At 40.7% G+C, this 104,673-nt stretch overlaps 4 protein-coding genes and 3 non-coding genes across 11 annotated transcripts; 5 read left to right on the top strand and 2 right to left on the bottom strand.

Moving 5' to 3' along the window:
• Nucleotides 1-5,555: 5,555 nt before the first annotated feature.
• ca4a (carbonic anhydrase IV a) lies at nucleotides 5,556-12,857 on the top strand. The gene is made up of 8 exons (XM_075486399.1): nucleotides 5,556-5,842; nucleotides 8,559-8,603; nucleotides 9,355-9,519; nucleotides 9,610-9,755; nucleotides 10,444-10,536; nucleotides 10,620-10,686; nucleotides 10,768-10,931; nucleotides 11,160-12,857. Exons 1-8 carry the CDS (start codon nucleotides 5,707-5,709, stop codon nucleotides 11,337-11,339), a joined length of 996 nt encoding a protein of 331 aa, XP_075342514.1. The 5' UTR covers nucleotides 5,556-5,706; the 3' UTR covers nucleotides 11,340-12,857.
• A 27,396-nt stretch (nucleotides 12,858-40,253) lies between these two features.
• On the top strand, nucleotides 40,254-64,874 carry gusb (glucuronidase, beta). 3 transcript variants are annotated; one of them, XM_075486396.1, is made up of 13 exons: nucleotides 40,254-40,506; nucleotides 41,810-41,995; nucleotides 42,102-42,283; nucleotides 43,666-43,808; nucleotides 44,186-44,373; nucleotides 45,018-45,170; nucleotides 45,319-45,497; nucleotides 47,052-47,198; nucleotides 47,711-47,795; nucleotides 50,403-50,579; nucleotides 50,693-50,828; nucleotides 51,804-51,998; nucleotides 61,118-64,874. In XM_075486396.1, the coding sequence occupies exons 1-12, from the start codon at nucleotides 40,291-40,293 to the stop codon at nucleotides 51,953-51,955; spliced, it is 1,944 nt and encodes a 647-aa protein (XP_075342511.1). In that variant the 5' UTR covers nucleotides 40,254-40,290; the 3' UTR covers nucleotides 51,956-51,998; nucleotides 61,118-64,874. The 3 variants fall into 3 exon arrangements, with proteins under 3 accessions (XP_075342511.1, XP_075342512.1, XP_075342510.1); XM_075486397.1 differs by lacking the exon at nucleotides 61,118-64,874 and adding an exon at nucleotides 59,356-59,623; XM_075486395.1 differs by lacking the exon at nucleotides 61,118-64,874 and having other exon boundaries at nucleotides 51,804-52,992.
• Nucleotides 54,557-64,464, bottom strand: vkorc1l1 (vitamin K epoxide reductase complex, subunit 1-like 1). 3 transcript variants are annotated; one of them, XR_012773078.1, is made up of 4 exons: nucleotides 64,194-64,443; nucleotides 61,512-61,621; nucleotides 58,002-58,683; nucleotides 54,557-57,648 (listed from the first exon to the last, which is right to left on the bottom strand). XR_012773078.1 is itself a non-coding variant. In XM_075486398.1 (3 exons), the coding sequence occupies exons 1-3, from the start codon at nucleotides 64,382-64,384 to the stop codon at nucleotides 58,457-58,459; spliced, it is 528 nt and encodes a 175-aa protein (XP_075342513.1). In that variant the 5' UTR covers nucleotides 64,385-64,464; the 3' UTR covers nucleotides 54,557-58,456. The 3 variants fall into 3 exon arrangements, 1 of the variants encoding a protein (XP_075342513.1); XR_012773079.1 differs by having other exon boundaries at nucleotides 58,250-58,683; XM_075486398.1 differs by having other exon boundaries at nucleotides 54,557-58,683; nucleotides 64,194-64,464.
• A 4,545-nt stretch (nucleotides 64,875-69,419) lies between the features above and the next one.
• On the bottom strand, nucleotides 69,420-82,050 carry LOC142401940 (carbonic anhydrase 4-like). The gene is made up of 6 exons (XM_075487390.1): nucleotides 82,039-82,050; nucleotides 81,803-81,943; nucleotides 71,649-71,741; nucleotides 71,499-71,565; nucleotides 71,254-71,417; nucleotides 69,420-71,030 (listed from the first exon to the last, which is right to left on the bottom strand). Exons 1-6 carry the CDS (start codon nucleotides 82,048-82,050, stop codon nucleotides 70,785-70,787), a joined length of 723 nt encoding a protein of 240 aa, XP_075343505.1. The 3' UTR covers nucleotides 69,420-70,784.
• A 6,157-nt stretch (nucleotides 82,051-88,207) lies between these two features.
• On the top strand, nucleotides 88,208-88,280 carry trnaf-gaa (transfer RNA phenylalanine (anticodon GAA)). The gene has a single exon. It is a non-coding gene; the product is annotated as a tRNA-Phe (tRNA).
• Nucleotides 88,281-93,826: 5,546 nt separating this feature from the next.
• On the top strand, nucleotides 93,827-93,899 carry trnaf-gaa (transfer RNA phenylalanine (anticodon GAA)). Its single transcript has one exon. It is a non-coding gene; the product is annotated as a tRNA-Phe (tRNA).
• A 6,902-nt stretch (nucleotides 93,900-100,801) lies between these two features.
• Nucleotides 100,802-100,874, top strand: trnaf-gaa (transfer RNA phenylalanine (anticodon GAA)). The gene has a single exon. It is a non-coding gene; the product is annotated as a tRNA-Phe (tRNA).
• Nucleotides 100,875-104,673: the final 3,799 nt, after the last annotated feature.

The following is a 104,673-nucleotide window of genomic DNA, read 5'->3' as shown; positions in this document are numbered from 1 at the left end:
CCGACGTGCTATTTGGGCCGGCAAATCCGACATGTATATTAATAATATGTATTATTATTTTTATTATTATATATCGCAGGGGCGGAGCTATAGGCGGGGCGGGCGGGGCAACTGCCCCTGGGCCCAGGGCCCTTACCCACTCAACCAAAAAAAAAACAAAACACGTGTATATAGTTCCCAGTTTGTTTGCATCGCAATGTTCTATGTTTAAACATTCCGAAATGTTTTGTTGCAGTCTTTGCAAATAATGTATATAGTTTAGCCTAACCCAGCCACTTGGATGCAGTCAGCTCAAACAGGTGCCAGTCCCAAGCCCGGATTAATGGGGAGGGTGCCAAAAAATAGCCTTCTTTTCTCGTCACTCGATGGATGAGATGGACATGCTTTATGAGCGCGCCCACCGGAACGAGGGGGCCCGGTCGGGATGTTTTGCCCCTGGGCCCTGTCCGCAATTGTTCCGCCACTGATACATCGTCATCGTCATATCTGCATAATGCATGAAGAAAAATAAAATCACCAGCGCAAGAGTCTGTTCCGATCCGGCCCTTACGACAAGCAACTGCAGCCCATTGGTTATCATCACTGACAGTCTAAAAAGGGCTAGGCCAATCATGAAATACACAGAAAAACACCTTCACTCTCCGTGTGGAACTTTGTGCAGCGGTGTTCACTTAGTGATGGCTAGGAAACGCAAGGGAGGCGCAGAGAAACTGCGCGACAAAAAGAAACGCGAACTTCAAGCGGAAGCTGCGAAATGTGTCAAACTCACTGACCTGTTCGCAACAGCAGGCTCTTCGTCTGCTCCGGTGACTGATGTCAAATATGGTGGTGGTTGTAGTGGAGGCGACGGCGAATCGAGCAGTGAACAATGCAGCTGCTGTAGTATTAGAACCTGCGGTAAGCTGGACAGTTTTCAGAGCCCCAAACTATGTAATGATAGGATAAACCAACCTACCCCTTAATGAATATGATAAAATAACATAACCCCAATAAAATTATGTTGGCTAATGTTCCATGAGCAAGTTAGTTTGTATAGTAAACACAGGTGCTGCTACCCATAAACTTCATGCTACCACTAGCGGCTAATGATGAATTTTCTAGCCTACACTGAGTGCATGGGAAAATAAGCCTAGTTTTGGCTAATACGTCTATGTCTTCCACCCTGAACTGAACACTTTTCAATGCGAGAACCTTAAAACCACTGACAACATAACAGAATGTATGCATGCAAATATCATCATTAGACTATCATTGTTTGTGGGTAGAGGCTAGACCAAGGCTAAATGAGGTTTTGCCAAGAGGCAGGTGGCAGTTTCTATTAAGAAGATAAGGTCAATGAAAGAAAGTCACCATAGTGTTAATAAATTAAGGTTTTGGAAGTATTTTCAGTGTCCACTCTCACTAATTTCCATTAACCCGTTCCATGCCTCAAGGTATTTATTTTTTCAAAATTTGCACAGTTGGTATACACATTCAGTACACCAAAAAAAAAAAAAACTGACAATGTTTGTGTTGTGCAATGTGGTGGGCCAGTCTAGTCCAAAATGCCAGGGCCGATTTTTTTATTTTTTTTTATTTTATTTATTTTTTTTTTTTGTCCCAGTCCACCCCTGATCACAGGTTCAACTTGTTCTTCCATTTGTTCAGTCATTCACTGCATCAGCTACAATAATCTCACATTTTGGAGGTAGTCACCAGACAAATTCAAACGTGTGCCAACCGCATGAAAAGAAACGCCATGTTTCTGGATGATTTGTTCTAGAAGAACCATGTAAGAACCATGTGGTCCCAAACTGACACTATAAGTTATAGGAGAGAAACTAGACCTGTAGTAGTTGACTGAGACAAAAAAATGTTCTTTTTGATAGGTAAGATAAGAACCATTGCTATGTGAAACCTGATATGTGTAAGAGGATGCTGTGATCAGCTGAGTCTAGTCGAGTTTATGGTCGGTGACGCAAGACGCAACGCAAGCCCTTGCGCGGTTGCGTGTGTCACCTCACGCTAGTCGTCCATTGTTCAGTCAACGCAAGCCGTATCCAACGCATTCAGTTCATTTTCAATGAAATCCGGCCGATCGTTGTCGCCGTGCTCGCAAAGCATGCTGGGATTCCGGCACGGCGAGCGGGGGACCTGTGGCACGTCAAAATGTTGGGCTCGCCCGAAGTTTATGCAAATTTGCCACGGCAGCCGTAGTGCATTACCCAATGACGGAGCCATTCTACCGTATGTTCTATCTACAACTTCGTATACACGCCCCTCTGTACACGCCCACTGTAGTAGCAACACGGCGACACTAGGCATCCAATCCGGCGAGTTAAGTTGACGTGACGAAACAATGGATCTCTACCGTTAATTTTCTAAACTTCACGCAAGACGCGAGCGCAACCCACTATCTACAATTAATCACATTAAAAAAAAAACGCTGCTCCACCTACTGTCCTGGCGGTGATTCGCCACGCAGCACACGCAACCGCCGACAAAGCAAAATGAAGCATAAAGCCTGATTCTTACTCGGCGCAACCGCGCAACTGTTCTGGCTCGAGAACCATTAATGACGTCATCGAAAGCGCCAGCCCCTTCACAGTTCCTTCAGCTCATAAGCGCAGTTTGCGCCAAGTATGCGTCACATTTGCAGTTCTCTCCAGACCAGCGGGCGTCACTGTTGAGGAAACAAGCTGAAGAACCGGATGAAGAAAAGCATACGAAGAAAGCATACACAATGCCACCTGTGGTGTCACGTCAGCAGAGGCTGGCACATCTGATGCGGATGCGGAATGAATTTACTCTGGGTACTCTGGACTCTGGGAAGAGCTGTCTGCTGCTGGAGGTTGGGCGGTGGCAAGGGGTTGCAGCCTCCTCGCTGTCTTCCTGGGACAGCGTAATCTACGACAATAAGCAAAATAAATAAATAAATAACCTGTTCCGTTGTCATCACACAAACCAGACTCTGATTTCAATGAGATAGGTGATCGCCTATGAACCAAATAGTTTATGCTTACCACAGGGTAATTCGTGGAAGTTTCGCGATGTTTAACAAAATCGTTCAGCCATGCCAATTCGGAGAGGATTGCAGGAGGCCTGCTGTATCCGTCGCCACTTCTGTGCGCAACCTTCTTCTTCGCCTTCACGAATCGGTCACGGATGCATTTCCATGTTTTCTTCACCTCCACCACCGACTGCCCCAGATGCCTGCCGATTTCCCCCCAGGAATTCGACACTGCCGTGTTGTCCCAGTGTAACTTCATAGACGTGTCGTACAGATGTTTGTAGAGGCGCACCCTCTCGGTCACCGCGGTCTCTGCAGTGTTCATGTTTCCTTTCTCTTGGTCAGCTGTTTCCGGTTGAGCTCGCGCGAAGTCAGAAAAAAAGTTGTGTGCACGACCTTGCGACGCGCGAGGATTTTTTTAGCTTGCGACGGGGGGCGTGGCGGAATTTTGGGTCACGTGACCGTTTGCGCCATTTGGGACCAGCTAGTAAGAATGGGTCAAAGCGAGGTTGCGCCGAGTAAGAATCAGGCTTAAAAGTCTCGAGCCATTAACGCAAGCGCAAGGGCAGTTAAAAGAGGTATAAATCAGCCATTAAAAGGTCATTAGTTACCTCGGAGGGGGGATTGTGATGTTTACTGAAACCAACTATAATGGATTGTATGGCCACATTTTGAGCCAAAATAAATCATTCAATCAGATTAAAAGGCTGCAAACGAGCTGCTAAACAAAAATGGGAGAAAATAAAGAACAATCCAACTGTGCCACAGATCAAAACAAACAAACTCAGCCTTCACCTTTTTAAAGTCATTCGAAAAAAGGGAATAAGGGTCACTGTAGAGGGGAGGATGATATACCACTGCTACATTCATTTATAAAGCTATGACTCATACTTTTTATTAGTGTTTTGTGTTTCTAAGCATGTCTGCTTCAGAGGTACTTCAAAGACACATTTACTACTTGTTTTCGGATAAAATTAGATCATTTAAAAAAAAAAAGCTTGAATAAATGTTAATTTCACTGAACAAATACTGTTGTTCACGAACGAGGAAACTTAGGTTTGTTTTGTGTAGGCTTTTGTTTTTCCCTGTTGAACATTGGAGCTCTGAGGGTGCATCAGTGATCAGATTAAAACAAATAAAAAGGAGATACTGAAGAGTATTAATGCATTAAACTGAAAACTAAACAATACCAACTTAAATCAGCTTTCTTTGGAGCAGACAAACAGGGAGCAAAACGTATTTTTGAGCCAAAGGAACCAGCTGATCTAAAATTATTTCTCCGACGGAGGAACCGCGTGCGCGTTCTTATGTTTGTCCACCAGGTGGCGTTTTTTCATCAAGAGAAACTTCAACAAGGCTGGCTTTCAGCCAATCAAACGGTGAGATATTACAGAATATTTGAGGCTTCCTACACAGTTTTCACTCAGTTTTCATTTCTGCTTCAGGCATTTCATTTGTACACGTATGGGAAGTCAGAAATACCAAAAAATACATAACAAAATAGAAAAGTGAAAAGCATCGTCTTGATGATCTTTGAATACCTTCAAACCTCCTATATTCAGTGTGTTTGTGAGGGAACAACTTTCACACACCATCACACCCAGTTCCAGAAGTTCAGAAAGTTTTTGAGAAGAACAAAACAAGCTAAGTTGTTTTTTTTTATGAGGAAACTTCTGCTGATGTCCCTCAATGTATCAGCATGGTCAATAATTCAGCTACTCTTGGTGTCCACGAGGTGAATGAAAATGACAGCACTAATTTCTTTCATTTTTGCAAAGCTTTGCACTGACTGGGCAGTTTTTTTTTTAAATATTGAACTCGGCCTGAAAATAACCCCTTTTTTCCCTCTTTTTATGAAAGTGAAAGTGTGTGTGCTGATCTCATTTGGTCCAATGATGTATCCAGATGTGTCAGAATGATCTTTGAAAATGAAGTTCTTTTTACTCAGTTGCATCAGTTTAACAACAACGGTCACTTTTCAAGCTAAAACGTATAAATCTATAAGTTATGGGGCTTTTTGTCAATTAAACTGCCCACATTTGCTGTAAAAAGTAGTTGTGATATCAAATTCAACTTTATTTGTCGAACACTTTTCACACCAGTTGGTATAAAGTGATCACTGATAACCTGATAGTGCCACAAGATTTGATCACGAATACATAGAGGAGGAGTTTTAAATGCAAATATTACTTTGAGTTGTGGAGTTTGTTTGTGTTCTTTTTTGCATTTCTATTTAAATCAGCCATTTAAGAATGAACGCTGACTGAATGATCCAGAATATCTCCATCCAGGAGCTGACTGACAGTTTAAACATCATGAAGCTGTAGTTAAAGGCTGGTTTGACATGAGGTTTTGAGGAGAATTAGAATTAGAATAAATGCATTGTGATAAGAATATGTGTCTTTCTTTCTCCACAATTAACCTTCTGAGGGCCACCTTAAGCTGCCTGAGGAGCAGCAAGGAGCGCACACTGATGATTAAAGCCCACTTTATCCCCCCCCCCCCCCCCCCCCCCCCCCCCCACATTGCAACAGCTAATCAGGGAGCGCTTGACTCAATCAGCATGACAGTGCGTCAGGAGCCCCATTGACAGGCCCTTCACACCGGAGCTCTCATCAGTCCGTAGCTTCAATGGAGGCGATGCCCAAAGAGGGAGGGGCCACGCTTTCTTTCCCGTCGGTGTATGGTGATGGATAAGTATAAGACCCCTCGCAAGAATGCGATTACATTGGAAAAAACACAAGCCATTGTGTACCTTCTCCCGATCGACTCAGAGACGCTCCAACATGCAGCAGCTGCTGATTCTGCCCGCCCTCCTGGCATCTTTCTGGACTGTCAGCACAGGAGCTGGAGGTGAGTCTGTCCCAAACGACTATTTATATCTGACTTTCTATATTTAATTCAATCAGACTTAAAAATGAAAGAAGAAATAGAGAAGAAAATGTGGCAAAATGCGGACAATTGGCTGAGTGTTGGGGCATTTATCATCTGACATTTGCTGGACATATTTGTCTCCCTAAATTCCAGCTTGTCTTTCAAAATTTAAATTATATAATCACTTAATTTATCTAAGGATTTAATATTAACATCTAAATTAACAGACAGAGTTCTCGCTGAAACCTAGAAAGGTGAAGTTGCCTTTTCTTCATATTCTTCACCAATTTTCTTATCTCGTTCACTTCATTCAATTGTGAAGTTGATTTGTTGCGTAATTCCACGGAGATGAAAGGGCAGATGGATTTATTTTAAAAGACAGACTTCTGCGGCAACATCAGATTACATTCAGGAGCACACACACACACACATATATACAGCAGAAAAAGAAAAAGAAACGCTTGCACGACGCGCTCCACCTGCCGTGTTCATCACACGGACGTGGCTCCGCGCATTCCTCCGCGTGTCCAACGCGCTCTCTGGCACCGAGCAAAAAAGAGGGACCAGCTGACTGGTGGCAGGAGCGAGCAGGTCTGATTGAGCTGTGATTCCCACAGAGCCCCTGAGCTCCGGACACCCTCTCCTCCCCTCCTGTGGTGCACCTGCTCGGAGCCACGCGGAACCAATGACTGACGCTCGCCTCCCTGCTGCAGCATGGAGACGCGTCAGGCGCAGCGATAATTCGTCCAGATACTCAGCGGTGGATTGTGATGCGTTGTTTTCACAGAAAAGCTCCAAGATCTGGCAGCACGAATCCACTGCTGTAAAAAAGCCGCGAAACGTGACCACCGAGATGAAGGTTAAAGCCTCTGCGCTCCTCTGTCCCTCAGTAAATCTGATCTTATGTGTTTGGAAGCTCAACGTTTGGCTTCTCAGTTGATAGTTTGAGATTCTTATAATGAACAGAGCAAAGGGGCATTCATGGATTAATCGGCCTGATGGCGGCTCATATGTTTATACTCATCAGAAGTAACTGTAACGTGATGCACACTTTAAATCTCACAGATCCAGTGTGAAATATATGTCAAAGTGCGCGACCATACGCGTCACACAGATGGCCTGACTCTCCGCGCCGCTTAAAACACAATGGCATGAAAAAAGCCGTTTCCGCGAGCCTGTGTCCGCGTTAGGTTATCCCACCTGACAGACACGTTTTCCTTTAAGCTGGCTTTTGTTTCCTCAGCTCGCTCACTTCGCAGACCTCACAGATCTTTTGAAACGTATTCGTATTGTTCATTATGTCTGCACCACACAGAAAGATCAAAGGCCAGCGTGGATTGGTCAAGAATTGTGCGGACAGAAATCTGATTGGCTGCGATGAGCACAATAGCCTGCGGGTCGGTTTCTCAAGTAACTGTTTAACACCGCATTATAATAAGTAGATTTCCTGTGTGGTATTTAAAATCGGGAAGAATTGTTAGATAAATGTAATTCCTCAAATGAGTCTAACTTTTATTTAAATCAAATTATTCCCGATCTGTTTCATTCTTGTAGTTATAGCCGTTGGATAACTGATGGACTAAATGCGTAGAAATGAAGTGGCATTAAATTTTTAAATTGCAATGATTTCAAAAGTATAAGTAAAAAGAAAACACAGTTCTACTTCCTGTTTATGAGTATTTTAACATTATTTGTCTGATATCAGACCTCTTATGGGAGCAGTTTTCTTGGGCTGCTACTAAAAGGCTCTATAAAAAGTACTCAACACTCAGGTCAAGACTGGCGAGCTTCATTATCCTCACTATGTGTTGCAATTGATACGTCTTGTCTTTGTGGCTCAGGCAGTTATTGTCAGGCAATTACTGACAGCAGAGCTGTCAGACCTTGTGGGAAATGCATGAGTTGAGGTTAATCCTAATCCCCAAATGCACCCAGACCCCATCCAGACTGTTGTGACAGAGTAATTAGAAATTTCTGAATTGTTAGATTTTCTTTCTCTTCTGCAGCACCCACTTAATCTGAAATTTAGATCAGGGCCATGAGCATCTTCTTCTGCTCTGGAGGCAGTGCAGTGAGCGATGGCTCCAGTGAATACCATCTGATCAAATCTTACCTCCCGGCTTTGTTAACTTTCATTACCCATTATCATGCCGGAGCAGCAGGAAAACCTCACCAACATGGCAAAGTAACCAAGCGTTGACTTCCTTGACAAACACAGGGAGAAATCAACAAACTGAGCATGAGACCCTCCCCGTAATCCTTCAATGGCATGTGTGTTTTTCATAAATATTTGATTTCTGTTTATTCTGAATGGAAAGATAAGGCACAAATGACAACTTTTCGTGAATAGGATCACATTTCCTGTGTATTATGAGGGTTTTTTTGTGGCCATAAACAACAGCTCACTTATACCCGCAGGAGAACAATGCACTGTTTGCAGTGAGGAAAGAGATATAAACTACTGATACGAGATGAGAGCAGGTTTGTAAATGTGTATAAAATCTGGCTGGACTCTCGCCAGAATATATGGGAACAGAAAATATCCCATTCTGCTCTGACAAGAAAATTTAAGGCTTCCTGGTGTCACTCAGAGGTTAACAATGACAAACTGTGTGATTGACCCTGAATCTCAAAATAAATAGATGCAAATACTTTTTCAGTAAATACTCTAAATATTTCATTGTTTCTGTTTCAGATTGGTGCTATCAGTCCCAGTTTACATGCAGTCACCAGTGCAATGGTAAGCAATGGCAAAATGTCACTGTTGAATTTAAAGATCTCTGTTGTCTAAAGGTTGAACCTCAACTATAGAATTAACTTTGGACACTGACAGAGGATCAGAAAGATAAAGTCAGAACCTAATCATATCTGATATATGCTCTGCTTATGTCTTAAAACAAACCTATGAAGATGTGTAGATATGTTCAGATTTGGGTAATATTAAATGTTCTTTTGGACCTTGTGAGGTATCTGCCTGCATGCTGAACCAGTTTTCACTGGATTCTGACTGCAGCAGAATCAGAAACAATATGAAGATTAATTGGTTTCCAGATGAAAAAGAGCGTGTTTTGGAAATGTTCTGAAAAAGCAGATGCAGTCTTGTTGAGTTTCCTTAGTGATTGATATTTAAGCTTACAGTCAAGTGTTAGTCTTAATCTATAAGTGAGTGAAAGTTCAGAAAGAAATGTGGGAAACTTTGACTGACTGGATCTCAAGCCATGACAATTATTTCTGATTTTCTTAATCAGTTCTTAATCTCTGACCTGCAGTTTGCCCACTTGTAATGAAGTAGGTCTAATAGTTATATTTATGGCTTTGAAATATTTGACCTAAAGTCAATCATAGATGGGAAATATTACAGGACCATTCACTTATCCCTGTGGTGTTCCATCAGTATAGTTCGAGAAATTAACTGATGCTTGATCACAGTAAGCTTCAACAATAAGACCGTTAATCCGACTTAATTAGCGCTGGTAATTTTGTTGTTTTAGCACCAGAAAAGTGGGACCATGCCAACCAGGAGTGTGCAGGAACGAAACAGTCGCCCATCAACATCGTCACCAGAAAGACAATTAAAAATGAAAATCTAACTCCTCTACAGTTCAGCAACTACCAGCAGACCTTCATAAGCTCCATCAAAAACAACGGCCACTCTGGTGAGCTTACTGTCTGTCGCACAGAAAATTGCCTCAAAAGCTTTGAAACTGTTTTGTGAGCTCTTTACGGTCGGTTGTTGTTCATTCCAGTTCAGGTTGAAATTCCTCATCTCAGCACCATCTCAGGCGGAGACCTGCCAGCTACCTACAAGGCTGTGCAGTTCCACCTGCACTGGGGCAACAAAGGAGGGCCCGGTTCTGAACACACTATCGACGGGGAGCAGTATCCCATGGAGGTAACTCGCATTTCCCAGCTGGTTTATCCATCCATCCATTTTCAATACCTGTTTAAACCAGCTTGGGGGCGGAGGGGGGTTGGAGCCTTTCCAAGCTACATCTGGTTTGTGACACGGTTAAATAGAGTCAGGCTTAACTTTAGAGTCATACCACACTTACTGTGCTTTGATTGAACCCTCTTTTTGCACATTTACTACATAATTGGATGGTGCTTTAAAAAAGTTATGATTGTTTACACATTACATCAACAAATTAGGAGTAAAACAGGCCGGTCGTTTGAATAAAGTTGTTAAAAATGTTGATTTTGATTTATAAAACAAAAACAAAGGTACAAATTAAATGCCTTAAGCTCAATTTTAAAAGGTTTCTCATGCCATCAAAAGAACAAAATCAGCATGTGTTTGTCTATCTCAGTGACTTCTCCATCTGTTGTTTTTAAATAAATAAATTTGGCTGTTTTTTTAAATAAATAAATTTGATCAACACTGTCATTATCAGTTAAGTCCTTTAAGATATGTTTTTTGACAATAAGAGCAAAGCTAAGTACCGCTGGATCATAAAACATCTACAAATATCACAGTTCCTTTAAGCTGTTGTCATATTCTTGTTTGTCCTGTTCAGGTTCTTCGTGGAGTGCATAAAGTGTGACTTTGTTAAAAAGCATTAAACTTAACATTTTCTCCCCAGCTGCACATCGTTCACATGAAGACCCAATACATTTCTCTCACAACAGCACTGAGAGATAAAGAGGGGGTCGCAGTTCTTGGATTTTTCTTTGAGGTAACCCTTTAAACCCTTTATCAAAGTACCAGCAGTCTAAGCGTGAAATGAACCAGTTCTCACGTGTGTGTTTCTATTTTTAGAGGTCCAACAGTGCAAACCGAAAGTACGACGCCATCACCACTTCAATGCAAAGCATAAAAGCACCAAGTAGGTATTTTAGCTCAACATAACCACTTCAAACATGGCTGCAGGTCTTTGGTGCTAACTTTGAGGCTTTTCTGCTTTCAGACGGTAACATGACTCTGCCCTCCATCTCACTGGCACAGTTGATCCCATCTGAGCAGAATATGACCTCCTACTACCGTTACAAGGGTTCTCTCACCACCCCAGGGTGCACTGAGGCTGTGATTTGGACTGTGTTTGAGAACCCCATCCCTCTGAGCTTGGACCAGGTTAGAACAACAAACCGGATGATTTAGTTTCTGCCTTTTTAAATGATTTTCTGACAGAAGTACAGCCATAACAAAAAAAATGTCCCCAGATATTTCTGGAAGAATTATTGAGATACACTTTGGTAAGAAAAAATGATGCAATAGTTTATTCCTGCACAAGTTTACACATTATTAACGTCTGTCCAGAACCTGGAGCCTAACGTTTGTGTTGATCTTCTGCTGTTCCAGCTCAAAGCATTCTCTGAGCTCCAGTTCCACGATGGCAAGCCGATGGTGGATAACTTCAGGCCCGTCCAGCCCCTCAACGGCCGGAATGTGTACCGCTCAAGCGGTGCCGTGATCCTGGTCAGCTCCATGCTCCTCGTGGCTGCCATCGCCATGGCGTTGGGACTGTCCCAACCCAACTAGAGTGAGGCATCCCGTGCTGCACTGCGACATCCACGAACACACTAAAAAAGTTCTGTGTCAGTCCTCAGCTGAGTCCTGGTTATCGCATGGTTGTTAAGATGATGGACCACGTCGTAGTGCAGGGATCACACACCCGGTGTTCCTCCCTTATGACACCAATGACAAAGGCGTTTCAAGGAAGGCCTTATGAAAGGTGCTGTAAGGGTTCGATCAGCATTCATGCATGCCTAGTGAAGCACTAAGTCTTATTTCAGCGTTATGAATGTGCCATAAAGCAGGTTTCTAGGCTCTCCAAGTGATTCATCCAACCTCTACACCAAGATCCCTTTGTTATCTTGTAATTTTTTATGCCTTCAATCTAAACACCAACACACATATCACACTTCCACCTTGACCAATGTCAGATAAACTTAGTCTCTGTTAATGCCAGAGTGAGTTGCCAATTGTTTACACTCTGAGTACGGGTGTCAGCCCCATAACCTGGCATGTGATGTGTTGTTCTTAACGGAGCATGTGAACGGCACGGAGATATAAATAGCACAACTGAGTCATAAAACAAGCTCCATTTCAAAGCCAGCGGTCAAAGAGTGAGCAGTTTGGATTTTCTTTCAGTGCACGGCGAGACTGTCAGGTGAACTCCTCACAGCCACTCGGTCAATTTGGGAAAGTGCAGTGATGTCTTGGCAGTGTCGAGCAAGTCTATGTAGAACAACTGCGTAATGTTCTGAGAGCAAAGCAGCAGGCTCTGTCCTCCCAGAGTGACCCGAGGCAAAGATGCAGCCGCAGCTGCCGCTAACAGTGGGCCACAAAGACAGCGACTGCAGCACTGGCATACAGCCAACATATCTTTTCAAACTGGCATCATTACTCTCATGCATCTCAAAGATGAATCGCATCAATCTGCATGTCTTGATGTTCTAAATGTTTAGTATAAGCTACACGGCTGTTGGAGGGAAGCTGCACACAAAAGCAGAGATCACCAAAGTTCCACACACACCTCAATCACTCTGTCACCCCCCCACCCCCCTTCAAACTGAATTGAGCTCATTGTGAGAACATACGACTGTTCTTCATGACTTGTGTTACAGGTTTTCAGATGCACTAAATGTTATCGACTGTGAATTACACCAAGCTGAGTTCTCAATTATTTATTCAGGAGGACTTGTTAAGTATTCTAGTGAGAGATTTGTGCAATTTTCCAGCAAGATTAGTAGTGATGATCAAGCAAGGAATCTGTGTATTTTCAATTGTTATATAAGGCATCAAGTTATATTTCTATGCTGTGTCTTTGTACACATATATTTATGTACTAAATGTGTATATTGATATGTGATGCACAGTTATTGTTATTTATGTATCGAATGCAAACCCATATATCAAGCATCAAATTGTTCATGACCAATCGTGTTTACTTATGATGTTCAAGTGTATGAGACTGTAAGTTTGAAATGCTTGAAACTGTCATAAATAATGTAGAGAATATGTTCTAACTGAACAATAAACTACATGACTTTTTAATGATGATGTCTTAGTGTTTTCTGCTTGCGTGGGTAGAGTTGAGCTGCTTGAACCGGTGTTTAAAAGTCCGTATGTTGACATGCACCGTTAGGTTAAGATATAGTTAGATTTCCAATTTGAATGGACCGCCCTCCATAATCGTGTTGTTGACTGAAGTATGACTGATGTCACAGAACTGTGGATGTTGAAGACAATCTCACTTTCTCTGTGGGAGATCATCGTACATGCAGTACGAAAAATTCACTGCCCAGACGTTGTCTTTAACTTACCTGAAGGGTGATTTTTGTCAGGTGAAGATGCGGTTATAAAACCAGGATTTTTTTAGAGCAATCTGGACACGCTTCAAGGGGCCACGAGTTGATACAAAGTCTTTCCGAGTTGCTTTTTAATCACAATTTCTGACCTGTTTAGCCATCAGCTATTGGAAATCTGGACAGGAACTGCAATACAGCATGCACAGAGCGTCTAGGCCAGTTTGAGTTGTTAAGCGTATACATGCAGGAGTGATTCATCTCCCAACTATATTATCTGAATGTGTTATGCTTGGTTGTTGGTCGCAATTCCCAACCTCGCAAACGGTGGCACGTGTCACAGTAGCGGATGCACCAAAAGCTTGGAGATTATTTTGACCAGTCGTGTATCTCTTGATTTTTGTAACCTGGTACTCACCGTGCAGTGATAAGTTTGACAAGAGCTGCAGAGAGAGGTGTGTGAGATGGTTGTTCTGTAAAAAAGATTCTAAAGTTAAGCAGAGAGGTTGAAACGGTGTAGTTACATTTGTGTATTCACTTTATCATTACGATGCCATTTTCTCTGTAACGTTAAGACAGAAAACTGCAGCACGGCACTGGTATAAATGGTTATGCGGCTAACATTTTCAAATTTCGCTTTTGGTCGGACGAAAACAATAAATAGTTCTTTCTCATGCCATGTTAACATGCTAAGTGTGTAGCCTGAGTGTCAGTCAGGTCTCTGCATCACTGCCCTGTATAAACTGATAAAAAAACACACTGTGCTGTTTGTCTGCTGGCTCACACACAGACAAGCTTCTCAGTTTGTGGGCAGAGTCCCCCTCGGTCTGCTTGGAGAGTCTGAGAACGCCCTTAATCCATTCTTAATTGACCCTCTTCCTGATGTTATAGAAGCTTTTTTTGGACAGAATTCAAGTAATTGAATTACTTGATTAACAGGCGATTGTTGTAATGTTCTCAGCTCACTATCACAGCTACCAGAGGTACACAGTTTCCAGGTGCATCTTTTAGTTATCTTACATCACCTTGCCCCTCCTCGCTTGTTTTTTCCTCTCTGTCATTAAGGAATCAAAAGGCTTATTGTGACGGACAAGATTAGGAAGACAGCAGCCTCCCACAGAGGCATGCATGGAGGCTGAGAAAGAGTATGCACAAAAGCTTGAATGAAAGCCTCCTTCATTCCCCAGCTCAAGATTCGATTGCTACTTTAGTTAAGTATCTGCAGGGACTGAAGATCAAGGCAAGGATGCTTAATAACTGGCAATGGCATCTTGTGATCTTCTGGACAACAGGACAGCAGCCACACAGCCACACTAACTCCTAAATCTCCCCTCACATTCCCCACATCTCTGGGGTATCTGCAACAAAGGGTGTCTTTTACCTGAGAGAAACCAGAGGCATCCTCATTGTGGATGTGATCCACCCAGAAACACATGCAGCTGCCCATCAGATAGCAGCTGCCTTTAAAGGTCACTGGGTTGATCTTTGTCCATGTGGTCTGAAATAAACAAACAGTGTCACCTTTACTGTCATTCTTCTATCCTTTGGACGCACTGATCGATGCAGCAATGTATGCATGCTTCACCGAGGGACATTTAGGCCCAAATCAACTTGATTCGGATCTAATTAACACACATGCTGACCTCATTATTGTGCTGTTGGTGATATAACTCACAGAGGTGTCTTCCAACTATGACGATCATGATGTAACATTAGCCAGGGGTAAAAAATAACCTGTCCCCACCTCTTGCCAGGTACTGTACCAGCAATGAGTCAACAGCCCTCCCTGCTCTTGTTATTATGGGGATAAGTAGTTTGAGGAACTAAATGAAAAGAGGCAAACATTCATTTTCTTGATCGAATTTAAAAGAGAATGATACTTTCTACTTGAAAGTTTAGCACACAGTGGCTTTCATTCTGGAAAAATGTGGCAGTTACAGAAAGCAGCCATTAACTGCTTTTATCTCTTTTAGCAGCCATCTAATCAACACTTTTACAGACATTAGCATACAGTTCCCATCAGTGGGATTCATATCCTTTCATTTACACATACACACAGCTTTTGATATAGAAGCAGGGCAATCTCTGGCTTTAAGTTGCCAATACAACATAAAGGCCTGACTCTGAATCTGAAAGTGAACAGGTCAAATACCGTCTTTGGAAAAGTGGTTTATTGGCCAAATGTGGACAGGATGCAAGAGAAAGGTGGGCATTATAACATAGATGATAAAGCATTCCCAGTCAGGTGGATATAAAGCAATAACTGTCATCCAGATACATTACTAAAAAGGAAAAGTTCAGATTTTCCAAGTTTGTCTTACTGTAAAAAAAAAAACATGAATGTTTCTGTTTGTAAACTTAACGATCTACCAGTCACATAAAGCTTTTATTTTCTTAATACTCCCCCTGAAGAGAATCCCTCCTGCATGACTAATCTAAGAGCTGCAAAGCCCATCCCAGCTGTCATTGGGTGAGAGGTGGGGTCTCTTAGAACAGGTCGCCAGTCCATCACACGGCCACACAGAGATCGGCGAGACAAACAACCATGAATTCTCAAACTCACTCCTGGTGTCGTTAAGAGTAAAAAATAAACCTAACATGCATGTGTTTGGACGGTGGGAGGAAGCTGGAGTACCCGGAGGGATTCTCAGTGATAATGGATTTGAACCAAACTGGGATGACGTAATCGACACGCGCCGCTGCAGCTTATTCACTCCGTGCTCTGTGACGGTCGGCTAACTTCACATGGAGTTTGCTACTGCTAGTTTTGTGCAACACGACAGGACATTTATCAGATTTTGACGGTGTGGACGACAACTTTGAGTACAATGGACGTCCTTACCAGAGTGAATGAGCTGTGCTGCAGCGGCGCGCGTCGATGGCATCATCCCACCAGACGCATGTGTAGAAAGCCCCCCAATAGCCCCCGATAACAATAACACGCTCAGCTCTGAACTAACAGTGCAATAGTACATGTTCATTCATTCATTCGTCTTAAAGTATTGATGAAATAAAAACAGATAATGCCTTATTTAGAGGCTGTATTGTCTATGCCCCATTCTCTCCCGTTATATGGATATACGCGGATCTCGAGTAATCTAAATATATGATTTTCATCAAACTGTTATCGGTGAGTAGATGAACGTATTTTCTGCCAGAAATAAGGTCCAGGTTTAAAAAAAAAAACGAACTTCCCCTTTAAGACATGTTGTTTATCTGTTGAAAACATATGAAAGAACTCTGGGTAAGGTGTACCAAATCAAATGCATCCAATCATAAACAATGAGCAACTTTCTTAGGAGTGGCTACAGGTTTCAAGATGAACCGACAGCCTCTGTTGGGTGACATACAGCTCCTGGAAGCATGTGATGGGTAAAGGAGAACGGTTTCCATCCCGTCTCATGTTAGGAAGTGGCTTCTTCACAGCAAGAAGGAACAAGGATGACAATTAGAGGCAACCAAAATTCTTTTCATGCAGAGAGTGATCCGGAACATTATGACCAACCCTTAAAAAAAAATACTTGGTGAAGAATTTCTGAGATGCTGAGTTTTAAAATCTCCACGACCTCTGACATTTGCAGCAGATCCTTTTAGTCCTGCTGTGAGTTTGAGCCAAACCAGATCAAAGTTTTTTCGACACATCCATCCAACACATTGTTCCTGGTTAACGTTGCCATGAAGTTCATGAAATGGTTTCCACAGAACTGCTGTACAGGAAATAAATAAGGTAGCCGGAATTTCTTGTGAAGAAACTCAAATCAGCTTACTCAATTGACCACAGACACATTTCCTCTATAACAAACTTCATATCTATCAGTAATGATAGTAACATGGCATTCTGTTCCCTTTCAGTCTCTGCTTCTGTTTAAATATTGATAAGACAATTTTACGCAACATGAATAAAATGTAGTTCATTCCGGGTGTCTAAAAGTTAGAGAGTGTGCAGCACTGAAAGGCAGAAAAGTTTTAGTTTCTTGTTCCTGGCAACAGAGAAGGTTACAGACTGCCCACAGACCTATGACATAAGAGCTGGTATTGTTTGGGAACCAAGGAGGAGTTATAGTAAATTTACCTCAAGTAAACCCTTTAAAAGTAAATATGCTCACAGGCCCAGAAAACAACGAAGGTAAACTTTTCAATATCTGCCCTGCAGATAGAAATGTAAAGCTTGCACAAAGTGGTCCACAAGCTGATATCTTGGCACTTCAGTTGTGAAAGACATTCTGTGGTGACCTGAATGCAGACTTGGACTGATGTGGCGTCAATCAACAGGAAGTGGATCAGGCTGGCGTGAAAGACAGTCCACTTCTACCAGGAACAAAGGCCCCATAGTTACCAGCACTCACAAAGAGCGGGGACAAACACAGAAAACTGGTTCTATTTTGGACAACAATGACGATTAGCTGCATTGTTCTCAGGGTACGGGTCAGTGCATGTAGTGGTCTTCTTAAAAGGTAAAAAATGATGGGAAGCTGTTTTTCCTGGTGATCCTGGTGATTGACAGATTTTCCTGTAGGACCGTTGAGAAATCAGAATTGGGCTAGTGGACTGATATTCAGTATTTGAATTGAGAATTTTGTGGATACATATTGTTTATAGAATTGCCCTCTGTACATAACTTGGGTAGTTCTATAAGTGGAAAAAGGAAAGGATTCCTGAAATTGCGTCAAAGTGCTGCAGAATTCCTCGGAGAGGTCTTAGCTCACATCCTGTCCAGAAACTTAGTAATTGCTCCTAATTAAACACATGAGGACATGATAGCATGCTCTATTATGTACCTGGCAGTCAAACACAATCCAACCTCCCAAATTCTACCAGTGCCACAATTTCTGTTCTGGGTGGCGGCACATCCTGTTCACCGTGTTGAATAACCGGAGATATTTGATTTTCCAAATTAAATTTCATGAGTCATTCTGACTGGCGACAATGACAACGAAAGGCACATAAGCACTCAGTCACATAACTCGCGTATCCTCCCTGCCCCCCCACCACCACCACAGAGCTCTGAATGCAAATAAAGCCACTCTGAGGGAAAAAAATGGGCTAAATAGAGTCAGGTTTTGGCCCAACATTAAACAAATTTTGGGTACAGAAGAAGAAAAAAACAGTTTGTTCCTTTCAAATTGTAATATTTATATTTTTGAAGGAAGGATACACAGCCAGCCTCACATGCAGACATCTGCAGGACAAGAGACAAGAGGCAGGAAAGCCCTTGGGCTTTTACTCTGTTCAGCCGATACACAGAATGTTACAAAGACACAGCCTTTTTCATCAAGAACTTCTTGTGTTCATGTGCGATTATCAAGTTATAACAATAAACTCACAGCTAAAGTTTTTCAACAGCTTGGCATGCAGTAATTTTGACAAATTTGTTCACTTTTCCTCATCACACATTCTCTATTAGAGAGAACCTGCAGCAATTTATGGCAGACATTTTAAAGCCTCTTCAGCTGCATGTAGGGATGCCGCTCTTTCTGCTTGGAACAAACTGCAAAATCACCTGAATCTTAAGACGGTGATTTCACTAAACGATAATGAAAGCAAATTTTAAACGTATTAGAAGAAGACATGTCTATTTGTAAACGCTGTGACTGATTAATCCGCCCCGATCTGGCCTGTGATGACAGTGGTGATTACATTTTCTGAGGTTTTGGTGTCTTTTATTGTTTTAATTCAGGATGTTTTATTGTTACGTGTAATGATATTGACATATATATATATAATATATTATGTTCAGTTTATGTGAATTGTTGTGTTTATTGCCGCTGACCTGAGCTGCTCTCTATCTTCGTCAGGACACTCGTGGAAAAGAGATTTTGAATCTTTAAGAGATTTTTATTTCCCTGTTAGATAAAGGTTGAATAAAATAAAATAAATGCAGCTTTAATTTGTGGCCTAGTTCTAATTTCATTTGACTTTCATAGAACACATGACACATAGCATTTAGTTAACCTTTCAGGGAGAGCAATGATTTAGTTATCTATTGTACAGCACTCCCACCCAACATTGTACAGTCAGCTACTACATGAGTGAAAAGCCGGTGAATATTACAAGTGATAAGACATTTCTATGTTAAGATGATAAATAAATAGTGATAAATGTTAAATGTACTGGTATGCCTAACCTAATTTTCCACAATTATTTCTTACGTCTGTGTGTGCACTTTTCTAACCTCAAGGTCAGAGCCAGTCAACGGCAGAGAGGGGACAGGTCTTCCTCTTCTGATTGGCTCTGTCCAGAGGTTTTTCTACAGAGATGCATGTGCTTCTGTAACAACAAGCAGCAGGCTCCTCACTTTGAGTAACACATGCTAGAAACTGCTAAATTATAAACAAATGCTAGCTACTGGTTAAATGAAAAGACATGTGAGCCACAGTCAAGATGAAGAGAAGTACAGTGGGGCAAAAAAGTATTTAGTCAACCATCAATTGTGCAAGTTCTCCCACTTAAAAAGATGAGAGAGGCCTGTAATTTTCATCATAGGTACACTTGAACAGAATGGGGGGAAGAATCCAGGAAATCACATTGTGGGATTTTTAATGAATTAATTGGTCAATTCCTCTGTAAAATGAGTATTTGGTCACCTACAAACAAGCAAGATTTCTGGCTCACAGACCTGTAACAACTTCTTTAAGAGGATCCTCTGTCCTCCACTCGTTACCTGTATTAATGGAACCTGTTTGAACTCGTTATCAGTATAAAAGACACCAGTCCACAACCTCAAACAGTCACACTCCAAACGCCACTATGGCCAAGACCAAAGAGCTGTCAAAGGACACCAAGCTCAAAATGATCACAAGAATGGTGAGCAAAAATCCAAGAACCACATAGGGGGACCTAGTGAATGACCTGCAGAGAGCTGGGACCAAAATAACAAAGGCTACCATCAGTAACACACTACGCCGCCAGGGACTCAAATCCTGCAGTGCCATGACATGATGGAATGGATACTAGATTTTACCTTATATTCTTTAGACCAAAGTCATCCAACCCATGTTTTATTTTCCACATGATTACAAAATCAAACATCTGCTTTAGCACAAATAACATATTTTGCTTTCTTTCATTTGATGACCCACTGGTGGTTAGAAATAAAAAAGAAAAATGCAATACTTTTCAAATGTATGCTTTCACTTATCTAATATGCCAATATTTAATTCTAAAGCCTTTAAAATGACTATATATTTGTTTGTTCAAATAAATAATTGATTCCAAGAATTGTATGTCTCAAGACATGATTGAAAACCTGGACCCTGTGCGGTAATGTTTTTGTAAATTCTGACAGAATAGGTTAAACTGACAGTGCTTGAATAATGAAGAACTTTGTAAATCTCTTCTTCTGTGGTTGTGGCAAAATGCAGGGTTATTTTTTTTGGGGGGGGGTTCAGATCATTTCCCGGTCATCAAACCAACTCCTGGTTTTACAGAAGCTATTTTAAAGAAGACTGACTGGCAGAGAATATATTGTGTATTGCAGTTTCTAGAAAATGTCTGGAGTGTCATCACTGAATTTACAGTTAATTGTTGCCTCACTTATTTTTAGTTTTAGTCACTGTGTTGCAACATTACTTACTTAACCAGTTTTCTATGTAACTACAGGCTTTTTGACTGAGTTCAAACGCAGAATAAAACGGAGTTGGATGTTCCACTGGTAATGCCACATGTTGCGATGCCACCTAAAACAGCTGGTTGACTTTGTATGACCAAACAATTTCAATACAAGTTTCACTGCTCATTATTTTCAAGTAGACTGCATGTTTTCTTTTGGCTTTGACACATACTAACTGCAAAGCAAAAAATACTCAACAAAACTAGGAGTTTACAGCCATGCTACAAGATCCAAAGGCTTTACTTTCACAGCTAGTTACAAGGCTTTAGATGAAAACAAAGCAGATTAAAGTTGTTTCATGCTCTAAATACTGTGTGTGCAGCTTCAAAAAACATTCTCCTCCCTGCATACTTTTAAGCAGTGAAGCCTCTGTAATAAAAAGCCTGCTGTAGGTCACTGGGACAGATGTCACCTCATGCCGCTATGGCCAAAGTGCTCCAACCTTTCCAATAGTTTATGAAGTATCTTATATTGTTAGACCACCTCATCCGCCTTTCCTCAAATGGTTCAATAGCTGCCAATGCTGCTCAATGGTCAGACTGATGGAAGGAAGGAAGGAAGGAAGGAAGGAAGGAAGGAAGGAAGGAAGGAAGGAAGGAAGGAAGGAAGGAAGGAAGGAAGGAAGGAAGGAAGGAAGAAAAATCAGTGACTTTCATTTTTTCTTTTTGACTTTCAGGGGGTCACCTTGGTGCCAGGGTGAACCTTTAAAACATGGGATTGTTTCAAATGAGGCTCAGGAGAGTGTGCCAGCTGCGGCCCTGAGGTGCAGATCGGATTTAACGTCTTCAGTTTTTTGCTGAATTAGACAAACGCTCCAGTTTCAAAAATAATGCTTGCACAGGATTCAGAGGGCAGCAATAGTGTTTTATTGGCCAAGTCAATCATTCACCCAAACACACAGGCACAAATACAAGGACACAGCCTGTATACTAGAAACCACTGATGGCCTCAACACCGTCTGTGTAGATCAAAGGACGTAAAAGGATGCAGTTAACATTCAAGGAACAAGAAATGCAATATGATGTGGACAACTTTGACAAGTTGGTAACAATTATAATCTTTGAATGATTTTTCCCTGCATATAAATCACCCCACCCCCACCCCCCGCCCTCTCATCTGTCCAGCAGGTTCTTGGCAGCTGACTGTGCCGTGCACGCTGGGACACTGTGAGCCTCTCAGATGTCTGCTTTAGGTTCATTCAGCCTTTTTCCTGCTGTCCTGATGGGGAAAGGGGACTTCTCTTTATGTCACCTCTGCTGACTTGGTGCTGATTTGGAAAGAAGTTTTCAAAGCAGTCTGCAGGCCTCCCACATGGCATACCACTTCCCCTTTTTCTATTTTATCTGCTCCCACCCCTCCTCCACATATACCCCCAGCTGCATTTGTTTGTTAGCCTGACTGATCAGCTGCAAGTGGGTGTCCTCATTCTGCCCTGAATGATGTTGCTCAGATGGCAACTTTTGTCAGCATCATATAGTTGATCAGGGAATTACATCAATCTAAAACGACGCAGAAGCTTCAGGCACAAGTTGGTGGAATAAAAAAGTTGTGCACATATACTCTGCAGAACTTAATGTGCTTCATCATTATGTGACTTGATTAGCTTACAGTTTCTTTAATCTCACATCAGTACACAGAAACAACATGGATACAAGGAATATAAATATTTGTGTATTTTATGGTGAATTATTCAGATGACAATCAGATTCCCTGCCCCTTCTCTCCAGAACTGAAGCTTCTTTGCACTCACTGCCAAACTATACAATTTGAATTATGTTTTTAAAGCGTATCTAATAGAAATATTAGAGCTTATGGGAATTTTTCTGTCATATCACACGATCTTCCTCAGGCGGTTATCCAGTTGTCATAGAAATGAACAGCATTTTTATTTATTTTTTTATTCGGACTACTTTAATTCTTGGTGTTCTGAATCATTTCATTTAATAAATGTTGCCTTGAGCCCCAGTTCTATTAATCTGTACTTAAAAAGTTTTAAAATGCTTTTAATGTATTAAAGCTCAACTAAAGGACATATGGGAAAAAAAACTTTTAGTATTCGTAGTTAAGCGATTGACATTTATCAGTCATGAAAAGTACCAAAAAATGAAAATCATTTGAATATTTTATTTGAAAGATTCATTAATATCAACATCACATTACGTTAAATACACTTGTAAAGAAGCACAACAACTAAATTTTCTTGATCAGAAATGACTTATTTTACATTTAATTTAGCACAGTTATTCTGTGTTATTGGCTTAATTTATCATTTTTATTGTACTTTACACCACAGCCAGTATAACACAATGAGTTGCTTACACACACAAAATCACATTTTTTACCAATTTACAAGAGAAAGAAAATTTGCAAACTTAATATTTACATCATCGAGATTTTTTTAATTTACAATTTAATTCAATTATCAGTATTGGGAAATTTCTCATCAAAGTACCAGGTAACATGTAAGCACAAATATGATTTCCTTATCATGGGATGTATGACTATTTGTCCTATTTCTCTTAATTACAGATTTTGATTCTTTAAAGTTCAACTCTTGTGGTCAGATTAAGTTGCGGGTGTTCACCCATACAGAATTTTTATTTCTTCCTGAATCTGTAACATCTAGTGTGTTCCCACAGTCAAGTTGGCCTCTGCTGAAGCCTGTTTGGGTTTTTCTGGTCCTGAATTTTCTCCCAGATGAGCGGCTCTCAAAACACTGGCCCCCTGGATTATTAATATTTATCATTCACACATCCTGCCGTGAATTATTCTCCAGAATGGGATGAGATTTTGTCACTAGTTGAAAAAATGAGATGTTGTTTGTTTATAAAAACAAGGGCGCCTCTGTGGGGGACGTTATTTGTGCCTCACATGCCCTCGGCATGACCTTTCAGATGCTGATGTCATGAATAATATAGTAAGCAAACATGCTTTGTGTCGTTTGTTGGGGCTGCGAGTTGTGCAAGTGATGAAGTGTTGCAATGGCTTTGCTGAGAATGATGTAAAACAGGTCAGGTAGACAGACCCGAGGCATCCTGAGCAGCTCATTACATTTCATTTTCACCATAAACAGAATTCTTTATTAGATGAGCTTAATTTCCTGTGAGAGGAGAAACATTTGTCTTTATCTACTTCTCCTGGTAGCCTATATTCATTGTCACAGCAGGAATACCTGCACAGAAGCTCTTGATTCCCCACTTAATTTCCTTGCAAAACCGATTATGGCAGCATATTGGCAACCAATCATAATCAAATTTTTCTAATTAGAATACTTCGTTGTGAGATACACCGCCACTGAGAACTGTTGACATTCGCTGCATGTGACAAATGCTGGGAGCAGTTGTCTATGGTCAGACACCATCTTGTACTGTCTGTACTACTTTCTGATATCTTACTTTACTAATACTTCATACATTCAAGGCATTCGTAAAGTGTGACTGATGGGTTTTATGATGGTGTTTAGCGAAATCCGTCAGTTACACTGCGTCATATTTAACAATACTTTACAGAACTAGAATAAGCAGCTTTAAGCGATACCAGCAACAATGTCTCATGGGTGGCAGTGTTGTTGGTCAGTCAACCACTATATTGTGACAAAAATATTTCTCAACATTAGTTCCCAATATATCTTAATAGTTATGACATATTGCAAAGACACTCAGAGAATTTTAGCAATTGTTTTTAGTTTTCGGTGAAACATTGACAGCTGATCGGCAGATTCATGTTCCCATCCAAATCTGTTGTAAACTTTTCACAAAATGCCGTCATCAGGTGTAAAGTTCAAACTATTCTTTTTGGTGTATGAGCAATGGCAACCTATAAAACTGAAAACATAAATTTTCCTTTCAATCATAGACTGTATATAAAAGATGGACATAGTTACCAAGTATCAAAAGCAAAACCAATGTGGACACACCTTAGAGTGCAGCAAAAAGCATGTAATTTACTCTACAAGCCATGTTGAGCTAATTTCCTCTCTGATCAGTCATGTTCCTTCTGAATTCCAATTTTAAAGGGATTGTTTGGTTTAAGTGGGTTGTGTGTGATACATATGAGAAGTCGGTGTCTTAACTGCGGTAGACAACAATCGGAGCACTCTCAGTTTGGAGATTCAGCGTTCCTGTTGGGTTAAAGCTATGTAGAACAGGGCCACCAGAAGGGTGGGAGCTATAGCGTGGATTTTTACACTGCGTCCATTTTGCTTCGGACCGTTGTTTGACAGTTCTTTTCCATTGCAGTTTCTTCAACACAAACCATCTGTGTAGTAACCTAGTTTGCAGTCTGTTCCAAAGTGGTCCAGGTTGCAACACTGTGTCATAACATGGTCTGTGTTGCACAGTCAGATTGAGCATCTGAGGCAAAGTGATGTGGTTAAAAAAAATCCATAATATAATTATTGCTCGTACTGTTTTAGATGGTCAAAAGAAAAGACTGACTGGCAGAGGAAAAACGTGATGCTTAACATCAGTATGTTAGCATTATCACTGTGCATTTACCATTTAGCTCAAATGCTAAATGCTAAATTTTGTAGGTCTTTGGTTAATTATTTGGTGATGCATGTGGTATCCTGGCAAGTTATGTTAATCAAAGACCTTTTGTGACAGCCTGTCATATATATGGCAAAATTGCCTTTTATAAATGACTTTCTAAAAAGCCATCAAGTCTGCCTTTATGAATGTCAGCGAGACTTATGGGTATCTGAAGTAAGCCATCAAAGAAGCAGCCATAAATGTAAGTGTTAATGAATGGACATTGGGTCACATAGCCTGCAATCTGCAAGCATTGAAAAGATCCACTGAAGGTGTGCTCTTGATTAATTAAGAGCACACCATTAATTACATTAATCACAATGTGAAGTAAATAAATAAATACAATTAAACCTTATGTTTCATTATCCCAAAACATAGTGACTGATAACATCAAAAGCATTAATAAATGTATAACCGCTTTACCTTCGGCTTATTGAATCATCTCTATATTGTAATTTGTGTTAGATAGTATTCCCAGCTTTATTTAACACTCTTGTAATCATAATAAACTGAAACAATCTTTATTTATTATAATTTCTCAAACATAGAAAAAGATAGGCTCGTCATGCTACAGGCTTCAATACCAAAATTAGATATTTCACGCGCAAACATTGTCTTATTCACGGTATGTTTGTTTGGTTGCAGGCGTGCGGCACCGGGCTGAACCGTTAACCTGACCCACAGGTCTCAGACACATTGTACAAGAATGACCTCAGCTGACACAGGATAACGTAGGTGACAAATCCCTATATTGGTGCAGGACGAGGGAAGGTGACATAACCCACAACCAATTCAGAAGGAGGATGTACGATAGATACTCAGTCTTGTTTGTTTTCAGACTGAAGGAAGTGGATGACTTAGAGAACTGGAGATAAGGAAAACAATACATCATCCACTGATTTCATATTCCTCAGTTAGGTCATTCCATAAATGAGAAAGTGACACCTGACAGACAGTGAGGTGTAATTAAAATCATGGTTTGTATTTTTTAAGGCATTTTCTAACAGGGTAAATCTGATTAGGTCCTTAATAGTGCTGTTGTACTTGTAGCCTAAAACCTTGCTGAGCTTACATGCAATTCCAGATGTTTTACTCTATATTGTTTGTTGTGGGTGGTCTTTGTACAAGGCCACAACTTTCTCATGATGACCCTCTTCTTCCCACCACTACCAGTGCATATTCAGCCTTAACCTCGCCAGACTTCTAACCTTGAAGCTCAGTATGCCTTGACAACATGAAACAACCATATGTGAGTCAACATGGACTATATAAGGTGGGTGAACCAACTAAAAGACCTCTAGAAATGTGTCTTACGAATGTCCTCACATGACCAAGTTGGTTGCTAATATAATGCAAGCACTTTCTTCTGTGTCTCAAATAGGGAAGATAAGTGGTGATCAGCTTGCTAGAAAAATCCTTATTTGGATAGAGGAAAAGTTTCTCAAATACATACAGCTTTACTTTTTTTTTTTTTTCTATTTTCCTTTACTATATAACCTACAGTGCTGCATAACTGTGATATTCTAACTGCAATGTGGTCATGTGAAAAAGAAAGCATGTAATTATTAAATTCAAAGGTTACTTTTGAATTGAGATAAAATGCAGAAGCAGTTTGTGAAAAGCTAAGAACTCATTCAGTTCCCTGTAGAACCACCTTTCGGAGCAACAACTTAGTAGTCTTAGAAGTACTTAGAAGTCATAGTTTTCTGTATGACTTTATCAGTCATTCACGTCATTGTGGAGGAATTTTGCTGCGCTCTTCTTCACAACGTTGCTTCAGCTCATTGGGGTTTGCAGCATTGGTTTATGCACAGCTCTCTGAAGGTCCCACCACAGCATTTCAGTCAGGCTGAGGTCTGGACTTTGACTGGACCATTGCAACACATTGATTTTTTTTTTTTTTTCTTCTTCAGACATTCTGATGTAGATCTGCTGCTGTGTTTGGGATCATTGTCCTGTTGATGATCCAGTTTCAGCCGAGCTTTAGCTGTCCTCACATTTGACTCTAGAACACTTTGGTATCCAGAGGAGTTCATGGTGGACTCAATGACTGCAAGGTGTCCAGGTCCTGTGGCTGCAGAACAAGCCCAAATCATCAGCCCTCCACCACTGTGCTTGACAGTTTGTATGAGGTCTTTGAGCTGATGTGCTGTGTTTGGTTTTCTCCACACGTGCTGCTGTGCACTATGAGCAAACATCTCCACTTTGGTCTGGTCTGCCCAAAGGGCATTGTTGCAGAAGTCTTGTGGTTTGTTCAGCTTTAACTTTACAAACCTGAGCTGTGCTGCCATGTTCTCTTTAGAGAGAAGAGGCTTTCTCCTGCAACCCTTCCAAATACAGCACACTTGTTCAGTCATTTTCTGATTGTACTTTAACATTTAACATGTTAACTGAGGCCTGTAGAGTATATGTAGCTCTTGGATTTTTTGCAGTTTCTCTGAGCATTGCATGATCTGACCTTGGGGTGAACTTGCTGGCACGTCCACTCCTGGAAAGATTGACAGCTGTCTTTAATATTTTCTGCTTGTGAATAATCCTTCTCTCTGTAGAAATTGCTTTATGACCATATAATTACATATACATAGGAATGTTGTCTTTCCTCCTTGGCATTGTGTTAACACACACCTGAATGTTCCAGACCAGCAAACTGACAAAACTCCTGATTTTATAGAGATGATCCCACTTACTGATGATTATTTATTGAGTGTATTTGATTGTCAACATCTGGCTGCTACTTCTCCTTTAAATTCCAGTGGAAGCAGTGGGGATGTACTTAGTGTTTCACACACTACTTCTGTATTTTGGCTTGGTTTTTGCTGAATTATTAATCACACAGTGTAATATGCATTTCAAATATCTTTATCTGTTTAATTTCAGATGGAGAAAAAAATGTTTATCCAAGCAGAAATTTCTCCGTCAATTTGGACTGAATTGTTTAAAACATGTTATGGGTCATCTGACTCTGAAATTAAGCTCTTGAAACTTTGCCCAAACTTTTTAATGGAGCAGACTTATTTTGAGATGCTGACTTTGCATAGAGGCTTTTTTCTGAAAACATTACTTCAGCTTCTCATTTGATTTCCATTAAGATGTGTCAAAGAGTTGCAAACCTGGGCAGAATGCTTCACCACACATGCCCCTGGTGGAAACCTATGCATAATGAGAAACTTTGTTGTAGGTGAAAAACATTGTGAATCCATGACTACAGACTCTTTTTTTTCCATTTTCGGACCTGGACTGAGACCTTTTTAAGAAGTACAGGAAAATCCAAAGGTGTAGTCTGTGTGATACAGCTTGTGGAAAATCTCCAGAGGAAAAAGGTAGAGACATCTTGTCCACCGTGGGACAATAAGAAACAAAACTGTGTCGCGTCATAGCACATAGCATTCTTATTACAACAGGATACAGGAGGGAGAACAGGGCTGCTGAGTCAAGCCAGATAGGTGGTCATTGAATTAGTCTGTGGTATGAGGGTCTAAACGACTTTTACCTGGTGGATACCACAACCGACTGGAATCCCTACTGTGTGCTGGCACCATCATCTGAGGAACAACCCAGTGTTGACGTGATCTCAAACAAAGATGGAGTCTTTTGTTTCAGGCATAAGAAAAGATCTCTGGCATAGTTTTTGTTGCATTGATGCCAGGAACAACAAAATGCGTGGGCTGTGATACAGGAAGATCACGTCTGTGGAGGTGTATGATTAGACATTACGGTGACACATATGGCACAAGATGAAGTTTTTATTTATTAAATAAAACTGTGGAAGATCCAAAGACTGATATTTTTATCTTAAAGGAATAGTCCACTATGTGCAGTTAAAAAATCCACCTACTAACTCACCTTAACCTAACTAACTCTTGTCTAAATTACTCAAAACTCCAAGTTTTGTTTCTAGGTGGTGTACATCCTAAAATTGTTACCTATTTACTAAAGAATCTAAAACAGTATTCACGGACTTTCTTTGCATGTGTCAGTAATTGAGGGATTATTTTCTGTTTAGTAATGAAACTTCACCTCTGACCACAATTTATCAAACATTTACATAATTTTTCAATCATTTTCCAGAAGAATAAACATGTGGTATCTCAATGAAGCTCACCTCAAAGGAGAAGAGGTATTAAAGATAGCCATCAGGTGGACATTCTTAGCATGAAAGTGCTGATAGATGAGTTGTCTCATCTAAGAGAAGAGCTAGTTCACCTGCTGTCCCGTCATCTTGTTAATACTGAAACACGAGGTCTTTGACAAGCTTTTTTTCTTCTCAAGGCGCAGGAATGTGGCGTGCATGGTTTAACAAATGTCGCCCCAGACAGCGTCTGTGACCAGTCTTCTGCTCTCTCATTCAGTCTCCTGGGAGGCAGGAAGAGGAAGCTGAGTGTTCGATTGTGTGTAAGAACCCAACCCTGATCAGAACCCGCTGGATTACCGCTCCTCAAATAATAAATTACGTCACAAGCTTTGAAATATTTGCTAAATGACACTTTAAAAGTTGTATCATTTCTTAAAGACATGTTGAAGGATGTGATTGTTGATCTGTGATCTTGGGCTTTGATGATTCAAGACACGCAGAGGGAGATCATTGATTTATTTTTTCAGCTGAAGATCCCAGGGCGCTGGTCCACTCTGGGGAACAATGACCCAGAACACAAGCATGAACTTCTGCTCTGTTTTCAGTTCAAAACAGACTGGACTCACAATGGAAAACAACCCAGACTGTAGGTCTTAGACATCACTTGAGAGCTGCTAAAACAATATTGTTGTGTGAGTAATTTATCAGATGATTATTGTAATATGAAAAGTTCAATTAAGTCAACAAAACATCCATACATTCATTTTTACGCCCGTCTAATCCAACTCAGGGTCCTTGTTCAGGACATCACAAAAGGAATTGTTTTATGCGTGAATGTAAAGCAAGAAAAAGTGCCTCCTGCTGTATGCAGGAGAACTTCCACTTTGACAAAACCTTTTCTTAATTACAGGAATGTACTGTGTGCTGTTCCCTGATGTGAGAAGAAATGTGGCTCAGTTGTTTAACAATGGGAAGATACCAATTTCCTTTTGGATGTGGGAGCAGTTCTCTTACTCTCAGTACTGGTGAAAAATTAACTAAAGCTTACCTTTAATTCAACATCTTTGAATAGTCTGTGAAAAATAATTTCCTTTTGAACCATTTCAGCCAAGACTGAATGCTCTGTGCAATCTCAGTCATCCAAAATCATGGTAATCCGAAGAATTTGATAAGAAAACAACTGGACTTCTGGGATTAGTACAGTTAGTGAAGGAGAAGGTGAACCATTATTAATCATAAAAACATGAATCAAATTGATCACATTCATTAGCAGGGCTCTTCCAAATCAAGATATCTCCAACTCACACAGTGGACGGCGGAACCTACCAAAACCAAAAAAGAATCCAAAAATATTTAAATAGCTCAGTTAATTAAATCATATAACAAAAAAATGCAACAGAAAAACATTAGCAGTGAATGAAATGGCTTAAATCATAAGATGTGGTGAATTATGTCAATGAATCTATGTTCTGTTTCATTAATTGATGTGTTGATTATATCTCACCCCATTTTCCCTTTGCCGTTTCTTCCATCCTACATGCTGTATCGAAATGAGCAGAGTCTACAGCCCAATGTATGTTTGCACACATTCCTCTGTCATATCACGGTAAATGATGCACCATACATGAGCCTTTGCTCTTTGTAATCTGAGCTGTTCACTGGTGTTTTACCACAGCTTTGATGAAACTAGTCATATCAGGTCATATCCTCCACCTCTCATGCGCAACCCTCCTACATCTCTTTTTAATGAATAAAAGAGCTGCATGCTCTTTTGTCTTTCCTGGGGCTGTGTTGCTTCTTCACATACATGTGAGGTATATATTTAGAGCAGTGGTGTGCTACAGTGGGTGTTATGTGGGCAGATGTAAGGAGTAACTTTTAACACTGGGACAAATGACCCATGTGCTGCGAAAACAAACATGCATGCAGAGGTTCAGATGTGTCAGCGTAGATGCACAAATTCTCAGAGACTTACTTACATGAATTCATACACACAAGCTTCCTCATTGTGTAGGAAACCCCAGATTTGCAAACACGGCTCTGTTTTATGCTGTAGTGATGCATTATTAAGCATATTTATACATGAATTCTCCATATCAGTCCATTCAAGTAGTTTTATTAATTCAGAGAGTTGGAGCTTTAAAAAAATGCAACAAATGAATAATGCGGATTTATGCTTTGTTGTGTTTGCAACAGTAAAATTAAACCAACCGTTCAGGAGGCATTCTTTATATTTGTGCTCCTCCACTGGAGCGTTTTCATGGATTCCTTTTAAGTGTCTGTGAGACAGGTGAGACTTCACACTGCGGGGGAAGCCCTCCTCTGACACTTACACTCCAGCTCATCAGTATGCATCCTTTAATCACACACACATACTCATTATTCACCTCCCACAAGCTCTAAATTATTCAACACTCAGATTTCCACATGAGAACAGAGAAAGAAGATGTGAGGAATGGCTGTTAATTTTCTCCGCCTCTCTCCAACCGTCTCCTTCAGCTCAGCCTCTCAGGCAGCATCGTCACTCTGGCAAATCGTGAAGAAAGACATGGGAGAAAAAGGACAAAGAGATTAAAACTGAAGCTCACTTTATGTTATTCTGTCAAAATCCAGCATTATTTCCCCAAAACAGACCAAAAAAGAACAAGATACAGGGCAGCATTTTGTATTTGCTCATAAAATTTTCTGTGGTGTTTTTTTTTTTTCATAGATTTAGTTTCACATTAAACAACCATGGTACAAACATGTGAGCAGCAACACTTCCTGTCACTAAAAATGATGAGACACTGATCTCTGCTCAGTCCTGCATCCGTGGCAGCTATTTCCTGACACAACTTCATCCTCATGAGCTGTGACAGCCATTAACAGCTTGCAGTGAATCTGTAGCTGGTTGTGTCTCTCTCCTGTGCTGTGAAAACAACACTGTGGACAAACATCAGCTGCAATTCAGCCATTATATCTTTTTTCTCCCCTTGTTTGGACAGGGAGAAGGTTGGAAATTGGATTTAAAATCGATCAAAGAGGTGTGTGTACCTGCACAGCTGATGATCTCACGGTGTGATGAGCTGCTGTCACTGGAAGCAGCCTGCACCAGCCTTCTGTTGTCCTGTTCAAAGAAGGCTTTTTTTTAATTATTATTGTCTCACAACAAAGCAATTACAGGACAAAAACACTGAGTTCCAATGTAATCCCAAAATCTAACATCCTCTTTTTGACAGATGGCAAACTGAAAACCTGCTTTGCTCCTTGTGCAGCTGCAGCGGTAACAACCAGCGTGTCACCTTCTCTAACTCGGCATTACTGCAGGAGAGTAGCCATTAATAGAGGGTGGAGGAAACGCTGAGGGTTCTGCAGGCTTCTGATCACAGCCAGGGCCTTGGCAGTGTGAATCCTTGGCACAGAGGGAGGCACAGCGGGACTTAAGAGAGGACTTCCTATCTGTCATGCATGCGCCCACACAGTCAATCTGCCACTTTTGCTATCTGACTGAGCCTCTCAGGACCCTCAGTACAGCTACACCTTTATTTGGGCTTCCAATTTATCTGCTCCACACTCATATCTGGGGGATTTTTTTTCAAAATCGAGCACAATAAGACTGAATAAATTGGTACATTTATGACAGAGAGCAACATTTCAACAAACAAGACGTTGGAAAATCACTGGTGTGGAATCCTGTTGAATTTAGATAGAAGGTTAAATAAAAGACAACCACAGCTGACTGCTTCCTGCATATTAAACTCTTTAGTAACACATTTACACACCCATTTAGGCCACAATCCTCAACTCCCCTTATTATTATTCATTAGTGACTAATATTAGACTCGATGCCCCTTTTTGACATAGAGTTGTTCCTACATGATGAAAATATGCAATCTTTTGTCTTATTTGAAGTGCTTTTTTACAGTATTCAGAAACTGCTGAAAATATTTCAGGAGCTGCCCCCGACAGAAGGATGTGTACTGAGGAAGAGAGCACGTAGCAGACTGCCTCATCGACCGGTTTCACCTTGTAACACATGTTCACTGTTGTGCCAAGTCACAACTCTCCTTCTTCTTGCTCTAGCTTAGACTGGGACATACTGTTCAAGGAACAGTCTCCCTCTTTGTCATTTGCATTTTATTTCCTAAAATCTCACACTAGAAACAATCAACTGAAGCAATACTCTCCTCTCTGTGTTGGTCAGGATTGCAACCCGGAGATTTCAGCAGTGCAGCCCCACATTTCTCAGTGCTTATTAGATGTGTCACCAGACACTAAATGTTTGTCCGAACAAAGCAAACAATATGTATGATAAAAAGGAACAGGATGCAGGGTGTGCAACGGGAAACACACAAGTGCATCCACAACACAATGGGACCACTTAATTATTAGTCTGCTTCTGGTAATAATAACTGGGTTACTAATATTAGGCACATTCAAATATAAGACCAGAAATAAGCTGCTTCTGATTTCTTGGATGTTATCAAAGGAAAAAAATGTCCCATCATTAACTTTGTCCAATCAAAACACAGATTTTGAGATGTGCTGACGAACATGAGATCTCCCACACAGAATGTACAGTACGGGTTGCCAGCAGCCTGCTGGACTCTCTGTGTTATGATTTTTAAATAACTCGGAGGCCTATGTATGAATCTGTGTGTGTGGGGGAAAAAGACTTGTATAATTCACCAGTCTGAGAAAGTTTAATGTGTGGAAACAGGGCCAAAGCAGGGCAGTAAATAACAGCAAGCTTTCCAACTTTTGGAAATCTCGTCTTCCTTTAGTCTTTGTTATTGCCTGGTACACTTCGCAATTCCCTTTGTTTACTCATCAATAATGCAAGAATGAAAACCCTTTCAAAACTATTTTTACTGGTGACTGCTTTCATTTTCTGCAGACTAACAAACTGATTCCTGAAACTCGGAAGAAGTATAGCAGCAGCTCAACTATGAAAGCTTGTAAATGAGAGGGATAGATGGGCAGATGTGAACTGATCATGAACTATGTGTCAGTAGCTGCAACAGCAGAGAAAATACATTGAATTTTGATAATTACAAAAATGAAGACTAAAGACTTTGATCTGATCTAGATTCAAATATCTCTGAATTAAACACCAGTCTGTGTTGATATTAATTCATCAGTCACAAACATCAGAAATAATACAGTAAGTATAGCAGAAATTGTGGAGACTTTTAGGAGCGACACGCTGACATGTTTGCCAACAGCTCTGACTTGGCTCTATGGCTCAGTCTCCAAAGGCTGCAAAGATGCTAAACAAGGATGAGAAAGCAGTCCATCATGTAGTTTGTGTGTGGTGATGGGTGTTTACTCCTCTAACAAAATTCTGGACAAAATACTTTACATTTTGTGAGGACTTGTCGGTTTTTTGGCAATAATTTAAAGCTGTGTAGATATTTGTTACATATCATTGCTGCAAAGTGAGAGCAGGGGCCTGGAGGTACGCAGAAACACCGCTCCCTGTGTGGTGGTGTGGAACGAAGAGGATGATCTGAACAGGTTGCAGATGACCTCAGAGAGTCGAGCCATTTGTCATCCTGTGTGGCATGTTAGAACCACTGGAGTTTCACAACAATCTGCAAGGATTAAAAAACACGGTGATCTAGTCTCACATGAATAAAGTAAATATAGTTAGAGATTTTTAGTTTAGAACATCAAATTTCATGCATGGATGTGGGAATAATCTTAATGTGTTTTGAAAGATCAGAATTTTTGCCACAGATATCTGTAAATTCAAGAATAGGTATTTTGAACAAGGCATCAGTGACTGTAAACTGACTTGTGGTGGGAACCAGAAGATGTCTGACAGCTCCAAAACTAGATTTAAAGTACTTTAAATCTGAAACATTGCTAATGAATTGGTGGGATAAAGATGCGAGACAGACTTCCCACAGGAAATTAAGACTGAACTCACCATTAACCTTACATTCATTTTGGGAAGATGGCAGTGTTATGGATTGTTTGGATGAGTTTGTCATTCTGTGTAGCACTTTATTACAAACCTGCCATGTTTGTGTTTTAAATGAATAGTTAATTGGATATTTTGGAGCCAGAGGGGAAAACTTTCTCATGTATATCACAGGATCAAAGTGAAATGTTTTGATCTGTTGAGCCAATGTACTCTTAAAAATTGGGCTCCAAAGGTTAAGAGAAAATTTCAGGAATAAATCAGGATTAAAAAAAGTTATGATATTAATGGAAAGTAGGTGCATTGTTGTTTCAGTCTGCAAGAAGCTGAGGAGCTCTTTCTCTGGGATTAATAAGCTATCTAGTTAAAGAGAGCCTATTTTTAACAGTCACGACAGAGCAAACATTTGAATCGAGAAGAAGACACACTCCCCTGCTTTACAACCCAATGCTGTACATATGTGTCAAAAACTGTACATCAGTTGTAGACTGAGATCAAAATCTACAGAACAACTGTCAAATTCTGAAACTCAGACTCAGAGATCTGCACAAAAACAGTTTATAAACTCGCAATGTGCAGGAATGGCGCCAGTGATACGATTCATTCAACCATTCCAGGGTTGCTCAAAATCTGTCTTTTACTGAGAAAACAATACACAACAGTAACTGCTTAGATGTTGTCCATGAACTGAACTGTCAGATTTAAAAAATGTCTTTGGAGAAGGCGAGCTGTCCTTGTTGATCTGAGCGTATCTGGAGTGTAGGACGTGAGCTGAGGCAGGAAAAGGAAAACTGGATTCAAGATTCATGTCTTCTAAATAAAGACTCCAAGTAAAAACAAAACAACCAACATCAAATATGTGAACTGAGAATATCTTATATACCCAGGGGGCAAAACCCCAGTTTTTGGGAAAACAGACACCCAGGGGGCAAAGCGAAAAAACAGACACGGAGCGTTGTAAAAGGTTTTACACCAGAAATGATATCTAGGACCTTCAAGGATCACAACCTGGGTGGACAACCCGGTCAACTAGCTACTGGAAAGCTACAGGGGGCCAAAGACCCTCTTTTTGGGACATGTTCCTGGCGGAATTATGTAAATGCATATATATAGGCACTACAATGGCATAAATAGTCACACACCTATAAAATTTGGCAGAGAGTTTCCTGACACATAGGGGGAAGCAGGAAACAGAGATTCTGGGGCTTGCTGCCACTCCATTTTAAGATATCACCCTCAACATCCCAAAAAAGACAAAAAAAGTACTGTTCGTCTGACATATTCTCACGAAAGTTAACATTTATCAGCGCTTTATGGTGAATATCTATGCCTAATATGTATTTAGAAAACTTCCCTAATTCATAAGCTTCCATTTGAGTCCAAGATAGCCTTTCTATCTCAAAGATTGCACTTGCTGTTGCCAAAAGTCTTCTCTATATCCCAAATCGAGAATTGTACTGAAACTGAATTTCCAGTCAGTGTTCTACCAAATGGGGTTCAGTGCTATTTCTTAATTTCTTCTTCTATCATTTGTGCAAATCAATGCCTCAGTGTTTATGAAAAATATTCTATTTTCATAATGAAAGAAACAAAATTCTTTGCAGCAAAACATTTATTTTCATTTAAATTTTCATAAATTGAACATAAAATAACCATCTTCTGGGCCAGAACTAGAAAATAGGATTGTGATTAAAATAAATAAATAAATAAAAAGTAACCAGACATATACATGTCCACATTACAGCAGGTAGAACAGGTTTTAGTGTTAGTATCTAGCTCTCTGATTCACTGCTGCTGTCACTGAACTCCAATGTGGCAGTGTTTAATCTGTTGCATCTGGTTGTCAGTCCCTGGCAACGGCACCCTATGTAGCATGGAACTCCCTTCTTTGCACAGGAACAGTTCTTTTGGCAGCCTTTGACACATCCACATGAGATTGTCTTGTTCATTGACACAGGCCAGGCTGGCTTTGTAGAAGGGATGAGAACTGCTTTTCCATTATCCATAGACCATCCAAATTCTGTGCATAAGGGAATTTCTGTCTTGGAAATGTGTGCGCTCTTGTCAATGAGTGTCGCTAGAGCAGCCCTTTGCAGGTGCAGGAGAAATGCATCTTCTGTTGGGGGTAGTAGCTTTAAGAGTGTTGATCTGTTGTTCAGGAACTTGTATGCTCTCAGTTTGCCCAGATCTGAATCCTCAAAGTGATCTGCTGTGGCTGTATACACAGCTATGGTGAGGTCTCGTGCCTGGTTAAGGAGGTCATCTGTTATGGCATCGGTTGGGTTCCCACCAAATTCTTCAAGTGCAGGTATGTCCAGAATCATGCTGCTCTTAAACCATGACTTCTTTCCAGTGAAATATGGGTAACTAGTTGTATCTCTGCCACTCAGACTGTGGACAAAGGGCATTGCACAACACTGTGAAGGTCCCAGTGCCACAACCATTTCATGGATAGGCAGGTATGCATTCTGGGCTGTTCTCACCCATAGCTCTGCTAGATCACTAAGATGCATTGCACCATAGTACAGGCACATGGCAATGACGTCAGTGTCAGTGAGTCCATTTGGACTCAAATGGAAGCTTATGAATTAGGAAAGTTTTCTATATACATATTAGGCATAGATATTCACCATAAAGCGCTGAAAAATATTAACTTTCATGAGAATTTGTCAGACGAACAGTACTTTTATTGTCTTTTTTGGGATGTTGAGGGTGATATCTTAAAATAGAGTGGCAGCAAGCCCCAGAATCTTTGTTTCCTGCTTCCCCCTATGTGTCAGGAAACTCTCTGCCAAATTTTATAGGTGTGTGACTATTTATGCCATTGTAGTGCCTATATATATGCATTTACATAATTCCGCCAGGAATATGTCCCAAAAAGAGGGTCTTTGGCCCCCTGTAGCTTTCCAGCAGCTAGTTGACTGGGTTGTCCACCCAGGTTGTGATCCTTGAAGGTTCTAGATATCATTTCTGGTGTCAAACCTTTTACAACGCTCCGTGTCTGTTTTTTCGCTTTGCCCCCTGGGTAATATGCAAAATAAAGAGAAAATTTCTAAAGAAAAATACGTTATTATATACATAAATATAGGATAAAAAGCGCTTACAATTATTTGGGAGGCTTTTATTTTTATGTCCTCACCGGAACTGATATCTACTTGCGTATCTGCTAGCTTGACAACCTCTTTGCATCTCTCTAGACGTCCCTCTGGTGGTCGTAAGATGTAACTACATGCTGAAAGTCAGCATGAACATTGAAATCTGGGAAATCTTTATCAAATGAGGTTTTATGATGGAAGAGAGCAGTTATATTAATATTTTAACAACACTGTCATATTTAGTTAAGATTATGAATGCTGGAGTTTTACCACAGCTAACATTTCTTTCTCAGTGTAGATAGATAGATAGATAGATAGATAGATAGATAGATAGATAGATAGATAGATAGATAGATAGATAGATAGACTTTCTGTCAAAGAGGGAACCGAGCTCACTACAACAAAAGATGTAAAGGAGAACCAGTTTCAAACCTGCACAGAAACTGGTGAAAACCTTTAAGGATGAAACTTCTCGTAAAGATTGTTGTACTTTGTCAGTTTGACTGTTTTACTGAAAGCATTGTTGTCCCGTTGTGTCTGAAATGGAGTGAAATCTGTTCCAAAGTCATTTTGCAGGGCGTTTCTGCCCTCTAGTGGCCACAAATGGTATCTACTGTAAAGGTAAAGATCGAGATTTTACAAATGACTGACACTTCCGGTTGTACATTTAAAAATAAAATAAAATAAACAGACGTAATATAAAGCTATTTGATCTGATTGCAGCGGAGACTTGTTTTATTTACGAGTAATTGAATGTAAATAAATACTGCTTAGATGTTGTACATGAATGCTTTGGTCCATCTCAAGAGGAGCTGCTGAGGTTTCATATGAATCAGTTCCCGTTAGTTTTTGTACATTTGGTCTGCAGACCTGCCTGTGCTCATATTAACTCTACAAATGTTGTACTCGTATTAAACTCACTGTTGTTTCTGTTTTGTCCTCTGATGTTTGCAACAAATAAGTGTAATTAAAGTGAAGTTAAAGAGAAACTTTAGGATTCAACCTTTCAGTGTGTATGTAGTTGAACAGCTCAGGCTGTTGGGTGAAAGCTTTAAGCCTCCGAGAACGTGGAAACTATGATCACAGGACTTTTAAAGTTCAACCAAGACGCTCAGAAAGAGTAGCTCAGGATGATGGGATGCTGCCTGGAGTTGGAATCATCATGGGTTAATTTCCTCAAATGCTCTGTGGACTTCCAGGTTCTAATCATCATTTCTTTCAGGGATAGAGACCAACAATCAAATTAAGATTTGTGTGAAAGTGTTGGATGTCAGATAGCTCAGACTGATAAGAACAGTGAGGTGGTGTTTTGGGGAGTGCAAGGCACCATGTGCTCTTGGGTGAATGATTTCAATTTTGGAAGCTCTGAGATTGAAATAATTTTTACAGCCCGACACCTAAAGTGCTCACAGGACATGACAGCCGTAATGCTGTGAAAAAAATATGACCAAAAAAAATTCCTTTGGTCGCCCGATCGCCCTTATAGACAAACCGCCCCTGTATACAAGTGCAGTCCATTTACCATTTATTCCTAATTTGGGGTGTTGTAAAAAATCTAATTGGAGGTTGTTTTTTTTGGGGTTTTTTTTAATCTCATTTTATGAATAAGCTTATGTTTGTAACTTTTCTTTCAATAACACTATTTTTCCAGCGATGCACGAGGAAGAGGAGAAAATATGCTCGTTTTTTGTTATCTGTGAACACCGTTGGGCGTAACGTTGACGGAGCAATAGTACTAAAGAAATAAACACTAGTATAAATACTACTAAATAGTAGTAATATATTTACGCTGTATAATGATGTGGTTTAAAACTATCTGTTTATTAATTTCTTTGCAGTGTATGATTGTGAGACATTTCCGATAGTAATGGAAGAAACGCCGCTCTTTAATCACGTGACAACTCAGTGAGATCACGTGACTGAAAGAGCCAGGAAATCGCTCTCCGCGTGCACAGTCGAAAAGTTGTACAAGATGCGTTCTCCTGAAAACCTCGGGGTGCTCCGTGTTTTGTTGCTTTTCGCCGTGTTTGACGCGGTGCTGCTGCTGGACACCGGCATGCTCTTCCCCCGGGAGTCCTCCTCCAGGGAGGTGAAGGCGCTGGACGGGCTGTGGGTCTTCAGGGCTGACAGCTCCCCAAACAGAAACCAGGGATTTGAGAGGGCCTGGTACAAAAGCCGCCTGGCGGAGGTGAGTAGATTGTTCTGTTGCAGACAGACGCTCTTTCGAAATAAAGCCCTTTGCATGTTAGACAGTAAAAATTGTGAAACAGACCCCCTTCTGTAAGCTGTAATAGGGCACATTTTAGATTGGCCCTGCAAATCAGCACACGTAAATAACATGGAGTCAACACTGTAAGTCTAAAAAAAGTAACATTAAATCTACTTATAATTACTATAATAACACGTTTATTTTAACGTACTTGGGGGCGTTTTAAACACTCTACAGTCACCACACTTGGAAGATTTCCATTTAGCTTTTTTTTTCTTTTTTTTTTTCATTAAAAAAAATTAAACAAATGGCTAAAACTTCTAGCTTTGTCAAACATCCCCCACAACGTTTTAAGAACATTATCGCAATTGATTGCAGTGTTTTTTAGATGAAGTAAAGGAACAAATTATGGAATCATTTTAAAATTTAATAAAACAAGTACCTGCACAGATTTGAATATGCTTATGTCTCTGCAGTTAAAAGAGAGTGCTTACAGAAGGTGTTACATCAGGCTGATTGACAGGAAACATGGCCCCAACAAGAGAACTGTCTGTAGAAACAATGGAAAGTATTGTAAAACTCCTCCAAGGGGGTAATTCAACTCAAAGAGTGGAAAAAATGTTGGTTGTTCTGTTCCCAGTCAGCTGTGTCTAAAATGTTGAGCAAGTACAAACAAAATGAGTTTTTAAAAATGAAAACATACACGTGACGTCGACCAATGAAGATGTTGAAGTTTTAGGACAGAAAACCGAAAGAAATCAGCAGAAGGAATCCAGAAAATTCAGAAAAGCCAAATATAAACCATCACTAACACCTAAAGCAGGGATGTCCACATCCGGCCCTCGAGGGCTGCTGTCCTGCGGGTTTTAGATGTTTCCCTGCTAAAATCTACAATCATTGTGGGTTTGATGTCAGGTAAAGAACATGGGGAGATGGCAGTTGCCAGGAGGTTTGGTGACACTGAGGTAATTGCTCAGGATGGTAATGCATCTTTCCACAGAGCACAGAGAGTTGAAACTTTGGTAAAAAACTATTAAGCCATTGGAATGGCCAGCAAACAGTCCAGATCTCGGTAGGCTAATAGATGTACTTAGAAAACAAAACAATGAATGTGAAAAAAGTGTGAGGGGGAATAAATCTCTGAAGCAAAATGTGTCGGTATGAAGGTCCAGTCAGGTAACTGTATTTCTACAACAGCAGTATTAATAAAGTTACTATTATTATGATGCCACCGACTCATTATGTTGAAACAAAGTGCCACATTCTCATTAACTTTCTCCAGACTGGCCCTGTGATTGACATGCCAGTTCCTGCCAGCTACAATGACATCACGCAGGACCCCGCACTGAGAAATTTCATCGGCTGGGTGTGGTACGAGCGAGATGTGGTGCTGCCTGCTCGCTGGGTCACGGATGAAGGCACACGAGTGGTTCTCAGAGTGGGAAGTGCTCACTATTATTCAGTAGTGGTGCGTATAGCGTATAACATGCGTCATCTGTAGCCTTGAGATGTGACGCTCATTCCTTCGTATTCATCTCTTCTGATAAGAGGATCACTGTGTTTACTCTTTGCAGTGGGTGAATGGGGTGAAGGTGACCGAGCACGAGGGTGGACATCTTCCTTTTGAGGCTGAGATCGGCGGTTTAATTCGGAAGGACCCAACCATGCCATGCAGGATCACCATCGCTGTCAACAACACTTTGACCCTGCAGACACTCCCTCCAGGCAGCATCCAGCACTTTACTGACCCCACCAAGTAACCTCTTTTGTCTTTGCTTCGTACTTCAACTGACGCTATTCTCGCCTCTCGGCCAGTTTCACCCATTTTCTTTTTAATTCTGACTTTTGCTTCAGTGCATATCGACTTAAAAATTGAGAAAATTCAGTTAATGCACTTAAAGGGATAGTTCGCCTCTTTTGACATGAAGCTGTATGACATCCCATACTAGAAATATCGTTTCTGAACATTGACTTACCCCCCGCTGCGCCCTGTGAGCCGAGTTCCAGCCTTGTTTTGGCGTTGACAAAAGTAGTCTGGCTAGTTGGCTCGGGTTACAAAAATAAAGCGCTTTGCTTCTCAAAACAATATGCGTTCAAAAGAGTAATACATTTGCATCACAAAATCAATCTCCAGGAAAAAGTCAGACCTCACAATCGCTTGCCGCTATTTTCTCTCTACCTTCGTATCACTGCGTGCCGTGTAAACTGTCCAGACCGAAGAGCAGACCGAGCAGTCCCATGCTTCCTAGCAGGAAACACCGTAACAGGTGCGGCTGTCGGCAGGTGGCAGCCAACTAGCCGGACTACTTTTGTCAACGCCAAAACAAGGCTGGAACTCGGCTCACAGTACGCAACAGGGGGTAAGTCAATGTTCATAAATGATATTGCTAATTAGGGTTGCAAAATTCCCGGAATTTTCAAAGACGGAAACTTTCCATGGGAATTTAAGGGAATTAACGGGAATTAACAGGAATTTATGGGAATTTATGAGAATAAACTGGGAATTTTCAAATGAGTGGGGTTAGGGGATCAGGGTAATATTGAACCCAACACTCCTGTTTTTGTTCATCCATGAAACAAGTAATTAGAACGTGTTAGAATCTATTAAATGATCTGTTGAAAACATTTTGTATGGATGTTTTCTTATGACTTCTGTTTATATTTACGCTTGGATATAATATATTCCCAGTTAGTTCTCCTAAATTCCCATTAGTTCCCATAATTCCCATTATTCCCATGGAAAGTTTCCAATATGGAATATATCCAAAATTCCCAAGCTTAACTTCCCATGTAAATTTACTGGAAATTTTCCGCCCCTTTGCAACCCTATTGCTAATATGGGATGTCATACAGCTTCATGTCAAAAGAGGCGAACTATCCCTTTAAACTGACAGCTTCAGCTGGTGTTCACAGGTCCATGAGTGTTTCATGAGACATTTCCTGCCAGTAACGGCACTTTGATACTTTCAGCTTCAGTCAGCACTAACGCCTCAACTTGCTGGATATTTCAGCTTCACTTAATTTTATTCTCCAACCTTAACTCACTCTTATAGTTTTGTTCTTCTTCCTCATCTAAATGCTTAAAGAGTGATCAGTTCAAATCTGATAGCTAACCAGGAGAATGTAATTGGTCTACAGGTATCCAGACGGGTTTTTTGTGCAGAACATTTACTTTGATTTCTTCAACTATGCTGGGATACATCGTCCTGTGCTGCTGTACACTACTCCTAAAGCGTATGTGGATGACATCACAGTGGTGACAGACTTCTTGGATAGCACTGGTAAAATAGAAAAGCACTCTTAAGAGCACAGACCTCCGGCAAGGTTATTAGTCATTGATTTAGTAATATACAAGTTTTTAACAAAGCCCATCATAAACATATGGATGGTTTGCCAAAACAATGCTTCTCCACCACTTTTCATGAAAATCAAATCAGTAGTTTTTCCTACCTTGTGGCTGACAGACAGAGAAATAAACAGCAACTAAAATAAATACTCCTTGGCGGAGGTAATGTACACTCATGACAGTGAATCACATTTATTTAAGTCATGATCCTCGGTGGAGCGTTCTCAAAACTGATGGGAATACTCATTTAACACCAAACGTATACTTATTGTTAACGCCACATGTATTTGTGCTGTTTCCTCTGGTTTTTAGGACTCGTTAAATACAAAGTGTCAGTACAAGGTGCATCAACAGCTACTGTGAAGGTTACTTTGATGGACCGAGAAGGTCACTGTGTGGCCTCTTCCACTGAGCCATCTGGAGTGCTCAAAGTGGGGGATGTTAAGCTGTGGTGGCCATACCTGATGCACGAGAACCCAGGTTATCTTTACTCTTTGGAGGTAGGTGGACTCAGATGTGGGTCACATGAACACTGCAACCGTAATAAAGCAGTCCTGTTTTGAAAGCATAAAACTGAGTTTAATGCATTTAACAGCTAAATTTCCAATTAGAAGGATCGCAAGACTCCATTCTCTACACATCAAAGCTTATATAAAGAAGAAGATGTTGCACACATATTAAATGATGCAATAATGTAAAATTAGGCAGAGCTGGTATTGAAAGTTCTGTCATTAGATAGACGGCTAGATGGATGGATAAGACTCTCTATTCACCCTGAGGGAAATCCTGGGCAACCAGTAGCTTACACATAAATGAACAGTGCGAAAATATTATTAGTTGCAAAGACATAACCACAGATGGCTAAAGTAAACACACAGAACAGTAAATTTAGCTTTCCTAAACTAAAACTATATTTCAAAAACTAAAATTAAGCATTACTTTGTGGCCTTGGATCAGGTTGTGCTCTGTGAGGGTGTGATCATATGACCATTTTGTAAATAAAACTTTCTTATCCCAGAATTTCAACCATGAACTCTCTGAAGACGAGTACCTGGATTCCTGTTTTTAAGTAATTTTCTGTCATACTGCATTCTTGGAAAAAGGCCACTGTCTCTGCTTCTGACAGTAGCGTTTTCATTCCTAGGTTCGCCTCATGGCAGCCGACGAGAGGTCAACATACGAGGACGTTTATGCTCTGCCAGTTGGCATCCGCACAGTGAACGTCACCAGCACGCAGTTCCTGATCAACAACAAGCCGTTTTATTTCCACGGGGTCAATAAGCATGAGGACGCTGATGTGAGTACCACTAGAGGGAAGCCAAAGCTTTACACAGGTCTCATTTTAATATCAGTTACAACATTCATAGAAACAAATGATAAACATTTTCTGTTATTCAAAAATACCATCCCTGTTTTTTGTTTTCTTACCTTGTGTTGTGTTGTAGATCCGAGGTAAAGGCTTTGACTGGCCCCTGATTGTTAAGGACTTTAACCTGTTGAAGTGGCTGGGGGCCAACTCATTCCGCACAAGCCACTACCCCTACGCCGAGGAGATTGTGCAGATGTGTGACCGTCATGGCATCGTGGTGATAGACGAGTGCCCTGGGGTTGGCATCAAAGACATGTAAGTGTCAGCGCTCACTTCTGGGTCTGTGTAAAGGTTCAGGGTGGTCTAGAGCTGGAGCATCTAACAGTTGTTGTCCATCACAGCTACTTCTGAAAACCTGGTTCATCTTGATGCCGTCAGAGATGGTTAAAGATCATATCGAAAGATTCAGGTAGAGTAGCAGATCAGACAAAATTAATAACAATCTGAGCATTATACCGACTATGTTTTCAAACTGTTGAGCCACCGCTCGTTTCTTTATATTCTGCTTCCAATTAGTCGACTATCTTGATGATGTCCTTAAGAAAGAGGAAAGAATACAGCAAAGACCTAACACAGGACCTGAGAGATGCATCTGGACCTTCAGTTGATCCATCTACTGTTGGCCCAAGCCTCATCAGAAATGGTCTCCATTGAAGAGTGGCTGTCAGGAAGCCGTTCTTAAGGAAGGGAAACAGGGAGAAAAGGCTGAGCTATGTCGAATGACACAAGAAGTGGACTGAAAATCAGTGGCAACAGGTCTGATGGAGGGATGAATCCTCCCCAGAGCCCGGACCTCAACATTATTGAAGCAGTGTGGGATCATGTTGACAAAGAACGGAACAAAAGGCAGCCGACATCCACAGAAGAGCTTTGAAATGTCCTTTAAGAAGCCTGGAGAACTATTCCTGAAGACTACTTACAGAAATGACAGAAAGCTTCTCTAAGAGGGTTCAGGCTGTGTTGAAGGATAAAGTCGCTCAGACCAAGTATTGACTTTAAAGCTTATTAGAGCTGTACAAAGTCTTTTTGTGCCTCATATACTGTGTTTTCTGGAAATGTATGAAAAAATGAGGGGTGATTCAAGACTTTAACACAGAACTGGAATTGTAAACATGCAGATTTGGTCTGCATTTTCAGCAGATGGATACGTACAGCATCTGTGTAACCCTCTCTGTATGTTTGTGGTATCCACGGCTTAAGCAGTGTTAGAAGTGTGCTGCTGGACTGCCTGCTAAATATTAACCTGACAGTATTATTGCTTTGAGCACGTTATTCTGGCATTAACAGCTTTTCACCTTAGCACGGCCTCCCAGTGCTGCTGTTTGATTTGTATTTCACGCAACATTCCAACATTTGTGTTGTTGTTGTTTTTTTTTGTTTTTTTTTAATGACTTTGAAATAAAATGTGTTAAAAATAAACATAAACCAGCTTAATTTGTTAAGTCGGTGGTCATTCCTAATAGTTTTTTCAGTAAAGGTGCACCTTGTAAACAGGAGAGTAGATAGTCTGTCTCTGATCCTGTGTTTTTAGATAACTCAGAATAAACGAACACTTATGCACCAGATCCTGTTTTTTTTTCTTAAAAAAGGTGCATGTCACACAGTAAAATAACTCGATGAAGAAGTCTTTGAAAGTGTAATGACTCATCAGTGTGACCACCTGCAAACATACATCTTTTTTTCTGGGATAGTTTGAGGAAAAGCACTAAAACGTTACAGAAAACGAAACGTCAGCAGAAGAGTCGCAAGGTGACTCTTCACATCAGTGATTTCAACTTCAACTTTCAAATATGTCCTTTGCCGTTATAGTCGCAGCTTTGGAAACGCCTCTCTGGCCCACCACCTTATAGTCATGGATGAGCTCGTACGCCGGGACAAAAACCATCCCTCCGTGGTCATGTGGTCGGTAGCCAATGAGCCCGCTGCAGAGATGCCACCTGCTGAATATTATTTCAAGTAAGTCATGATTTTTGGTTTGTTTTGTCTTGAGGTTTGCATCACTAAATATATCTACTCATCAATGACTTAACCACACAAATAAGTGAGGTCACACAAATAAGTGAGGTCACTCACTCTTTGTTTTGTGTTTTCTTTTTTGATAATCTGTCATGTAAACAAAAAGCAGCCGGGTGTTATGACTCCTCTCAAAACCCCCCCCAAACTTTTTTCAAATGTTAGTGCATCTCTTGATGTGATATTGGCTCATTTTCAGTCACAGTTTGCCCCTTCATGTTATGTTGAGAATGCAGTGAGACTAGTCAGGAAGGTCAGTAACAGCCTGCAGCACCAGAGAAGCTAACGGGGCAGATAGAAACACAAGAGTACCCAACAAGTAACATGCAGCAGGTGGAGAACAAAGTATATGCAGAACTCTACCAGCACAAACATGTGCTGCGTCACCCCAAAGTTAAAACGGTGTAATATTACATCTGATGTGTGAATTAACCTCCTGAATCCTCGCTTTACAGGACCTTGATAAAACACACCAAATCTCTGGACCCTACACGGCCCGTCACCTATATCACAGACAGCAACTGGGCAAGGGACAAAGGGGTGAGTCTCCCTAGCCTTCACCTCCATATTTACAACATATTAAAGTGAAACCTACATAGCACAGTCATTTGTAGGAATTTTATTTGACACATGGTATAAAGATGGTAGTTCATTGTAAATCAGAATGTGCTTTGCTTTACAGCAGCTCCATTTATAGCTTTAATGAAAAACAAGAATTACAACCGAAAAAATTACATTGCAGCCAAAAATATTGTTAATTAGGGTGTTTAAGACTAAAATCTAAAATTAAAAAGACAGCTTTAGTCTGTGGTAAAAAGTATGAGGTTTTTTGTTTGGAAAAGTTTTAACTGTTGTTTGTCCAACTAAAAGTCGTCTTAAAATGAATATAAACATGTTAACTAGACTCAAATCAGCTTAGGTGCTCTATGCACAGTTCCCGTCCTGGGGCTTGATGCAGAAAAAGCAGGAGACGCAGACATAGAGGCCAGCAACAGAATAACCACAGCGGATAGTAGGCATCTTATTTGTAAAAGTGAGATCAAAGTGTAGAGCACGTACAAAATGTACAGAGCCTTAAAGCTAACCAGTTCACAGCTTGACATGGTACCAATGTGCAGCTGGCTAAATTGTTTCAGTCATAATGATTAACTGGAAAAAGCCCAGAACTAACAGGCTGTAAGCGACTATCACAGTGGAGTCGGAAAAAAACTTTAGCCTAATAATCTGTTCCCATTCAATGCCTGTACACTGGGACAAGGAGTCATGTGATAAATGAACAAGTTGAGCTATATCCATGGCTCAACTTAACTTTTCACTCCTGTCACTGGTGATCCTAACTGAGAATAGTCGGAGCATCAGTGTTGATAATGAACCGACGTCTTGATTAAAGTTAGACTGTTTAAAGAAATATTAAACAAGTCTAGGAGGAAAAAGAAAACATTAAGTCAAACAGTTCTGACACTAAATGTACAAATCCGTTAATATTACCCATTCCTAACATAAAACAGCCATCTCCGTATTTCTGTCATTTATTAGTAATGCAGTTAAGATTAAAAATTACATGTTGATTTCAGGTTTATTGTCTTTGACAATAAATTGCACACAAGGTAATTTCTGTAAACTCGGGTGTTTATCAACGAGGCCTGAACTAGTTGACCCATAGATTTATAAAGTCTTTTCAGTGCCTGGTGATCCAATTAGAACAACTTTTATTTCCACATGCTGCAGTTTGGCGTTTCTGTCCTTGGATAATTTGTGTCGTGCTGTCGTTTATTTACGGGTGTCTCATGTTTAAAGTTTGTGCTCAAATTAGCCGATGATCTGAGCAGTTTTGACTTTAAAGGTACCAGGTAGTAAATCGACACTGAAAAACAAAATAAGAGCTTGTGTACTTGCCCAAGAAGAGCAAAAGTTGCTAGTGATATGAAGTCTTTGGTTTGTCTTTTTGCAGATGGTGCCATTTCTCTTTTACCATCAATATTGTGACATTTTAAATATTAACACCACTTGTACCAATAAAAAACAGTGTTGCAGAACACTCCCGACACTCCCTTGTTTTTACTAACATCCAGTAGTTTCACTTCACCACTGGGTCAGATCAGCAAGAGGAGCAAAACACCGCTCGACGGTCTGGTGTTTTGTTACTGTTTAATATGCATTTAAAGTAATTAAATAGCGTTCAGGTTTCAGCTATTAACGAACCTCTTCTTACAGTCCAGTCTCATCGTTGATGATGATCATGCGCGGTCCAAAGATGCACAATCCAGACCAAGTCAGCTGCAATGAATTTAGAAAACTCTTATTAAAATGGCACATTATTCTGTATTTTTGTAGTTCGAAGTGAAAGCGAGAAAACAGAGAGGGCAGAAATGTTTGAGTTTCAGTGTTCTGTGCGGCAAGTCTGTTCATGTCACTCATTTGACAGCTTTGGCCTCTGGTAAATCGGATGAGAAGCATAGGAGCAAAATTCAAGTTTGAATGCGTTTAACTAAGGTTGAATTAACTTGTTGACATGTCTGGGATTTTTTTTTTTATCACATTCCTGTGCAATGAGGAATACCGTTAATGCCTTAAAGGGACCAACTCTCCTGCAGTCACAGCTTTATTAAGAAGCAGAGTTTACTTCAGAATTCACCATAACTTTAGCTTAAGGCAAATAAAGGTGCCAGAACTTGTCTTGCTTAGATAGATTAAGATCAGATTTATTTGTCATGCATACATACATACACACGAAATGTCCTCCGCTTTTAACCCATCCAGGTTGGCACCTGTTGACACACACACACACACACACACACATACACACACACACACACACACATATGCACAGGGTCACACACTCATAGATACAAATGCCAACCTGGAGCGGTGGGCAGCCATTCAAAGCGCCTGGGGAGCATGGGGGTACGGTGCCTTGCTCAAGGGCATATCTGCCAACCTTCCAGTTATTGGACGACCGACTCTTACCACTGAGCCACGGCCGCCCCGTGCTTGTATATGAATGGACACAATCTATGAAATGTGGAGGTCTTTGTAACAGACGAACGAAGAAAAAGGGTCTGGCTGAGCTGGGCTGTTTGAGAAAAGTCGTGATTGTGCTTGAGAGCAACTCCACAAATCTCTCTTTGTCGTTTGTCTCGCCCCCAGGCTCCCTTTGTGGACGTAGTTTGTGTAAATAGTTACTTCTCCTGGTACCATGATCCAGGCCACGTGGAGGTCATCCCCATCCAGCTCAACACTCAGTTTGAGAGCTGGTATGGAAAGTACCAAAAGCCCATCATCCAGAGTGAATATGGAGCGGATGCTGTGCCGGGGGTTCACAATGTGAGGATTCACACACGTGCAGTTTGTGTTCACATTTATGTGTGGGCTCCTAAAGCTTCAGTGGATGTCACAACAGAATAAACCAGGGTGATGAGCTTTATTTTCACTTTCAGGACCCCCCCTTGATGTTCACTGAGGAGTATCAGAAGGTAGTCCTGCAGAGCTACCACGACGTGTTCGACCAGAAGAGGAAGCACTACGTTATTGGCGAACTCATCTGGAACTTTGCCGACTTCATGACTACACAAGGTACAGCATGTTCCTGCAGAAGCAGAGCTGCTCACCTCCTGCCTTTTGTTCCTGTTGGCGTCCTGGCTCATTTTTTGAGCATTCAAAATGAGAAGGCTGCATTTATTTATGCATTGACAATATATTTATTAAGTTTTGTATAATAACTCCCAAAAAAGTCCACCTAAGGCTTCCAAATGTCCTCAAATTCCTCTGCCCGTGCTCTTATTAGGCCAGTCTTTCCAACACATCTCACTTATGGCGTATTTATTGAAGGTACATCTGTTTTCCTCCAGGACACGGTTTATCATCCTCCTGCCCTGCAGGAGTCCAAAGTCGATTAGAATAGATTGTTTTGAATTGACCACAAAGTCCTCTGGATATATGCTTTGATTGATAGGGCACTCCAACAATATTCAATATAGTCTGAAACACTGTCTCTACACTGTGAAACAAGGTGCCTTTTTCTTCTAAACATTTAGTACAAGAATCTGGAAAATAAGGAGGCCAACGATGAACCCTGACTGGTGTAATACAGGTTCTCATTGGCTATTTATGCTGCAACAACCTCCTTCTCCTATTAATGAATCATTTATGGACATTTAATTTCCACGACTCTAGTCTGTCAAGGTGCTGATTCGTTATCGTATGTCATCAAGGTTTTGTACAGCAAAGGAATTAGACTCTTCCATTTTAGTTGTTTAGATGTTTAAGATTTTCAATATGTGATAGTGAGGGTTCTGATATTGTCTCATTGGAAAGTATAAAATGTTTTAGCTGTTTTATCAAATGATTAATGCACAAATACTTAAACTAATGCTCAATTTAGAGGATCTAATCAGATTCTTTGATGCATTCATTCATAATGCTGGTAAATGTTTTATTTGTGAAGAAAAAGCTACTTGTTGATCACTAGTGATCACTCTAATCGTATTATTATTGTTGAAGAAATACCTCTGTTGTTGTTGTTGTTGTTGACCTGACTTGTGTCTGCAGGGATCACTCGTGTCGTGGGGAACAAGAAGGGTATTTTCACCCGGCAAAGGCAACCCAAAGCAGCGGCTTTCATCCTGAAGGAGAGGTACTGGAGGCTGGCAAATGAAACGGGAAGACTCCCCCCTTGGACCAAGTACCCCTGCTCACTTTGACACCAGCGCTTAGGCATCCGGTCCGAGACGGACTCAAACTCATGTAAGCTCTGAGCCCTCTGGAGAGATTCTTAGATGATTATATTAGTAAAGTAATTCTGTGGACCAATACAACACAAGTGAGATCAAAAGGACTCTTAAGTACAGACTTTGAGCTTTAATTTAAAGGACTGATTATAAATATTATATGAAAACTAACTCTTATTTAGTCACCCATTCTACAGGTTCTAAATGTGATTGTATTAATTAATATAACTACTAATAAGATGTTAATATAAGACTTTTGTGATGCTTTGTCAGGCCTTTACTGTTGCTGCCTTCAGTTGATTATTATACATACATCTATCTGCCTGTAGTTTTATAGATCAGCTGATTGGCTCGGGTCCGAGCTAAAATACGTTAAGGATATGAATTCCCTCAAATTAAAGCTTTGAGTCTGCACCTTGAGTCTACAGATAAAACTTTAATTAATTATGTGGACCCTGAATGCAGCTACGCTAATCCTGCTGTCAACACTATAATCGTTGTTTCCAGCGCTGCACAACGTTCATTTAAACCTAAAGGCAGGTTCTAATGCTGGCAGAAACAAACCATTGAGTCACACTGTATAATATGTGTATGATGTGATGACTGGGACGGTGTGTTTAGTTTTTAGAATATTCTGGCGCAAAAAAAATAAGGAAAAGCGTAACATAAATTTTTCTTTTAAGAGTCTGACATGAACAACAAGTAAAGCACAAAGTTACATAGTGTCTCTGTTGGGGGGGGGAGTTACCGCTCTGCTCTTTGTCATTTCTCTTGTTAAAATGTGCCTTAAAACTATGTTTTAAAGAATGTGCATGTACAAACCATCAAAACTGCGTTTTAGAATTTTTTTTTTTTCTTTTTTCTTTTTTTTTTTTCAAGCTTAATCAAATCAGAAAGGTTTCATTTTTCTAAGTGAATACAAACAAGAATGAAACTGCTCGATGTGTTTGAGACGAGGCAATAAAAAATTAAATTTAGTTCTTCTTGGAGCCGTTTCCTCTGGTCTCTGTAGCTGAATGTTTTCAACAGTTTGTACTCCTAAAGGGTTAAGTGACGTGAGCGTAATCAGACTTCTCACTATCTCACCCTCGCCACATGACTGACCTTTGCGTATACGCTCGACAAACACTTATTTACACCCAACTTTCCTTTCTTTCCAACATACAGACACCAATGGAGACCTAATTTACAAGACACTGTGGACATTTTTATTTAAAGATCTTAAACTAACTACAAAACTCTTTTTGGCCCTTTTTATAATTACCTTTTTCTGGATTTGTCTTAGCAGCTAAATGCTGTTTACACAATAAAAGAGGCGCTCAACTGCAGGTCACAGCCACGCCTTTAACAACTCTCAGAAACTTGCTCTGGGTTCACTTTCAGGTGTTCCTGAGTGCCACTTGACCGTTGAAGTAAAATAGGTATGATGAAGTAAGATAGGTATGATACATGTCAAATGTTTAAAGTGAGATATTTTCAATGCTTGATTAAGAATATCGGCTCATTTTGAACTTGATGGCAGCAACAAAAGAAATGGGGACAATAAAAGGTGGGAAAAACAAACAGCTGGAGGAACAACCACTTAGGTTCATTGGCAACTGGTCAATAACATGATTTGGCATAAAAAAAGAGCACGTTAGTCTCTCAGATGTAAAGATGGGCAGAGGTTCATCATGAAAAACAAGACGACTCAGGACTGCTGAGCAGCTCAAATCCAATATTGGACAAGAATGGGTCAACATTCCTCCTCCAAAGGTCCAATAACTGCTCACCCTAACCCAGATGTTTACAGACTGATGTTAAAAGAAGAGGTGATGCGACATAGCAGGAAACATGGACCTGTCACAACTTTGTTTGGTGCTACCATCAAATTCCAGATATGAGCTAATATTTTTCATTAAACCAGTAAAATGTCTCACTTTTAACATTTGATGTTTTTCTCTTTTCTTTTAAATAAAATATTGGTTTATAAGATTTAGAAGTCGTTGAATTCTGTGTTTATCCAAATTTTACACGGCATTAACGCAACTTCATGGAAATGTGATGCTGTTATTTTACGGATATGGAGTCTAAGCTGGGCTGTCATTTATTTATTCATTTTGAAGAAAATAGTTGAGGTATTCCCACTGTCCAAAAAATCATGCATGTTAGGTTGATTGGCATCTCTAAATTGTCCTTAGGAGTGAGTGTGAGCATGCATGGTTGTTTGTCTCGTTTGTCTCTGTGGCCCTGCGATGGACTGGCGGCCTGTCCAGGGTGTACCCCGCCTCTCGCCCATTGACTGCTGGGATAGGCTCCAGCCCGCCCGCGACCCGATCGACGGATTCAGCGGTATAGATAATGGATGGATGGATGGATGGATAGTTGAGGTATTCTGTGTAGAAATCAACCATCTTTTCATAAATTTGCATATTGAACAAAGTGCAACTCAAAGCACATTAACCTCAGATGAAAAATAAATGCAGTTCACCAGAAAATCATTAAGAAGAAGCAGTGATCCTCTTCAATTTCAGTCTTTATTCCCGTGTATTTGACACTTTTAGGCTATTTCAATAAGTTTCAGTGACAAACGGCTTCAGAGGGAATGTTTTAATGGTAGATCATTTCTGCATGACAATGACAGTTAAAAATTTGCTCATGTCAATCTTTTCCACAGTTTTCCCTTAAGGTAAGCTCGATTTTAAACAAAAAAAAAATGTAGTTTTTTTGCACCCTCATACCATTCATGTAACACTTTTCCATGTAAGAAAATACAGCATTTTAAAACATATTTGGCAATACAGAAGCAAACCCAGCGAGTTCTCCTCCACAAAGAATTTTAATAAACATTTTTCGCCGACACGTGGATTCCTAGCCCTCCAACCCCTCAACATTTTTGTTTTGTCGTTTTTTTTTGTTTGTTTTATTTTATTACTAAAATAACCCAGAATGTTAACAGTCTATACAGCTAAAGGGCATAATTAATGACGGGGGAAGGAGGGGGCATTACAATCTTATTTGAACAGAGTGTATTTTTAGCTAACAAGTCTAGCTAGACAAAATAAAGCAGATAATTATAAAGTGGAGTTAAGTAAGACAGAGGAGAAAATGAACAGCCAGTGATTTGACGGGTACTTTTTCTGGCAAAGTCTGAATGTGTTTTAGCACTAAAATCTTTGGGAATTACCAATTTATGTGATTCCATCCTCAGGAAGGCGAGCAGAAGTGCCCGTTGCAGATACTATTCTTCGTTTTTTACAAGGCGATTACTGTTGCTCGTCTTTGGCTCAAGGCCTAGTGATCAAACAGAAGGCACTTTTGTTGGCATTGATGCGACTAACATGGCAGTTATACCTCAGGGCCTAAATTAATAATGAGGAGAATGTAGTATTTTTACATTTAAAAAAAAAAAATAATAATTCACCCAACAAGGCGATCCTTTTAACTCCACTTTCCTTACCCCGTTGCTTTTACGGTAAATTCCCACTTCTTGGTGTAACTTCTTGCACACGATCAGACTCGGCGGCGGCTACCTGCTGCGCTGTTGTCAGTTCTGGGTCAATACTTGCAGAGCCCATACTCATCACCAGAAAAAATAAATAAATAAGCTACTCATTTCAGTTCGATGTCGCTGAAGGGGGGAAAAAACAAAAGACAAAACACTGACTTGTGGAGGAGACTCCATAAACGACTCTCTGAGAAGTAGAAACAACAGCGTGGTGGGTAGATTGGATAGACCCCGACAGAAGTCTGACAAGGTGATATACTACAGATCGTCATTTATGGAGAACCACACGGTTTAAGGACTTTACTGGTTTTTACCACATTAATACGTCTGGGGGTTGGAGCCAACCCTAGAGAGGAAAGAGGCGGGGTACCGCCTGGACAGGTCGCCAGTGCATCACAGGGCCACACAGAGAAACGAGACAAACAACCACGCACGCTCACACTCGCTCCGAGAGTCGATTTAGAATCACAGATTAACCTAAAAGGCATGATTTGGACGGTGGGAGGAAGCCCGAGTACCCGAGGGGGAGAACATGCAAACTCCACACAGAAGGGCCCTGGTAGGGATTCAAACCGGGAACCTTCTTAATGCGAGGCCCCCCCTCCTCCTCCCCCAGTGATGTTCATGAGTGGAAATCAAAAACAAACCTACATCTAGATCTGCTTTTCTTTACTGTACAGTGCAGAAATGAAGCTGCAACACCATGAAATGCGTTCACTGGGAAAATCACATCTTCTTTACTGGTGAAGCACACTTAAACATCTACAATAGAGTTGCATTGTGGGTTAATTATGCCCCCCCCCCCTTCAGTGGCCCATCGTGAGGATTTTTTTTGTCAGTGGATTATTCAAAAGTAGTGTTACCCATCAGAGCCTACACTTAGCTGTTAGGCTCACAGTATTTACCCAAACACAAAGGACAAACATAGTGACACGGTGAGCAGTACATTAGATCTTCACAGTAAAAGGTTAAGAGCTCATCATCCCACAGAGAAACTTAGGTCTGCTCGGAATGTCGGAAAAACTGAAACGACATAACACGATGTATGCTTTGGAACAACGTCCAACAGTGAACTTACACAAGATGTAAAGGGGCTTTAAAAAACCGCTCCTCGCTCTTTGAGACGGCCCTAGAGGAGAACCAGATGTGGAGGCTATCAGTGAGGGAAACTATTGATAAGCCGGTTTATTCCCAAAGATGAATCACACCAATACAATTAGGTCTGTTACAGATCTTTAAAAGGGTGTGTGAGATTGTCTAATGGCCCTCATATATGCTCAAAGCCAGGAAGTAGTGTGCAATGGATGTGAAGAAATAGGTTACTTCTTAATGGGGCGATGAGGCTGTCACTTTCTCCATTCTGTGGTGTAACTCTGCTTGAACCTCACTAATAAATCAACCTGGGATTGTTCCTGATGGAGCCAAAAAAAACCACATATGGCTTAACACAATGTTCAGTTTTCTTAGAAGATTTTACTCCTTGGTTAACTTGCGCCGTTCACATCTTACAAATGAACTGTAACTCAGCTTGACAAGATCACCGCTACCGTTCAGTTGACATCAAATGTATGCAAAAAGTCGGACGAACATTAGCGCAACTGCAGGGTAAGACACTTCTGCCACCACAGGCCGCTCTACCCTTAGGCAGACAATCACAGTGCAGCAGCCTTTTGCTACCTCATGCGACTCATAGGGAGGGAGAAACACTTCACTGGTATCTTCAGTTACAAAAATCATGGTCATAAAAATAAAGCCATGAACCCGTGACAGTAAAACCATGAGGGAAAACTGGTGTTGACATGAGCCACCGCCATCCAGAACATTGAAAGAAAAAGGTGATTCATCTTAACGCTCCTTCAGGCACAAAAGTCTCAATGGATCCACCTGCGAGTTGGTCAGGAATGCTTTTCAAAAAAAAAAAAAAAAAAAAAGCCGAGGGTGCCTTTTATCGAAACTTGGTGCAAATAACTCGCAGTTCTCGAGATAAAACGACCACTTACAACGAAGAGGATCCGCTCACGTCTGAACCGCACGCCTGACCGGGGCTACGGGAAAGAAGACGTTCGTCCTCAGACTCATCTGCCCGGCTGTGACCACGACCGCCTTCTCTTCCAGATGTACCGTTGGGGGCTTCTTCTGTTTCGCTTTCGTTGGTTGTTTTTATTTTTCTGTGTCAACACTAAAAAAAAAAAATAAATCACAATCTAGGCTGGAATATTGCTCAGCAGCTATTTACAGAATTGCAAAAAAACAAAAACAAAAAAACAACAATCCAACTTGATCTACACACAATTCTCACATAGTCCCGTGTTTATTTTCTTAGTGGTCCTCGTCGAAAAAAAAAAAAAAAAAAAGTACTACAAAGTGTAAACATGGAAGAAAAATAAAAAAAAACACCTATTCTCACCGTGCCGTAGAACCTCGCCTGCAAACTTTTCGAAAACCAAATGAGTGTTTTTCTAACGTGGGGATCCACTATCAGGATCTGAGTTTTAGTGCAGATGTGCTGTGCAGTAATAGGAGCTTTCTAACCATTTCAAGCTTTACGTCCCACTTTTTTCTTCCACTCTGCGATCCTTTTTGTTCAAATGCGAGCCGTCCTCCATCAGTGTATGTGTGTGCTGCCTCAGTTTGCTTGGGATGTTGTCTCCCCACGCACACACACACACACACACACACACACACACACACACACACACACGCAGCCAGCCCCTTAAGTGAGTATCATGTTAAACAAGGAGAAAGAAATTAAAAGAAAGAAGAGATCATTTTTCACTTACAAATCCTTCAGTGGTTGCAATCAACATTGAGATGTCAGGCCCAACATTTAAGTTAAATTTCTTCATTTTTTTTCTTTTCTTTTGAACACACAGCAGAATAAACATTGTTTGGAAGCAAGGTCTCCTGGTGGCAAGTCAAATGTTCAGAGGTCACATTTCTTTTCTTTTTGTCGTTGTTGTATTTTTCTTGCCTTTTTCCTCGGCAGCTTAGTCCTCCTTGGCCTGGAGCTGCTGCTTCCAGGCCTCATTCAAGTAAACCAGGCGCTTGTAGTTGAGCATAAAGAGAATGAAGTTCAGCACGTATGTGGTGATGCAGATGACGCAGAAGTCCTTAAGGACAAAGTAGAGGATGTAGCCCAGGTAGAGCGAACCCACCACCGACAAGATGGATGTCGTCATGAGAAAAAGGGCGGCCATTGCACTGACAGTCATTCCTACGGCGAGAAACAAACTGAATCTTAGCCAAATAAGAAAAAGAAAAAAAACAGACAACCTTAAACACACAAACAACCTGATGACTCTGCTCCTTTCACAAGAGTTTTCAGGCACAGTTCTCTTTTTATAACGTGCTGCTCCACGTGATGAGACGGGTCAAACTATTCTGTTGTCACATGAGATGTAGTCATAGATTTACAGTCTGACTTTTCCTCAGTGTGCAAATGTCTTCAGCCGCCTCTCATTTCTTTACAATATTGCCAGGAAAAACAGTAAATAGGTGGAGCAATTTACTAACGTGCAAACAGAAATGGAAATATTATATAAAAAGGCACAATTCTAACAAGCGTGAAAGTCAATATTTGGTCTGAGCACCTTTATTCTTCAACACAGCCTGAACCCTCTTAGAGAAGCTTTCTGTCACTACTGTAAGGAGTCTTCAGGAATAGTTCTCCAGGCTTCTTAAAGGACATTTCAAAGCTCTTCTGTGGATGTCGGCTGCCTTTTGTTCCGTTCTCTGTCAACATGATCCCACACTGCTTCAGTAATGTTGAGCTCCGGGCTCTGGGGAGGATTCATCCCTCCATCAGACCTGTTGCCACTGATTTTCAGCCCACTTCTTGTGTCATTTGGCTCAGCTCAGCCTTTTCTCCCTGTTTCCCTTCCTTAAGAACGGCTTCCTGACAGCCACTCTTCCATGGAGCCCATTTCTGATGAGGCTTGGGCCAACAGCAGATGGATCAACTGAGGGTCCAGATGCATCTCTCAGCTCCTGTGTCAAGTGTTTTTATTTCCTTATTTCTTAAGAACATCACTTTCAGACACTGCTGTAGATAGTTTTTTAGGCCTGACTCTTCTTCTTTTGTCCTCTACTTGTCTAGTTTTCTCATGTTTTAAGGACACACTGCACACCATGCTGAAATATGCCAAGTTTTCAGCCAATAGCTCTTTGGGAATCACCTTGTTGCTGCAGAAATACTATATTTTGTCTGTCAAACTGTGTTTTCTTATTTTTGGTAGATTAAACTAAAGAAATGGGAACAAATTATGCGTCTTTGTGACATGATGCTAGTAACAAAGGTCTTTGCTAAGTTGTCTGTTCTGTGTAGACACAACACTGGTTCATCTCTTGAGTTAGGTGCCTTGAATGATCCATACATAGGTCAGTGTTAAGTGGTTTAACAAACAAAAAACATATTCCTCAGAAAACAGAGTGAAAAAGCAGCCAATGTCCAAAGAAAAACTTTGAAAGACCTTCAGAAAGCCCGGAGAACTGTAGCTCCAGTCTGGAATTAATATATAAGGAAATGAGAGGTGGCTCCTGACTTTTGCACAGTTTCAAAAGTTTCATCAGACTTTTAACAATCATATAGCAGTTGAGGATTGTTTTCTTTTCCAACCTAAGTAAGAGTTATACTACACAAACACAAAATACCCACATACAGTTCCTGTTGTGCCTGCAGTGCACACAGGTCACAGGGCCAGGGGATTTTAAAGCGGCAGTCGGCAACTTTCTTTTAGTCATATTAGCTTGAACTGTCATGGGATTCTGGAAGTAGAATATTCAATTCAAAAATACTTTATTTATCCCAGAGTTAAATAGGCTGTTTAGGAAAAATAACGAAATCTGTAGCTCCCTCTGAAGCCTGTAATCATGCTTACAAAAACCGAGCGCTCCCGGCTGTTTTTAACCAATCAAGTTAGGGTGGAGGAATCCTACCTGTCAATCACAGCTTGTGCACACGCTGCTGAGCGTGAGTCTGCCCCAGCTTGTGTGCGCTCACGCTGGTATGAACTCACGTGCACAACCTCGTCCACAGAGGGGGAGGGGTTTGGGGGGGCGATTCGGAGCTTGTTAGAGGTTGGGGGAGGGACCTGAAAGTTGTGTCAGTTCGAATTTTCCGACTTTAGACTCGCAATTTTGAAAACTTGCCGACTGCAGCTTTAAGGTAAGAATGAACTGCACAGATAAGAGCTGCATTTGCTCACTTGAAAACAAATGAGTGTTATTCATTGTGTTTAATTGTAAATCATAAAATATGCAGGATTACACTTAAGAAAAACCTGTTAAGAGTTTCTCAACTTATATGACAAAATATACTCAAGATATATAGTCATATAACAACCAATAAGTATCCTCACAATCCAATAAAGTTGTTCAAAGATCCAGTCTTGGTGTAGCGCACAACTATAGGATTAATGTCATGTTTTGCAACAAGCATTGTTCAGCGATTAAAACCCTGGTTTTGTCCAGCTCGGATTCGTGCCTACTCTTGGGAGAATAGTAAAACTTCTGAAACAAACTGGTGTCGCCTTTAAAATGGAAAGCTTGACCCGCTGTGTCAGTATGGTTTAACTGAGCAGCATTTGTGTTGGGAAAACGAGTGTAACTGCTGTGACTAAAAGGACTTTTTGTTCTGTGCCAACCCCCAGGTGGCCAGGCAAGCCTACAGGCCACTCTGCCGGCAAACATGTCAAACCAGCACAAGTGAGTCGGCAACACCCTGAAACCGCTGAGGGGAGGAGAAAGACTGCGACCGAAGGGAGGAAGACATGTTCAAGTTAAAACAAGCAGCATGTGCAAGAAGAAATACTCTGCAAACAGGCACCCGACCAGCAATGTCAGTGATAATATTAGACAGTGACCTTCTATTTAACTGTACAATCACATTTATACACTGCTACTTAACATGATGCCAGTGTCATGTGAGTCAGGTTTGGTCAAATATAGCTGCGACGTGAGAGGAGAAGGAGCTGAGTCAACCTTTGTTACAAGAGCAAAGGCTACAGAGATTTATCTCCTGAATTTGTACTGCTAACATCTTACCTAGTAGGAGCTGAAAGGCATAAAAGACAATCCCATAGACACTGTTGGGTTGGTTCAGTGCACTCTCATTTCCAAAAATTGAGCCCAAGAGTCCAAATCCTCGACCCCACCTATACCAGAAAAAGAACATCAGCAAATAAAACAGTTACAGATTTAAAGAAAAGCGGCACGATGAAACACATCAGATTACTGTCAATAAACAAACTCAGCAAGTCGGACTCAAAAAGCGGAGATAGGATTTAAAAAAAAGCAACATCAGCACACAAGTCAGGCTAAGGTCAAATTATGATTTAGACAGAATTGTTGGATGCCTCTGCCAACCAGACGTGTTGCAGTTTAAACTCGTGTTTCCATTGTGGCGAAATTTGTTGCCCTTTTAAAATGAGGGCTGTAAGGATATGCAGAAAATAAATGATTAATAATACATGAATTTGTTAACCCTTTTTCTTGATCTGAAAAACTTTGCTTCCGTTTGTTGACATGTTTGTTCAGTAAAGTAAATTCTGACTGAACACAAAGTTTTTGCCCCGACAGCTCATCTGTTCAACCTGTACAGTGAGCACAGCTTCTACATGAGCGCCCACGATTATTCTTTACAGCGACATATCACCCAAAGGGCCATGTGTGCCAAAATCAAAGGAAATTCCTTTAAGGTTTTCCCAAGAGGTCGTACTCAGAGGAAAGAGATCGTACACATGAAGCTTCTGGCCGCAGTCATCATTGGAACAGATTATTAAGTTTTCTTGTTGTCTTTTTATCTGATCTACAGCACAAAAGCCGTAGACATTTATTCTCTAAAAATGATACAAAAACAGAGAAAAAGCAACAAAATATTTGACTTGGAAAAGTTTTATAAAAATAGTTTCCTTTACGTCGGTGAAAAGTGACCACACCACCCGATCAACCGCAATGAGGATCGAGCGGCTCACAGAAGCTTTTAGTTGTCCAAAATTCAGTGACATTTTTCTACATTTAAGAAGCTTCAGGTGCAGAATACACAAAATTTAAGTTTTTTATAAAAGAAAAGCAAAACACCATGAAAAGAAAATGTAAGCATCTCTTTTTCTCAGCATCCTGCTCACAAAGATCTGAGCCACATCGAGTGGAAGCAACCTTCCCGTTTCACAGTTCAATAAACATTTTGCACATTTAATTTCTTGCACCATATAACGAGTGTAATGTGAACGCTGTGGCACTCCCACTGGCCTCAAAAGCAGATGTCAAATCAATGAGTAATCAGCTAATCAATGGGTAAGTTCCAGAGTTCCAGGCTTGAAGACCTACAAACTAATCTAAAGATTTATCACAAAGATGTATTCAGATACTCGTTTACGTACTACTACACGGACAATTCACTCAAATTTAAAGTGAATTTGGCTATTTGTTCTAATGCGTCCCGTTCATTTTAAGCTCTGAAGCGTGGAGATGTAAGTTTGGCTCCAACTGAGCAATTTTAGAATATCATTAAAAAGCACGGGGGTACATATCATCCACCCACCACTTTATCTGAGCTTAGTCCCACATGACGTAAAGTCATGCTTATATGCACAAAAAAAATTGCATTCGACAGGCATAAAAGACGCTACAGCGACCGCTGCAGGGCATTCACTTCATCTTTAGATCCAGTGGAACAAATATTAAAACTAGTATGACTTTTATCTGTTAAGAGATAAGCAACTACAAATTATTATTTAATTTATTAATGAGACTGTGGGAGAGTTCACTCAATTATGCAACAAATATGAAGTACAGACGGTTTGCATGCCTGTAAGGTTGGGAGGATTTGTTCAGGGCTTCTTATGAGTGAGATGTAAAAGGTGGGGTTTGTTTCATTCATTTATAGTTGAATGGCCACATTGAAGGCTGTATGGCAATTTAAGATTGTGTTTTATGCGTTTTATACAAAGTGTGAGCTAAGTATGAAGTCAGATTACAGGTAGCTTTTCGGGTGTGACCCTAAATAAACCAAAAGTATGACTATGGCAGCAGATTTGTCTTTACCAGCGGTAGAAAGCTGAGCAGTCCCCTCCACTGACCTCTGGATCAGTGCTCTGTCCCTGTGGGCAACCAGGGTTTCACTCACATATCCGATAGCTGGGGACATTAGCACCACCGCTAAGGTGGGTCCACATTTAATCAACATTAAGTCAGCCAAACCACGAAAAATCCTAGTTTTGTCAACAGCAAACAACATTCAAAACGATATCGTTAGTCAGCACAAGCCATCAACTTCAGTGCTGAAGTTGGTGTTACTAATATGTTAGCCTTACAGAAACCAGACGGTAGGGTCATTTAATATCAGCAAACATTTATAGTTTGGTTGTTTGACAGTGCTGACGTCTCCCTGTTAACAGCCAGCGCCGCTAATAGAAGAAAGTTAGCTATAATGCTCTTTTTGCTAACGGCTAGCAAAGTTAGCTTCGTTTAGCCAGACAGCTAATGCTGTGCTCATTAAAAGCCAAGCTAACATTCAACTTATTTCAGTATGGTTATCCTTCCACAAACAGCCCTCAGCAGTCCAGCAGCTGTGGTTTGTGGTTAGTCTTTACGCTACAGCACAGCGGTCCAACATTAGCTGGGTGCATTTGACAGTTTAAAGCGCGCAGCCCTTCCCAGTTTGACACAATAGCAGCCAGCTTCATTGAGCGCCACAGAAGGCGCTCTTTGCCGAATTCAAATTACCTTGAGCTGAACACTTTCGAGCAGCTGATGGAGCTGCTGATGTCGCACATGGCCTTATAACTCGCATCCCGTCCCTTTTCCCTCTCGACGTGAAAAGCATATAGAGACAACAGTATGCCTAACAGGCAGACGAGAAGCCGAGCTATTCTTTCCCACCGAGGGGTGGACACTCTCAGGACGGGCGCCGCCATCACTTTCTGGCCTAGCTGGAGACACGCATACACACGCAGCGAGTTTGCCTGTGAGACAGAACTGCTACGTGGAAAAAACGTCAGGACGCGCCACACCGTCAGGGGCGGGTCGAGTTCAGAGGATCAAAACAGTCCAGCAGCACCGGCGGTTAATTCACCTCCAAACCGCGTAGCTTTGAACCTCTGACACGCATAAAAGCAGCTGATGGTATAAGCCACCGTATCAATGAACCATGACGATGCTCCAAACGTTTTAGATAATAGATCAACATAATAAACATAAATAAACAACATGAGACTTTACTACTTTGAACCTTTCACTTTATGCATTTAATAGGAATGTTGTCTTTGTTGGCCACATAAGAAAAGGAACAAATCGCAAATTATGTATTGGGATTTTTTTCCACTGTGTGAATTTGAATTTAAAATGATTTTAGGTCTGGCTGTGGCATGGTTTATAAAACTAATTGATGCTCAATGTTTAAAAAAAAATTGCTTGTAAAGGACAAATAAAAATATCGAATAAATTAGATATTAAAGGACTGAAAGTTCATTTAAGTATTTGTACGGCTGTTTCCTTAATAATAGGTGTAGATCTTGTAGATGTTTGGGTTTCATTCATTTCTTGGAATGAAATATATTTAATATATATTTAAATCCAGATCTATATATAGATCTGGATTTAAATATAATAACACGTGAGAATGTGTAGATTTCTCATTAATTTAGCCTTTATGCCTAAAATAGTTTGGCTAAGACGAACGTGATGTTTATCATTAAGTTGTTTTTTTTTTTTTTTGGTCGTTTCAAGGCAACGCTTAAAAAAGACCTCTTCTAGGTCTACATTTGAGTATTTAGTGGTTTAACTGCGCAGACATTAAATGAAATGTCTCCAGAACAACAAGCGTGTGCGCGTGAAAGTAAATATATGCTCAGTGGTTTACAAAATGTACATTCAGAGGGGTAGAAAATGCTCATGTCGTTTGTTAAATATTTACGCATAACCAGCTCAAAAATCGCTTCCTCAGCCAAAACGAGCGACTGGCGCGGTCACGTGACCACGTGTGGATATAAACACAGGGTGACATCATCTGTTTACTCGCTCCTGAGGTCCGTCTGCAAAGAGCTGCTGCGTCCCGTCTCCAAATGGCGACAGATTTGGAAAGATTTGTTTCTTTCGAGGAAGCCCATTACGATCAATATGACTATTACAACCTGCTCGAATACCCGGGCCATGCGGCAGGAAAAGGGAGGTCCAAGAGGGAGATGGAGCTGAACACGAACCGCCATTCCCCCGCCGGACACGAGAGGAAGATAGCAGAGAAATTTCACAACAGCGAAGTGAAACGCAGGAGAACCAAGAGCTCGTCTTCGTGACGCTTTTCCATCACCGTTCACAGGTAGGCCTGGGAGGATTTTGCAGGTCGATCGAGCAGTTTAAACCCAAACCAGCGGTGGGCAACAGCAGGAAACATTCGTGTTTACTTTGTTCCTACCTCGTCAGCCACAGATCAGCAGATATTACATGGATGATTTTCTCGTGTAACACGTTTTTATTCATGTTTTCACTTCCATCCCAACCAGATTAAATATATGTGCGGCTTGGGGATTAGTCGTCAGTGGATTTAAACATTGAAGATATGCAAAGTTGGTGGGTTTTGGGGAGAAAATATTTCCCCGTTGTCTCATTTCATAGGACAAAAGGTTCCTATAGAAGTATGTCTGCAGTGTATGTATTCATTCACGTTGTCAATTTACCACTGATGATTTTTTTTTAATTATCATTTCATTCTCATTTCTGCACAGATCCGGATTTACGTTGTTGGACTTCTGATGTTGATCATGGCCAAGCGTTTCTGTTGTTCCAGATTCATTAAGTGGAGTGTTGTGACACAGGATCACGCCTGTTTACAAGTCATGAGACAGCCCTCCATTCCTACACTGTAACAAGAGCCGAGCCTCTCAAGTTACAGCTGTGCAAGAATAGTTTGTGTTGAGCTATGTGGGTCAGTGGTGTGCTCTTGGTGTGCGTTTGTGTATAAAGCTGTACGTATATGGCCACGTGTCTGAGTGCAGAAGATATTATGATGTATTTTATCAATGTTGTATCAATAAAACATTCTTGATTTAAGTCGGCATGAGTTGTTTCGTCCATAACTCACTAAATTACAGTTTCTTTTAGACAAAATATTCTTAACTTCTTCATCCAAGAGGAAAATAAAAAAAGCTCAAACATAGCCAAAAACTTACAAAATATATTATTTATAATGAAACTTTTTACTTCCCTATTCAACTTGAGAGACCCAAATGTAGCATAAGTTACCCAAACTTCCTTGGAAAGAAAGCAGTAATTTAGTAAAACATGCTTCATATAAAGTCTAACATGGTCAATTATTGGTTTATCTTTTAGGGGAAACACGAGCCAGGATTGATCTGTTTTTTGTTTTGTTTTTTTGGCAGCAAGTTGTCTTGTTTTGGGGTCTTTTTTTATAAGGCTCAGAGTCCTACTCATCTCCGCCAGGCAACTTTCAGTCACGTGATCTCACTGAGTTGTCACATGATTTAAGAGCGGCATTTCTCAAGCTGCCTTCATTACACTGCACGAAGATTAATAAACAGATATTTTTAAACAACATCATTATTTAGCGTGAATATATTACTAGAGAAATACTCTTGTATTTATTTTTTTAGTACTATTGCTCCGTTAAACGTTACCCCCAACAGTGTTCACAGATAACAGCTAGCATATTTTATTATTCTCCTAAAAAACTATATAAAAGTCCTCGTACATCGTGGTGTCACTGGAAAATAGTGTTATTGAAAGAAAAATGTTAAAAACATAAGCTTATTCATAAAATGTGATAAAAACCCTACCTGCTTTATTTAGCTTTAGTACTTTGTAATTTACACAAGATGGCGCCAGACACTGACACTTCAACGAGAACGGCAGACACGTAATGAGGCGCCGCTTCGCTGAAAATGTTCGTGACAAATGATCAAATGCGCCCCAAATCTCCACATTTCTTTCTCATATCTCTCTCTACACTTCCACAGCGGAATAAATGCCGTGAGCTTTTTATTTTCATAAGAAGAAGCCTTTCAAATAATTGTTTGAACGAATATAAAATGGTTAGCAATACAGAAGAAAAAATAATATTATGACTATCCCAGACTTCCCAGTAAAAGACTGGTTGAATGAATTATGAGTGTATTACTGGCGCCATTCCTGCACATTGTGAGTGTTTTTAACGTATTTTTGTGCAGATCTCTGAGTCTGAGTTGCAGATTTTGATCTCAGTCTAAAACTGATGTACAATTTTTGACACATTGTTATGTACAGCAGGGGAGGAAGACACCTCTCAATTCAAGTGTTTTCTCTGTCGTGACTGTTAAAAATCTAGACTTGCTCTCTTTAACTAGATATTTTCACTGATGCCTTGTTCAAAATACCTATTCTTGAATTTATAGATATCTGTGGCAAAAATTCTGATCTTTCAAAACACATTAAGATTATTCCCACATCCATGCATGAAATTTGATGTTCTAAACTAAAAATCTCTAACTATATTTACTTTATTCATGTGAGACTAGATCACCGTGTTTTTTAATCCTTGCAGATTGTTGTGAAGCTCCAGTGGTTCTAACATGCCACACAGGATGACAAATGGCTCGACTCTCTGACGTCATCTGCAACCTGTTCAGATCATCCTCTTCGTTCCACACCACCACACAGGGAGCGGTGTTTCTGCGTACCTCCAGGCCCCTGCTCTCACTTTGCAGCAATGATATGTAACAAATATCTACACAGCTTTAAATTATTGCCAAAAAACCGACAAGTCCTCACAAAATGTAAAGTATTTTGTCCAGAATTTTGTTAGAGGAGTAAACACCCATCACCACACACAAACTACATGATGGACTGCTTTCTCATCCTTGTTTAGCATCTTTGCAGCCTTTGGAGACTGAGCCATAGAGCCAAGTCAGAGCTGTTGGCAAACATGTCAGCGTGTCGCTCCTAAAAGTCTCCACAATTTCTGCTATACTTGCTAGTGTTTATGATTATTTTTATTATGCTTTTGCTTCTGTACAGCACTTTGGTCGACTGAGGTTGTTTTAAATGTGCTCTATAGATAAACTATGATGATGATGATGATACTGTATTATTTCTGATGTCTGTGACTGATGAATTAATATCAACACAGACTGGTGTTTAATTCAGAGATATTTGAATCTAGATCAGATCAAAGTCTTTAGTCTTCATTTTTGTAATTATCAAAATTCAATGTATTTTCTCTGCTGTTGCAGCTACTGACACATAGTTCATGATCAGTTCACATCTGCCCATCTATCCCTCTCATTTACAAGCTTTCATAGTTGAGCTGCTGCTATACTTCTTCCGAGTTTCAGGAATCAGTTTGTTAGTCTGCAGAAAATGAAAGCAGTCACCAGTAAAAATAGTTTTGAAAGGGTTTTCATTCTTGCATTATTGATGAGTAAACAAAGGGAATTGCGAAGTGTACCAGGCAATAACAAAGACTAAAGGAAGACGAGATTTCCAAAAGTTGGAAAGCTTGCTGTTATTTACTGCCCTGCTTTGGCCCTGTTTCCACACATTAAACTTTCTCAGACTGGTGAATTAAACAAGCCTTTTCCCCCCACATACACATAGGCCTCCAAGTTATTTGAAAATCATAACATAGAGAGTCCAGCAGGCTGCTGGCAACCCGTACTGTACATTCTGTGTGGGAGATCTCATGTTCGTCAGCACATCTCACAATCTGTGTTTTGTTTAGACAAAGTTAATGATGGGACATTTTTTTCCTTTGATAACATCCAAGAAATCAGAAGCAGCTTATTTCTGGTCTTATATTTGAATGTCCCTTATAGAAAAAAATCAGGTCATTACAAAAAAATGGGGTGTAAAAATGAATGGAAGGATATTTTATTGACTTAATTAAACTTTTCACATTACAATAATCATCTGACAAATTACTCACACAACAACATTGTTATATCAGCTCTCAAGTGATGTCTAAAGCCCTATTCGGACGGGACTAGTTCAATGGGGGGACGTATGGTAATGTTGGTTAACCAGACGACGCCAGGGAGAAGAAATGACCAATTCGGACGGGACAAGAAATCCCTGTAATATTCATCTAACATGGGAGGAGTTTTCTTGAATATAAAGCATTCTGCTCCAAAATTATTGTATACAAACGCAGAAGACTTTTTTGTTTGTTTACCTGAATGATAAGTATTACTAAAACGTATTGTACAGTATAACAGAACAGAAGATTTATTCATTTTTTACCTTAATGTAAAGTACTGTTCACCAAAAGTTTTGCTCAGGATACTTATTTTACCTGAATGTAAAGTATAGTTTAAAAAAAGGATTGCACAACGAAACTTAAGTGTCATTTTCTATTTTACACCTAATTGTTTCTCTCTTTAAAAGGATGTGACGATATATTCCGTACTTATTACCGAAGGTCGCATTCGCACGGGATTAGTATTACCTATGGTAGATACTCCGGACCGTTTCACAGGAGGTAGAATTCTCGGCAAAGTTTACCGACATACTCCGCTATCTTTACTGACATGGCGCGTTCGGACGGGACTAGATTTCCCGGTTATTATTACTTTACCCCAGGTCCCCCCATTAAACTAGTCCCGTCCGAATAGGGCTTAAGACCGGCAGTCTGGGTTGTTTTCCAATGTGAGTCCAGTCTGATTTGAACTGAAGGTTCATGCTTGTGTTCTAAGTCATTGTTCCCCAGAGTGGACCAGCGCCCTGGGATCTTCAGCTGAAAAAATAAATCAATGATCTCCCTCTGCTTGTGTTGAATCATCAAAGCCCAAGATCACAGATCAACAATCACATCCTTCAACTTGTCTTGATGATACAACTATCAAAGTTTTATTTAGCACATATTTCAAAGCTTGTGACACTCAGCTTCCTCTTCCTGCCTCCAAGGAGACTGAATGAGAGAGAGTGGCTGTGAGGAGTTCACCTGACAGTCTCGCCGTGCACTGAAAGAAAATCCAAACTGCTCACTCTTTGACCGCTGGCTTTGAAATGGAGCTTGTTTTATGACTCAGTTGTGCTATTTATATCTCCGTGCCGTTCACATGCTCCGTTAAGAACAACACATCACATGCCAGGTTATGGGGCTGACACCCGTACTCAGAGTGTAAACAATTGGCAACTCACTCTGGGATTAACAGAGAATAAGTTTATCTGACATTGGTCAAGGTGGAAGTGTGATATGTGTGTTGGTGTTTAGATTGAAGGCATAAAAAATTACAAGATAACAAAGGGGTCTTGGTGTAGAGGTTGGATGAATCACTTGGAGAGCCTGGAAACCTGCTTTATGGCACATTCATAACGCTGAAATAAGACTTAGTGCTTCACTAGGCATGCATGAATGCTGATCGAACCCTTACAGCACCTTTCACAAAGCCTTCCTCGAAACACCTTTGTTTTTTGTCTCAAGGAGGAACAGCAGGTGTGTGATCCCTGCACTTCGGCGTGGATCCCGGCACCGCATGAGCGGTACACATTCCGGCCGTTGAGGGGCTGGACGGGCCTGAAGTTATCCACCATCGGCTTGCAAAAACGGAACTGGAGCTCAGAGAATGCTTTGAGCTGGAACAGCAGAAGATCAACACAAACGTTAGGCTCCAGGTTCTGGACAGACGTTAATAATGTGTAAACTTGTGCAGGAATAAACTATTGCATCATTTTTTCTTACCAAAGTGTATCTCAATAATTCTTCCAGAAATATCTGGAATATTTTGTTATGGCTGTACTTCTGTCAGAAAATCATTTAAAAAGGCAGAAACTAAATCATCCGGTTTGTTGTTCTAACCTGCTCCAAGCTCAGAGGGATGGGGTTCTCAAACACAGTCCAAATCACAGCCTCAGTGCACCCTGGGGTGGTGAGAGAACCCTTGTAACGGTAGTAGGAGGTCATGTTCTGCTCAGATGGGATCAACTGTGCCAGTGAGATGGAGGGCAGAGTCGTCTTGCTGTCTGAAAGCAGAAAAGCCTCAAAGTTAGCACCAAAGACCTGCAGCCATGTTTGAAGTGGTTATGTGGAGCTAAAATACCTACTTGGTGCTTTTATGCTTTGCAGTGAAGTGATGATGGCGTCGTACTTTCGGTTTGCACTGTTGGACCTCTAAAAATAGAAACACACACGTGAGAACTGGTTCCTTTCACGCTTAGACTGCTGGTACTTTGATAAAGGGTTTAAAGGGTTACCTCAAAGAAAAATCCAAGAACTGCGACCCCCTCTTTATCTCTCAGTGCTGTTGTGAGAGACTTGAATTTGGTCTTCATGTGAACGATGTGCAGCTGGGGAGAAAATGTTAAGTTTAATGCTTTTTAACAAAGTCACACTTTATGCACTCCACGAAGAACCTGAACAGGACAAACAAGAATATGACAACAGCTTAAAGGAACTGTGATATTTGTAGATGTTTTATGATCCAGCGGTACGTTAGCTTTGCTCTTATTGTCAAAAAACATATCTTAAAGGACTTAAAGGGTTAGTTCGCCATTTTGCACATTAAGCCCTGTTTTTAGGTAGTCTGGGGTGAATTATAGATGTTCTGATCACAATTTGGACATTTGGTGCTGAACGGAGCATTTAGGTATCCACTGCTGCAGCCCCCCCACCTTTGCATTGAGTCAATGACCACTCAAGCAAACAATCATAAAACGGCATTAAACTTTCGTTTGAAAAGACATGGAACTCACAGTGTGGTCAGTGGTGGACAGCGATAAATTGACCCGAAAATCGCAGCGAAATGTGCCTTCTAACAGTTGTTATAGCATTTGGTGGACCTATTTTTCCAGACACCGTTGAATAGCAGCAGCAAGACATCCAGCCACTAGGTGGCGATAGTGTGTTGTTTGTGTAGACCTCATGGAGAGAGGTAGAACGACTGTCCTCCAATGCAAATGTCTCAGTATCCATTTTTCAGCATACTATTTATATTCCACGACTGGTAGCTGTTGCTTAGTGCTGCAAGGGACCGCAACTGGCTAGAAACTACAGGTTGCATACAAACACACCCCTTTCCGTTTCCGGTCGCGCGGAGTAATACTAGTCAAACCAATACAAATCAATGAAGACGGACAATAATGGTAATATAACTTCTCTGGAAGCATATTTCGCGGTGATTTTCGAGCCAATATATCGCTGTCCACCACAGACCACACGGTGAATTTCATGTCTCTGCAAACGAAAGTTTAATGCCGTTTTATGATTGTTTGCTTGAGTGGTCATTGACTCAATGCAAAGGTGGGGGGGCTGCAGCAGTGGATACCTAAATGCTCCGTTCAGCACCAAATGTCCAAATTGTGATCAGAACATCTCTAACTCATCCCAGAATACCCCCAAGGCTTAATGTGCAAAATGGCGAACTAACACTTTAACTGATAATGACAGTGTTGATCAAATTTATTTATTTAAAAAAACAGCCTGTTGTGAAGGACTAGGGACTGTGCACATGATCAGGTAGTCTCCTGCTGGCCATCCATGCGTTCTGTGCGTGCAACCCTTATGGCTACACTTGTGTAGTTAATTGGAGTGTCAGTCTGAGGGTTCCACACACAGACGCCAGTGGATGGAGAGGCAGAGATCAGAAAATAATCCCTTGTCTTCCGTGGACTGTTTATGCTGTTGGGCGTTGTTGTGTGTTCAGAAACTGTAAGTCTTTGACATTTCCCGTTTGTGTGTGACCTGTTTAATGGTAGAATGTTATGATTAATGTCTTTATATTTCGCCGACGTTTAGTTTATAGCGTGTAATGCGATTACCGCGCTAGCCGCGTGTAAGTTAACTTAGAAGTGATAACTATTCCTGCCGTGTGAAACGGAGATGATGTTTCTAATTTGGTAGTTTGTTGACTATTACAGTGTAGCGTGTCAGTATAATAACGTATATGTGTAGATTTAGGTATCTATTTGGTAATGTCAGGTAGTAGTGTCTGGTTATTTCACATGTGTGTTAGTGCATGATTAGCCATTAATGCTGTAGTCACTATGCATACGTTTCTAAGGGGCACTTTGGATTTTGTTTACTTTATAGAAACCACAATTACAACCTCCATCATCACAATAACAATAACAAATGTGAAGAACATAGGACCATAACTTCCCAACTGTGAACTCCACAAACTACAAAAAATATTCTGGATCTGTACATCATGTCTGCATTTTAATCAGATGCCCCACGGTGATTTCTACACATTTAACTAACTAGGAGCAATCAAAACACAGCCACTGGGGGACTTCCGGTGGCGCTGAACCTAATGGCTGCCTGAAAATCTTGCTCCCACCCGGTGTGATTTAATCCCCTTAGAAAAGCCTTACTGATAAAAACAACGTACTGATATTAACTATGGAAGGGGAGAAGCAAAAAAAGACTAAACTTAAACCAAGCTCAAAACGTGATAAAACGGCGACATCCGACGAAACATATGAAGATGAAGACGGCAATGAGGACAATGGCGGCGCTGATAAAGAAGTAGCTAACCCGAACATGCAGGCCATCTACAACGAGATTTGGGCACTCAGGTCAGATCTAAAAAGTGAAATGAGTGAATTCCGACGCTCTTTTCGCAACGACATGAAGAAGGAACTGAACGAGTTTAAAGGAGAAATCAACCAGAAACTTGAAGAAGCTACGAGCGAGCTACAGGCTACTGTAGCCAGAGTTGCGGAGGCAGAACAACGTATATCTGATATTGAAGAAAGGGATGAAGCTGCGAGGGAGGCTCTCATCCAGGCATTAGAGACCCAAGAGGCTTTACAGGCTAAATTAACTGAATTAGAAGCACGCTCACGCCGAAACAACCTTCGTATACACGGAATACCGGAGGAGTCTGAAGGCTGATTCATACTCGGCGCAAACGCGCAACTGTTCTGGCTCGAGAACCATTAATGACGTCATTGAAAGCGCCAGCCCCTTCACAGTTCCTTCAGCTCATAAGCGCAGTTTGCGCCGAGTATGCGTCACATTTGCAGTTCTCTCCAGACCAGGGAGCGTCACTGTTGAGGAAACAAGCTGAAAAGCATACGAAGAAAGCATACACAATGCCACCTGTGGTGTCACGTCAGCAGAGGCTGGCACATCTGATGAGGAATGAATTTACTCTGGGTGTAGAACTGTGTATCTCAGAGCTAAGCGGCTGCGGCAAAAACAGAAGAGAAGGTGGAATGTTCGTCCTTTGCAACAAGACGAACTTTGTCAAACGTTGTCCCAGTGTAACTTCATAGACGTGTCGTACAAATGTTTGTAGAGGCGCATCCTCTCGGTCACCGCGGTCTCTGCAGTGTTCATTTTTTCTTTTTCTTGGTCAGCTGTTTCCGGTTGAGCGCGCGCGAAGTCAGAAAAAAAGTTGTGTGCGCGCCCTTGCGCCGCGCGAGGATTTTCTAGCTTGCGAAGGGGGGCGTGGCGGAATTTTGGGACACGTGACCGTTTGCGCCATTTGCGACCAGCTAGTATGAGCGAGGTTGCGCCGAGTATGAATCAGCCTTGAGGGGCCCGATCTGTTAGCGTTCGTGTCCAAGCTAATAAAATCAGTCGGCATGCCGGTAGCGGACATGGACCTCGGCATACAGCGCTGCCACCGGGCACTGGCTCCAAAACCTCCCCAAGGCGCACCGCCAAGATCACTGGTGATTTGCTTCCTCGAGTTCAGAGTGAAAGAGCAGGTGCTGCACACAGCATGGAAGAAAAAAGTCGTTCAATATGAGGGGAAAAGGATCTACTTCGACCAAGATTACCCCCCCGAGATCTTGAAAAAGAGAAAGGCGTATGCGGGAATGCTGAGAGTGCTCAAAGCCAAGGGTATCCGCTTCCAAGCGCCACATCCAGCTAAGTTGAAGGTGTTTTTTGACAGCGGCACCCGGATCTACGAGAGCGCGGCGGAGACTGCGAAGGACCTAAAGAAGAGAGGAATAACTCTGGAAAATGAGACGGAGCCAGACCCTACCGTGGAGAAACAACAGAGATTATCAACGTGGGAGAAGGTGGGTGTAAAACGGTCCGGACGGGTGGTGGATCGCGGACGGATAAAGGAGAAACTACGGAGCTTTCAGCGCGCCTCTCCGGGAACATCTGACGCTGCAGAGTGAAGCGTCTGTGGGTGAGCTACTAAGACACTGACTATCGTTTCTCGAAGAGCTGGACAGGTTAGAACTTTTTACCGATTATTGGGAGCGGGTTTAAATGTTACCAGTGCAGAGTACCATCTCGGACACAGAGAGGCCCTCGATGGACGCGAGGATTTCCTCTCATTTTGAAGCTTTATTTGAACTTCGGACTTGGAAGTCTTTGGTTTCTGTTTTTATAGTTCATTGTTCACTGTTTGTTGTTCTTGTTGTCATGGGTAATGTCACACAAGTTTACACAGTTTGGAAAAAGATATGCATCGCCAGGAGTATAAAGTAGTCACACTAAACGTCAATGGGCTGCATAATCCGATAAAAAGGAGTAAAATTATTGCAAAAATGAAGCGAGAAAAGCCGCAGATAATATACTGGCAGGAGACACATCTCTCTTCTTCTGAACATGAAAAATTAAAAAAGCTTGGGTTCCAAAATACCTATTATTCATTTCATAAATCAGGCCGGAGGAGAGGTGTGGCCATACTGATCCCCAATACAGTAAATTTTGAGTTCATTTCTCAGGTGAAAGATAATGAAGGGAGATTTGTCTTAGTAAAAGGCAAATTAGATAATGAAGCAGTAACTTTATTTAATGTGTATGCCCCCCCCGGGGAGTAACAAATCCTTTTTTAAGAAAATATTCGAATTGATGGTAAAGGAAACACAGGGAATCCTGATTCTTGGTGGTGACTTTAACATCCAACTTCAACCAAAATTAGATACATCTAACCAACGCCAAAAGAAAAGCCCAAACGCCACCTTGGTTCAGTGAACGCTTACAGAACTGGGCCTTATTGATGTGTGGAGAGAGTCCCATCCCATAGAAAAACAATTTACATATTACTCCCCTTGTCACTCTGTTTACTCGCGGATTGATTACTTATTTATGTGTAACGGGGTCCTCGCCAGCAGGCAGCGCTGCCTCCTCACCTGGGGAGGCTATTTAGGTGCGCCGGTAGCAGGATTCGTCCTTTCTCTTCCTCTGCCGGGTCATTGGGAACTCAGCCAGTGTGAGGGGACGCCTGGCTTCCGTGCTCAGTCGCCACTGAATAGACGAATCCGTTGCTGTACAGGTACACGCGCTTTCGATATTGCAGTTTATAATTAATCCCTGTTCATGCGCACATTGTGTGGCATTGTGCGTCCTGTTGTTTACCGTTCTGATTTCCTCAGCGTTCCACGATTGCAGCGCTAACGCAGGGGCACTGATCACTAACACAAGGCGTGTATATGTGAGTATTATATACTGATGCATGAGGGTTTATACAAATGGAATGAATGTTGAGTGGAATATGTTTTCTATGCAATTAGTTTCGGCTGATTGGCGGACGGGGATTACCCAGGCTCCGCCCTCGCAGTGACGCAACACCTTTGGCTCTGCTACACTTACTCAGGCCAACTGCTCATTCAGGTGGATTCGAGTTCCCGAAAAAATGGGAACTCCACCCACTTTGTCGGGAAGCAATCAACTTTGAGCAGCGCCAACCAAGGCGGGTTCAAGGTAGTGACGTGGTTGAACTGCCACTCAACCCATGGATTGTACACGGAAGCGCTTCATTCAATATCAACATGGAGCAGCGTCAAGCTTTTGACACTGCTGTAGATGCTGTAATGAAAGTGTTCGACGGGAGATTCTCGTTAAAAATCGAGCAAAGAACAGCCCTTGAATCGTTTCTTGACAGGAAAGACGTTTTCGCCTGGCTTGCTCCCTACTGGCTTTGGTAAGAGTTTAATCTACCAGTTAGCCCCGCTGGTAGCTAAATCATACGTCAGAGGAAAGAGTGGTGTGATTGTCTTAAGCTTAGGCACAGCCTTTTCTGGCCACAACCAGTAGCAACCCGAGGGAGGCGGGTTGACCAGGCCATTTCGAATCGTATTCGTTATGGTCTTGGTCAGACCAGAATCTCGAAGAGATTTGAAAGTCTATGTTAATCAGGCTAGGACGGGGATACGCGGCTCGTCGGGCGTCCTCAGACTGATAAAGGGACTGTCGCTGTTTTTTTCTCCCCATAAAAGGAGTTTGTTAGGACGGGCTTTTGTTTTATTTTATTTCTTTATTTGTTTATTTGTTTTAAAACCTTAGTATCGTTAGAGGGCATCTTTCATTCTTTTATTTGATATTGAGCAACTTATTCTTCAGACTGCCATTTTAGACTAATTGTACATTTTGGGGCGCTTTTGTTTTGCTGTGATTTGAACTGTTTTAAGCACCTTATCTGTGTGTAGTGTGAGACGTGTATTGGTGCCATATTTTAACTAGTGTTTTGGGTCCTAAATGCATAAAACTGATATCTAGGATTGGCGGCCTGAGGAGTTACTGCCTGCATTGCTCCGATACTATTTTGATCCTATCTGTGTCCAAATCATTTCTAATAAAAATTGTAATTTGTTGATAGACGCATCTCTCTGTTGTCCTGTTTATTCTGGACACTTACCTGGAGTATAGTGGATTAGGAGGGTTGAACACATTTATTCCACCTTCGACACTTTACCATACTACATATGTATAAATCAGACTGGCATAGGGTCAGAGATTGTGAGATAGGGATTAGAGACTTATCTGATCATTCAGGCGTATATTTGACCTTATATCTAAACAACCAACGGAAAAATACACTTTGGAGGCTCAATACAAGCATTTTAAATGACAAAGCAGTACGGAAACAGATCCAGCAGGAATTTGAAACATACCTACAGCATAATGATAATGGAGAAGTGTCTCCTAATACTTTGTGGGATGCAGCAAAGGCTGTAATTCGAGGTAAGATAATTGCCCTTACGGCCTCACGTAAAAAAGAAAAACAGAGAAGACTTAACAAATTACAAGAGGAACTTAAGTCACTAGAGATTAGACATACAGAACAAAAAGATCCTCAAATATTAACTAGAATAAATAAAATCAAACAAGATATAAATGGTATATATGATGAAGAAATTGAAAAACAGCTTAAATTTACCAAACAAAAGTACTATGAGACAGGATCGAGGGCTATAAAACTCCTTTCTTGGAGGATACGAAAACAACAGGATAAAAATACAATATAAAAAAATTAGGAACCCTGTGACAAAAAATATGAGCGGCAATCTAGAAGACATCCAACGCTCGTTTGAACTATACTATAAGGACTTGTATACTCAACCAACCAGAGCCGATACCACAATAATAGAGAAGTTTCTAAGTTCGCTGGACATACCATCCATAGGAGAAAAACAGAACAAAGAAATTATGGCTGAGATAAAGCTAGAAGAATTTAATAAAGCCATCTCAAGATTGAAAGCTAATAAAGCTCCTGGGGCAGATGGATTTTCGTCTGAATTATACAAAACATTTAGAACACAAATAACACCCATGCTGCTTAACTGCTTTAACCACATTTTGAGAACAGGAGAAGCCCCGCAGTCATGGAAGGATGCAGTCATTTCTGTCATCCCAAAAGAAGGGAAAGATAAAAATGAATGCAGCTCATATAGACCAATATCAGTCCTCAATGTAGACTATAAACTATTTGCCTCAGTCCTATCTAAAAGGCTGGAAGCTATTATCCCGGAGCTAATAGATTTGGACCAAACAGGCTTTGTACTAAATAGACAGACACGGGATAATTTAAGGAGAACATTACAAGTGATGAGTCATGTTACTTCGACCAAAATTGTTGCAATGTTGGTCAGTCTAGAAGCCGAAAAGGCCTTTGACTCAGTAGGCTGGGAATATTTGTATAGGGTACTTGCAAGATTTGGCTTTAAGGACTGCTTCATTACATGTATTAAATCGTTATACTCCTCTCCAACACCCAGGATTAGGATAAATGGACACCTGTCACAAACTATTCACCTAGAAAGAGGGACACGCCAGGGATGTCCCCTGAGTCCGACCTTGTTTGCCTTATTTGTTGAACCTTTGGCCCAAGCAATTAGAGAGGACCCTGAGATAAAGGGGACAACTATTAGAGGAGAGGAACATAAAATTTGTATGTTTGCAGATGATGTCCTGCTCTTTATCACAACCCCTGACTCGAGCATCCCCAGATTGATGTGTCTATTAAAGACTTACAACTCATACTCTGGATACAAGCTAAATATTCAAAAAACTCAAACCTTACATTTAATTATACTCCCCATCCAGATATAAAAAAGAAGTACAACTTTAAATGGGACTCTCCCACAATAAAATATTTAGGAATAAATCTACCAAAAGATATGTCGAAGCTTTCTGAAATTAATTATGGCCCCATCAACAAAGCGGTAAAATATGACATCTCTAGATGGACGATGCTCCCGCTGGATATGAGCAATAGAATAGAAATAATCAAAATGAATGTGTTGCCACGATTTCTTTATCTCTTCCAGTCCTTACCCCTGGAGATACCACCCAAACAATTTGATGAATGGGACGGGTGGATTTCAAGGTTTATTTGGAACGGTAAATGACCGAGGGTACGGTTGAAGACACTGCAATTGAAGAAGGAGAGGGGAGGAAGAGCTCTACCATGCTTACAGGACTATTATCATGCTGCACAATTGAAACCCTTAGTATACTGGTGTACACCAAATTATGAATCTAAATGGAAGTCTTTGGAAATTACACAGACAGATATTCCAATACAATCAATATTAGGAAACAAAAGCCAAGCAGAAAAGAATTATAACAGCTTGAATCAATGGACCCTATTCTCGGTTAAACTGTGGTTTAAGGTGTTGAGGAAATTGCAGCTAAAGAAACAGGCCAGGGTCTTTAATTGGGTAGCATATGATCCAGAATTTGAACCTGCAAGACTGGACGGGAACTTTAAACAGTGGATTAGGAGAGGCATCACATCCTTTTGTTCACTCACTTCAAACAGTAAATTTCAGAGTTACAAGGCAATTTCTGACTCATTTGGATTGGAAATTTTTTTTTAGATACCTACAAGCCAGAGACTACTTTAATAAAATATCATAAATCAAAACGGGGAAAGAATATAACCTGATCTCTATATTCCATGAAGCATATGAAAAAAACAACATTAAAAAACTGATCTCACGAATATATGAAAGTATGCAAACCTCCAAAAATCACTCTACATTATCCATCAAACAAAAATGGGAAAAGGAGTCTGGGACAGAAATATCAGATGACTCTTGGATGGAGATATGTGAGACACAAGCAACCACTGCAAACTCAAGATCATTAAGAGAGTTTGGTTGGAAGAATGTTGTGAGGTTTTTTATCACTCCTAAAATAACAGCTTTGCAATCAGGCTCTCAGAGTCCGGGGCTTTGTTGGAGGCAATGTGGAGTCGCTATGGCTAATCATTTTCATGTCTTTTGGGCTTGTCAAAGAATTCAACCATATTGGAGGGAATTAACTAATGAAATATGTAAGATGATGGGAATGGAAATAGACTACTCTTTGACTACTTTGTATCTAGGTAAAATACCAGAATATGTCCCTCACAAATGCAAATATCTGCTAAAGATTCTCTTGGCATGTTGTAGAAAGGCTATAACCCGAAAATGGCTCCGGACTGACCCCCCAGCATTGCACCAGTGGAGGGAAATAGTGAAAGAAGTTTATTGTATGGAGAGACTGACTCATATTTTAAGATTGGAATTGGAGAAATGTGTTGAACGTTGGGAAAAATGGATCATGTATGCACTGTACCTGGAATAGTGTGACACTGTACTTCGATGTATTGAGAAGAATGTGACCCTATACTGTTACACCCATGAGTATGCTGTATGTTTGTTTTTGTTTTTTCTCTATTTCTTTCTGTACAAAATTCCAAATCCAAAATAAAAAGTTAAAAAAAAAAAACACAGCCACTGACAGATGGAGAAGTCACTGAGATAGACAAACACATGCTGATTTTGTTCTTTTGATGGCATGAGAAACCTTTTAAAATTGAGCTTAAGGCATTTTATTTGTACCTTTGTTTTTGTTTTATAAATCAAAATCAACATTTTTAACAACTTTATTCAAACGACCGGCCTGTTTTACTCCTAATTTGTTGATGTAATGTGTAAACAATCATAACTTTTTTAAAGCACCATCCAATTATGTAGTAAATGTGCAAAAAGAGGGTTCAATCAAAGCACAGTAAGTGTGGTATGACTCTAAAGTTAAGCCTGACTTTATTTAACCGTGTTACAAACCAGATGTAGCTTGGAAAGGCTCCAACCCCCCTCCGCCCCCAAGCTGGTTTAAACAGGTATTGAAAATGGATGGATGGATAAACCAGCTGGGAAATGCGAGTTACCTCCATGGGATACTGCTCCCCGTCGATAGTGTGTTCAGAACCGGGCCCTCCTTTGTTGCCCCAGTGCAGGTGGAACTGCACAGCCTTGTAGGTAGCTGGCAGGTCTCCGCCTGAGATGGTTCTGAGATGAGGAATTTCAACCTGAACTGGAAGGAACAACAACCGACCGTAAAGAGCTCACAAAACAGTTTCAAAGCTTTTGAGGCAATTTTCTGTGCGACAGATGGTAAGCTCACCGGTTTGGCCATCGTTTTCGACGGAGCTTATGAAGGTCTGCTGGTAGTTGCTGAACTGTAGAGGAGTTAGATTTTCATTTTTAATCGTCTTTCTGGTGACGATGTTGATGGGCGACTGGTTCGTTCCTGCACACTCCTGGTTGACACGGTCCCACTTTTCTGGTGCTAAAACAACAAAATTACCAGCGCTAATTAAGTCGGATTAACGGTCTTATTGTTGAAGCTTACTGTGATCAAGCATCAGTTAATTTCTCGAACTATACTGATGGAACACCACAGGGATAAGTGAATGGTCCTGTAATATTTCCCATCTATGATTGACTTTAGGTCAAATATTTCAAAGCCATAAATATAACTATTAGACCTACTTCATTACAAGTGGGCAAACTGCAGGTCAGAGATTAAAAACTCATTAAGAAAATCAGAAATAATTGTCATGGCTTGAGATCCAGTCAGTCAAAGTTTCCCACATTTCTTTCTGAACTTTCACTCACTTATAGATTAAGACTAACACTTGACTGTAAGCTTAAATATCAATCACTAAGGAAACTCAACAAGACTGCATCTGCTTTTTCAGAACATTTCCAAAACACGCTCTTTTTCATCTGGAAACCAATTAATCTTCATATTGTTTCTGATTCTGCTGCAGTCAGAATCCAGTGAAAACTGGTTCAGCATGCAGGCAGATACCTCACAAGGTCCAAACGAACATTTAATATTACCCAAATCTGAACATATCTACACATCTTCATAGGTTTGTTTTAAGACATAAGCAGAGCATATATCAGATATGATTAGGTTCTGACTTCATCTTTCTGATCCTCTGTTAGTGTCCAAAGTTAATTCTATAGTTGAGGTTGAAAACCGGACGGGGTTCAACCTTTAGACAACAGAGATCTTTAAATTCAACAGTGACATTTTTCTTTATTCTTTCATTGAAAGTGCGAGATAAATTAATATCAAACAGGGAACTTACCATTGCACTGGTGACTGCATGTAAACTCGGACTGATAACACCAATCTGAAACTGAAACAATTATATATTTAGAGTATTTACTGAAAAAGTATTTGCATCTATTTATTTTGAGATTCAGGGTCAATCACACAGTTTGTCATTGTTAACCTCTGAGTGACACCAGGATGCCTCAAATTTTCTTGTCAGAGCAGAATGGGATATTTTCTGTTCCCATATATTCTGGCGAGAGTCCAGCCAGATTTTATACACATTTACAAACCTGCTCTCATCTCGTATCAGTAGTTTATATCTCTTTCCTCACTGCAAGTGAGTGTTGAGTACTTTTTATAGAGCCTTTTAGTAGCAGCCCAAGAAAACTGCTCCCATAAGAGGTCTGATATCAGACAAATAATGTTAAAATACTCATAAACAGGAAGTAGAACTGTGTTTTCTTTGTACTTGTGATGATGTCTGACTTGGTGCCCTTCGGTGTGTTAAACAGTTGAATGAATGGCCCATTGGAAAAGGGATCTCCGTAGCCTGTCTGTCCTGCGTAAGAGGGCACGGAGTCTATGGCTGTGAACACAAATTAAACAGCAATATTAAAAATAAAAAATAAAAAACCCCACAATAAGTAACCCAACTGTCTGTACAATCAGTGTCACTGTTTGTTATATTTATAGGTCCGACTGGCCCGTAACAAGACGCATTTATTTGGTCGGTTTGTGCACTTGGAACTTCAAGAGGGTAACATGTTGAACGGTAAAAGGTATGGTGGAACATTATCATGCAAACACTCACACACACAAAACTTAACTGGAAAGAAACCAATGTGGAGGGACAAGAAGGACCTACTTGTGCATCACAATGCATCCAGGAAGGACACAAGATCCCGCACCCAGCATGGAATACCAAAGTGAGAAAGACTGTTAATATTGTAAATATAAATAAATTTTTTTTTTCTGGTTCAGTTCCTTCAGCATTATGAACTACATGTACACAGAAACACAGGCTATATTGTTAGTTTAGTCATTGGTAATTTTACATGTTTTCTGATGGGCATTGAATTAATTTGAAGCTGAATAAAACATGATAGTCAAGCTGGAACATCTCCTGGATAATGGTAAGTTCAGTGTGGCTACTCCTTATAGAATAGTTAGGCCCGTTAACAGGAACAGATGGATATGAAAAAGAAATCAAGTTTGTCCAATACCACATAAAAACTAGATACAGCTTAATTTGATGGGGGGTGCATCATTGAAATGTATGGAGCAACTGCTCCAGATTCCTTAAGGTGAACCCCGTTTTCGTTTAGGCTCGCTCCGTGCTCTCCGAACTACATGCCCGTTCGCTGATAAAAATGACCAAGTTATTTTGCACTTCTAAAAAAAGTTACGCGTCACAGAATCCTGTACTTTTTTTAAACAGAGACGTTTTCTGAAGAAATATTTTCCTCGGCTGAATGACGATTTTGACGTCACAAGACACCACGTGACCGCGCTAGACCAATCACGTTGCCGATTCACGACAACAAACTGGAAAAATGACAACCTGCCTGGTGCTGTCAAATCTAACCTACAGAAAGGAATCTCGCAAAATATCATTTTAAAGTGAACGTAAAATAATAATTATCAACGATAATGCTCATTCATGTATTTCTGAATTGAGCCAAATAAATTCTAAATAGTGCTTTATTTACAGCACGAAGCACAATTATGCAAGTGACCTTTCATGTTGTCATTTTGATCAATTAATGGAATTCCAATAATTATTGATAACCACCCACGTGTTTGTAACGTGGGCTAAATTAATTCCAAACAGTGTTTTATTTATAGTACAAACAACTATTGTGCAAGTGGATGATAAGGTTACCTTTTCATGTTGTCATTTTTTATTAATGAATGGAAATAATTCTAATTATCAATGATAAGGACCATTCAGGTATTCATTTATTGATTTATTCACTAATAACTATGCAACACATAAAAAAGTCGAAACAAGTAGGGCATACACATCAACTGGCATTTATATCAACCGGCATAAACTTATATACATATATACACAACCATAATAAAAGGAATGATACAAATGGAATAGAATAGAGGTAAAAAAAAAAAGCACACACACACTATTCCTCACTGTCAGTGCTAGATTTCTTGTTATCCATGTCACTTGAAGATTTCCATCTTCCAGATGCCAACCATGTCCAGCGGGAGATGGAGTGCCAATCTTTTGCTTTACACATGACCTCATTATTTTAGCCTGATAATTTGCCCTTTTGCAGTGCTGGTGGAGGGCATCACTTGTTGGGGGGATAGATAATTCTGGCAAGGCTGATGATGCCATACAGAAAGCTTTGTACCTAGCCTCATTGATGTTTTCTGCGGTTGGCTGATCGTACAAATGGCACACATATTTGCAAAGTAATGCAAATGTAGAGTGGTCCAAGTTAAATTCAGTCCCCAGATTTCTGAAAGCCTTCAGGTAGACATCTTTCTCGTATGCCACAGCAAATGTCTTCTTTTTGCCTTGTGGTGTCACACCCAGTGAATGTATGGATCCCAATCAAGGCTGAACACACACTGGCTCCGAGAGCTGATGACACCTTGGTAATGTCCATTATGCGTGTTCTGTTGCCCGTCCCTGTGAAAAAGTACAAGCTGCATGGCAAATCTTTCTGCACTCACAGCAATGACTGCTACATCAGTGTCAGGGCTCTTAATAATGACAGTCTTATGTTCCTGTGCAGCATGTTGTGCATGCAAAAACACCAGTGTCACATTCTTCGTGGTCACACTGCAGGTCTTCCACAGCATGAACAGACTGCACACCTTCCAGTACAGTCACGGTGACATTGGTGTTGATGTGCTATGTACAAGCTGAGGTTTCTTCCCACTGCTGTAAGATCAGCATGTGGCCACGCATCGTATAAGAACTCAGCAAGTGCTTCTTTATTTGTTCCTTCTGATTCCTTCCATTCCACCTTGTGCAGGTGAAATTCTGTGTTTCCTCATGCTTAACAGAAGATATGTGCATGTAACAAATCTTTCGGTCGAAATTTCGTCTTCTTCGGTACTGCTGGATGATCGCGCTGCTAATGCGGTGCTGTTTTTGTTTACCAGCTCAGCTGACATACCAGCTATCCGATTCGTCCATTCTGATGACGTCTCAACCGTGGCACCTCTCGCGAACCAAACTGTTATTACGCCTGCCGAATATGTACATACGCCTTGCCAGGCACTAGTTATTCCTTTAAAAGTTGCGAACTAAAAAAGTACTGCGTTCTGAGCGGCGAAACTTTTTTTAAACCTCAACATAACTCAATCTTTTTATGAGCTGAAGCGTGTTTGGTACGGAGAGCGTGGAACAAGCCTGGTGTTCTGAAGGAGTTTTCGAGGTTCACCTTACGGCCTAATAACAGTAACTTACATTTTAGCGAGAGTTCATTGAAGTTTATAGAGCCACTGCTCCTGATTGATTACAGATAACATAACTCATGTAAGCAAGAGTTCACACGGGATTCGAAGGTGCTATTTTAAGAGGCATGTTGAAACATGGTCGCTGGCCTTCGGCCAAGGGATAGCCTAAAGAAAAAAAAACTTAAGAAACGGGCTTGGTTAGAGACAAGAGAGAGTATGAGGGGAAAACTTGAAATTACCACTGCTGGATTCGAACCTGCACTGACGCAAGAGATTTACATGCTAGGCAGTCACTCTAACCACAGTACCACAACTTTGATGTTTTGAGAGGAACTACTCCAAGGACCAACTCTAACGCACAAAAGGAAGAAGCCTCATGTATGAAATGTGGATGTTTCTCAAGAGGGAAACACAGCCCATGTTAGGAAAGTGAACTGGTAAAAAGGAATTATCTCAAAAAACCTAGATCAATGAAAACATACGAGGCTGGTAGGAAAGTGAATTGGTAAAAAGGAATTATCTCAATGAAAACACACGACGCTGGTAGGAAAGTGAACTGGTAAAAAGGAATTATCTAAAAAAAACTGCATTAATGAAAACACACGAGGCTTTTTCCTCATCTACAACAGTCAATTATTGAATTTTTGTGGCCTTTATCTGGCTCCACAGCTTTGTCGCCAAAGCTCCACGGAGCGCGCTCCCGATTTTAGTTTTCAAATGAAAACGGCCATTTTGGCCCTGTGTAGCCGAAATAGCTCAGACTGAAGATCTGAAGGTCCATGGTTCAATCCCGGGTTACGGCAAAGACTACTATGAATTGTGCATGTAGCCGAAATAGCTCAGTTGGGAGAGCATCAGACTGAAGATCTGAAGGTCCCAGGTTCAATCCTGGGTTTCAGAGAAGACTACTATGAAATGTGGATGTTTGTCAAGAGGGAACAACAGCCCATGTTAGGAAAGTGAACTGGTAAAAAGGAATTATCTAAAAAAAGCTGCATTAATGAAAACACACAAGGCTTCTTCCTCATCTACAACAGTCAATTATTGAATTTTTGTGGCCTTTATCTGGCTCCACAGCTTTGTCGCCAAAGCTCCACGGAGCGAGCTCCCGATTTTAGTTTTCAAATGAAAACGGCCATTTTGGCCCTGTGTAGCCGAAATATTTCAGACTGAAGATCTGAAGGTCCCTGGTTCAATCCCGGGTTTCGGCAAAGACTACTATGAAATGTGGATGTAGCCGACATAGCTCAGTTGGGAGAGCATCAGACTGAAGATCTGAAGGTCCATGGTTCAATCCCGGGTTACGGCAAAGACTACTATGAATTGTGCATGTAGCCGACATAGCTCAGTTGGGAGAGCATCAGACTGAAGATCTGAAGGTCCCTGGTTCAATCCCGGGTTTCGGCGAAGACTACTATGAAATGTGGATATTTGTCAAGAGGGAACAACAGCCCATGTTAGGAAAGTGAACTGGTAAAAAGGAATTATCTCAATGAAAACACACGACGCTGGTAGGAAAGTGAACTGGTTAAAAGGAATTATCTCAAAAAACCTGCATTAATGAAAACACACGAGGCCTTTTCCTCATCTACAACAGTCAATTATTTTATTTTTGTGGCCTTTATCTGGCTCCAAAGCTTTGTCGCCTAAGCTCCACGGAGCGAGCTCCCGGTTTTAGTTTCCAAATGAAACGGCCGTTTTGGCCCTGTGTAGCCGAAATAGCTCAGACTGAAGATCTGAATGTCCCTGGTTCAATTCTGGGTTACGGCAAAGACTATTATGGATTGTGCATGTAGCCGAAATAGCTCAGTTGGGAGAGCATCAGACTGAAGATCTGAAGGTCCCTGGTTCAATCCCGGGTTTCGGCAAAGACTACTATAAATTGTGGATGTTTGTCAAGAGGGAACAACAGCCCATGTTAGGAAAGTGAACTGGTAAAAAGGAATTATCTAAAAAAAACTGCATTAATGAAAACACACAAGGCTTCTTCCTCATCTACAACAGTCAATTATTGAATTTTTGTGGCCTTTATCTGGCTCCACAGCTTTGTCGCCAAAGCTCCACGGAGCGAGCTCCCGATTTTAGTTTTCAAATGAAAACGGCCATTTTGGCCCTGTGTAGCCGAAATAGCTCAGACTAAAGATCTGAAGGTCCCTGGTTCAATCCCGGGTTTCGGCAAAGACTACTATAAATTGTGGATGTTTGTCAAGAGGGAACAACAGCCCATGTTAGGAAAGTGAACTGGTAAAAAGGAATTATCTCAATGAAAACACACGACGCTGGTAGGAAAGTGAACTGGTAAAAAGGAATTATCTCAAAAAACCTAGATCAATGAAAACATACGAGGCTGGTAGGAAAGTGAATTGGTAAAAAGGAATTATCTCAATGAAAACACATGACGCTGGTAGAAAAGTGAACTGGTAAAAAGGAATTATCTAAAAAAAACTGCATTAATGAAAACACACGAGGCTTCTTCCTCATCTACAACAGTCAATTATTTTATTTTTGTGGCCTTTATCTGGCTCCACAGCTTTGTCGCCAAAGCTCCAAGGAGCGCGCTCCAGATTTTAGTTTTCAAATGAAAACGGCCATTTTGGCCCTGTGTAGCCGAAATAGCTCAGACTGAAGATCTGAAGGTCCATGGTTCAATCCCGGGTTACGGCAAAGACTACTATGAATTGTGCATGTAGCCGAAATAGCTCAGTTGGGAGAGCATCAGACTGAAGATCTGAAGGTCCCAGGTTCAATCCTGGGTTTCGGAGAAGACTACTATGAAATGTGGATGTTTGTCAAGAGGGAACAACAGCCCATGTTAGGAAAGTGAACTGGTAAAAAGGAATTATCTAAAAAAAGCTGCATTAATGAAAACACACGAGGCTTCTTCCTCATCTACAACAGTCAATTATTGAATTTTTGTGGCCTTTATCTGGCTCCACAGCTTTGTCGCCAAAGCTCCACGGAGCGAGCTCCCGATTTTAGTTTTCAAATGAAAACGGCCATTTTGGCCCTGTGTAGCCGAAATATTTCAGACTGAAGATCTGAAGGTCCCTGGTTCAATCCCGGGTTTCGGCAAAGACTACTATAAATTGTGGATGTTTGTCAAGAGGGAACAACAGCCCATGTTAGGAAAGTGAACTGGTAAAAAGGAATTATCTCAATGAAAACACACGACGCTGGTAGGAAAGTGAACTGGTTAAAAGGAATTATCTCAAAAAACCTGCATTAATGAAAACACACGAGGCCTTTTCCTCATCTACAACAGTCAATTATTTTATTTTTGTGGCCTTTATCTGGCTCCAAAGCTTTGTCGCCTAAGCTCCACGGAGCGAGCTCCCGGTTTTAGTTTCCAAATGAAACGGCCATTTTGGCCCTGTGTAGCCGAAAAAGCTCAGACTGAAGATCTGAAGGTCCCTGGTTCAATTCTGGGTTACGGCAAAGACTTTTATGGATTGGGCATGTAGCCGAAATAGCTCAGTTGGGAGAACATCAGACTGAAGATCTGAAGGTCCCTGGTTCAATCCCGGGTTTCGGCAAAGACTACTATAAATTGTGGATGTTTGTCAAGAGGGAACAACAGCCCATGTTAGGAAAGTGAACTGGTAAAAAGGAATTATCTCAATGAAAACACATGACGCTGGTAGGAAAGTGAACTGGTAAAAAGGAATTATCTCAAAAAACCTAGATCAATGAAAACATACGAGGCTGGTAGGAAAGTGAATTGGTAAAAAGGAATTATCTCAATGAAAACACATGACGCTGGTAGGAAAGTGAACTGGTAAAAAGGAATTATCTAAAAAAAGCTGCATTAATGAAAATACACAAGGCTTCTTCCTCATCTACAACAGTCAATTATTGAATTTTTGTGGCCTTTATCTGGCTCCACAGCTTTGTCGCCAAAGCTCCACGGAGCGCGCTCCCGATTTTAGTTTTCAAATGAAAACGGCCATTTTGGCCCTGTGTAGCCGAAATAGCTCAGACTGAAGATCTGAAGGTCCCTGGTTCAATCCCGGGTTACGGCAAAGACTACTATGAATTGCGCATGTAGCCGAAATAGCTCAGTTGGGAGAGCATCAGACTGAAGATCTGAAGGTCCTTGGTTCAATCCTGGGTTTCGGCAAAGACTACTATGAAATGTGGATGTTTGTCAAGAGGGAACAACAGCCCATGTTAGGAAAGTGAACTGGTAAAAAGGAATTATCTCAAAAAACCTGCATTAATGAAAACACACGAGGCTTTTTCCTCATCTACAACAGTCAATTATTTTATTTTTGTGGCCTTTATCTGGCTCCAAAGCTTTGTCGCCTAAGCTCCAAGGATCGAGCTCCCGGTTTTAGTTTCCAAATGAAACGGCCATTTTGTTCCTGTGTAGCCGAAATAGCTCAGACTGAAGATCTGAAGGTCCCTGGTTCAATCCCGGGTTTCGGCAAAGACTACTATAAATTGTGGATGTTTGTCAAGAGGGAACAACAGCCCATGTTAGGAAAGTGAACTGGTAAAAAGGAATTATCTCAATGAAAACACACGACGCTGGTAGGAAAGTGAACTGGTAAAAAGGAATTATCTAAAAAAAACCGCATTTATGAAAACACACGAGGCTTCTTCCTCATCTACAACAGTCAATTATTGAATTTGTGTGGCCTTTATCTGGCTCCATGCTTTGTCGCTAAAGTTCCACGGAGCGAGCTCCCGATTTTAGTTTTCAAATGAAAACGGCCATTTTGGCCCTGTGTAGCCGAAATAGCTCAGACTGAAGATCTGAATGTCCCTGGTTCAATTCTGGGTTTCGGCAAAGCCTTCTATGAAATGTGGATGTTTGTCAAGAGGGAACAACAGCCCATGTTAGGAAAGTGAACTGGTAAAAAGGAATTATCTAAAAAAAGCTGCATTAATGAAAACACACGAGGCTTCTTCCTCATCTACAACAGTCAATTATTGAATTTTTGTGGCCTTTATCTGCCTCCACAGCTTTGTCGCCTAAGTTCCAAGGAGCGAGCTCCCGATTTTAGTTTTCAAATGAAAACGGCCATTTTGGCCCTGTGTAGCCGAAATAGCTCAGACTGAAGATCTGAAGGTCCCTGGTTCAATCCCGGGTTTCGGCAAAGACTACTATGAAATGTGGATGTAGCCGACATAGCTCAGTTGGGAGAGCATCAGACTGAAGATCTGAAGGTCCCAGGTTCAATCCTGGGTTTCGGAGAAGACTACTATGAAATGTGGATGTTTGTCAAGAGGGAACAACAGCCCATGTTAGGAAAGTGAACTGGTAAAAAGGAATTATCTCAATGAAAAGACACGACGCTGGTAGGAAAGTGAACTGGTAAAAAGGAATTATCTCAAAAAACCTGCATTAATGAAAACACACAAGGCTTTTTCCTCATCTACAACAGTCAATTATTTTATTTTTGTGGCCTTTATCTGGCTCCAAAGCTTTGTTGCCTAAGCTCCAAGGAGCGAGCTCCCGGTTTTAGTTTCCAAATGAAAAAGGCCATTTTGGCCCTGTGTAGCCGAAATATTTCAGACTGAAGATCTGAATGTCCCTGGTTCAATCCCGGGTTTCGGCAAAGCCTTCTATTAAATGTGGATGTTTGTCAAGAGGGAACAACAGCCCATGTTAGGAAAGTGAACTGGTAAAAAGGAATTATCTCAATGAAAACACACGACGCTGGTAGGAAAGTGAACTGGTAAAAAGGAATTATCCTTGGAACTTAGGCGACAAAGCTTTGGAGCCAGATAAAGGCCACAAAAATAAAATATGGCCCTGTGTAGCCGAAATAGCTCAGACTGAAGATCTGAAGGTCCCTCGTTCAATCCCGGGTTTCGGCAAAGACTACTATAAATTGTGGATGTTTATCAAGAGGGAACAACAGCCCATGTTAGGAAAGTGAACTGGTAAAAAGGAATTATCTAAAAAAAGCTGCATTAATGAAAACACACAAGGCTTCTTCCTCATCTACAACAGTCAATTATTGAATTTTTGTGGCCTTTATCTGGCTCCACAGCTTTGTCGCCAAAGCTCCACGGAGCGAGCTCCCGATTTTAGTTTTCAAATGAAAACGGCCATTTTGGCCCTGTGTAGCCGAAATAGCTCAGACTAAAGATCTGAAGGTCCCTGGTTCAATCCCGGGTTTCGGCAAAGACTACTATAAATTGTGGATGTTTGTCAAGAGGGAACAACAGCCCATGTTAGGAAAGTGAACTGGTAAAAAGGAATTATCTCAATGAAAACACACGACGCTGGTAGGAAAGTGAACTGGTAAAAAGGAATTATCTCAAAAAACCTAGATCAATGAAAACATACGAGGCTGGTAGGAAAGTGAATTGGTAAAAAGGAATTATCTCAATGAAAACACATGACGCTGGTAGAAAAGTGAACTGGTAAAAAGGAATTATCTAAAAAAACTGCATTAATGAAAACACACGAGGCTTCTTCCTCATCTACAACAGTCAATTATTTTATTTTTGTGGCCTTTATCTGGCTCCACAGCTTTGTCGCCAAAGCTCCAAGGAGCGCGCTCCAGATTTTAGTTTTCAAATGAAAACGGCCATTTTGGCCCTGTGTAGCCGAAATAGCTCAGACTGAAGATCTGAAGGTCCATGGTTCAATCCCGGGTTACGGCAAAGACTACTATGAATTGTGCATGTAGCCGAAATAGCTCAGTTGGGAGAGCATCAGACTGAAGATCTGAAGGTCCCAGGTTCAATCCTGGGTTTCGGAGAAGACTACTATGAAATGTGGATGTTTGTCAAGAGGGAACAACAGCCCATGTTAGTAAAGTGAACTGGTAAAAAGGAATTATCTAAAAAAAGCTGCATTAATGAAAACACACGAGGCTTCTTCCTCATCTACAACAGTCAATTATTGAATTTTTGTGGCCTTTATCTGGCTCCACAGCTTTGTCGCCAAAGCTCCACGGAGCGAGCTCCCGATTTTAGTTTTCAAATGAAAACGGCCATTTTGGCCCTGTGTAGCCGAAATATTTCAGACTGAAGATCTGAAGGTCCCTGGTTCAATCCCGGGTTTCGGCAAAGACTACTATAAATTGTGGATGTTTGTCAAGAGGGAACAACAGCCCATGTTAGGAAAGTGAACTGGTAAAAAGGAATTATCTCAATGAAAACACACGACGCTGGTAGGAAAGTGAACTGGTTAAAAGGAATTATCTCAAAAAACCTGCATTAATGAAAACACACGAGGCCTTTTCCTCATCTACAACAGTCAATTATTTTATTTTTGTGGCCTTTATCTGGCTCCAAAGCTTTGTCGCCTAAGCTCCACGGAGCGAGCTCCCGGTTTTAGTTTCCAAATGAAACGGCCATTTTGGCCCTGTGTAGCCGAAATAGCTCAGACTGAAGATCTGAAGGTCCCTGGTTCAATTCTGGGTTACGGCAAAGACTATTATGGATTGGGCATGTAGCCGAAATAGCTCAGTTGGGAGAGCATCAGACTGAAGATCTGAAGGTCCCTGGTTCAATCCCGGGTTTCGGCAAAGACTACTATAAATTGTGGATGTTTGTCAAGAGGGAACAACAGCCCATGTTAGGAAAGTGAACTGGTAAAAAGGAACTAGAAAGAGCTGTTCCTGCGAAACAGCTGTGAGAATGCATGAGCTGAATTACCTTGCTAAAAAAATCTTAAGAAGCTAAAAGATTTGAACATTTTAAAATTTGAATGGTGTCTCTAGCTGAAAGTATGCTAAAGTAGTTAAGATTTGAAAGGATTTGAAGGATTTGAAAGGATTTGAAGATAAACTTAAGCTAGAAACAGTTGAAATGGCTGCAAGTATGCTTAAATAGTTATAAAAAAAAAATTAAAAAATTTTGATCTGACATATTGGGGATTGAACCCAGGCCACCTGCACGAAAAACTGATAGTGTTACCATTAGACCACGTCGTTTCGTGAAAATGGAAGTGCATATGACCTATTTAAAGACTACACAGACAGACACAGAGCACAGCTGCTGCAGCCGCGGGACAAGTCTGAGGCGCAGACTGTCTTCTAACACGTCTTGTGACAAAAGTTGAACAACTAGAAAAATAATTTTAACACCATTAGAAGCAGAAGGCTTAGAGGAACTTAGCAAAGTAGTTTTACATCTGTGGAGTCAACTATATTTAAATCGAAGCAGTTTCAACACACACAACATATATGGAGAGATGAGACGGCCGCCCGCCGATCGCGGGAGAGAAATGATGCCGAACACTGACTTCAAATACGTTTTGTGAGAAAAGTTGAGCAGCTAGAAAAATAATTTCAACATCGTTAGAAGCAGAAGGCTTAGAAGAAGTTAGCAAAGTAGTTTTACATCTGTGGAGTGAACTATATTTAAATGGAAGCAGTTTGAAACACTTGAAGCTGATTCAAAAATGGCAGATTTCGTCAGAATTTGAGAAGTTGTTCAAGCTTAAAGGCTCATAGTTCAAAATCTGTTCATGTGAGTTACATTGGCTGAAAGAGGACAAGTTTACCTACATTTTAAGGTATAATTTGTTTCTCTCAGTTAAACTGTATGAAAGTTATAGTAATTTGTTTGAAAAGTTGAAACTTATCAGCACTGCTGAATGTCTCACTCTAAAATCCAAGAAGGAACTTCATTTTCATATTTTTTAAACTGTCATATTTCAAAATTGGCTAAATATTTTTAAAAGATGAAACATTTTGTAATAGCTGAATGTCTTATGAACATTTTAAAATTTGAATGGTGTCTCTAGCTGAAAGTATGCTGAACTAGTTACGATTTGAAAGGATTTGAAGGATTTGAAAGGATTTGAAGATAAGGATTTGAAGAACTTAATTTTCATATTTTTGAAACTGTCATATTTAAAAATTGGCCGAATATTTTTAAAAGATGAAACATTTTGTAATAGCTGAATGTCTTATGAACATTTTAAAATTTGAATGGTGTCTCTAGCTGAAAGTATGCTGAACTAGTTAAGATTTGAAGGATTTGAAAGGATTTGAAAGGATTTGAAGATTTACCATTACTTTTAATGGGGAAAAAAGTTGAACAAAAAGCTTAATATCTTAAAAAGTTGAAAAGTTAGAAACACCAAAAAATATTTCCCATCGAGAGCTGAAAGAGCTGAACATTTTGATACCAAATTTGTTGAAATAGCTGAAAGTATGCTGAAGTATTTGAATGCCGAAAAACGGCGGAAGAATATGGAATACGGAATAATAATAAAGAGAAACAGGAACTTAATAGTGAGAATGCTTAATGCATTCTCACAATTATCTCAATGAAAACACATGACGCTGGTAGGAAAGTGAACTGGTAAAAAGGAATTATCTCAAAAAACCTAGATCAATGAAAACATACGAGGCTGGTAGGAAAGTGAATTGGTAAAAAGGAATTATCTCAATGAAAACACATGACGCTGGTAGGAAAGTGAACTGGTAAAAAGGAATTATCTAAAAAAAACTGCATTAATGAAAACACACGAGGCTTCTTCCTCATCTACAACAGTCAATTATTTTATTTTTGTGGCCTTTATCTGGCTCCACAGCTTTGTCGCCAAAGCTCCAAGGAGCGCGCTCCAGATTTTAGTTTTCAAATGAAAACGGCCATTTTGGCCCTGTGTAGCCGAAATAGCTCAGACTGAAGATCTGAAGGTCCATGGTTCAATCCCGGGTTACGGCAAAGACTACTATGAATTGTGCATGTAGCCGAAATAGCTCAGTTGGGAGAGCATCAGACTGAAGATCTGAAGGTCCCAGGTTCAATCCTGGGTTTCGGAGAAGACTACTATGAAATGTGGATGTTTGTCAAGAGGGAACAACAGCCCATGTTAGGAAAGTGAACTGGTAAAAAGGAATTATCTAAAAAAAGCTGCATTAATGAAAACACACGAGGCTTCTTCCTCATCTACAACAGTCAATTATTGAATTTTTGTGGCCTTTATCTGGCTCCACAGCTTTGTCGCCAAAGCTCCACGGAGCGAGCTCCCGATTTTAGTTTTCAAATGAAAACGGCCATTTTGGCCCTGTGTAGCCGAAATATTTCAGACTGAAGATCTGAAGGTCCCTGGTTCAATCCCGGGTTTCGGCAAAGACTACTATAAATTGTGGATGTTTGTCAAGAGGGAACAACAGCCCATGTTAGGAAAGTGAACTGGTAAAAAGGAATTATCTCAATGAAAACACACGACGCTGGTAGGAAAGTGAACTGGTTAAAAGGAATTATCTCAAAAAACCTGCATTAATGAAAACACACGAGGCCTTTTCCTCATCTACAACAGTCAATTATTTTATTTTTGTGGCCTTTATCTGGCTCCAAAGCTTTGTCGCCTAAGCTCCACGGAGCGAGCTCCCGGTTTTAGTTTCCAAATGAAACGGCCATTTTGGCCCTGTGTAGCCGAAAAAGCTCAGACTGAAGATCTGAAGGTCCCTGGTTCAATTCTGGGTTACGGCAAAGACTTTTATGGATTGGGCATGTAGCCGAAATAGCTCAGTTGGGAGAACATCAGACTGAAGATCTGAAGGTCCCTGGTTCAATCCCGGGTTTCGGCAAAGACTACTATAAATTGTGGATGTTTGTCAAGAGGGAACAACAGCCCATGTTAGGAAAGTGAACTGGTAAAAAGGAATTATCTCAATGAAAACACATGACGCTGGTAGGAAAGTGAACTGGTAAAAAGGAATTATCTCAAAAAACCTAGATCAATGAAAACATACGAGGCTGGTAGGAAAGTGAATTGGTAAAAAGGAATTATCTCAATGAAAACACATGACGCTGGTAGGAAAGTGAACTGGTAAAAAGGAATTATCTAAAAAAAGCTGCATTAATGAAAATACACAAGGCTTCTTCCTCATCTACAACAGTCAATTATTGAATTTTTGTGGCCTTTATCTGGCTCCACAGCTTTGTCGCCAAAGCTCCACGGAGCGCGCTCCCGATTTTAGTTTTCAAATGAAAACGGCCATTTTGGCCCTGTGTAGCCGAAATAGCTCAGACTGAAGATCTGAAGGTCCCTGGTTCAATCCCGGGTTACGGCAAAGACTACTATGAATTGCGCATGTAGCCGAAATAGCTCAGTTGGGAGAGCATCAGACTGAAGATCTGAAGGTCCTTGGTTCAATCCTGGGTTTCGGCAAAGACTACTATGAAATGTGGATGTTTGTCAAGAGGGAACAACAGCCCATGTTAGGAAAGTGAACTGGTAAAAAGGAATTATCTCAAAAAACCTGCATTAATGAAAACACACGAGGCTTTTTCCTCATCTACAACAGTCAATTATTTTATTTTTGTGGCCTTTATCTGGCTCCAAAGCTTTGTCGCCTAAGCTCCAAGGATCGAGCTCCCGGTTTTAGTTTCCAAATGAAACGGCCATTTTGTTCCTGTGTAGCCGAAATAGCTCAGACTGAAGATCTGAAGGTCCCTGGTTCAATCCCGGGTTTCGGCAAAGACTACTATAAATTGTGGATGTTTGTCAAGAGGGAACAACAGCCCATGTTAGGAAAGTGAACTGGTAAAAAGGAATTATCTCAATGAAAACACACGACGCTGGTAGGAAAGTGAACTGGTAAAAAGGAATTATCTAAAAAAAACCGCATTTATGAAAACACACGAGGCTTCTTCCTCATCTACAACAGTCAATTATTGAATTTGTGTGGCCTTTATCTGGCTCCATGCTTTGTCGCTAAAGTTCCACGGAGCGAGCTCCCGATTTTAGTTTTCAAATGAAAACGGCCATTTTGGCCCTGTGTAGCCGAAATAGCTCAGACTGAAGATCTGAATGTCCCTGGTTCAATTCTGGGTTTCGGCAAAGCCTTCTATGAAATGTGGATGTTTGTCAAGAGGGAACAACAGCCCATGTTAGGAAAGTGAACTGGTAAAAAGGAATTATCTAAAAAAAGCTGCATTAATGAAAACACACGAGGCTTCTTCCTCATCTACAACAGTCAATTATTGAATTTTTGTGGCCTTTATCTGCCTCCACAGCTTTGTCGCCTAAGTTCCAAGGAGCGAGCTCCCGATTTTAGTTTTCAAATGAAAACGGCCATTTTGGCCCTGTGTAGCCGAAATAGCTCAGACTGAAGATCTGAAGGTCCCTGGTTCAATCCCGGGTTTCGGCAAAGACTACTATGAAATGTGGATGTAGCCGACATAGCTCAGTTGGGAGAGCATCAGACTGAAGATCTGAAGGTCCCAGGTTCAATCCTGGGTTTCGGAGAAGACTACTATGAAATGTGGATGTTTGTCAAGAGGGAACAACAGCCCATGTTAGGAAAGTGAACTGGTAAAAAGGAATTATCTCAATGAAAAGACACGACGCTGGTAGGAAAGTGAACTGGTAAAAAGGAATTATCTCAAAAAACCTGCATTAATGAAAACACACAAGGCTTTTTCCTCATCTACAACAGTCAATTATTTTATTTTTGTGGCCTTTATCTGGCTCCAAAGCTTTGTTGCCTAAGCTCCAAGGAGCGAGCTCCCGGTTTTAGTTTCCAAATGAAAAAGGCCATTTTGGCCCTGTGTAGCCGAAATATTTCAGACTGAAGATCTGAATGTCCCTGGTTCAATCCCGGGTTTCGGCAAAGCCTTCTATTAAATGTGGATGTTTGTCAAGAGGGAACAACAGCCCATGTTAGGAAAGTGAACTGGTAAAAAGGAATTATCTCAATGAAAACACACGACGCTGGTAGGAAAGTGAACTGGTAAAAAGGAATTATCCTTGGAACTTAGGCGACAAAGCTTTGGAGCCAGATAAAGGCCACAAAAATAAAATATGGCCCTGTGTAGCCGAAATAGCTCAGACTGAAGATCTGAAGGTCCCTCGTTCAATCCCGGGTTTCGGCAAAGACTACTATAAATTGTGGATGTTTATCAAGAGGGAACAACAGCCCATGTTAGGAAAGTGAACTGGTAAAAAGGAATTATCTAAAAAAAGCTGCATTAATGAAAACACACAAGGCTTCTTCCTCATCTACAACAGTCAATTATTGAATTTTTGTGGCCTTTATCTGGCTCCACAGCTTTGTCGCCAAAGCTCCACGGAGCGAGCTCCCGATTTTAGTTTTCAAATGAAAACGGCCATTTTGGCCCTGTGTAGCCGAAATAGCTCAGACTAAAGATCTGAAGGTCCCTGGTTCAATCCCGGGTTTCGGCAAAGACTACTATAAATTGTGGATGTTTGTCAAGAGGGAACAACAGCCCATGTTAGGAAAGTGAACTGGTAAAAAGGAATTATCTCAATGAAAACACACGACGCTGGTAGGAAAGTGAACTGGTAAAAAGGAATTATCTCAAAAAACCTAGATCAATGAAAACATACGAGGCTGGTAGGAAAGTGAATTGGTAAAAAGGAATTATCTCAATGAAAACACATGACGCTGGTAGAAAAGTGAACTGGTAAAAAGGAATTATCTAAAAAAACTGCATTAATGAAAACACACGAGGCTTCTTCCTCATCTACAACAGTCAATTATTTTATTTTTGTGGCCTTTATCTGGCTCCACAGCTTTGTCGCCAAAGCTCCAAGGAGCGCGCTCCAGATTTTAGTTTTCAAATGAAAACGGCCATTTTGGCCCTGTGTAGCCGAAATAGCTCAGACTGAAGATCTGAAGGTCCATGGTTCAATCCCGGGTTACGGCAAAGACTACTATGAATTGTGCATGTAGCCGAAATAGCTCAGTTGGGAGAGCATCAGACTGAAGATCTGAAGGTCCCAGGTTCAATCCTGGGTTTCGGAGAAGACTACTATGAAATGTGGATGTTTGTCAAGAGGGAACAACAGCCCATGTTAGTAAAGTGAACTGGTAAAAAGGAATTATCTAAAAAAAGCTGCATTAATGAAAACACACGAGGCTTCTTCCTCATCTACAACAGTCAATTATTGAATTTTTGTGGCCTTTATCTGGCTCCACAGCTTTGTCGCCAAAGCTCCACGGAGCGAGCTCCCGATTTTAGTTTTCAAATGAAAACGGCCATTTTGGCCCTGTGTAGCCGAAATATTTCAGACTGAAGATCTGAAGGTCCCTGGTTCAATCCCGGGTTTCGGCAAAGACTACTATAAATTGTGGATGTTTGTCAAGAGGGAACAACAGCCCATGTTAGGAAAGTGAACTGGTAAAAAGGAATTATCTCAATGAAAACACACGACGCTGGTAGGAAAGTGAACTGGTTAAAAGGAATTATCTCAAAAAACCTGCATTAATGAAAACACACGAGGCCTTTTCCTCATCTACAACAGTCAATTATTTTATTTTTGTGGCCTTTATCTGGCTCCAAAGCTTTGTCGCCTAAGCTCCACGGAGCGAGCTCCCGGTTTTAGTTTCCAAATGAAACGGCCATTTTGGCCCTGTGTAGCCGAAATAGCTCAGACTGAAGATCTGAAGGTCCCTGGTTCAATTCTGGGTTACGGCAAAGACTATTATGGATTGGGCATGTAGCCGAAATAGCTCAGTTGGGAGAGCATCAGACTGAAGATCTGAAGGTCCCTGGTTCAATCCCGGGTTTCGGCAAAGACTACTATAAATTGTGGATGTTTGTCAAGAGGGAACAACAGCCCATGTTAGGAAAGTGAACTGGTAAAAAGGAACTAGAAAGAGCTGTTCCTGCGAAACAGCTGTGAGAATGCATGAGCTGAATTACCTTGCTAAAAAAATCTTAAGAAGCTAAAAGATTTGAACATTTTAAAATTTGAATGGTGTCTCTAGCTGAAAGTATGCTAAAGTAGTTAAGATTTGAAAGGATTTGAAGGATTTGAAAGGATTTGAAGATAAACTTAAGCTAGAAACAGTTGAAATGGCTGCAAGTATGCTTAAATAGTTATAAAAAAAAAATTAAAAAATTTTGATCTGACATATTGGGGATTGAACCCAGGCCACCTGCACGAAAAACTGATAGTGTTACCATTAGACCACGTCGTTTCGTGAAAATGGAAGTGCATATGACCTATTTAAAGACTACACAGACAGACACAGAGCACAGCTGCTGCAGCCGCGGGACAAGTCTGAGGCGCAGACTGTCTTCTAACACGTCTTGTGACAAAAGTTGAACAACTAGAAAAATAATTTTAACACCATTAGAAGCAGAAGGCTTAGAGGAACTTAGCAAAGTAGTTTTACATCTGTGGAGTCAACTATATTTAAATCGAAGCAGTTTCAACACACACAACATATATGGAGAGATGAGACGGCCGCCCGCCGATCGCGGGAGAGAAATGATGCCGAACACTGACTTCAAATACGTTTTGTGAGAAAAGTTGAGCAGCTAGAAAAATAATTTCAACATCGTTAGAAGCAGAAGGCTTAGAAGAAGTTAGCAAAGTAGTTTTACATCTGTGGAGTGAACTATATTTAAATGGAAGCAGTTTGAAACACTTGAAGCTGATTCAAAAATGGCAGATTTCGTCAGAATTTGAGAAGTTGTTCAAGCTTAAAGGCTCATAGTTCAAAATCTGTTCATGTGAGTTACATTGGCTGAAAGAGGACAAGTTTACCTACATTTTAAGGTATAATTTGTTTCTCTCAGTTAAACTGTATGAAAGTTATAGTAATTTGTTTGAAAAGTTGAAACTTATCAGCACTGCTGAATGTCTCACTCTAAAATCCAAGAAGGAACTTCATTTTCATATTTTTTAAACTGTCATATTTCAAAATTGGCTAAATATTTTTAAAAGATGAAACATTTTGTAATAGCTGAATGTCTTATGAACATTTTAAAATTTGAATGGTGTCTCTAGCTGAAAGTATGCTGAACTAGTTACGATTTGAAAGGATTTGAAGGATTTGAAAGGATTTGAAGATAAGGATTTGAAGAACTTAATTTTCATATTTTTGAAACTGTCATATTTAAAAATTGGCCGAATATTTTTAAAAGATGAAACATTTTGTAATAGCTGAATGTCTTATGAACATTTTAAAATTTGAATGGTGTCTCTAGCTGAAAGTATGCTGAACTAGTTAAGATTTGAAGGATTTGAAAGGATTTGAAAGGATTTGAAGATTTACCATTACTTTTAATGGGGAAAAAAGTTGAACAAAAAGCTTAATATCTTAAAAAGTTGAAAAGTTAGAAACACCAAAAAATATTTCCCATCGAGAGCTGAAAGAGCTGAACATTTTGATACCAAATTTGTTGAAATAGCTGAAAGTATGCTGAAGTATTTGAATGCCGAAAAACGGCGGAAGAATATGGAATACGGAATAATAATAAAGAGAAACAGGAACTTAATAGTGAGAATGCTTAATGCATTCTCACAATTATCTCAATGAAAACACATGACGCTGGTAGGAAAGTGAACTGGTAAAAAGGAATTATCTCAAAAAACCTAGATCAATGAAAACATACGAGGCTGGTAGGAAAGTGAATTGGTAAAAAGGAATTATCTCAATGAAAACACATGACGCTGGTAGGAAAGTGAACTGGTAAAAAGGAATTATCTAAAAAAAGCTGCATTAATGAAAACACACAAGGCTTCTTCCTCATCTACAACAGTCAGTTATTGAATTTTTGTGGCCTTTATCTGGCTCCACAGCTTTGTCGCCAAAGCTCCACGGAGCGCGCTCCCGATTTTAGTTTTCAAATGAAAACGGCCATTTTGGCCCTGTGTAGCCGAAATAGCTCAGACTGAAGATCTGAAGGTCCCTGGTTCAATCCCGGGTTACGGCAAAGACTACTATGAATTGCGCATGTAGCCGAAATAGCTCAGTTGGGAGAGCATCAGACTGAAGATCTGAAGGTCCTTGGTTCAATCCTGGGTTTCGGCAAAGACTACTATGAAATGTGGATGTTTGTCAAGAGGGAACAACAGCCCATGTTAGGAAAGTGAACTGGTAAAAAGGAATTATCTCAAAAAACCTGCATTAATGAAAACACACGAGGCTTTTTCCTCATCTACAACAGTCAATTATTTTATTTTTGTGGCCTTTATCTGGCTCCAAAGCTTTGTCGCCTAAGCTCCAAGGATCGAGCTCCCGGTTTTAGTTTCCAAATGAAACGGCCATTTTGTTCCTGTGTAGCCGAAATAGCTCAGACTGAAGATCTGAAGGTCCCTGGTTCAATCCCGGGTTTCGGCAAAGACTACTATAAATTGTGGATGTTTGTCAAGAGGGAACAACAGCCCATGTTAGGAAAGTGAACTGGTAAAAAGGAATTATCTCAATAAAAACACACGACGCTGGTAGGAAAGTGAACTGGTAAAAAGGAATTATCTAAAAAAAACCGCATTTATGAAAACACACGAGGCTTCTTCCTCATCTACAACAGTCAATTATTGAATTTGTGTGGCCTTTATCTGGCTCCATGCTTTGTCGCTAAAGTTCCACGGAGCGAGCTCCCGATTTTAGTTTTCAAATGAAAACAGCCATTTTGGCCCTGTGTAGCCGAAATAGCTCAGACTGAAGATCTGAATGTCCCTGGTTCAATTCTGGGTTTCGGCAAAGCCTTCTATGAAATGTGGATGTTTGTCAAGAGGGAACAACAGCCCATGTTAGGAAAGTGAACTGGTAAAAAGGAATTATCTAAAAAAAGCTGCATTAATGAAAACACACGAGGCTTCTTCCTCATCTACAACAGTCAATTATTGAATTTTTGTGGCCTTTATCTGCCTCCACAGCTTTGTCGCCTAAGTTCCAAGGAGCGAGCTCCCGATTTTAGTTTTCAAATGAAAACGGCCATTTTGGCCCTGTGTAGCCGAAATAGCTCAGACTGAAGATCTGAAGGTCCCTGGTTCAATCCCGGGTTTCGGCAAAGACTACTATGAAATGTGGATGTAGCCGACATAGCTCAGTTGGAAGAGCATCAGACTGAAGATCTGAAGGTCCCAGGTTCAATCCTGGGTTTCGGAGAAGACTACTATGAAATGTGGATGTTTGTCAAGAGGGAACAACAGCCCATGTTTGGAAAGAGAACTGGTAAAAAGGAATTATCTCAATGAAAAGACACGACGCTGGTAGGAAAGTGAACTGGTAAAAAGGAATTATCTCAAAAAACCTGCATTAATGAAAACACACAAGGCTTTTTCCTCATCTACAACAGTCAATTATTTTATTTTTGTGGCCTTTATCTGGCTCCAAAGCTTTGTTGCCTAAGCTCCAAGGAGCGAGCTCCCGGTTTTAGTTTCCAAATGAAAAAGGCCATTTTGGCCCTGTGTAGCCGAAATATTTCAGACTGAAGATCTGAATGTCCCTGGTTCAATCCCGGGTTTCGGCAAAGCCTTCTATTAAATGTGGATGTTTGTCAAGAGGGAACAACAGCCCATGTTAGGAAAGTGAACTGGTAAAAAGGAATTATCTCAATGAAAACACACGACGCTGG

Source organism: Odontesthes bonariensis, chromosome 16 (assembly GCF_027942865.1).
Source record: "Odontesthes bonariensis isolate fOdoBon6 chromosome 16, fOdoBon6.hap1, whole genome shotgun sequence".
Classification (NCBI taxonomy): Eukaryota; Metazoa; Chordata; class Actinopteri; order Atheriniformes; family Atherinopsidae; genus Odontesthes; species Odontesthes bonariensis.
Note: the sequence above shows the minus strand (reverse complement) of the source record. Positions and strands in the feature narration are given on the sequence as shown.

Coding starts and splice junctions, on each gene's coding strand:
- ca4a (XM_075486399.1), top strand. CDS start 5,707: ATGCGATTACATTGGAAAAAACACAAGCCATTGTGTACCTTCTCCCGA. Junction 9,520..9,609: donor CAAAAACAACGGCCACTCTG/GTGAGCTTACTG, acceptor TGTTCATTCCAG/TTCAGGTTGAAATTCCTCAT. Junction 10,537..10,619: donor TTCTTGGATTTTTCTTTGAG/GTAACCCTTTAA, acceptor TTCTATTTTTAG/AGGTCCAACAGTGCAAACCG.
- gusb (XM_075486396.1), top strand. CDS start 40,291: ATGCGTTCTCCTGAAAACCTCGGGGTGCTCCGTGTTTTGTTGCTTTTC. Junction 42,284..43,665: donor CACTTTACTGACCCCACCAA/GTAACCTCTTTT, acceptor ATTGGTCTACAG/GTATCCAGACGGGTTTTTTG. Junction 43,809..44,185: donor AGACTTCTTGGATAGCACTG/GTAAAATAGAAA, acceptor TCTGGTTTTTAG/GACTCGTTAAATACAAAGTG.
- vkorc1l1 (XM_075486398.1), bottom strand. CDS start 64,384: ATGGCGGCGCCCGTCCTGAGAGTGTCCACCCCTCGGTGGGAAAGAATA. Junction 61,622..64,193: donor TCGAAAGTGTTCAGCTCAAG/GTAATTTGAATT, acceptor TTTCTGGTATAG/GTGGGGTCGAGGATTTGGAC. Junction 58,684..61,511: donor TGCCTTTCAGCTCCTACTAG/GTAAGATGTTAG, acceptor TTCTCGCCGTAG/GAATGACTGTCAGTGCAATG.
- LOC142401940 (XM_075487390.1), bottom strand. Junction 71,742..81,802: donor GGGAGCAGTATCCCATGGAG/GTAACTCGCATT, acceptor TTTTCTCCCCAG/CTGCACATCGTTCACATGAA. Junction 71,031..71,253: donor TCCCTCTGAGCTTGGAGCAG/GTTAGAACAACA, acceptor CTGCTGTTCCAG/CTCAAAGCATTCTCTGAGCT.